At 39.1% G+C, this 144,179-nt stretch overlaps 1 pseudogene across 1 annotated transcript; it reads left to right on the top strand.

Moving 5' to 3' along the window:
• Positions 1 to 9,740: 9,740 nt before the first annotated feature.
• On the top strand, positions 9,741 to 10,615 carry LOC307106054 (small ribosomal subunit protein uS2-like; annotated as a pseudogene). The gene has a single exon. The product of its transcript is annotated as a small ribosomal subunit protein uS2-like (transcript).
• Positions 10,616 to 144,179: the final 133,564 nt, after the last annotated feature.

The raw sequence follows: 144,179 nt of genomic DNA, 5'->3' as shown, positions 1-144,179 counted from the left end.
TCACGCCAACCTGGTTTCATCTATGTCTCTATTCACTCCCCTCTCACCACACTCTTAGAAGCAATTCCAAGACATATCACTTCTTTTATAAGTAGTCAATCTATGTCTCTAAATTAAAAAAAAAAAAAAACACAAAAAAACTGCATAGCTACAAACCATTATCATACCTAAAAAAAATCAATAGCCAATCAGTGTATGAATCTTTCCCAGTTTTATATATTTACTTTTGGTTTATTAAAATTGGGATCCCAAATACATTCACAAATTGTTTGGCTGATTACGTTCCTAAAATTTAACTTAATCTATAAATGCCTCCCTTATTCTTTTTTTTTCTTACAGTTTTATTTGTTGAGGAAATAGTTATTTCTCCATTCTACAGAGTTTGAAAGAAAATACTGTGATTAAAAAATGTTAAATTTAGTGAACTAGTCATTTATTTGTATGTGAAATTAAAAAGTGTATCATCCATGTATCTTTCCTGAAATGCAAGGAAACAACTGAATCTATGAAAAGAAAGAATCTCAAATTGAAACTGATATAGACCTGTCAATAAAAATAGGATTAAGTCTTAAAATTACTTAAAGTTACTTAAAAGTCACTTTATGAAGTAAAATGAAAATATCATGACTGGTTCTTCAAAGCAAAGATATATGCTGTATGTGTCTATACTCCTAGATGATTTCAATAAAATCATGTTAAACTGATTTTTTTTCTTTTCTAGTGGATAGTCGACACATTTCTTCTTCATACATAAAGTAGATAATTAGAAAAGCAAAGTTTAAGAAACTAAAAGCAAATTTTAAGAGATATACACTTTTTAAAAGTTTTTTAACAACTCTAGCTTAATATTAATCACAAGTACAAATATATTGAAGAGGATTTATATGGTTATTTCTTACTTGTTAACAGATTCTAGACTCAACATTTCCACATCTCTATCCTACATTTTTCCAATAATATATCATTCAGCAAAAGTCTGAATTTTTTGCTCATTAGGGTGCTTAAGGGTTCTTCCCAGTGTGACTCTTCTGATGAGATTCCAACTGCACTCCTCATGACACTGAGAGAGTTTTATAATGTGTGAATCCTCACATGTTTTATAAGTCTTACTCTATGACTAATGGATTTTCAATGTTTACTTCACTGAGTTGCTTCTCCAGCATGAATTACATGGTCTTCCCCAGGACAACTCCTTCTCCTAGTAAAATCTCACATAGGGGAGAAGGCCTATGTATGTAATCAGTGTGGTGGAGGCTTCAGTAAGCATTTCTCCCTCAAGCAACATAGAGCATTTAGACTGGAGAAAAACCATTATGAGTCTCGATGTGGGAAAGCTTTCAGTGCATACTCCGTCCTTAGACAACCTCAGAAACCTCGCAATGGCGAGAAGCCCTGTGAATGAATGCAGATGAACTTTATCCAGAGTGTGCACTTACATAGACACCAGAGAACACACACAGGGGGGAGCTACATAAATATAATAAATGTGGGGAAGATGTCAGCCGGAGAGCTCACCTTTATTCACTTCAGAGGACCCTCCCTGACTAATTATTGATGAAAGGCCTTTATTGATCATTTAACTTTTAAAAAACATGAGCAGATTCACATTGGAGAGCAGCCGGGGTCTGTGATCTCTGTGGAGGGGCCTCCAGTTGAGCTCCACTCTTGGTGTGCACGGGAAAACTCTGAATTGGACTAACACGTGAAATAGGAAGAAGGCAGGAAAGGCTTTACCAAGAGATGGACACTTTAAGAACATATGCTGACTGGGGAAAAAAGGGGGGTGAGATGTATACTTTTAAAAATACTGGGAGATAGGATGTGTAGAAAAATCATAAGAAGTCCTGAATTCGTGGAAAAAGATTGTTTGGAGACATAGATCTCAGAAATGTAAGCCTCCTAGTTTTGCAGTCTTACTCTATGCCTAGGCAAACAAGAGGAATGACCACATAGATCTCAGTTTAAAATGGATTGTCAGGTAATAAGCTAAAAGTTATACAGAGGATTTTTTAAAGTATTTCGAGTGGGTTACATTTGGTGTCTAGTTTATCACAGTTAATATTGAATTTGGTTTTGCTGTTATTGAAGAATGTTGCCTGTTCCCATTTTACTTTTTAAAACTGATTTTTAATTGATATCCTAGTAAATTATTCATTTTCATAAATGTTTTATAGTTTCTTGAAAAGAAAATGTAGTCTCTGATGGATATAAATCATTCTGCTTTTCTGTCTGCTCTCTGTCTTTCTCCATCTCTTGCCTCCATGTGCACTTGTGGGCGCGTGCGCACACACACACACACACACACACACACACACACACACATCTTAATCCAGTCACCATTGTGTCCCATCTTGAGGACTGCAAAAACACTTAACTAACCTCCCTGCCCAGCACTTGACCCCTGTATTCTACATGGTAATAATACTCTTTTTGAAAATGAGTCATGATTTGACACTTCTCTGCTCAAAGCCTTCATCTCACTCAAAATAAAACTCAAAGTGCTTACCCAAGCCTAGAATGGCTTATACCACCTGGCCCTCAATGACCCCTTTGACCTTTCCTACTACCTTTCTCCTTTGGCTATCTGCTCCACTCACACTGGCCTCCTCTGTCTTCCTTCCGCCTGCCAACTATAGTCTCACCTCAGGTGTTTTGCATGTACTACCCACTCTCTGCTATTCTCTTCCCCAGATGTGTATGGCTTGCTCTATCTTTTAGATCTCTACCAATATATGTCCTTATTCAGGGATCCTTTGGCCAGCCATGTAAAAACAATATCTATCCATTCTCTGACCCTGATTTAATGTTCTTCATTGTTCTTAATCTCCACTCAGAATATTGCACATTTCTTGTTTATGTTTATTTGTTTAACATATTTGTTTAACATATTTGCTTATTATCTGTGTCCCTCCCCTGGAATATAAACTACATTGCAATACCAGGTCCTACAACAGTGGGCCATTTACTCACTATTTGGTTAATGAATGTGATCTTCTCAGATCTTTCACTTTTCATACAGGTATAAACTTGTACCACTCTAATGTGAGATGTAGTGTGGGCTTCTGATAGTTATCCATTTTGCTTTTACCCTGTGGTTCCCAGTTCAGGAGCATTTACTTTAGTTTGGTGCTATTGGTTAAGTAGCCTAACTTCTACATTAATACTGAGAGGTATTGTTCTTAAAATTTGTCCCTGAGGTTAGCTGCATACTGGTTTTTGGATTATAATTTGTATCACTCACATTATACAGAGATAAATGGTAGCATAGTTCTGGAGGTATTATGGAGGAGCATTCTATCTGCCCCTTTTTGTATCTCGGAGATATTTAATAGGTTTTCTTTAAATCTCTGTTCTTGGGGGTCTCTCTTATTAAGGGATGGGAGTTTCTGGATTTCTGAACTCCCACTAGAGGGAGCACTTTTCATATCAAGGGGTTCTGAAAATCCTCCCCTAATTGAGTCAGACACTCATACAGTAAAAGCGAGCATCCATTTGTGCCCTCAGATCTTGTGTGGGATAAATTGGGCCTAAAAGGTGAAGAGTTATGCTGCTGCAGGTATATTGAATAGTTAAAAACAAAGATCTATGAACACTAATTCCGATACTTCTGTTTGAATTGTCTTCAAGTTAAGCTGCCAATGTAGGCAAGAGCATTCGGCTAGAAGCAGCAGACACAAGTTTTCCATTTGAATATGATAACTTCTATAATTTGGGGGGATCACTGTCTAGATTAGTTTTAAAATTCAGATATCCAAAATCATCATGAAATGCTCAAAATTAGGGAGATATTCATGGAGTGAAGCCAATTGTATCCTCTGACTTTGCAATGGGAGAACCATTCCTTATTTAAGAACAGTTTAAGGTTTGGAAGTGGGCATGGACTGTCTGTTCAAATAGCTTTTGCTCTTCCTCTTTATCACCTGAAGTGGTGGAGGTAATGGAGGTTTTCCCAGTGTCACAGATTTGTTAGCCACAGCTAAATCCCCAAATGCTCAGTCATTTCTTCTTAAGAGTATTTTATGTCACCATCGAGTCCCAGGTTGCTTGGACTCTCCTGAGAAACTATTCATGACCTGAGCTGGATAAATTCACATCTTCATTGCTGATGTGTGATCTATAATAGACACTGGAAAACTATAGTCTGCAAGGGTAAACCTGTTGCCCCCAATGCCAACTTGCTGTGCAACAGGATAGTAAATGGGATGTTAGTCCGAGTTTCTCATGAGACCAAAATGACCGTAGAAAATAACTTTTCCTGTGTTGTAAATTAAGGTCTTAAACCACCTACACATGCCTTTCAAAGGAGGTTTTCAACTTCTAGGTAATTGACCACCTGTATAAAAAGGGATAGAAAGGATGAAAGGGAATTGGGGTTTGTAGAGGAAATTTATTTGTAAACGTTTTTAGAATGCTGTGGCAAATCCCTAATACAATATGAGGGGGGTAGGAAGGTGCTCCTCCTCTAACCTCAAGTAGATTGAGGAAGATTTCAAAGAGACCAGTCAGAAAGCTGGGTATTTTTCTGGAGGTTGTGAATTAGTGCCCCCCTAGCCTGAAAGAATCCAAGGGCAGGAATTGGAAGTCACTTGTGGCAGCCCAGTAGAGAGAAGCTGTGATTTGGAGAATAACTGCTTTCTTACAGATTAATTAAAGGCATATTTCCTGTGAATATATTCACAGACAGAGTTGCCCAGGGTTGTCTTATTGGGAGTATCCCTAAGAGTGCATCCTGGAGATTTGGTGGGATTCCAAGAGAGAATTTCCTGGATGGGATTAGACTGTTGGGAACCAAAATCTATAGTGTGTGTGTGTGGGGGGGGGGGGGGGGAACACCGGTGTTATCATAAGCAGCCAGCTGTGGAAAGTGAATCACATAATTTCAATGAGAGATTCAAAACAATGAGTATGTTTCATAGAGCCTATAAAGCACACTTCGGAGCGGAAGTCAGCATTTAACATAGAGCAAGCTAAAAGAATATTGACCCCAGTTTACAACTCTTTCTGTTTAGGAAGTTATTCTCTGCTCCTTACTTCTCCCCATCGCCTTTCAGACTTCAAAAGCATTGGCAGTCAAGTGAATTGGTAGAGAGAGACAGTAGCTTCAGATGAGGGCAATAGAGAAGAAGTAGCTGTGTCCCCCTTTCACCTTGACATGGTTCCATGTATGCAACACACAGAAGAACTTAGTATTATCTAAAAGTGAGCAAATGAAAGATGGGATCTGCCTGAAATTTTATCCAAGGGCAAGGAAAGATCTAACCCCACAGAGTGAGTTGTCAGAGGCATTCATGAAAAAAAAAATTGCCTTATTTTGCCCCATTTTATATGTTTATAGTTTGTATTCATTTTGTTCTTCAAGTCTTTTGCATCCTAAATAGGTTTTTGCAATATTCTGATACCTGAGATAGTGTTCAATTCAATGTGATCAATCTTTTGTCAGTTTTCATCTATACTAACAGGTTTTACTTTTTATACTTTAAAGTTGTTTAATGCATAAAGTTGTAGTTACTATATAGTTTTAGACCACTTTAATACTTGGATACTAATTTTCCTTTAAATATTATCAACTCTGCTTTCTTTCTAATATTTTTCTATGTGTTAATTTAATTTTTAAAATTTTTCAAATGTATGTGTTATTTGTTATTTTGTATTCATTCAGTTGTTGGATTTGGGTATATGTGTTTATATTTTCCCAATTTGTGAATTAACATTTAGAATTAAAGCTATGTTTTTAGTCCTATTTCTACTATCTTATTCTATTTCCATAGTAAAAATTATTATAAGTTTTTAATAGCTATTGTTAAAGATAAAAAATTTAGCCTATTAAATCAAATTGGCTTTATTAAGTGAGTAATGAATTGGGCAGCATTCCTTTGAGGGAGTAGAGACATACTCCCAGGAATTGTACAAAACAGTAAAGTTTTATGGGTAGAAGGTAGTTTGAGCAAGGAAGTTACTAGAAAAAAAAAAAAAAGGAAAGATTGTTTCAGGCCCTACCATTTGTTTTGTTGGGGAGGGGTGCAAATGTTTTATCATACAGATTATCTTATTATTGCTGATTAGTAAATTTCAGGTAGACTGTTTTAAAAATCACATTTCTGGGAGAGATTGAAGTTTCAATTAAGTCTTGGTTTGCTATTGCTGAGGCAAATGAAACTATTTGGGGCCTGCCATTTTTTTAAAACAATATATTTAAGCATACATTTTGCTATCAATGTAAACATCTAATCAATATCTATAACCTCCCCTGCCAATGAGAAACTTACCTATTCCTCTTTCTCCCTATTTATCTTTCAGATTTTATAACTGTTTACAATTGTGGTTCCAATATAATATACTATGTTTTCCCAGTATGCCTCTTTCATCAATCTTTGTGTTATAAAATCAGTATACCTACTTCACAGCTATAATATAACCAGTTATTTGGAGTTAAATACACACTTTCCTGAGCTCATGGCTTATTTTTCTTTTATCTTGAGTATTTCTGTATCTTGGATGTTTGTTTTATTTTGTTATTTTCTCAGGCATCATCAAGAAAAAAATGTAAAGGTCTATAACAATAACATTTTAAACACATTATGAATATGAATTCAAAACACTAATTTAAGTGGTACAAGAGTTGACATTTGCATTTCTTCTCTTTGTGTCATAAATATTATACTATGTTTTTCCTAAAATTTCATGTTTTAGGTTAAAAGTCTGATTTAAGCATGATTCTTTTACCTATGAAAATAACTTTTTGTCTCTCTAGGGTTTTATGATTTTTCTTTATTTATTTGATTGTTAATTTAGCTTAGTTTTATCCAGGTGTTTTCTTTTGGCGGGGGGGGTGGGCGGGGGTACTAGCCTTTGTTTCTTATTATTTCTTGCTCTTTACTAGCTCTGTTATCTCCCTCTGAAATGACCATATTGCCTGCAATAGATCTCTTAAATTGATCCTCCATATCTCATAGCTATTTTTCATAATTTTCTTTTTTTTCCCCTTTGCATTGTGTTCTGAGAGAATTTCTTGTTTCAGCTTTTTAGATCCCTACCTCGATCTTCATGTTTTGCTTTTTGTCCTCTATTTTTTTTCTTCCAGTCATAACCATTATTTTAATCAACATTCTTATTGAGCTTTTAAAAATAATCATCATGGTTAATTTTTTTAGAATTAAAAACAATTGGTTATTGATATTATAAAGAGTCTACATTGATCTGTACTAGTTACTAGACTGTTTATTTATCTCTAATGGCCCTTGAGGACAATCAATCTAAAATCTGATTACAGGGTCCCTGGCTGTCCTGGGTTAGACTGGGAATATGTTTGATCAAATAGGCTCTAGTATTATATGACATGAGTAGTTGAATTTCAAGGTTTGTGAAAAGATCCAAGGTTGCTTAGACCATGATTCCATTTTTGGCTTTGATTCTGTCACCCACAGAATGAATCTCTGGTGGCAGATTGTCTACTTCAGAGAGTTGTTCTTTCATCTTTAATTGGATCAAACTACGTAACAGGGGAATTAAACAAGTTTGTGCAGCCTTTTTATTAATGAGCCCACTGACTGCCCACCTTCAGCCTTGCTCCCAGATTTTGCTGCCTCACATGTTCTGTTTGGTAACAGAGTCTATGAAAAAGTTACCTTCTGGCAGTCTGTTTTTATAATATTGTGAGTCCTTGCATTTCCCATGGTTTTCCACTAATCTTATATCATTTCAGAAATTCTTCAAGATTTGCAATGATGGCACCCTTTACTGTTAACCACCATTACAATACTGTATTAATTCTTACTTTTATTTTCATTTTAACATTTCAGTGGGTTTGGAAAGAACAAGAATAGTCAATGCCCTTCTGGTTTTAATGACTCAGATTATTGGATTTAGCTATTTGATTATTAAAAAGCAGGTGCGGTTTTTTTTAAACTGTAAGGTGTCTTATATTATTTACAAAATAATAATTGGGAGAATTATGATTCTGATATCCAGTTCTCTAAATTACTTCACTTGTAAATGGTTGAAGTGGGATATTTTGCTATTTCTGACTTCTGTCTCACTTTCCTTAACTTTACTGGAGAGATACATTGAAAATCTGGCAAGAAAACACACTCAGCAGCAGAACTACTCAGGAAGAATATCAGCTGCCTTGCCTTTGCTTCCTGAATTCAGATCAAAATATTCAGTCAGATGCTTTCATCCTACACAAACAAAGGGGCTTGCCAGAGTATATAAGGATGAGAGAATCATCCTTTTCTTTTTTGACACTTCTAGCAAAGAATGGCAATGAACCCTCTTCATATCTGCATCTCATAATTCATTAAAACAAAGAAAAAACATTAAAAGTGGGAACTCTACTGGAGGAAGGTCATGGCATGGCATCCTACACACAGTTATTCCGCTACCATGCAATTGTGTTCAGGGGAATCCTATCTGCAAAGCTTATTTTCAAATCATTCTTTAATTGTAGCTCTTTCTTTCTGAAGCACTTCACGGGTCAGGATCATGGACTCTTATTGATGACTAGGTGTTTTCCACCTTCAACTTCTTCCTTAAATAATGGAAGGACTTTTTATTCCCTTGCTCCGAAGGCATAAGAATGTATGGACTTATTATTTACCAAAGAAGAAAGAAAAATGAACGTGCACTGGGTAATTTAATTTCTAAAGCACTTCATCTTTTTCCTGGGAGAGACTCCCAGCCATGCAACCTTCAGAGTGTAAACAAAAATGAATGAATGATTTAGCAGTAATATTGTTTTCAATTTTGATGTGAATTAAAAAGTGAAAGTTATTCAGAATATTCTTTCATTCAAATTAATCTTTGCTGGATGCCTCATACATTATTCAGAATGCTGTGGTGCAATGACCAATTCCATATGAATGCTATGTGGCTTATTTTGTTCTAAATAGAGCCTCTACCAGCTGCATGAATATCTGTAATTAAATGACAGTTTTTTTATGTAAAATATATTTTCAAAATATATTTTTATTTTTTTTAGTAACTTTTTATTGCTATGCTGGTTTCTAAGTGGAATAACAACATAGATTCATAAATGAGAGCACTAACACTCTTCTAGTATTTTGGGACTAGAGACTAATTTTAAAATAGTTCATATTTTGTAAACATTTCATGTTCAATTATCTGTGGCTCCCAGGAGTATTTGAAATACTTATTGATGGTGAAAGAGGCAGAAGTGACAAAGTTGTCACAGTGGAAAGCTTCCTACCTGCATGGCTATTATGTGCAATCTGAGGGAGGCCCAGTAATGAACATTTGTAGCTTCATTCAGATATACAGGTGTAAGAATTGTCCTTCCAAAAACATTAAAGCACAGTGCTTCTCAAACTTTAATGGGAAAATAATCAACCAAATATCTTGTTAAAATATAGATTTCGATGCAGTAGATCTTAGGACTGCCCTAAGAATCTGAATTTGTAAAAAGCTCCCAGCCAAGGCTACTGGTTCAATAAACCATACTTTGAGAACAAAATGTCTAGGGACTGGACCTCAAGTTTGCAAATCCAAAACCTCAACTTTGCCAATTTACTTAGAATTTGATCGTGAAAAGATGACATGCAACAACCAAAGAGACAAGAGGCTGATGTATAAATTGCCAGTTTAATTATGGTTCTGGTTCTTAACCCTGAGTGCCAGGAGAATCACTCACAGAACTTCAGGGTTTAGCTTTTCTCCGTACTATCCTGAGGGGACCATCTGGCATTGTTCTTGGTCCCCATGTAACTTAAAAGGAAACCTTCACAATGTCCGGAGCCCTTGATGTCCTGCAAATGAAGGAGGAGGATGCCCTCAAAGCCCTTGTAAGCAGAAACCCCCTTAGGGGGCACCAACCTTGACTTCCACGTGGAACAGTACATCTGCAAAAGGGAGAGTGATGGCATCTACATCAGAAATCTGAAGGGAACCTGGGAGAAGCATCTGCTGGCAGCTCTGCCATTGTTGCTGTTGGGGACCCCACTGATGTCAGTGTCACATCCTCCAATAACACTGGCCAGCGAGTGTGCTGAAACTGCTGCTGCCACCGGAGCCACTCCTGCTGCTGGCCGCCTCACTCCTGGAACCATCACTAACCAGATCCAGGCAGCCTGCTGGGAGTCAAGACTTCTGATCCCAGAGCTGACCACCAGCCTCTCCCAGAGGCGTCTCGTCTTATGTTAACCTGCCTACCACTGCTCTGTGTCACACAGACTCTCCTCCGCACGCTGTGGACATTACCATCCCAGGCCACAGCAAGGAGGCTCTCTCAGTGGGTCTGATGCGGTGGATGCAGGCCTGGAAGTTCTGTGCGTGTGTGGCACCATCTCCCACAAATGCCCATGGAAGATCATGCCTGATATCTATGTGTCTACAGAGATACAGAAGAGATTGGGAAGGAAGTGCAGGCTGCTGTTGGAAAGGCTGTGTGACCAGGGAAGAGTTTTAGGGTGGTTGGACGGCTCCAGCTCCCCAGTTCACTGCTGCTCTGCCTGAGGTCGCAGGCTGGTCTGAAGGCCTGTAGGTGCCCTCTGTGCCCACTCAGCAGTTTCCTACCGAAGGCTGGAGCGCTCAGCCTGCCCCTGAAGACCTTTCTGCAGCCCCCACTGCTCAGGCCACTGAATGGGTAGGAACAACCAACTAGTGGTCTTAAGCTGTTCTTCCACAAACTTTTAAACAGAATGGAAGTAAGGTTGACAGAAAATAAACAGTTTCTAAAAAAGAAAAAGAAAAAAAAGAATTTCAGGTCTTAGACCCAGTTCCATGGAATCATGATTTAATTGGTCTGAAATGGTGCTAATATCTATACTTGTTCAAATTACCCCAGTGATTCTAATATGCAGCTGCATTAAGGATCGCTGATTTACATAGACAATTATAATGCCAAGGAGATGAAGTACTAGTGTTAGTTGAATAGCACATTTTCTTTCCTGAAGCGATGTCTACATAGAGAGCCCATGTGAAGTTGGTGGCTTCCTTGGGGAATGTAGAATCACGGGGAAGGGGTTAAATAACCTATGTCGTTGTCCTAATCAAGCCTGATAGGTACACCTTCACCAGAGAATACATTTGCCAGGGAGGCAGGTGTGTAGAGGGGCTCCTCATGGCCCTTCTCCAGTTGCTTCTGGCTCCCATTTCCTGCACTAAGGCAGAATACCCCACCTCTGTTATTTTCCTTTATTCTTTAAAACAATTTCACACAAAGACTTTCACTTTATTTACTTACCCGTGTTTACCTTATCCATCTATTTCCAGGTCCCTAAAATTCTTAGTCTCCTTGATTGGAAGTAGGTGTCTCAGAATCTCCGCCACGGTTCACTTCCTGGTTTATGCCTTAGGGTGGATTTTCTTTATATATATCTAGTATTTCCTGCTAGTTTCCTTCTTTTTAAGTTTCTTCCTTAGACTGTAAGCCTTATTTCTAAATTATAGGACAGCCCTGCTTATGTTATATTTTCTAAATTATTTGTTCAGCATAAATAGATAAAATATATGAAATGCAATGTGTGTGTTCTGCTAATTTTACACAAAGCTAATGCAAGAGGTTTTTTTAAATATATTTTTTATTGATTTTTTTACAGAGAGGAAGGGAAAGGGATAGAGAGTTAGAAACATCAATCAGCTGCCTCCTGCACACCTCCTACTGGGGATGTGCCCGCAACCAAGGTACATGCCCTTGCTCGGAATCGAACCTGGGACCCTTCAGTCCGCAGGCCGACGCTCTATCCACTGAGCCAAACTGGTTAGGGTGCAAGAGCTTTAATATTTACAAAGCTAAAATGAGATTGGGTAGAGATATTTTGGTGTAGGGTCATAGAACAATGCTTCTTTTTATCGTTTAGGAAAAAGTGCTTACATAAAATTGAAATGATAGGTACAAAGGCACTTCTTACAAGGCACTTCAATTTGAAAATGGGACAAGGGCCAATGGCGTGTTTAACTGACTTCTGTTTTTAAATGGGGAAATGGTTGATCAAGAATTATTCTTTTTTTGGGGGGCGGGGGGGCGTAAACTTTTACTATCATAAACTCAATGGAAATTTGAACAGCATATCATTTTGAGAACATATAAAGGGAAAAAAGTAGTAACCAGGATTTCTTAGTGAAGTTTTGTCAGGCTAATTGAATTTTCCTCTCTGTCAGAATGATAGCACTGATATATCAGCTGAAATATCAGCTGTAATTTACCTTGGCTTTAAATGAGCTTCAGTTCTACTTGTTTGGCAAACAGATTACAGATTTTTGAAAAGTCGTCTAGACTTGAATCTTGTATGGTTAGTTTTATTCATCCACACAAGAGACTTATCCACAATTATCAGATTTTTGTACGTGTGCACTAAATTTTTATTGTTATCATAATCATGTCTATGTTATATTTGTATATTCTTAATACACAACAGCACATAAACTGGGGTTTTCAGATATAATAATAGCAACAGGAATTTTGTGTGGGTGCGTTTTTGTGCGTGTGGGTGCATTTGTGTGTGTGTGTGTGTGTGCATGTGTGTGTGTGTAAACCACACAGAGCCAACAGTCTGCAAGGGGAAGGTTAGCTTGGTTTGGAATGTCAGGACTGACTTGGATAAAGCATAACATACAGCAATTTAGCTCAGAATGGATAGAGTATTAATCAGGTTTCTTGAGAAAATGGAACCAATAGAATATATGTGTGATGGAATAATGGCCTTGTTATTTTGCTGTCTTATCTTAAAGCCCACTAAAATCAACAAAACTAAAATACACTGAGTAGCTAGATTATTATGTTCTCTGAACGCATAATAATCTGGCCACTCAGTGTATATCCTATATAATAAAAGGCTAATATGCAAATTGACCCCTCGACCAGGAGTTTGACCAGCAGCCAGCAGGCAGGCCAGCCAACCGCCCATGTCCCCTCCACCTGGCCAGGCTGGCCGGACCACATCCATGCACGAATTCATGCACCGGGCCTCTAATATATATATACTGAGTGGCCAGATTATTATGCGTTCAGAGATCATAATAATCTGGCCACTCAGTGTATATGGATCCTTGGAGGTGGGTGAGGCCCGAACATAGCCTGGAAAGTGGCAGATATTTAATATATGTATGTTAAATTGATCATTTTTAGCACAGTAAAGATATATATTTATTAAGGAATTGGCTCATGTGATTATTATGGAGGCTGAAAAGTCCCCCGGTCTGTTCTCTGCAAGCTGAAGATCCAGGGAAACTAGTGGTATAATTCAGTCCAGCAATGTGAAACTTTGATTCAAATGTATATATGCATGTATAAATATGTGTGTGCTACTAAGTTGCACTGTAAAATGCTTAACCACTTGCTGTCTTGGGGTAAATTGCTCTAATTTATAGTTTGTCAAACTCCATGTTGTAAATGCTATACCTCTCTCTTGTCCCTAGCAGATGTCAAGGTATCAATGTAACTCTATTGAAGGTGGAGGTGGGTAGGATGCACAGTGCAACTGTAAATATATAGTATACGAATAACCTTAAGAGCATAGAGTAAATATAGCAAAATAATTAGAAATTGATATGATTGTTACCTTTACTTTTAATAGAATGTATTTGATTTTAAGTTATATAATTTAATGTTTAATTATGGCCATTTTAGACCACTGTTTCACAACATTCCTGAAAATTAACAGTCAGTTCTCATGAGCTGGTATGAGACAGATTGAGCATACAATTGGACTGTGCCAGAAAGTTAGAAAGCTACTGGTTAGCCATTCCCCATGCTTATAGCTGACTCAAAATGAATGAGAGGAAATGACATATGTAATAAGCCTTTTCAAGATCTTTATTCTTTCTCTGGACTACCTAAACTTTTCTATTAAGAGAGAAACTCCATCCATTTCACTTTTCTGTAATTAAATTATTTCCTCCCTAAAAATTGGCAAATGTATCTATCTTTGTCTCTATATCCCTCTTTAATTGCATTTGGGCCCTGAAGGGAAGAGAGGAGTTGAAAACCATCTGATATCCAAAGGTTGGTGTAATTTTATGTCATTAACTTCAATAAGGAGATAGGAATAATAATGACTTAAATGCACTTAGCTTCCATTGGCTAGTTCATGTTCACCACATTAAGCCTTTCTCATAGAAACCTTTATTTCACTATAGTATACTGTAAAAATAAATATAAATTTAACCCGTTCTGCCTACATATTCTCTCTGATATTTACTAAAGGATATCAAAGGAAGTAGCTTATTCAGGGAACAAACTTTCAAATGTGACAACAGGATAAGTGCCTTATAAGTTTGTTCTGTGACATCTTTCCTCAGAGCTTTTTATTATGTTAATAAATGAATGCGGATTTATTTGTGAATGAATTCATTTTCCACTTAAGCTTATGGAGGACATTATAAGCCTTTTCCTCAAGGCACAACTTATGGCCTCTCTTCCTAATGACTTACTCTAATTTATTTACTTTGTTTTTTCTGTGTCTATTATACTTATATTCTTTGTGGCAAAACTAGAACTCCATTGTTCTCTCATTACCACCTTAACGTCACTAAATTTTAATATCCATGAGATCAGAATCTTTTACTTTATTTTTGTCCCCGTAACCCTTACCAGCATTAGGAAGATAGTAGTATACAATGCCTGTTAAAGTTTATTATGAAGAAGTGTGAGGTTCTGTACATGGGTCTACACAGTCAGCTCCTCCTAATCTATATATATAAAAGTCTAAGCGAACATTGGACCATTCGATGGTCCTACCGGTAGCTTTGACGTGCAATGGCCATCAGGGGGCAGACGCTCCAACCAGTTGCTATGATGTGCACTGACCACCAGGGGGCAGATGCTCAACGTAGGAGCTGCCGAGCTGTGGTGACTTGACAGCTACGGTTCTGCGGTGACACACCTGGAACCAGAGAGGAGGGAGCTCGATTCCAGCGAGCATCACCTGAGAACTGCCCTTTTGCAATCCGGGACCCCTCGGGGAATGTCAGAGAGCCTGTTTGGGCCAGACCCCCAGAGGCAAGGCCAAGGGACCCCACTGGTGCACGAATCCGGGCACCGGGCCTCTAGTAATATTAATAATGTATTAGTAGTATTATTTACTGCTTTATAATGCTAATCACTATATCTTGCATTGACTATTCTTTTCATTCTCACCACAAACTCTAGGTAATAGAAAAAGAATTGTCTCATGATCATGTAGTTTGACTGGCACCAGGAAATTTGTCTCTAGAATCAGGTCCCATAATTATTTACTCGTCCACCTCACATACAGATATGATTAAGCAGTAGTACCATGTTTTAAATGTCTGCCAACAAAAATTTTTAACACTGAAGGGTTTCAATGCTTTTAAGATTGGGTAAAAATGGACTTTAGAGTTTTGGAAGATCTCTAAAGGTAACCCAGGAAAAGAAACTAAAATGACAAGTGTGAGACCAAATATATGAGTAGCACTGAGAATAAACTCTGAGTAATATAGACATTTGATTTGCACTCCTTAGAAAGTGAGGAACAAGAGATATGGGGAAATCCATTGAAAATTTACTGTGAAGACAGGAAGCATTTGTAATATCAGACCTTATGCTTTAGAACTACATTTGGCAAGGCCTGTCAAACTCAGAGGATCTGAGCAAGGAGACAAGCTAAGCTTTGTGCTGGGCCATCCTTTTCAAAACCTCTACCTTACTCAGGTCTGAGACACTTAATTGTTCCATCTTTAATCTTTAATATAATTTCTAAGAAAAGTCAAACTGAAAGAGAGGGGCTTTCTAAAACATAGTTACCTTAAAGGATGTATATGAGGAATTCATTACTAGGTACCAAGAGTTGTGTGTGTGTGTGTGTGTGTGTGTGTGTGTGTGTGTGTGTGTGTAAGATTTCTTTCTATTTAAAATGATGATTTGGAAAAAAACAAATCATCAGATGGATGGATAATCATATAATACCCCTATTGCAAAGCTTCAGCTATTTATTAAAGAAGGTAAAATAAAAATAAAAATGTACTAAATGTGGCCAGTCTTTATCTGTTTAGTAGAATCAGAATTCACCCAATATAAGGAAGAATAAGGCAACATAAGATACTGGCTGTGAATACAGCTTATTGAAGTCAGATAATCTTAAATTAGAAACTCAGCTTTTCTAGTTAGTAGTCCAGTGACCTTAAAGTTACCTAATTTCCCTTAACCTCCGTCTTCAAATCTCTGACATGGCTATGAATGGAAATATTGACTCAAAGGATCATTGTGGGAAGTAGATGATCTAATAGATAGATGTGAGGTGTGAAAGGCAATAAATGGGAGTTACAATATTATAATATAAACTCAACTCTCTGCTTTTCATTCATGTATTATTCACAGCATAAATGATCACAAGAACATTTTTTAAAATTGTTTTGGCATTGAGGTCCATTCTGCTCAATTCTTTATGTGTTGATATAAGTAACATACTATTTTAAAGTATCCAAATAGTTCTTGAAAGGGAGACTCATTTAAGCATAGATAGACAGACAGACAGACAGAAAAAGACATACCTTGGTTTTCCAGATGAGGCATTCCCACAGTTATTTTGAGGTAACTGCTAATTGTTCTATTTTAGTCCTTTGTATAAATCTAAGATTTTCTTTCCATTCTGGAATGTGAAGAAAAAAGTATTTAAGAAACATTTAAGTATTATGAAAGAGGAAAGTATTTAAAAGAAAATAATAAGCTGATTGAACTTATTTGAGTGTGTATTTTTGATATAGCTTAAAGTATTTGTTCATAATTATATAAAGACTAGAGGCCCATTGCACGAAGAGATTCATGCAATAGGCCTTCCTTCCCTTGGCTTCCAGCACCGGTTTTCCTCTGGCACCCGGGACCCAGGCCTCGCTCCGGCCAGAGTCTGCTGTCTTGTCTTTGCTGCAGACTCCGGCCAGAGTCTGCCATCTTCGCTGCAGACTGCCGTCTTCGTCTTTGCTATAGACTCCAGCTGGAGTCTGCCATCTTCGTCTTCGCTGCAGACTCTGGAGTCCGCAGTCTTGTCTTCGCTGCGGCACTCCACTCCTGTAGATCCCATCGCCCCCTGCCCTCCCTCTCATAGCAGGCATCCTGCCCTGCCTGGCCACTCCACGCCTGGAGCAGCTGGGCCGCTGCCATCTTTGGCCTTCTAATTTGCATACTCACTCTGATTGGCTGTGGGCGTAGCAGAGGTACGGTCAATTTACATGTTTGTCTATTATTAGGTAAGATATGTATATTCAAATGTATTTTAAAAAGAATTCCAGAAAGCAAATGTACATTATTTTTAATTATCTAAAAAATGGTCCACTATTTGAGCTTGACTGTAAAACATAATAATGCCAAGTGATAAAAAATAACTTCATATCACATAAAGGGAAAGTAGACAATTTACTGGAGATGTGACTGGGTTTCTTTTCCCTCCCTTCAATAAGGTAATTTCTTCCCATCTCCAAGGGCCTTTCTCACAGTGATCTTGGTGAAAGAAGAGCTCTGTGACATTGCCTGCAGGAATCATCTGCTGCTTCTAAGTCAGTCACAGGTTTTGCTTCAAGGCAAGAAAACACTTTGTTCCCACTCACACCTGAGCTTACTGTCTTCAGAAAGCTTCACCCTCCTATAAATGCCACACCATCTCTTATAGTCAGATGGAAATATTTTAATGAATTTCTCAAGGAAGTGTTACTCATAGCCCAGTTTCATTAATATGTCCAGGCCAGGGAGCTGTAGAGTTTTATTTTTTTAAGAAAAGAAATAAGATGGTAAGAGATCAAAACAGGAAGCAATAAATTTGATAATGAAATATGAATATATCCAGTCTATACACATGATATTTATGGATGTTTTAAGCAGGATGGTTTTGAAAGTCTTTTTTCTAAAAAAGCTATTAACTTGGTCCCAGGAAGCTGTGTACCTTATTGTATATTAGTAATAGTAACTACTAGCATGCTCCTTCATATGTAAAAGTGACACACTGTGCTGTAGCAGTAGACCTTTAGATGGAAGCAAACTCATCTACACTTTCCTGTAGTCAGTCTAATGACCAGCAAAGATAACCAACAAAGATAGGAGACATTCACATTCTGACGATGAGAGGGCAGAGTAGAAGGAAAGGGGGGTGTGCTTAGCAAGGAGAACAGCAGAGCTGACTGACCTCATCAATATCAAGCATCTTTGTCTGAGCTAATCTATAATATTCTTTGTTTCCCTGGCGAAAAGGAAAAGTACAGAAATCCAGGTATTCTCTTGGCTATTACTTAATGTAGGGCCTCCCCCAGTCATTACTTTTGATAACTCATAAATAATCCTCAGCAGCCATGTTGAGTTATGAAATTACTTAGCAGAGCAAATAGTAAAGAACAAAAATGTCCAATTAAGATTCTCAAAAGAAGACTGCTTTATTTACTTGAATTCTTCTTACCACCTATTTGTAAAACCCATATTATAAACTGTTGACTCTTTGTCTTGCTCTGTCAGCTAGAGTTTTGATATGATGACATATGACTGGCAGAGTTGCATTCCTTGTAGAGATGAGAGCAAAAGGCCATTCCATGGTAAAGATAATGAGGAGATTCATAAATTGGCTGTTAATTGAAAATGTCACTTTGTGTAGCACTTGTATTTTATTTGTCAAAAATACTTGTTTTTCACAACTGGAATAAAGCAATCAAGTAAGCAAATTAATTCAGCATACGCTTCATAAACTTGATACAATATACATATATATATAGATGTAAACTAGAGTATATAATATTAGATTAAGGTATTCATTCACTCAAGAAACAGTTATTGTTTAACATGTGCCAAGCACTGTTTAAAGCATTGGAGTAAACCAAGACCCTACTTCATGGAGCTTATATTCCAGTGGAGGAAAATAGGTAATTAATAAATATCCACAAAACTATAATATGCTAGTTGCAGATAAGTGCTTAGAAAATGTATAAAGCATAATAAAGGGGTAGAAAGGAATAGATAGTGATGACATTTATTGTTCAGTTGGAAATTCAAGGGCCATGAAACTGAAAGAGCATAGCTTTTGGAATGATGTCAATCTTCATAAAATTCTATGGATGATTAATTTTTATAATCTGAAAGACTGTCATAGTATTGAAAACTACTTTATGGCTTTAGGACTACGATAAATAATTTTCAATATAAATTACTTTGAGAGTGGACTATAAAATGTTTTTTAATCAAGTATAATAAAAATAACAGGGACATGACAAGAAAAGAACATAGACTATTTCTCATTACATAAATGCAAAAATCTTACCCAAAATATTAACAAACTAAATTCTATGATATATAAACAGGTTAATGCATAATGATCTAGTTGGGTTTACTAGTATTTCAATGATGCATGGTTCAAAAATTTAATCATTATAACTTACCATATTTGCAAAATAAAAAAATGAGATGTTCAATAAATACAGAAAAGAAATTTGATAAAAAATCAACATTTCTTCATAATTTATTAAAACTTCTAAACTAGCAATAGGAAAGATTTTCCCACTATGACAGGGTATTTCTGACATTATACTTAATGATGAAATGCTCACTACTTACCTCAAAAGAACAGGAACAAGGCAAGGATTCCATTATAGCCACTTCTATTCAACATTGTACTGGAGGACCTGTCCAGTAAATAAAATGAAAAGAAAGAAATGCCAAGGCTTTAGAAAAAAGATGACATGGTAAATATGAAGATAGGACAAAGGAATCTACAAAAATTATTAGATTAATAAGTAAATTTAGCAAGTTCTCTGGACCTGAAGTCAACATTTAAAAAAGAAAAAAAAAGCATTTCTAGGTAATATTGCAGTGGATTTGAAAAGATAGTCACTAAAGATGATAGATAGATAGATAGATAGATAGATAGATAGATAGATAGATAGATGGTAGATAAAAAGGCATGTGACATGTACAAGAATTTTGTAATGAATTGAATTATATTTCATTTGAAACAAACACTGAACTCCTAACCCCATTAAGTACTTCAGAATGTGTTTTATTTGAAAATAGGGTCATTGCGCTGGTAATCAAGTTAGAGGGTTATCAGTAGGGTGGGCCCAATCCCATATGACTGGTGTTCTTTTAAAAAGGGGAAACCTGGACACACAGACAGACATGCACAGATGGAAGATGTGAATGCACACAGGGACAAGATGAACATGTAAATGGAGTGACGGCTGCATCTACAGGCCACAGAATGCCAAAGAACGCCCACAAACCACCTCAATTGAGGAAAAGGCAAGGAAGGATCCCCCTAGATCAGTGGTCGGCAAACTCATTAGTCAACAGAGCCAAATATCAACAGTACAACGATTGAAATTTCTTTTGAGAGCCAAATTTTTTAAACTTAAACTTCTTCTAACGCCACTTCTTCAAAATAGACTCGCCCAGGCCGTGGTATTTTGTGGAAGAGCCACACTCAAGGGGCCAAAGAGCCGCACGTGAGCCACAGTTTGCCAACCACAGCCCTAGAGGTATCAGAGTAGCTTGGCCCTACTGCTAGCCTTCAGAAGTGTGTGATAAATAATTTCTGTTTTAAGCCATCCAGTTTTGATCACTAGGAAGGAAACAAATACAATTCCTATCAACATTATTTGTTCAATCTAATATTTGGATATAATCCACATATTCATCAATAGTAGCAAGGATTTTTTTTAATGTAGTATGTTCATATATTGGATTATATTCATGCATTAGAATAGGAATTAAATGAAGAGAGTACAGCTGCAAGTACTGATATAAAGAGATAACTAATGGGTCGATAGACATGATAGATCCATATATAAAGTTAATAAACAGTTAAACTAACCTCATTATTCATTAGAAGTCAGAACAATGATTACCTGTTTGGAAGAAAGAGGTAAAGAGTGATTTGAGGAGATATACAAGGTGGTCTTCTGTGGCACTACTATTCCTGAAATAGTGTGAAACACTCCTTCTATGGCTCAGAGAACTGTAGAAGCCAAACCTATAAGATGAACTATTTAGTGGTATCCTGAGAAACATAGTATCAGCATTAAAATAGTGTACTCTGAAGCCAGCCTATCAAAGTGTAAAAGCCCAGCCCTACCACTTGCTGGTTAAATATCTTTTGGTAACTTACACCTGTATGCTTCAGTTTCTCATCAGTGAAATGGAGTAACATTATCTTAGGGGACTGTTATGGGAGTTAAATAAGTTAATGCTTTTAAAACACTTAGAATGGTGGTTGAATATTTATTTAACATGGTTTAGTATATATTTATTAAGTAAATATTAATATATATATATAAAAGCCTAATATGCTAAGTGTCCCTCTGACCGTTCGACTGTTCAACCAGTTGCTATGATGTGCACTGACCACCAGGGGGCAGGTGCTCCAACCAGTAGGTTAGCTTGCTGCTGGGGTGGGACTGAGCAAGATGGGCTGGACACGCCCTGGAGCCCTTCCACAGTCCCTCCCCGGACGGCCAACCTACTGCGGTCCTCCCCGGCCAGCCCCGATGGCCCCGATCGGGACTGTGTGAGACAGCCCCAATTGGCCCCAATTGGGAGTGGGCAAGATGGGCCAGACATACCCTGGAGCCCTCCCGTGGTCCCTCCCCAGCTGGGGTGGGGTCCTGGATTGCAAGAGAGCACAGGCCAGGCTGAGGGACCCCGCTGGTGCACATGCACCAGGCCTCTAGTGTGTTTATATATAGCATGCATTTATTATGTATGTATTTATTACATGTAGTATATATTTATTACCTAAATTATATATTGGGAAAAAACAAAAAATATATCTTGAGAAAAAATTTGAAACTGTCGAATTTTAAGATTTCATATTTAGAATTAAAGTAGTTTTTTCCATTTATACTATGTCTGTACAAACTAGTAGGCAGTACATGGATGCATACACTAAAGCATTAAGCAGTACATGTGAACAAATGTGTACATGATCACACATTCTGAACCTTAATAAAATGCATCTTAAATAATTCTTGGTTATACTTAAAATATGATCAAACAGACACTTGCAATTAACATATTGTCAAACCATAGTTGTCTTTCTAGCAATATGAAACTATACTGGAAAGTAGTTCAGGTATCAACACATTATTTTAATTAATATGTATGATCATAAAAACTATTGTTAACATTGAAAAATTACTATGTGTGTGTGTGTGTGTGTGTGTGTGTGTGTATATATATATATATATATATATATATATATATATATACCCAAAACCTATGCAAATTAGTACCAAACTATATAAAATTATTTCTATAAGATTTGCAACAAAAGATTGCCTTCCCACAGCATTGATTCTCAAGATTAAAATTGTTATTTTTATCCTGAACACTCATTTGTCCACTTTCAAAAATAAACTTCCATCACAGTCACTTTCCTCTGAACTAGAACCTTGATGTATATTCATGAGTTCTAGGACCAAGGGCTCAGCAGGACATCTCACCAACTTCAAACCCAATGTCTCTACTTGATCTAGCTCTATCCCAAGGGGAATTTATCTGGAGCCATTATTTCATACTACCAAGAAAGTTCATAAAATTCACTGGCATTATCATCCCCAAGAAGGGGCCCATTAATAATTTTCTGCTGTCAAATGAATACAGAAAATGCTAAAAATTGGTTAATTAATTTTTCTGAGTTCTGGCAATTAAAAATTAAGTAGAACTAGTAGTTCATATATGTTTTTTCTTTTATTTTATTAAGAAATAGTTTTTAGTCCCAGCTTTCTATTTTTAAATTGTAATTAATATATAGATAAGCTTGTAATCTAATGCAGTTCTTGGAATCTTGTAGAGGTTTGGATTTTAAAGGATACAAAGTGATGATAGATTATTTTAATAACTATGTAATAGCTATTGAGTATTCTGTTTTCTTTTTGGTAAAAAAAAAAATCATCGATGTCTAAATTGTTGGGAACTGAAGGAGCTGGAGAGGAAGTGGGCTACTGAGTTGAGGCTGAGCATGCCCCATAATCTCTACAGCCCAGTCCTGCTCTCCTGACTGCAGTGTCATGGTCCATCCCACCCATGTTCAAGACTTTACAATTGTTGCTTAAGATTATATTCACCAGTCTTTCAGCTTTTCTTTGTGAGATATAGAAGACCGGTTTTCTGGGCTCTTCTTTATCTTTAAATAATTTTGAAAAGCACTAAAGAAGTGTAAAATTAAATATAAACTATGTGCCTACCTTTCCAGGCAGCTTGATCAATTTTGCGTATCTATTGTAAGGAAGGATTCAGAGCCTCTGTCCTAAGGGTTCATTATTCTACATAGAAAATAGGCTCGTGGCTTTTGGCAGCTTGATATTTTATTATCCTTTATATAGGTAGGAAAGAGCAGGCTGATTGAAGAGATTTATTATAATGTAATTTCAGCTCCTTGATCCTGTACAATGGGGAAAGTGAAGAAGAATCTGCTAAAAATAGATTAGCAGAATGCTGGATAAACAAAATGAAGAGACCCTTTCTTGTTTAAGTTTCTTTTCTAAAAGAGCCGGTAGAAACTGTTATTTCTGAACAGGACCTGCTAATTAATTAGCACATAATAAATATATGTGCATATTGAAAATAAAAACTGACATTTGGTTCATTTATGCCACATAAATAGAACCAAGACTTGGTGGGAAGACACATTCCTATATATCAATTATTCTTTCCTAGATGTTTATTCCTTCAAAGTTAGCAGTGAGAGAGAAAAAAATTAATATACCAAACTCTATCTCCTAAATTACTCCCCTTGAATTTGAAAGATGGGTTTTGGAGTTGAAGACGTAAGAGAACAGATGTAGAAACTGAGATTTTGGCAGCCTCCGTCAGAAACGAATGAGCCTTGGGGAAATCCAGCCAATACAGAGTTGGGTAGATTACTATCCAAACTATAGGGCATCTTAACACCTACAGTGACCTGGCTTCAAGGTGGCACATGGAAACTGACCGGAGGTAACCTTTCCAAATTACTTATAGAATTATTAAACATTAAAAAAACTATCCAGTGTGGTATTATTCAATATATCAAGAATCAACTTTCCTATTAATACATACAATACACATACTCCTTTTGAAGTAGGAGCCAGAGTTCACAGTACTTTAATCTTGGTGGGTGCCTTACATGGCCCGTTAGTCACCATAAAGCTATGGGTGGCCTTCCCTTCATGATGTCAAGACTGTGGATAATATCTAGTTCATGGGCTCTCCAGGAGAGCCCAGGGTCCCCAGCAAGGTGTGAGGAGAGCAGAGGAAAGCATGCAACACCGTGGTAGGAGACTGGTAACAGACCATGAACGCTCAGGATTCTTTTACTCTGTAGTATGGAACTCCCTTTCTGTAATTAGTTCTCTAGTGGTTTGATGCTCACTTCCTTGCTTTGATTGGTTATATACTAACTAGCTAATTTCATTTTTTTTAAAAAGGGAGAGAGAGAGAGTCAGAAACATCGATCAGCTGCCTCCTGCACACCTCCCACTGGGGATGTGCCTGCAACCAAGGTACATGCCCTTGACCGGAATCGAACCTGGGACCCTTTAGTCCAAAGGCCGATGCTCTATCCACTAAGCCAAACCGGTCAGGGCCTAACCAGCTAATTTCAGTGTGTTCAATGTTTCAGTCTGTGTTTTAGTATCTTTCAGTGTGTGAGTATCTTGCTGCATGTTTGACTCTGCTGTTCCCACATAGCTGGCTGTGGTTTGATAGGATATACAAATTAGCCAATCTTTATATGTTGATGCTGATAAGGTGCTATCATGAGACTTCAAGCCAGAAAACATGCATATATATTTTTCAGTTACTCAGTCCCATTATAGCAATGTGTGTGATAGGAAGGATGTGAAATAAAAGTAGAGTTGGGAGATGGAAACAAAAATGAATAGGAATCCCTTTACTAACATGGTAGCACCCAAGTACATTGGACCTTTCCAAACCACCTCAGCGTCCTCCCAAATCATGGGTCTAATCCAATATTTCCTGTAAAATCTAATCTCACTGTAGGCTCTACCCTTTGGGTCTAGTGGATCCAGCTTGATGACTTATACCCTGCTGAACCTTCAGAAACTTCTCATGACACTGAAGGATAAAGCGAAACCTCTGATCATAGTCTAAAAGGTCCTACGCAAATTTACTCCTGTCCACCAAACGCTCACCGTTGTCTAGGAAACACTCAGGGATCTTTCCTCTTCTCTGAACTTTGCAAGTTCCTCCTGTTTCAAAGCCTTTGCCTTGTTCTTCCCTCCGCTTGCTGTGCTCTCCCCCGCTCTTCATTTTTATAACTGAAGTACAATCTTTATGTGGCAGCGTCTGAGGAGTAGAGCTGTCGGATGTGAAGTGAAGCAGGGTTTAGAAAAAAGGCAGTCACCTGCATTGATGATGGTATTTGAATTGTTTAGAAACTTTATGACACCTTGTCATATCCATGTGGGAGGGGTCTAAAAGTCCTCCCTATTTTTTTTTTTTTAATGAAAAAAGTGAAGGGATGTTAAGTGATTTTCTACATGGAACATTAAAATTGCCAAAAGCAAATTTGGCCTGAATTTGACTAATTATATAATTAATTTTAGAAATCTGTATGGGGTACGTTCTATATTCAGAAATCTCCAGTGAGTTTTACTTAGGACCTTAAAGACTATTTGCAGAGGCTAATTATTCACAAGCTCAGATCTTGTGAATTCCTTCTTACAGTCAATAACTATTTATTGAGCAACTACTATATGCCAGTCACTCTAAACAAATTATGTTCATTCTAAAGAAACATGACCGAAAAGAACACATTGGAAAAAAACATGTAAAGATATTTCACTTTCTTTCAAACACAATCTGAGAATGTATCATGTGCTCATTAGCATGCTAGGCACTAAGAATGTAGAGCTCCTCATTCAAGAAGTTCACATTCTACTCCGCAGACCCAGGTGGCTTCAGCCAGGGCCAAGTGCTGGTCCCGGTTCTAACCCTTTGCACTCGCTTGCTTTTTTCTCAAACTGCTACCGATGCTAACTGTGTCGAGTCACACTCGACATCCGAGTGCAAAAGGCTAAGCAGACAGCACCTATCAGAGACCACAGTAGGAGGAAGGAGATGTTGGACGCACTGGCCCTCTGCCACTATACACTGCAACCTTCTCTCAGCTCAAAACGAACTATATGCCCAGTGCCGCCAGCCTCATTGGAAGATCAACAGTGAGTTGCTCATCTCCTTCAGATGAAGTCTGGGGAAGGCACTTGGTCCTGCTTCGAAATGGAAGGACACTTACAGGCATTTTGAGAAGCATTGGTCAATTTGCTCATTTATGCTACATCAGACTGTGGAGTATATTCAGGTGGGCAAAAACTATGATGATATTCCTAGAGGGATTTTGGTGGTCATAGGAGAAAATGTGGTTCTTCTGGGAGAAATAGGCTTGGAAAAGGAGAGTGACACACCCCTCCGGCACATGTCCATTGAAGAAATCTTAGAGGAACAATGGGTAGAACAGCAGATGAACTAGAAGCTGAGAAGTTGCAAGTTTAGACTCTTAAAGGTCTAGGTCTCTCCATTCCCAAGCACATAGATAATCTCGATGACTATTATCTCTCTTGCTCAGGCATTATTGCTCTTGGGGAGCAGTGGCTGTCACTGGATGAAAGTGACATTCTGGTCACTTCAAACATTGAACTGGAGACCGGAGAATTTTGAAAAGTCATTTTTCTTTTGAATTTTTTCACAAATGCAACATGAAATCATGTGGCTCTTTTTTCCTTTTTTAAGAAATATATTTTTATTGATTTCAGAGAGGAAGGGAGAGGGAGAAAGAGATAGAAACAGCTATGAGAGAGAATCATTGATCGACTGCCTCCTGCACACCTTCTACTGGAGATCGAGCCGGCAATCCAGACATATACCCTGACAGGGAATCAAACCATGGCTTCCTGGTTCATAGGTCAACACTCAACCATTGAGCCACACTGGCTGGGCTCTTTTTTCTTTTTTAATAACAAAATCATTGTTTAAAGAAAGAGTGGGATGGACTCCTTTCACACATCACTATGGAGCCAATATCTATTTCTCTATATTGCTCTTCTCATCCCAAATAAAAGTTTACAGGGGACATTCTTCATTTGCTTGTGAATAAAATATGAATCTCAAAAAAAGTTCACGCCCTAACCAGTTTGGCTCAATGGATAGAGCATCGGCCTGCGGACTGAAAGGTCCCAGGTTCGATTCCAGTCAAGGCCACGTACCTTGGTTGCGGGCACATCCCCAGTAGGAGGTGTGCAGGAGGCAGCTGATCGATGTTTCTCTCTTATCAATGTTTCTAGCTCTCTATCCCTCTCCCTTCCTCTCTGTAAATAATCAATAAAAAATATTTTTTTAAAAAAGTTCACATCCTTTGGCAGAAATAGACTTAAAAAATTCAACATATTATCAGAAGTTCAATAAACATGGTAAAGGTACAGAGGTCATAACATTGAAAAGGAAGGAGGAGTAATCAATAATAGTGAGAGAGGTGGCAGTGTGCCATTTAGAGTGGTTTTCCTGGAGTCTCTGAGCATATTTGAGTTTTGAAAAGAGAAGGAGCATATTATGAACATAGAGTTTCCCGACTTTCCCTTCCACCTGGAGCCCAAGGTGGTTTTTTATTTCCCTTCCCTCCACTGCTGTCCTGGAAAGGTTTTGCCTTTGGCTGATCAGTGATTTAATTATATAAATAAGAGAAGGAAGAAGGGGAATTCTTGAGTGAACCAGAACTCAGACTCAGGAGGAAGTTTGTAGATAATTTAGAAGGAATATTGAGTAAGGGTTGCTGTTGTATGTGAGGAAAATAAACATGTGAGAAAGGTAGGGACTTCTAAAAGTAGTATTTCTCTCCTCCCTGACCAGTTTGGCTCAGTGGATAGAGTGTGGGCCTGTGGACTGAAGGGTCCCGGGTTTGATTTTGGTCAAGAGCACATACCTTGGTTGCAGGCTCCTCACCGACCCAGCCCTGGTCAGGGCGCATGCAGGAGGCAACCAATCAATGTGTTTCTCTCCCATGGATATTTCTCTCTGTAGTTCCCTCTCTCTTGCATTTTCTCTAAAAATCAGTGGAAAATATCCTCAGATGAAGATTAGAAAAAAAAAAGTATTTCTCTTCTTAGACTATGATGCACCATTATGGATTCAAGAACATAACTATTGCAGAGTAATGTACAGTAATGGATCCTCAACCCATTATTTTAAGATCTGGGACTAAACCATGTGGGACAGAGAAAAGTAAGTAGATATTTACTGGGAAGACAAAGAGATATTCCAGTATCTCTTTAGTTGAGAAACTAAAAAGGACAGAAGTATAAATAAATTAAATAGTGCAGGGTCTTGAGCTGACTAAAATGTTTAGTACTGAATATTGTACAGAAGAAAAGGGAATGTACCAGAGAAGTGAGTCTATGAAGCTGTGTCTATGGGCTATACCACTGGAATATGGAAACATTCTAATCAGTTGGTTGGTTCATATTTCAATAGCTATTTTGATGTGCTTTTTGCATTAGATTACCAAACTGGCCAGCTAATTGATTTGGTTTCTTATTGACACAATATGATTACTCATTGCTTACATAATGCAGGTGCAGGTAGAGAAATGCTGACATGAAATTAGGCTAGATTGATCTGTCTAGAACATTTGTAATATCTTTTGGCATTGTCATCTGCCTTTCCCCTTGTCTTTCAACCTTTATTTATCTTATAGTTATAGTCTAGCAAAATTGTGTTGATATAAGCATCACTTAATATCTGCGAAACTGATTGTATTGTCTCTGGGCGGTGTTGTCACTGTCTTATGGCCAAAGGTAGATTTCAGGTAAAGTTAATCCAGTATAGGATTCAGGCCTCATAAAAACTGGATCTACCCCTGCAGTTATCTAAAATACAAATTATGTGGCACAAGCTGAAATAGCTATCAACAATACTTTAATCAGTTTTTTGAAGCTACATCGTAGGTTCTTATTATTACTAATTGAAAGACTCCTAAAATTTGATATGATTTTGACCCAGATGTTAAGAAGCGAATTACTCATTGGGTAGTTTGCTCTCCAAGAAGAGTACATAAATGTGATTGTAAAATTTTGGAATTGCCAATCTATATATATAAAAGTCCAAGCAACCAGAATGACTGGAACGACCAGAATGACCAGTCGCTATGATGCGCACTGACCACCAGGGGGCAGACTCTGCTCAGCTGACTGATGGGCGCCAGACACAGGGCTCATGGCCGGCCTCCGTAGCCCAGCAACCGCAGTGGAGCGGCAGTTAGCCTACCAAGTGGCGGCAGTGGCAGGTGCAGTGGGGTTGGGATGAGCAGGAGTGGCAGGCAGGAGCAGCAGACAGTATTGGACTGCCGGTTTCAGCCCAATCCCCACAGGCCACGCTGAGGGATCCCACTGGTGCATGAATCCGTGCACCGGGCCTCTAGTTCAGATATAATTACTGGATGATTGAAGATGTTATCGCCTCATAACAAATAAATATATATATGCTATGCATTGTAAATATTACATCAGACTTTATCTCCTTACTAAACAACTCTATTATTTTGCAAGGGCTGCCATAGTAAAGTATTTCAAATTGATTAACTCAAACAACAGAAATGTATTATATCGCAGTTCTGGGGACTAGAAGTCTGAGATGGAGGAGGCAGGGTTGGTTCCTTCTGAGTGCTGTCAAGAAGAATCTGTTCCATGCCTGCCTTCTAGCTTCTGGGGGTTTGCTGGCATCACTGTTGCTCCTTGGTTTCTGCCACATCACTAATCTCTGTGGTCCTCTTCACATGGTGTTCTCCCTGGGTGTGTGTCCAGATTTTCCTGTCTTACAAGAATTCCCATCATATTGGATTAGGGGCCCACCCTACTGCTCTGTGGCCTCCTCTTAACAATTACATGAACAACCGTATTTCCAAAAAAGGTCACATTCTGAGGTATAGGCAGTTAGGACTTCAACATATACATTTTGGGGGAACATAATTCCACCCATAACAACTCATGGTAGCAAATGGATGAGAAAGGACATTATGATATTAATGCAATTGCCTTGCTTCTGTTGTGGACAGAGCTTAGAATTCAAGTTAGCATTTCTAGGTATTTATCTTGAGTAAGCACAGCCAGAGTTAGGACAGCCAGAAGTATTGAGCACTTTTTAGTGTCAGTGAACATAGTTATAAGTACTTGTTCTTTTTATGCTCTGGAGTTCAGAAAATTTCATATCTTGCCCACTGTTTGTGGCCTCAAGTCACATTTCAATTCTGGGGCCCACAGCTTTACACAAAGAACTGATGTTGGCAGATATAAAACATGATGCTTCGTGTCCTATTAAACCCTGACAGCTCTGGGGGCTTTTCCTTTAAGGAGGAAATATTGTTGACAGTTTTGAGATTTTGTCAACTGTTTTAGGGTCTCAGTATCTTAATAAAACATTCTATACAAAGGTTCACTCCCTCATTTAAAAATATAGGTACCCCATTCAAAGGAAAATCCCTTTATCTATCCCTTTCACTAAGATAAACTGGGTTCCTTAAATATTTAAGCGAACTTAAGCAATTTATTTCATCATCTACAATCCATATTTAATTTTAATTGATAAAATGAAATCATTTAATCATTAAAAAGAAGGAAATTAAGAAGAGGCAAAAAAGGAAGAGAAAAATGATAAATAAGGATGACCAATATGTAAAAAAAAAAAGAAGAAAGACTTGCTTCTGAACTTTCAGAAAGCCTTTCCTAAGTCAGTGTTGTAGTTTCGTAAATAATTCTGTCTGCGGAAGATGAAAGGAGCAGATTGGCCAATTACTTCCAAACTGCTTGATCACATCCATGTTTCCATGAATTATTCAAGCTTTAGGAGTCATCAAAGCATCCTAATGCACAACTCAAAAGAAAGAGCAAAAGCTAAGACATTGGCAAGTGCTTGTTATGTTTAAGATATCTCCTACTTATGAACATATGTGCTTTTCAATGTTGGGCTGATTTAAACCTTGTAACGTGGGAAGGAGGTTGACAGTCTATTGGAGAAGGGGAAAGACGAACATAAATTAAAGGTACTAAAAAGTCATGTCAGCAAGGAGAGCTAGAGGTGCCAGATGAAATGACATCCTTGGTGTTACGTGACCCACTCTCAAGTTGTCCCTATTATGCCCTCACTAGGCCCAGCCAAGAAGTGATTGACCATATACAGTAACAGTACTTGTGTCTTTAAGCAAAAACTAGCTGCAAGAACAGTGTGAGGATCATAAGAAGAATGAAATGAGATGATTAGACAAGAAAAAGAGGAAGGATGATGCAGTGAGATATAATAATGTGGAATGAGTTCCACAGAAACATTTTTACAAAGTCTGTAACATATTACTTTAGTTTTATCCCAATTGTAAGTTATCAGACCATTTTATGGGTACTATAATATCAGTGGAAGTGCATGTCTAACAAAATAATAGAGTGCATTACCAATTCTTTGATGACCACTGCAGAGAAACAATTAGACCCATTTGTCAATGTACCCTAGTGTCTAATAGTTTTAAAAAATGGATGGATGGAAATGATTCAACATTTAAAGAATATTTATCCTCATACACATTCCATCGAATTAACATTTTTCCTTCACTCATGCCTTTACAGTAAACTGATTGGAAAGCCAACAGTAAAACCACATTTTTTATGAAGGAGTAAAAAATACTAACAATGTATGAATGGCATTTGAAAGGTCTCTTTATTGTTTGAAACACTGATATTTTGATATATTTTGGGTATTATGTAAGTTGGCCCAGAATATTAAAATACAATACTATACGCAGAATACATCTTCAAAATAAGAAAATCTGCTAATAAAAATAGCTTAGAGGCCTGAGATAATAGCATTCATACCATCATAAAGGATTCCTTTACAATGGATACATTTAGCAAGCTCTTTAAAAGCCTAGTTTTAGATATTGTTTATAGTACCTTATTTATGCAGAGGGCTTTGCTTCACCAATTTTAACTTCAACATTCATTGACTGATCTTCTGTTTATAATCCTTTATAATCCTGAGCGCCTCTACTCTTCACCTTTTAACTCATTTAATTGTTAAAAAGGGTAAGGACAAAAAACTGAAGGGAAAAGAGGAAAGCAAGAGGGGTTTTTCCTAAAGGAAGAACTGTGGTTGACCCTTGAACAACATGGGTTTGATCTGCGCCAGTCCACTTATACACGGGTTTGTTTTTTTCCCCCCAATAAATACCTGTCATGTTTTTGATCCGAGGTTGGGAGTATGCAGATGCTAAGGGCCACCCGTATGCATTGATCTACACTGTTATATATAGGGGACTTGAGTATCCACAGATTTTGTTATCCACTGGGGGTTCTGGAATCAATTTCTCTGCAGATAGCAAGGGACAACTTAAGTTTTGGGGAAGTCAAAAGTTATGTACAGCCCTGACCAGTGTGACTCATTTGGTTGCACGTTTTCCCTTGCACCGAGAGGTTGCAGGTTTAATTCCTGGTTGGGGCACATATATGGGTTGCTGGCTCCATCCCTAGTAGGGGGCTTGCAGGAGGCAGCTGATCAATGTTTCTCTCTCCCTCTCATTTCATTACTCTTTAAATTCAATAAAAATATATGTTTAAAATATTTTAATGTTATAGATGGATTTTTGAGTGGAGGGTGCACCCTTAACCCCCCCCCCCCCACACCCCACTTTGTTCAAGGGTCAACTGTGCTAGTTTGCTCTGTCTCTTCCTTCATTTGTTAACTAGAGGGCTGAACCAGGTGATGTATGAAGTCTCCTCCTTAGATCTAAAATGCTGTGATGCTAAGTGAGGCACTAAAATAAAAACTGCAGATGACAAGTAAGAGCAAACGGTAGTGTGGACTTTCCAAAATTGCTTAAAATATTGAAAACCAACTTTTTAAAATTAAGGTTCAGCATTGGCATGTTTTGGATTGCGCATTCTTAAATCCTAGGTGTGCTACTTACCAGCTCTGGGACCTTGGACAGATCATTTAGCTCCTATAAACCACAATTTCCTACTCTGTTAAATAAGAATAACAATATTACTAAATAAATATGTGAGCGTTAAATGAAGTGGTATAGCAACAGTTTAATACCAACTGATTAATAATGTTGGCATTTATTATTCAGATGAACTTAGTTTTAATTATTGATTCAAAAATATCGATGTGTATTTTATGTCAATCATTGAACTAAATGCTGGGGATGCAGTAGTTGAATAACAGTCTTTTCTCCTCCCTGTTGGTTACCATTTGATTATCTAAGTGTGGGTTGTTATGTGTTCATGGGATAGCAAATATTTTGTATATATTAGTTTTTGTTTTTAAAATATGTGTGACTGAGAAGGTAACAAGTCACAGAGTCAAATGTGTAAAAAAGCAACTCACGTTTGTCTACCACTAAGCATAAGTCAACTCTCTGTTTTTTAATTGATTGGTAGCAGAAAATCTAATCTTGCCAGTTGAAGGTAAATTAGTCACCTGTTGTCTCAAGCTCACTCACTTTTGGTTAGATTCGGGATTTTCCACCACCACTTTTTCCCTACCCCCCTGCCTTTTTCTTCCTGTTGAGTTTTTATGTGTTGTCCTAGAATCAGGTTGTCCGATCTGTGGTTGCATCTCTGTCGTCTACAGTCTTGGTTGTCATTTTGTTACCAGAGAATCAAATTCCTCTGTCACTCGTGGGAGTGAGGTTGAGGTTCTTGTGATATCTTCAGAAAAAGAATTGTCTAAGATTCACAGGGGAGAATGAGATGTGGGAGAAGGCTTTAAGTTACATTCCTTGGGTCCCAAAGTCCCCTGCCTCTTAAAGCCAGTCCTGGAAAAGGTGCAGCTAGGGTTCCAGCAGAGCCAAAAGCAGGGCCAGTGTCCAGAGCTTCAGTTCCATGTTGCAGCCAGGTGTAGCTCAGCATCCATGCAAATTAAAGTCCATTGGTAGTGTGAGGACTCCCACATTGCCGTGTGCCACGTGGGTGCAGGGGAGTGCATCCCCCTGCTACAGGAGAGACAGGAAACCTGCAAGACAGAGAGAGAAAGCAAAAACCAAGAGGAGGCACTTGCTTCTTTGTTTGGAAGTTTAAATATTCAGGTTTCCCCGCCCCACCCCTTGCATTGGCCACGCCCATCCTGCCCTCTAATTTGTTCCCTGGAGTGATTGGTAGGTCAGCACCTTCCCAGGTCACTTTCTGGGCTTGTGTTTCAACTGCTTTTGTCCAGTCCCTTTCCCCCAGTGATAAGCGGGGAACAGACTTGAGAGTGTTAAATGCAGTTTTTTGGCAAAGCTGTATAAATGGTATGCCTATATTATTTTGCCTTCCCTTTCCTGCTTTCCTGTTAAATAATAACCAGGTTATTACAATGGCATCATTTTTATTTCTGTCCTGTAGGCATTGATAAAATGGAATTTGCTCAGAGAGCCATAGAGTTCTGCCACTGCAGCCCTAGGTCCCTGTTTGGCTTTTACCGAATTTGTGGTTTGCTGAAATTCAGCAGCCCCCTTCATCTAACCTCCCACCCCCTAGCTAGAGGCACTTATCATGCAAACTTTCTTCAGCTACAGTATCCCCTTGCATCAAATAGAGGAATCCTTTAGGCTCACTGATTCTCAGCTCTTTTGTTCCTCACCCTGGTCTTCAGAATTTCTGTTATTTCCTCTATACCTTATGAGAGCTGAAGAACGCTTGGGTATGACAGGAGTCTACCTCAGGCCTTCTCTTTACTTAGATCTGCCTGGCGGACATTTCTACGTACTGCAGCTGACAGTTTGATGAGGGGTAACCAGCAGGGAACTTTTCAGTTCCAGAGTAGATGTGAGGTTAGTCACCAGTGCAAGAGTTACTGGATGTTTTGGGGAGTTTTTGTCACCCAACTCTCCTGAATTTCCATTCCAAAGTAGGTTCAGGGAATAGGGCCACCGTACTATCTGTGCTCTTTTTGTTCTCTTTTTCCCTATCTCTTCTTTTGTAGTCCAAAAAGGATTTCTATTTTTATCACCTCTAGGTTTCCTAGGAAAACTCTTATAGCATCACATATTTTCCCCACCCTTTCTGTGGCCTAAACCCTTTACTTCAAGTCCTCTAGGATTTGGTTCTTGATATTTAAATCCAAGCTCTTAGCAATTTTTTTCCCTTAAGCAGTTGGTACTTGCAATTCAAAGCTATCCTTTTAAAGTCTATTGTCTGCACTGTTGAGGTAGAAAGGTCAAATTAGTTGCTCAAAGGCCAAAAATGTGATTCTTTGTTCTCTCTGAATCAATCTCTCTTACCCTAAGGCAAAGAGAAAATTTTCTTTGCTACTTAAATGTAATAGTAGAAAAATAGAAAAAAAAATAGAAATTGAAAAAATTAGCACTTAGCAAAATACCCCACTGCAGAAGGAAATCCACAATGATAGGTGTACTGTATATTTACCTATGTTTGCCTATCTCCATAAGTTAAAAGAAAAACAAAACAGAAATCTGCCAATTATATGTCTTTGTATTCTAACTTAATGTTCTCCAATTAAAACAATGTTCAAATGTTTTTGCTATAATAGAGCTATAGATGCTATTAGTGAATTTGTTTTAAAAACTCTTTTAATATACACATGCTGTCTTGGCCAAACCCTCCTACTTATAAACCTCATTGATTCATTTATTGAATGCCTACTATATGCCATGGTATAGGAATAAATAAATGTGTGTGTGTTGGGGGGCGGGGGGGATAGGCACTTTCTTAATCTACTGAATGCTGAGAATCCATTTCTCAATCACCAAGTGAACATAAAATATGCTCAAGTTTACATCCCACAGAGTGTAGTTGAGGAGCTAGAGATGTATTTGGTATTTCCTACCTCTGCCACTAGAGAGCACTCTGTTATATCCCCAAGAGTTAACTCATACTAATACATAATACAATTTTAAAGCTGAGTTCTATCAAAGGCTCTCTTAAATAAATAATATACAGAAAGAAATGGGTTTTTCAAATAATTAAAACACTTCCCACCTAATAGCTATCATTTCCCAGGATGCACCTGGTTTTTTTAGAAGAGTAGAAAATGACTTCATCTGTTTAAACAATTCAAACTTAGCATTTTGGGTTTTCTTTCTTCTTGGGTTTAAAATGGAAGAACATAAAACCATTTCTCTTTGCAGATCTGTGCTAATAAGATATTCTCATAATTGGATTCTAATATTACTAAACTCAAATTAATAATACATCAAAACCTGAAGAGACAAATGCTATTTTGCAGCTACACAGGGGAACTTTCAGAGCTTCATTAGGACTAGGTTTTTTCAAACAATGACATTTATTTTGAGCCTTCTTTATTCTTATAGAACAAGATCTGATGGGAAGGCAGTATGAATTAAAGATGATCATGAAATTGAAATAAATTAACTCTTTCAGGACACCAGAGATTTGTCTCTTAGATACTAAATTTCTACAAATGCAAAGTTTGAAATATACATTTTTGACAACTCTTTGGTCCAGTGATTTTGAAATGTGTATAATATATAGAGTCTTTTTAAGGGAAAAACAAAAAGTAGAAAAATCTCTTTACACCTGAGCATTAATTTATTTTAATTACAATTGCTTAAAATTAAAAATATATAAACAAAACCATGCATAAATGCATTATGCTTATACCTCTTGCAAAATATAATTACAAATAAAATCTACAAATCTGAGAAACTCAGTTTCACAGTAATGATTTTTAATGTAACAGGAGGTAGATATTTTGTTTAAATAAAATATCTGTTTACCATGTGAATATGGCTTTGTCTTGCTATACTTGGATTCTTATATAACTTACTAGAAGCCCGGTGCACGAAATTCGTGCACGGCAGGGGGTTGTCCCTCAGCCCAGCCTGTACCCTCTCCAATCTGGGACTTCTGGAGGGATGTCCGACTGCCCTTTTAGGCCCGATCCTGGTGGGATCGGGCCTAAAAGGGCAGTCGGACATCCCTCTCACAATCCAGGACTGCTGGCTCCCAACTGCTTGCCTGCCTGCCTTCCTGATTGCCCCTAACCGCTTCTGCCTGCCAGCCTGATCACCCCGTAACCACTCTGCTGCCAGCCTGGCTGATGCTTAACTGCTCCCCTGCCAGCCTGTTTGCCCCCAACTTCCCTCCTCTGCCAGCCTGGTCGCCCCTAACTGCCCTCTCCTGCAGGGTTGATCACCTCCAACTGCTCTCCATTGCAAGCCTGGTCCCTCTCAACTGCCCTCCCTTGCAGGTCTGGTCCCTCTCAACTGCCCTCCCTTGCAGGCCGGGTGCCTCCCAACTGCCCTCTCCTGCTGGCCATCTTGTGGTGGCCATCTTGTGTCCACATGGGGGCAGCTATATTGTGTGTTGCAGTGATGATCAATCTGTATATTACTCTTTTATGAGATAGGATAGAGGCCTGGTGCACAGGTGGGGGCCAGCTGATTTGCCCTGAAGGGGGTCACAGATAAGGGTGGGGGTTCCCTTGGGGTGTGGGGCGGCCTGAACAAGGGGCCTGTGGTGGTTTGCAGGCCGGCCACGCCCCCTGGCAACCCAAGGGGAGGCCCTGGTATTTGGAATTTATTTTCCTTCTACAATTGAAACTTTGTAGCCTGGAGCGGAGCCAAGCCTGGGGCTCCGGCAGCCATTTCTGTGCCAGTTAATTCACCTTCTACAATTGAAACTTTGTAGCCTTAGGCGGGTGAGCCCGGCCAGGGTGTGCGGAAAGCTTTGCTTCCCCTGTTGCCGCCAGCAACCGTGGCCTGCTCTCTCAAGCTCCATTCTGCCGCCATTTGTTTGAATTTGTTTACCTTCTATAATTGAAACTTTGTAGCTTGAGTGGAGGCTTAGGCCTGCAACGGCTATGGAAAGCTTGGCTTCCTCTGTTACCTGGGAAACCTTGCTCACTGTGGCTATAGCCATCTTGGATTGGGGTTAATTTGCATACTCTCCCTGATTGGCTGGTGGGCGTGGCTTGGCTGGTGGGCGTGGCTTATGTAGCAGAGTGATGGTTAATTTGCATATTACCATTTTATTAGAGAGGATGGCAATATAGTGCGGAGTGACAATTCTGATGTTTCGATGATGGAAATCCCTTTGTGGAGTGTCTCATTAGCCTTTTTCTCTCTTTGTTTTTATTAATAATATTTGGTGCCAAAATGATTGTATCTATAAGCATGATCACTGGATTCATCTTAGAGTATGTGGTTTTAAGATAGTGGCCTAGATGACCCAGAAAACACATGGGTTATTTACTAAATTATTATGAGAAATCAAAACAAATATAAAATTACATTATTAAAGAATAGCTTATAAAAGGGCAAACTCAAGATTGTTGTACAAATATGAAAAATATATCAAAAAATTCCTTTAACATGGTTATTGATGAGAACACTAATAAGATGTTATCAACTGGTTCAATAGGGAATTCAAAATACCACAAATATGTAGTTGAATCAGGAATGTTGAAATGAATCTACAAATGGATACAAAATTGGCCTTTTCCCCCTATGGTTGGAATGGGGGGAAATCAATTTTCCCTCCACCAGAATAAATTTGCTTGTCTTTGGATTAATATCATTTTAACTACTATCAGTTATCTGTAATTTACAGCTTTGTAAAATAGCTCAAATTGCCCTCTAAACAGACATATAATCACAAAGGGTATGTTAGGTTATGTCTTCTTTCTATTGAAGATACTCAATTCATTTTAAAGTCTCACAGTTGGTCGTCCCAGTATATTTAAGAGGAATATACAGACCCATGGAACCTATTCATGATCTCTGTGAAAACCTTGGAGATCTCCTCAGCTCAGCTATCAGTCTTGAGAACTGACCTCTAGAGACAAAGAGATGCCCCGAATGAGCCTTTAGTCTTAGAGGAATATGCAGCTCTTTCCTCATATAAAAGCTAAGCAACCTGTTCGGATAAGTTGGATGACTTCTAAGGGAATAAGAACTGTGACACCTTTTACACATGAAAATTTTGCCCAAGGGCAGAGAGTTATAATAATAAGCCAAATCTTCTCTAAGGATGTTTGAGGTTTTATGTTTTGTTTGCTGTTTTTTCCTGAGGAGGAGGGCAGTTACCACATACCAGGTATTGCACTAAGTATTTTACATCTATTACTTCATTAACTATCACAATAACACTATAGGGATATGTTTATGAGTGAGAAAAATTCTGCCTGAATTAGCCAAGTGATAACTATTAAATAAAAACAGGGAAAAACCAAGTGTGTAAGTCTTTAATGCATTTTACAATAATCAGGACAGTGAGTATCTTAGAAAGGACTGGTTTAGATGACACATGTCCTAAAGTTAGATACTTATATATGAAGCACATCCTAGTTCTTCACACTTCATCAGGAAAATTGAGTCTACAACCTGCATTTTTTTTCATAGCCTTATGTATACATTTGACATAGTACTTGCTAAATGCTATTGAATTATCTTCTTATGTGTTTATGTCTCCTTAACTTCATTGGCTAAGCTATGAGTTACTGTAGACTCAGAAAGTGCAATGTTTTTTGTACATGTCCCTTGTGCAGTGACTGGCCCACACTAAGAGCTGCTAAATGTATACTTGTGAACTAATCTAAAGTATGCATATGCAGTAAAGCTAATTCCTGAAATTGGACCTTTGGAAAAATTCAATCCTAAAGCAATAGTTGCAAAAATTTTATTTCCTCTTTCAAAATGTTTCAGTGCTATTAGATTTTAGTGTTCATTAAATTTATTAAATTTGGAGCTGCTTAAAATTTGTTCTAAGGGCACATGGGAAAGGCTTGTCTTATCAGTGGATACAGGTCTGCAGATGGAATGTGACATCTTTGAGAGTCAGTAGGGAAGAAGTCTATGACAATGTAAAAACCATTAGAAATCATCTAGAATTTTGCACCACAATTATGTATCCAGTGGATTGTCAGAGAGAAGTCTTAAGTGCCAGTACTTATAAAGTTCTTCAAATCTCACAAACTCAAAATCACATTTTTCCTTAAAGTATTTCTTAAAATACCAGTGAGTATCAAAGAATGACTAAGGAACTGGGAACACAGATAGCTGATATTCACATTGGCAGGAAGAAAAAACAGAAACCAGAACTAAAGTGAGATTGAGAGAATAAAAATTGGAAAAGTGGAAGGAAAAATTACACTAAAATGCTAGGAAAATGTTTCATTGTGTTAAGTATTCTAATTATCAGCTATTTGGTTGGAGAATTAAAATAAAACATGGGATTTTAAAAGAATGTATTGCTTGGTCAAGATAGATAGATAGATAGATAGATAGATAGATAGATAGATAGATAGGTGATAAATAGATAGATGGATATCTTACATATTGAATATGTTAAACCTATGTAAACAGGAACCATAATTCCTAATCAGCAATAGAGGATTTCTTTTGAATTTATCACTGACCAGAGTAAGAAAGTAATTAAAATGCCATTCTACAATTTGGATTGCAATCTGACAATATTTTCTGTGGTCATATGGAATGGTTTGCATGTATGAAAGAGTTATCTAGAGTTCCAGGTACTTTAGAGTTTTAGTGGCCTGTTTCTGTCCTGCCAGTAGAATACAATCCAAACCCTAAATTGTCTGGCCAGAGACTGGAAAGGATAGCTGAGATCAGTAAGAGGTAATGTTGTGGGTTTTGGTTTGATTAAATACAAACCATTCATTTACCCTCTATGGCCTTTGTGTAAAGTAAGCTTCTCATTCCAAACCTAATTTTTGAACTACTCACTGTTTCTAGCTTATATCCTCTTAGGGCAATCTTTTAAAAATTGTGTTAATTTCTTCCTAGAGAGTTTCACAAAATATAATAAACTAGAGGCCCAGTGCACAAAATTTGTGCATGGGTAGGGTCCCTAGTGGCTGCTGGCTGCTGGCCTGGGACTCCCTTCCCCCGGCTGCCTGCCACCACTGCAGGCCAGGAACTCCCTTTCCACCCGCCTTGGCCTGGTACCGCCCGCTCACCTGCTCCATCATCCCGCCGTGGTCCTGCTCTCATTGGGGCCCATCAGGGCCGGCAGCGTCTCCACTGCCACCTACTGCCACCTACTGCCAGCGCCGCATTGCCGACGCCTGCCATGTCCCGTGCCGCCCCCTGGTGGTCAGTGCATGTCTAACCCCAGGGCCATCGAACTCCCGCCTGTAGGGACAATTTGCATATTAGCCTTTTATTATATAAAATATGGTTTTTGTTTTGTTTTGCTTTTTACATACATGCTTTTATTTTTTTAAATCTTATAAATGGCTCCTTCCATTTTGGAAAGAATTTTGGACAAATCAGTTAGAAAGCCAAGGAATTATGGTGTTTTTTGATACCAGCTAAGCTAAAAAAAATGCCATGTGCCCAGAGGGACTTCATTTAAAAATGTGTGTGTGTGTGTGTGTGTGTGTGTGTGTGTGTGTGTGTGTGTGTTAAAACCTGAAAGCATTTTATATTGGAATGCTGGTATTTGTGGTTACACTTTGTATGTCAAATACTGCACCTCTCACAAGCTTGGATCTGTTGTGAGTGTGGGTAATGCTTACTACTGGGAGAGCCTGCAAATCCTTCATTGGCAGCAAAGTCACCAGAAGTAGATGCACCTGTCTTTGCAGCTGGGATTTGCTCATGGGAAAGACGGTCATTTAACAAAATGTTATCCTGATGGACAGCTGTATATATAAGCTTCCTAGAGTGTAGAAGACCTACATTTTATTTAAATAGCTTTCACTATTCCAATGAAATTTAACATGAAAATTAATTTGATGTTTTGATTCAGTAAATTTGGAGGATATATAGGCTCGGTTTAATAGAAAAACATTGTTCAGTTTGCCTTGGTCTGATCACTCTAACAGCTTTTAGTGACTCAGTAAGTACCAATATTTTCAGCTCAGATTAGCTTGGGGTTTAGCATAAAATAATTCACTCTGTTTTGATGCAAGCTCTTGTTAAAACATGAGCCTTCTCTCAGTGCTACAGCCATACTCTTTGCTTTTGTCCATTTTAGTTGTCTATGTTCCCCCAGTAGAATCTGAACTCATAATAGGGGCCATGTCTGTTTTGCTAACATTAGTTTCTCTAGTACACTGTTACTGTGTTAACTCTGGATATATTTGTGATTAGAAAATCTTTGTTAAGTGGGATCATGAGTGAAAGAATAAAAAATTGTTTTTCCACTGCCCAGGACGAGGTAAAGATTCCTTCTTAAAATTACTCAAAATTATTCCAAAACTGAGAAGTCTCCTTGCATCCCATTGTTTGTTGTTGTTATTTATTGAGGTATAATTGACATACAATAAAATGTAGATTTTTTTAAGGGCACAGTTTCATAGTTTTTTCAAGTGTATGTTCCCATGTAACTACTATTTCAATCAAGATACAGACTTTTTTTGTTATTCCAGAAAGTTCCCTTATACTACTTTCCAGTTAGACTGTCACAACAATTTTTTCCCCTTTTCTAGAACTTCTTATAAATTTAACCATAAAATATGTACTTTTGTGTCTGGATTATTTTTTTAACTTTAGATTTATCCATATTGTCCCCATTGATATCTAATAGGATTAATGGGAGTCAAGAAAATGTCCATGTTGAAAATAGTAAGATTAATAAGGAAGGACTGTTATTTTAAAAACTGTTGTATGCCTCTCCTTGAAAGCTTTATTGGTCTCACCCCCACCCCCATCTTTAATCACTTGCTCTTAAGAATTCCAAAGACATCCTATATAATAAAGAGGTAATATGCAAATTGACCGCCACGCCTTCCCATAAGATGGCCACCCCCATGTGGTCACAAGATGGCCACCACAAGATGGCCGGCAGGGGAGGGCAGTTGTGGGCAATCAGGCCTGCAGGGGAGGGGAGTTGGGGGCAACTGGGCTGGCAGGGGAGCAGTTAGGCATTGATCAGGCTAGCAGGCAGAAGTGGTTAAGGGCAATCAGGCAGGCAGGCAGGTGAGTGGTTGGGAGCCAGCAGTCCTGGATTGAGAGAGGGATGTCCGACAGACCGTTTAGGCCCGATCCCGGTCAGTCGGATATCCCTCGAGGGGTCCCAGATTGAAGAGGGTGCAGGCTGGGCTGAGGGACAGCTCCCCCCCAAGTGCACGAATTTCATGCACCGGGCCTCTAGTCTATAATAATAAAAGTATAATATGCTAATTAGGCCAGACAACCAAACGACCTTTTGGACGTACTTCCGGACGAAGCTGGGGCTGTGAGGGCTGAGGCAATCCACCATGGCTGTGAGGGCCAAGCCCCTTGCATGAATTTTGTGCGTTGGACCTCTAGTATAGAATAACAATCTTAGAAGTAGAGTTTAGAAGTACCATCAATTCATATAATGGTACTATGAGTCCTCCATATGCAGATCATTTGACAAACCAAGCCAATCCAGAGGGGAACATTTTAGAGCAGGTGACATGGCCAGTTTCCTGACTTCTCTGAGCTAAAGCACTCTGCCATTGCTTTTCCTTATCCTCCAGACCAGTGGTCAGCAAACTGCAGCTCACGAGCCACATGCGGCTCGCAAGCCACGGTTTGCCGCTCTGTTGACTAATGAGTTTGCCGACCACTGCCTTAGGGAAAAACACTTAAAAAACATTTTAATAATATACTAATGTCTTTAACCTGAAGTCAAAACTTCTGGGTAAGGGTAATGCCTTACGCAGTGGTTGGCAAATTCATTAGTCAACAAAGCGGCAAACCGCGGCTCGCGAGCCGCATGTGGCTCACGAGCTGCATGTGGCTCGCGAGCCGTAGTTTGCCTACCACTGTTCCAGGCTGTTCTGTGGGTAAACAGGTGCCACACAGACTACAGAGGTTAAGAAAAGCTCTCAATTTAGGTATTTCCACTACTGAAAGTCTGCTTTAAAAGATATTTGCAGCACCTCATAATTCTTTGGAGTACAGAGGGTGGTATTTGGGTAGAACTACAAAGGAGGTTTGCAAAGAATAGTAGTCAGTTTGCAGGCAGTGGGAAGAGGCTTGCCCAGGAAAGCCTGCAGAAAAGGGATTCATCGAATTAGAGCAGTTTCTGATTGACTACCAGAGCCAGCTTTTTAATTTATTTTAATTTTTTATCTTTGCTAGTTCAAAAAAGGAATGCCTAAACCTTTGTGGTGAAGGAAGGCTATCTTATAGAACATGCTGGCAGAGCACCCTTTGTCACTGGCTCAGGTCATATTATTATAGGCATGATGGGAGTTCTTCGGGATCCAGTAGGGATTTTTAGGTTAAAAAAAAATTACACACACACACACACACACACACACACACACACACACAGGCATTGGAGATTAGGAACCAAAATGTATTAGTAAATTTCATAATAAGTAAAGCAATAAAACAGTCTTAGTGAAGCCACAGTTTAGGACTGTTTAAACCTAACAACTTTCAACTTCTCTTGCAGAAACATTTGTTTTTACTATGAGATAAAGAATAAAATTGTGATGGAGGGAACGTAAGTCAATAACTGTGGAAAATAGTTACTCTAACATTATAACAGGCAATGACACCATTCATTCAAAGATGGATAAAGGGGGAATTATAAATGATTTAAAACAAGAAAATTATTTTTTTTTAATTGTGTTCAAGTGCTGATTATTTTGTACAAAATAGTCTGATGCAAGATATGTGGAAATTTCATGAAATGCCAAAAAGATCATCTGAATAACTTCAAGCAGAATTTAATGTTAGCTGAAGCATACCAAGAAGTTTATTTATACATTTTTATTTCCCCTTAGACCTGGTAGAGGCACTTCAAGAACTGCTCAGTCCTGGAGCGGAGGCATTGGGTGAAGACATGGATGTTTTACCCTGAGACAAGTAAAGAAGTTGTCATTATAAGGTAACAGCCAATTCCTACTTTTGGTTTTATAGACTTTGAAAATTAACAAAACTGCCCTGGCCAGGTGCTGTACAGGAGACAACTGATCAAATTTTCTCTCTCACATTGATGTTTCTCTCTCTCTCTCTCTCTCTCTCTCTCTCTCTCTCTCTCTCTCTCTCTCTCTCTCTCTCATCAATAAAAATATATCCTCTGATGAGGATTTAAAAGAAAATGAGCAAAACTGTGATGCAAAAATAAGCAGTATTATCAGAAGTATTAAGGACACTCTAAATTTGGTTACAACTTTGTAGTAGTTCATGCTTTATACCTTTCCTGTGAAGTGTTCAGCAATAATTCCTTGGCAAACATTATCCTTGTGTGGAGTAGATGGTACGTGGGAACAGTGGGAATTGTCTAGCCATGGGGATTCCAGCATTGTTGGCGGAGACTCTCCCCCAGTGCCTCTGGCCTTTCCTCCTGCACTCAGTGAAAAGCTTCTCGCTCACACCCCGAGCAGCGCCAGGGCTGGAGGGATTGGATCCTGGTCCATCTGTAAACCGTTAGTTGCAGGAGCTCAGCTGGGGAGCAAAGGAAGCGTTCCTTTCTGAAAGTCCTAAAGTGTCGCCTGCTGTTTATGCATCTCTATGACTGGACTCAGCGTTAAGAGGAGATTTTCTTAGGAAAAAAAAAAGATACTGTGGGTCCTAAATTTTCATGTGACATTAATTTTACCTAGAGGTTTACCAGCATTTCTGATTTCAGTAATTCTATTTCAATATCAAGAAACTTACACTGAGAATCTTTTCCTCCTTCCTGTCCATTAGCTTTCTCCTGAAGGAGCCAGGGAGCATCTCAACTGTGGCGGGACGCCTTGTTGTCCTAGGGCTCTGGGGAAGGTGACATAGACAAAATCTGCCCCAAGGGTCAGGCACAGGACTCCCATGGTCTGAGGTAATTGTATAGCGTAGGCCTCACTTTAACATTTGGTCTGGTCTTGCTAAGTCCTGGTTTAGTTATCTTAGTAGTCACTCAAAATGGATTGACTCAAACCCATACTGAATAATGCAGAATCCTAGGTTTCAGGCTAATGGGGCCCGGGTACTCTCTGGTATTTCTCCTGTGCCTTATTCTAACGTTGTCACAGCTACCACCACAGTAACCCCCTCAAGAACATAAGATAACAATGCAGATGCTCAGTGGTCGCACCATGGAAAATGCCCTTTGGTCACAATTCTAGAAGCTGTCTTCTTTTATCAAGATTTTGTCTTGTTTTGGTTTGGGTTTCATAACCTGTGTCTTAAGTTTTGCTTTCTTATTTTTTTAATTAACAGATTTTGTAGAGCAGTTTTAAGTTTACAGAAAAATTAACTGAAAATTACAAACTTCTATGTACCCCTCCCCCCAAACACACATAATTTTTGTTATTAATGTATTTTATTAGTGTGACACACTTCTTACAATTACTGACACATTATTATTAACTAAAGTCCATTACATAGGGTTCAGTCTTTGTATTCTACATTATATAGGTTTTGAAAAATGTATAATGACCTGTTTCTGTTGTTATTGTGCTATACAGAATATTTGCACTGCCCTCAAAAAGGTCCCGTGTGCTCCCTTATTTGCCCTTCCCTCTGAATCCCTGGCAACCTCTGATCTCTTTACTGCCTCCAGAGTTTTGTCTTCTTAAGAATGGCATATAATTGGAACCATACAGTATGCAGCCTTTTCGTATTGGCTTCTTTCACTTAGCAATATGCTCTTAAGCCTCCTCCATGTCTTTCTGGTTATACAGCTCATTTTTTATTGTTGAATAATATTCCATTTTGTGGATAAACCACATTTTGTTTATTCATTTGCTTATTGAAGAACATCTTAGTTGCTTCCCAGTTTGACAATTATGAAAAAAGGTGCTATAAACATTTCTCTGCAGACTTTTGTGAGTTTTCAACTCATTTGCATATATATATACCAAGGAATGGGATTATGTTTAGTTTTGTAAGAAATGGCCAAATTGTATTTCAAAATAACTGTACCATTTTGTACTCTTATCCACAATGAATGAGAATTCCTGTTGCTCTACATTCTTATCAGGATTTGGTGGAGTCAGTGTTTTGATTTTTAGCCATTATATTAGGTTTTTAATACAATTAATTACAAAGGAGATTTGACTGTCCAAAAGTCTCTGGACACAGCCACTAGAAATTTCTTCAGTTTTTACTTGGTAATGACATTGAGTAAGTATATGAGCTTTCCCCTGGCAACATCCACTGTGGTGATGCACTTGAATGAGATAAATATGTATGAATACCTACGTGTGTATGTGTATAGCTACTGTAACCAAAATTATTTTTAGACTGTGGTAACAAAATTAAAAAACACATTTATTTGAGCAAAGATAGCTGAAGCCCAGAGACACAGACTCAGGTAGCAACCCAAATTGTGCTCCATCCAGACAAAGGGGAGGCTGCCTTTTATAGCAAAAGTATCTATCCAGGTTCCCAATTAGGTTCATTTTGTGTAAATGAGATATCCAAATTTGTATACTTCTGATTTGTTTGGATCATGCAATCCTGATTGGTCAGCATTATTATGGAGCAGTTCTGATTGGATAGGGCATGTCTTAGACCAGGCGTCCTCAAACTACGGCCCGCGGGCCACATGCGGGTGTTTTTGCCATTTTGTTTTTTTACTTCAAAATAAGATATGTGCAGTGTGCATAGGAATTTGTTCATAGTTTTTTTTTAAACTATAGTCCGGCCCTCCAACGGTCTGAGGGACAGTGAACTGGCCCCCTGTTTAAAAAGTTTGAGGACCCCTGTCTTAGTCCATTGATAGAAAGAAAAAAGTAGAACTTCTTAAAATCATTGGCTTAGATTGTGTAAATCAGCAGAACATAGTGCGAGAAGCAGAGGGTTTTCAGTCTGAGGTTCTTCCCACTAACCAGACTATGGGAGAGGCCCCTGTCAGCATTGGCCATTAGGCTCTTATTACTTGTAAAATGTGGGCCCTCACTTGACCATGGGGAGTCCATCTCAGCAGATAAATTTCTTCTTGGGGTTGACATCAAATGAATCTTTCTCCTTGGAGTTTAGATTACTATTCTGTATTATAGAAAGATGCCATAATAGGCGAAGACTATTAAAATGAAAACATGCAGAGTACATCAAATACATTTTTGTTTCTAAAAACAAAATGTGTGCATTTTATGGATCCTACTATTAAGACAGGTCATGCTTGATGTTATTTAAAGTTAGCTTTTCGGCATGAACAACAGTGTTATTATATACAAGCTACATCAAATTAGTCACTTCTAATTTTTGTATGTAGTTAAATTCAGCCATGCAGCTATAACCACAGGAAGAAATTCTCCATAATCCTCTCAAATTATAGTAATTTTTCTGTGTGCTTGGTACATGTTTCTGTTTATATTTGGTTGTATTACTTTATAAATATTTCATATGAGATAAACTTCCATAGCAGACGGTTATTTTCTCCATTGTAAGGCCTATTCCTTTCATACTTCTATTTTTAAAACATAGCACAATGTGTTAAAGAAAAAAATTTTATGAAAATGATTAAAGAAAGAAAAGAAGACTTTCTTCAAGAGGGACTAGCGCAGTAGATAGAGTTATACAGTAGGGAGAGAGATTGGACTCAACTCTAAATACAACTAGGACAAGTGGATGGTTACAGCCAAGGAGCACTGAATCAGTGGGTTGAAAATTGCTAAGAGGCTGCGGGATCCTTGTTACACTGACTCACAAGGATTCTGATTGAGGGCAAGCCAGGGCAATAGCTGTAGGGAATGGGGGATGGGGAATGTGATCAGATATCAAGCAAGAGAGGATTTTAGCTAAAGTGAGGGCATAGAATTCTCACTACAGCTGGACTAAGCAGGCCAAGAAGAGAACCCCAGGTCAGAGTCTAGTAAAGAAGGGGATCCAGAGGACCCTGATTGATAAAAATAGACATGTTCTCTACTTTGTAAAAAAAGATGCACTTAGTGGAAGAAGGATGGAGCAGAGAAGAAAAGAAATTGGCGATCACAGATTAAGTATATATACAAATTTTATAGAGAAGTAGAATGATACAGAGGTGTATTGGCATTGGATGTACCTTAGATCTGGGTTCCTAAATCATTGATATTCTAGTATATGGAAGACTGTCTTTCAAACATCAGTATGCATAAAAATTACCTTGAGGCCTTGTTTAAATTTCATTCTCTTAGACCCCACACCTAAGCATTTGAGTAATTTGAAAGGTCTGTGATCCTTCAGTTTTAAGAAGCACCCCAAATTATTCTATTACAGGTGACCTGTAGGCTACACTTTAAAGCACACTGATTTGTACCATTTATATATCTCCTCCCTGCAGTGTGGTTGATGTTAGAAAGTACCCCTGAGAATACGGTGATAGTTGGGAGCAGGCCCAAATATAGGAACCAAGACAATGTGCCAACAAAATTGAGTAACTCCATGGCTCCTTACCGTGGTGTAGTTGATAGAGACATTCTAAGAATCTGAAAATGAGAAAGCAAACTAATTGGAGAGACCATTGCAAAAATTGTGTCCAAAGTTAAGACAGTTAAAAAAGGAATGAAATGCATATTTTGTAAATAGAATAAGTATTTTATAAATAGATAAAATACAATACAATAATTTCAATATTCAATGAATTACTTATTTCAAAATTGTCAGTTATGATATTCACAGTTATAGGAGAAATGATACATACCCAAGAGGTCCAAATATGAGAAAACGATTAAATTAATCAGAACGCCCATCCTAATGGAATATTATTTTCACTGCTTTGAAGAATGATGACATTAGGAAGTGTATAACAAAATGTCATGTCAAAAGAAAAATGAGAATCTATAGCTATATACTATATATGGCTCTTTCCATATAAAATATGCCTGTATATGTAGTGAAATTTTAGGCATTTTGAACTCTAAAATTCTCTTAGATATTACATGGTACTCACAAATTCAAGTGCTAGACTCTAAATCCTAGGCTAGGTGATTTAGTAATATCTGGAATCAGACATTTAGTCATGAATCCTTATTAGTTAAAAGTAAATAATTTTTAAGGCAAAAGATGTTTTGAGATTATGCTACTATTAGCTCCAGGCTAACTATCTAAAATAGTGAGACCCACATCTGGCTGATCATCAGAATCATTTGGGAGGCTTTTTAAAAAATGTAGATTCCTTAGAAATTACACAAGTAATTCAGTTTCTGCAGGTCTGAGTAGAGCCCCTCAAATGTGAATTTTTCAAATACTGTACTGGTGGCTTTATTGATTAGCAAGAGTTGGCAACCATGGCTGTCAGCAAGACAGTTTACATCTATAAGATTTCTTTTTTCTTTTTTTTTTTTTCTATTTAGCAGGAATAGGGATTTTCACTTCCCTGTTCTGCATTTACAAAGTAATTTGTTTATTTCTTAAAACTTCCCCCAATGATGTAGGTATTCTTACCATAACCTGGTAAATGGATATGTAAGTAACTTTTCATTAAAGTCTCAATTCAAGAATTATGATCATTCAACATTGATACCCACTTGTAGAATATTACTATGAAAGAGGTATAAGCAAAGAGCTATGGGCACCCAAAGGGTTGATTTAATTCTCATGGGGTTAGGGTGTAGTAAGGAAGGGAAGGGAAGGAAGACACCTGGAAGGGACATAGCTATTTTTTTTTGGGGGGGGGGGGTACTTGTCATTTTTTATTTTTTTATTTTTTTATTTAATAAATCTTTATTGTTCAGATTATTACAATAATGTCTCCTTTTTCCCCCCATAGTTCCCCTCCACCTGGTTCCCACACTACACTCTGCCCTTACCTCCCCCCCCACTGTCCTCATCCATAGGTGTACAATTTTTGTCCAGTCTCTTCCTGCACTCCATACCCCTTTCCCCCTGAGAATTATCAGTCCACTCCATTTCTATGCCCCTTATTCTATTACATTCACTAGTTTATTCTGTTCCTCAGATTTTTAATTCACTTGATTTTGGGGTTCACTTGTTGATAGATATGTATTTGTTGTTCATAATTTTTTATCTTTACTTTTTTCTTTTTCCTCTTCTTAAAGAATACCTTTCAGCATTTAATATAATACTGGTTTGGTGGTGATGAACTCCTTTAGCTTTTTCTTATCTGTGAAGCTCTTTATCTGACCTTCCATTCTGAATGATAACTTTGCTGGGTAGAGTAATCTTGGTTTTAGGTTCTTGCTGTTCATCACTTTGAATATTCCTTGCCACTCCCGTCTGGCCTGCATAGTTTCTGTTGAGGAATCAGCTGACAATCGTATGGGTGCTCCCTTGTAGGTAATTAACTGTTTTTCTCTTGCTGCTTTTAAGATTCTCTCTTTGTCTTTTGCTCTTGGCATTTTAATTATGATGTGTCTTGGTGTGGTCCTCTTTGGATTCCTTTTGTTTGGGGTTCTCTGCGCTTCCTGGACTTGTAAGTCTATTTCTTTCACCAGGTGGGGGAAGTTTTCAGTCATTATTTCTTCAAATAGGTTTTCAGTATCTTGCTCTCTCTCTTCTTCTGGCACCCCCATAATTCTGATGTTGGTACGCTTGAAGTTTTCCCAGAGGCTCCTTACACTATCTTCAACTTTTTGGATTATTTTTTCTTTTTGCTTTTCTGGTTGGTTGTTTTTTGCTTCTTTGTATTTCAAATCTTTGAATTGATTCCTGCGTTCCTCTAGTCTGCTGTTGGATCTCTGTATAATATTTTTTATTTCAGTCAGTGTATGTTTAATTTCTAGTTGGTCCTTTTTCATATCCTCGAGGGTCTGGCTAAATTTATCGGCCTTTTCTAGGAAATTCTTGAAAAACCTTATAACCGTGGTTTTGAATTCTATATCTAGTCGTTTATTTTCCTCCATTTCTTTCGTTTGTGATCTGTTACTTTGTCTCTGCATTTTGGCTGCTTCCCTGAGTTGGTAGGGTAGCTTTGTGTGCTAGGTGTTCTATATGGCCCAGTGGGTCAGCCTCCCTAGTCACCTGAGGTGGACACTCTTGGTGCACCCTTTTGTGGTCTGGGTGTACAGCCTTGTTGTAGTTAAGTCTTCTTGATTGTTGTTGGTATCACTGGGAGGAATTGACCTCCAGGCCAATTGGCTATGTGTATTATCTGTGTCTATGCTGGGAGACCTGTGCTGGAGACAGCCTTATAGGACCAGACTTGCAAAATTGCAAAAGCCTCTGTGCTCAGCTTGGATGGGGCGGAGTCTCAGGGCTGAGCCAACAGTCTTGGCTTCCCGTCAGCCCTGCTCTTGCGCAAGTGTCTCCAGACCTTTGCCTTCCGCGGCTCCCCTGAGTTTCTGCCTGACAGTCCAGATTCCCCCAGGCTCTCCTGGAACTGGGGTTCAGTGCTGTTGGAACTGGAGTTCAGGGAAGTCAGGAGCTTCCAACTCCCTTCGGCTAGGGAGAGCTAGCGGCAACCTCAGCAGTCAGTCTTCTGCGTGCACTCACGCGCGCGCCTCCAGACCCCTGCCCGCCTCAGCTTCCCCAAGTCTCCAAGTCTCCGTGTGCCTTTTTCTCTACCTGACAGTCCTGACTCCCCCTGTATGAGCCTGGATCCACGGCGTTTCACCCAGAACTGGGGTTCATTGCAGTCGGAACTAGTGTTCAGTGCAGTCAGGGGCTTCCTTCCCTCTCCCGCCAGAGAACGCTAGCCAGGCACTCAGCCTCCCTTCCTCTCTGTGCGCATGTCTCCGTATCTCAGTCCTTTGCAGCTCCTCTGATTCTCCGTGTGCTTTCCTCTTTCATTCTAGTAGAATTACCACTCAGCCAGCTTTCCTGTGGTTCTGGATGATGCCCATTCTGTCTTTTAGTTGTAGTTTTGAAATTGTTGTGCGAGGCAGCAGTTTAGGTGTTTACCTATGCCGCCATCTTGGTTTCTCGGTACATCTATAAGATTTCTGCAGTGATCAATATATAACCAAAAAAGAGAGAGAGAGAGAAGGCAAAATAATGTCAAATTCTAGAATGTTCAGTGTGTATAATAATGAATAAAGTAGAAGTTCAGAGGAGGGGAAGAGTAACAGGAGGAGGAATATTTGGGAGGTCCTTCTAGAACAAGAGCCTCTTAAGCCTTAGTGGGAGATGTAATGTAATACTGCAAAAACCAAAAGATTCATTATCATTTTTAACAACCTTCATGTTGAGATGGAAAATGGTGAGAAAATAAGATCTTGAAACATTTAGAGATGACAGTAAAAGAATGCTCCATTTGGGGATTCCAGCTTCCTCACCAATCCAAAGTATAAACCCTCCATCCCTTCCCTAGAGGCCCGATCCCTTCCCAGGCTTTTGCTCTCAAGTCAGATACAGGGGTTGAGGTAAGGGATTCCTCCTGGGAGAAGAGGTTCCTCAATGTTTGGGGGTGAAAAGTCATGTGTAGCCTGTAAATCAGTGTTTCTTAAGGGGCGGGGAAAGAAAGAGTGGAAAAGCGCATCAGAATATTTGTGGAAGGACAAAACATGTACTCTTTATGTTTATTTGAAAAATATGACTTTTAAAAGGCAGGGAATTAATCACAGAGTAAGTTGAGCTTGAATCTTTGCAAATTAGTATGATTTGCTTATTCAGAAGAAAGGTGTAGGTGAGATCTATTTCAGTAGTGAGACCACATATACCTGAATAAGTCAGCCAAATGTCTTTCTTCTGTGACCTGAATTTCTGCTTCAGTACAAATGCTGTTGTTTAAATGTACATTCCTCTAGCTCATGTTGCCTAAACAGATAGTAAATTAGTTTAATGTCACATAGGATCTGGGATTAGGAGGTCAATGAATTTTCTTAAATGGAAAAAGCCATTACCACAACTTGACTAGAGTTAATTGAGGAGTGAGTGTAAATGAGGCTGGATGTGATTGGTAGTCTTATTGAGCAGGGCCTCAAAGTTCTAGAATAAAGAGTTTTGACTTGACTTTACAGTGAAGGTTCCTGAGGATAATGAGAAGCTAAACTTGGGTTTGAAGAAGACAATCAGCCAGCAGTAAAGGAAATGGATTAAAAAGAGGGGGAACAGGAAATGCAATTAGCATGCTAAGTAGCTAATTACCATGAGAGACAACCTGGAGTAGGCTGTTGGCAATAAAATGAAAAAAAAGAAAGTGGATAATATAGGGAAGTTTTCCAACTCAATTAGAGTAATATTGATTAATCATCTACTAAGTGCCAGTCACTGTTCTAGGCCACTGGGACATCATTAAACAAAATAGAGTATATATTTTATCAGGGGAAAACAAACATAAGGAGCAATAACTAATATATATATATATATTTCACTTATATATATATAATATATATTATGTTGGAATTTGGAAATGTTATAGAAAAAATATAAATTTGACTAGAGTAAGAGAAATCAAGATGGAAAGTGCAAAAGTTTGCAATATTAAATAGAACTGTTGGTCAGGGGGCCCTCATTGAGGACAGGGGATCTGAACAAAGGTTTTTAGGAAGGTGAGTGAGCCAGTACTCTGAAGGAAGGCCATTACAGGAAGGAGGAAAAGGAAGAGCAAAGACCCAAAAATGGGAGTGTGCCTAGGGTATTCCAAAAATAGTCATATTTTAAATTTGAAATCTATCTCAAGTCATGCTGCTCAACTGTACCAGTCACCAGCTACAAAAATTGAAGATTTTGCTGCTGGAAAGAATCTCCCTCTTTTGCAGTTCTGCTTCAGGCCACATTAAATTTCTAAAAGACAAAAGAGATAGAAAGAATAAGAGTGAATTAAGGAGTCAGCCTTGGGTCATACCCATAGTTAAAGTCAGAGAAAATGGAGGAGAAGTCAGGAAAAACAGGATAGTGTCTGCCCTTAAAAGCTGTATAGAGAGGCATGGCCAAGAAAAGGAGGCTCTCAGATGCCAAATGCAGCAAAAAGATTAAGGGGAATAAATACTGCAGAAACAAAACAAAAACCCATTGTGCTGAGAGAAGGGTCATTGGGCTACTAAAGCCATGATGTCCCTAGAGACAGCAGTCTTGGTTGATTGAGAGCAGAGGTTTACAAGGTTCCCAACTGGTGATGTTTCCTATACCAGATACAGTGAAAAATCTGTGCTCTTAAGAATTAGTAATATCTTAGACAAAGAGTATGATAGTTTTACACTATCCATTAAATATAGTTTAATAACATTTTGAAATCTGTCTTTGTGAAAAAAGTGTTGACAAGTTTGAAAGACTAAAATTAAATGTTAGGCTTCAAACTAACAGTGTGCAACTTCTCCATCCCCCTTGCTCTTCCTGTCTGCTTCCATTTCATAACAAGGCACATGTCATAGCAACATTGACATGTTGAAGATGCGAGGGATCCACATACTTTCGGGGAGTAGTGTTGCAGTATTGCTGCATTTGCAGAAATTCTCTGGACCTAAATGTAGTATTTTTGTTTGTTTGTTTTGTTTTAGCTCATCACTGAAGCTTGTATTTATTAATGCAGGTTTTTTTTAGGACATGTTGATGTTCTGGTTTCAAAAACCCAGCAGAGCCTTAACCGGTTTGGCTCAGTGGATAGAGCATCGGCCTGCGGACTCAGGGGTCCCAGGTTCGATTCTGGTCAAGGGCATGTACCTTGGTTGAGGGGACATACCCAGTAGGGAGTGTGCAGGAGGCAGCTGATTGATGTTTCTCTCTCATCGATGTTTCTAACTCTCTATCCCTCTCCCTTCCTCTCTGTAAAAAATCAATAAAATATATTTAAAAAAACACACAGCAGAAACACATGGTTATTATGGTGTTAAGAGCAGAACCTGCCAATATTTGATAGCCTCTTCAATAGCTCCCTGATAGGACTTTTTTTTTTAATGTGTAAGAATTAATACATAGCAAAAAGTAATGGCTCACTACACTTCTATAAGGATGTTAATAAAAAGATGTATAGAAGTGAAGGGATTTATAAAATTGGTACAGTCATCTGTGGTTCCTGCTCTCTCTGCTATGACCTAGAATTCATTTTTTTCAAATATCTTTTTATGCTTTGTAGTGAACCTACCAGAAAGAGTGAGTTGAAAGCAGTTTAGATGTTTAAAGAATGGAAAAACTATTGGTGAAACAGCACCAGGTGTTACATCAGTGGAGTCAGTCCAGACCTTGTTTCAGCAACCTTGGTACTTAAGTTCTGGCTAAGAAAAAATTCAAAGGCAAGACTCAAGCTATAAGAGAAAGTTTATTTAGAAAGTCACAAATATAGAAGAACTGAGCCATGGAAAAATGGGCTCAGGAAACAAGTTATAGAGGCAAAAGAAGGGCCCTTTGAGCTTAGGAGAAAGAGAGAGGCAAGGAGTCCTACCTGTTTTGGCTCAGTGGATAGAGCATCTAAGGGGGTCTAACCCTCATGCCTAACAACATGCCAGGGTCAGGGGAGGGTTTGAACCACATGACCAGAGATATGAAAGGTCAGGGTGTCTTAACTGAATGATCAGTGATTTGTGAGGGGAGGAAAGAGTACCCTGGGGGCGAAGTTTTACCAGTTTTGCCCATTGCTAGGCACCTGAAGCTTTCAGCCCTGGCCCATCATTCTGTACCTGGCCCATTGTTCTTGCTCTGCTTATGTCTGTCTAACTGCCTACCACGAAACATCCTATATAATAAAAGGCTAATATGCAAATAGACAAAATGGCAGAACAACTGAATAGCCGGTTGCTATGATGTGCACTGACCACCAGGGGTCACATGCGGAACATGGTGGGCATTGGTAGCATGTGGCAGAATGCGGATCATGGCGGGCGTCGGCCACGGCGGGATGGTGGAGAAGGTGAGCGGGGATGCCAGACCGAGGTGGGGCGCCGGTTGCTGTCATCGGGGAGAGCCTCTGGTGGTTACTGAAAATTCTTTGTTCCAGCATGCCACGGTCCTGCCTGGTGCTTGCACCTGCTACCAGCGCTGGCCCCATTCATACCTGCTGCGCCAGAGCTGCCGCTCGCACCCGCTGCTGTCGCCGTCAGCGGGTGTAAGCAGGGCCGGCGCCGTCAGCAGGTGAGAGCAGTGGCAGCGTGAGTGGGGCTCCTGGTAGACAGGACTAGGGTCCCCGGCGGGAGGGGCAGGGCAGGGGCGAAGAGGATGGGCTGAGACCTGCCCCTGTGCCCACCACAGCCTTGGGGCCCACAGTTCCTTTCAAGGTGCAGGGATTCGTGCACTGGGCTCCTAGTATTAGTATAAGAAAAGGGGTGGGCTTGGTATTCTGGGAAACAAAGAGGGAAAGTGTGTGAAAGCTGATGTGTGATAGATGTTATTTGGAATTGCAGGATTGATTGCAAGCAACTTTCTGAAGGGGGGATCAGGTTCATATGTAAGGTCAAGCCCCTAGCCCCTTTTCTCTTCTTTCCTCTTCCTCACGGACTCCTATCATCCTGCCCCTACTAAATCCTGCTCTCAGGAAAGGATCCGCCGTTAGTCTTTTTATTTCATTTGACTTTAAATCAGTGTGTTACTCTCCCAAATGTATTTACCTTTTAAATAGGAGATGAAGGTTGTGTCTCCATTAAAATAGTTACAAAATAGCCTGCTCAGTCTGTAGGGAATTTTATAGGTTGTTTTTGTGTGTTTTGGGGTTTTTTTTGTGTGTGTTTTTTGTTTTGTTTTTTGGACTTGGTGGTTGCACTTTTGCATTTATTTTTTGCTTCTGTTTCAAAGTAAAGGAACTGTGTTTCTCTCATAATTGCAACATGATGATAGTCTCCTTGCTTTTAATTAACCTGCCTTTTTCTTTCTCAACTCCACAAATACATTGGCTAAATTTCTTAGCAAATGAAAAATTCTCACTGCACTGCTTGTATGTGCTTTTACTATTTGACACAACTATCATTGTGTTTCAAATGAAAAAATTCTTAAATTAAAATCTCAATTTTATATCCTGTGATAAAAATCATCATGTTTTCCTTGTAGGCACTGGCCCAGAAATGGTTTTTTAAAAGGTAGCACTATTGGGTTTTATTTCTTGGAAGGGGGAAAACATCAGTCAGAGTAGTAAGACAGAAATCTAGTTTATTTGGTATTATGAGATCAAGGATTTAGTAGTAGAGAAATATTTACTGAATAAAATAATTGACATATATAAACACTAGAAGTAGTTGCTTAGAAATAAAAGGTATTGTAAAGGTCTTTATTTGAATCGGTCATTTTAAGTGCATAAACAGCCAAATTGTTCATTTTTAAAAGCACATAAGTATGCATGTCTTTTATTCTTCAATATCCAAAAATACAAAAGATATGTGCTTAAATAGAGTAAGAGAAAAAATAATGTTTTATGAAAGCATCTCAAAGCTCTCAGTTAAAGGATAAAAGAAATTATGCTTTTTTTCCCCTTTCCCAACAAAGAGCAGCAAAAGAAAAATTTGGATGGAGGAAGTAAGCAAACCAAGTGAGAATGTGTGGCTTGGCTGAAACCTGGAGGTACCATAGTTAAATTAACTTGATTATCTGCTTTACTACTAGGAGTAGTTTAAGTAAAATCTTAGGGATGGGGGAGGTGCGTAAGGTGTGTGTGTGTGTGTGTGTGTGTGTGTGTGTGTGTGTGTGTGTGCGGTCGTGTGCTCATGAACACATGTGAGACAGTCCAAGAGATAGATACTGAGAACGAGCTCAGAGGGAAGAATTGGAGTTCCAAGAGAAGGAAAAATTTGATGATCTTTCAAGTTTATGGTTTACACTCATGATGGCTTTTGTTGCTTTGGAAACATCATTTCCCCTTCTCGCATCTGAATTTTTTTGAGGAAAACAACTCCACTACATGTCAAAATAGCCTCACAGGAACGATTTAATAGTTCCTGCTAAAAGCCTGTAAGAACTCTCAGGACAGAAGATGCAGTTTTGTAAAGGCGTTCTCAGCCTCTTTCACTCTCAACTTAACAGATGGAAAACCTGATGGGTTTATTTACCAAGCCGGCAATTGTAGAGACGACACAGCAAGAATAATTCTTCAGAAATTGTTAAATGCCAGTTAAATAATGGCTAGAAATTACACATTGACCTCCTTCAGTGGCACTTCTCAATTATGGCTTCACTATACCCAGTTTTAGTTCACCACTTTTAAATGAGAAATAATGAGGAAACATTTCTCTGGGATGCCATTGGTATGATCTCTGGAAAGAAATTTTCTTCCTCTATATTTGTTTTATGAGTTGTGAGGGTTTTTCTTGAGCATATGTGGATGGTCTGGCTATAGCCATCACTAGAGTAACTATAAGCATCTGAGAGGCTCTGTGCAGTCCTAGGTTCCCAGACAGAACACAGTAGGGGGAAAATGCCCATATCGTCCTTGTAATAAAGGCAAGAGCTTTTGGTCATAGCCGTGTGTGTGTGTGTGTGTGTGTGTGTGTGTGTGTGTATTTGTTGTGTGAATACATTGCTAGTACATAAATCTGAAGATGAATATGGCTGGTCATCTTTAGGCTAATGTTATTGGAACTTTCAAGTCACTTCCTGATTTTAACTTATTCCTGGGGTGAGAGTAGAAAAAATTGTTGAAGAATGATTCATAGGAAGAGATTGAGCCCAATGAAGTAATTACAGGCTATTTAATAATAGTTGATTGTTTGAACCACAATTCTTTGATAGTAGGTCTATCATATCACCTGGGATAGTGAAAGTATTATCTATTTTGAATAATTAGATTATTTATTGGTTTGCTACTAAATTCCTAAAGTAAAATAATAGGGTGATCTTTTAAAATTGACATAGGAATCAATAAGGTGAACAACTTCATGCTATATAGATTTCAATAAATTAAAGAGCAGTGATCATAAAATTATTACCCTTTAAATAAACTTGTGTGAAAAAAGTAAATGGAAATGAGCCTTGAATTTACAAAACTAAAAAGGAAACTCCTTATGGTGGATATCTTGAACTAATTTCTTTTTTCCTTCGGATAACAAATCTATTAAATGGTAAATGAAAACAAATAGAAAAAGGTTTAGTAACTAAAAATTCCCAAACCTTATATTAATCACTTTGTAATTAATAATATAATTTTTTAAAATACTAATGCATAAGATATCCAGTAACTATTACTAGTTTTCAAATCTCAATTTTCAGTTTTTTCCTCTTGAGCTTTTAAATATGGTCTTAAAAGTTTCCTGATTTTAGCTTGAAGTTCAAACTTGAAAGATAACACTAAACCAAAATAAAAAACCACCAATACATTTTTTAATCCTCACCTGAGGATATCTTTATTCATTTTTAGACAGAAGAAGGTAGATGGAGAGAGAAACATCGATTGGTTGCCTTCAGTGTGTGCCCCAACTGGGGATCAAACCCACAACCTTTGGTGTACAGGACAACTTACCAAGCAACTGAGCCACCCAGCCAGGGCAAAAATACACCGATATATTTTATTTACAAAACCAAACCAATGTTTTAAACATTGTGAAACAGTTTATAGTTGTCTCTTAGTTGTAATGTAAATACAAAACCAATTAGACCTTTTCCAAATTTGGAACCATTTTGCCCCTAAAGACATCTCTCAGAAATATTAATTCACTCTTCTATAGCAGTAAAAGAATGTCAATGAGGTTGAGCCATCAGTGGGTTGCTCTTGCAGTAATTAAATACCCAGAACTTTACCTTGAAGTGCCTTGCGTATAGCCTTCAAAGTAGTGTTGAGTTTGAGACAAGTATATGAATGAATTACATGTGACATTTATGGTAAGAATCTAGAGCCTAATTTCTGCTCTACACTCTTGTGTTAATTCCTTTGAAGTTTTCAGTGTCCTAGTGAAATAAAACTTGTCTTATATCACTTCAACATCCCATTTTTCTCTTTCAATAGAAGCAAAAGGCAAAGGACCATGGGTAGTTTATTCATTCATTTAAGGAACATTTATTAAACATCTCCTTTGTGGTAGGCAGTAAACAGGTGGTAAAGTTTACATTTAAGTAATGGGGGTAATGTACATTAAACGCATTTCACCAATCTTTCCATAGGTACAATGATAAGGATCAACATAAAGAAAAACACAGGGTGAGATGAGTACATATCACAGAATGCCTTAAAATAGTCAGAGGGTTCAGGCATCTCCAGAAGAGAGACAGATGATGGTAAAGGGAATGTCCTAATAAAAGCAACCAGGATGTCCCAAGGATGCAATCATTAGGGTGTTTCCTGGGCAAAACTGTGGGACCACAAATGTAATTGTAGATGATTTTAATGAATATAACATGTGTATAGATTGTTTCCTGGATTTTAAAGTTAAGGTACTCGACATGCTGCCACTAAAAATTCTTAAATTTATCTTCATAATCTTTCTTTCTACCCAACCTCATGGATTGACTCAACTATTACCAAAGTGCTGACAAGCAGTGAACTACCTGAGGGGCGTTCATGCGTGACTCTGTGGAAAATTCAGGGGTCCATATACTTCAAACAAGATCTTCAGAATACTTGGTTGCCGTGAGGCTTCCCATCAGTTTGCTATCACCGAGGCCAATGGTCGGCAAACTCATTAGTCAACAGAGCCAAAATCAATAGTACAACGATTGAAATTTCTTCTGAGCCGAAAACCGACTTCTGCGCATGGGCCACAAAGTTTCAATCGCACTGTACGTGCGCGCCCGCATGTGTTATTTTGTGGAAGAGCCACACTCAAGTGGCCAAAGAGCCGCATGTGGCTCGCGAGCCACGGTTTGCCAACCACTGACCTAGGCTATTGCTGAATCCTGAACACTGGTAAACGTAAAACACCTTATTGTTAAGTTTTTATCATGTTGGACTCTTGAAGGTTCCAATAGCTCATATGTTTTATATCATAATGTCAAAATATAATAGATTGGCACACTACGCTGTCAATGTGATCTCCAACCTACATTTCCAACAGCATCATTCACTGCTTCCAGACACAAATTCCATGCTTTGGCCAAAGTACTTTATTTACTTTTTCTCCAGCATACCTTAAGTTATCTAATTTCCAAGAAATTCCTCCTATGTTAAATGCCCACCCAATTTCTCTTCAAAAGCCTATTCAGTTTTCATAATATCATCACTGACCACCTTAATCTAGAGTGCTTTTTTAACTGAATTCCAATTTTAGAAATCATACAAGCTCTCTAGCACTGTTTCATATTCCTGGATGTCCAATACTTGGTAACACTTGTGAAATTGTGATTGCCTTCCTTGTGTTACAATTTCAAGTGCACTTTCTCTTTATTTTGTGCATAGGTTCCACTTACATAACAGATCTTTATAATGTCCTATATTCTAGGTATTCCTTTTTTGCTTCAAATTCATCTTTCTAGCTTATCTTTAAATCCTTAAAGACAGGGTGCTTTGCTCAAATTCAGTGTTCAATAAATGCAAGTTGCTGGGTTTGAGAAAAAAAGAGACTTAACAATAACCACCATGCAAAAAAACTGCTATTATCATCACCAGGAACTTTCTGGCTCCCTGGACTAATATGGAGTGAGTACAATTCCATAACAGATTAATTGCTATGAATCAGGAATCGGTTAAAATACTCTCAGAATTTAAAAGCTATACTTGAATTATAATGAAGTTTCTTAATTCTGTGTCAAGCCCATAGATTGACTGTCTCCTATTGTTTAGCCAACTTTATTTACTTAGTGCTAATAATTTCCTGAAACTACACAGAACATTGAATTGGAATGGATACAATTCTAGCCTATAGTCAATATTCTAGCATTAGTTCAAGATTAGATATCGTATGCAATTACACATCAACCATGAAAATAAGCGCTAGCCAGTTTCCAGGATCTCAGAATAAATTATCTTAAATTTAAAGTTTTCTTTTTTTCTGTTTTCATTGATTGGTTTTTCATGGGAAGGCAAATATAGGACCATTTGCTATATATAGATGCCTCTTTTCTCTTAAACTAGTGATGAATGAAAAATAAAAAATGACTTATCAGAAATTCTTTAATTTCCATTGATAGCTGTCTGATTAAATTATGGTACATCCATAAAAAAGAATGAGTATATAATTCTCTACATACCTATATAGAAATATCTCCAAAATAGTCAAGTGAACAAAGCTAGTTACAGATCACTATGCATGATATGCTCCCATTTGTATAATTATGAGTCTAAATGAATATGGAAGAATCTAGATGCACATGCAAAGATGTATAAGGAATATTATGCAGATGACTTTGGAGAGAGGGGAGATGATTAAAATGAAGAAATGTGAGGGAAAGTTTTCACTAATTAGCTTTGTATGCTCTAAATTTTTAACCATGTGAATGTATTCACTATTAAAAAATATTTAAATTTTGAAAATAAAAATACAAGGGGAGAAACAAAAGAAGAGTAATTATCTTAAATGTGATGAAGCCAGTGAAAGTTTTCTGAAAACTATAGACATGTATCAAGCCTATAAGAATCTGAAAAATATCTTTAAAGCTTCGCTTTTTGATATTGTTAACACTCAAAATGCTTCAATGTCAGTCACAAGAAATGTGATTAGGGATTTCAAGGAGAGAGGAAATGCAATAAAATCTCATGACTCCCAATGGAAGAACATGGAAGTAGTCATCTATAAAGTCAATGTATTTGTCATGAGGTGTTCAGTCAACTTGGACTTGGAGCACACACATTCAAGGCATGATGGAGAGCTACCCAGAACTCATCAACCCCTCCCCATGTCACAGGAATGCACTTTAGATCCAAGTGTATTGAGCACCATCCTCTATATTAAGCACTTTTCTGGAATCCAAAAATAACAACAAATGATACAGCAATAATAAATAACAAAAAACCCTGCTTTCAGGAAGCTTACATTATAGTGGGAGATAGAGATAATAAATATGATCTGTAAGGAAATATATGACATATTAAATGATGCTGATTGCTAAGGGAAAACATAGCAGGGAAAATGGATAGGGAATATTGATGGTGGAATTACAATTTTGTTAGGATGGCCAGTATGGCTGGAGCTGAGTGACTCTCGGGGAGAGCAATAGAAAATGAGTTCAGGAAAGTGAAAGGGAGAGAGGTTGCACACCACACAGGACTTAGTAATTCTTTGAAAGGAACTTGGCTTTTACTCTGAGAGAGATGGGAAGCATTTGGAAGGTTTAGAACAAAAGCCTGATGTGATCCATTTGCATTTTTTAAGGATTACCACTGTGACTCTTCTGAAGAGAACAATGAAAGAGGGTGAGAGAAAAAGTAAGTCTAGGAAGTAGATGATGAATGGCATGTTAGGAACTGGAGAGAAGTAGAATGTACTGATTGTAGATGTGGAGATAAAATTAAGGTTCTGATTGCTAAAGCAGACTCAAGATGAATTATAGATCTTATCTAGTATCAACTTTGCTAATAATTCATGGAGACAAGTGATAACTGAATGCAAGCCAAACATTCTTCCCTTGGGAACATGTGAAACCAGTGCAGGCCTCTGTAAAATGTTCTTTTCATGCATGATGACATGCTCTGGTTCAGATATAACATGAGATGTTTAAATAATACATGTGATACATTGCTTTCATAGGAGTCATTTCAATTTCAAAGCCTCCTTTTTTTATATCTCTTTAATTACATAACATGTGATAATGAACATGGAGCCATGCCTTACAAATTCATAAATTCAAAGTTTTTGTTGTTGTTATGTCATAGTTTTTCCAACATAAATAATTGTAGACAGGCCAGATACATCCTACTAAAACCATACTTTAGATAAGGACTCTCCAACTAGTAAGTACTGTTTGTATCTTTGCTAAGATTGTCATTGGAATGTTTACAAAGGTCAACTGGGTCATCTCTTTCTTTCCCAGATGAGTTAAGGGACAAACAGATTGCAAGCCTGCTGCTAACTGTTGCCTTCCTAGAGAGTCAAAGATGATGATCTGGGTTTTCACCTCACCTGAACCAGAAGGACAGACTGGTCATTAACTGTGATGGGGAAGGCAGTGAGTAGAGCAGTTCCTGTGGAATAAAACTGTAGGAGCTCAATGTTACACATTCCAAGTTTAAGTTGGAAATTAGGCATTCAGATAGAAATGACAATTATTCAAATAGTTATATGGATCTGGAAGTCAGGAAGAAATCAGGAATGTAGATACAAATTTGGAAATCATTAGCATATAGATTTATAGCCATGAGATATGATGTGATCATCATAAGAATGAGAATAGACAGAGAAGTAAACCTTAAAATAGCAACATTATAGGTAATTAAAAGTATTAATAAAAAGCCATAAAAATAAATATACCATTTCATTAAGAAATTTCCGTTTAAGTTATTAACCCTGTGGGATAACTATAGAAATGCTGATGGATGTTTACTGTCATGTTATTTTAATAAAAAAAGCACTGAAAACAGTCAGTGGTAGAAAATAGTTAAATTAATTGTGTTCATTCATTCAAAATAATGGACAAATGTCTGAAAAATAAAAACAAGTAAAATAGATTAATAATCTACTTGATTTTAGATAAACCAAAAATATATTTTTGAACAGATTATTTTTTTTAAGCAGGACAGTCTTCCAAATGTTAGCAAGAATTATCTCTGAATGGCTGGTTTTCCATTATCTTCTTTACTGTATTTTCCAAATTTCCTACATAAATTGTATATTCAGAAAAAATAAGTTATCTGTAAAGAATGGAAGAATGAGTTACTGAAAAAAAAGACAATTAAGATGAATTTTAATTTTAATATAAAGAACATTTTTGAACCTATTCATTATTATTGAGCAGCTAGCATGGACGAGCACAGGGATACAGCAGTGAACACAACAGACAGAGTCCTTTCCCACATGGAGCTCACATTTTGACAATAAAGAGACAAAATAAACATCAGATCTGTTGACAAGTGATGGATATTATGAAGACAAATGAAGCAGGATAGAGGGCAAACTGTCAAATGAGTGACACACACCCTGAACTAAAAGTAAAATTTAAAATAGAAGCTGTGACAGCAAGCATCCTTTTCTTTATATAAATCTGTTACTTATATACATACATATTTATAATTTATTCTTAAAATATATTTCTTATTTAGTGGCAAAAAAAAAAAATAAGACAACTGCTTTTGTTTCTTTTTAAGTGTTTGGAAGAATTCACAGCATCACCTACGGAGTACTATGCTACTCTAGATCCTCAGATCTCTAATGGAGTCTGATTATCTATATAATATATATAATAAAGAGTTAATATGCTAATTGGTCCTAACAATGTCACAGTCACGACCAGGCTGATTGGGCACAGGAGCTGGTGGGCGGGGACGGGGTGGGGACTTGCGCCACAAGGACATGAGGCTGCCGCAAGGGCAGCCCCTCTGGCGGAGGCGCACACAGGGCTGCAGTGCCGCCCGGCCCGGAGGGGGGCATCAGGACGGACCACAGTGGCCCCCTGGTGGAAGCATGCGCAGGCCGGCGGCACCACCCAGCCTGAGGGGGGCATCAGGACGGGGGCAGGGCCTCAGCGGAGAGCTCTCAGCACTCCTGCACTGGGGTGTGAAGGCGTGGAGAGGAAGGGAGAGCACATGGGCAGTTAGGTTGGTTAGTCCAGGAGGGGAGAGGAGATAGGCAGTTAGGGGGATCAGGCCAGGAGGGGAGAGCAGTTAGGGGCATCAGGCAGGCAGGTGAGCACTTAGGAGCCAGTGGTTCTGGATTGTGAGAGGAATCCCAGATTGGAGAGGGTACAGACCAGGCTAAGGGACACTGCCCCCCCCCCCCCCACATGCATGAATTTCATACACTGGGCCACTAGTATCTAAAATAATAGCCAAAATCTTTACTATAGCCCAGGACACTTTTCTTGATCTAGTCCCTGTTTACTTCTCTGAGCTCATTTCCTACCAGTCTCTCCTTGCCAATTTCTACCTTGAACACAAAAGCCCATCCAGTCTCTGTGACATTGATCTTGATGTTTCTTCTGCTTAGAACTGTTTTTCTTAAGATACTTGCATTCTTTGTCCAAATACCACCCTTTAAAACAGCTATTACCTCCCTACCACCCCAGTGCTAACTAAATAATACCCATGTTTCTCTCTGTCTCTTACCCGAGTTTATTTTTGTTTGTTATACTTACAGAACCTGGCATATTATGACTTTTTATATCTCTTTGGTGTTGTGTTTTTTTTGTCTGTTTCCTCTACTAGAATGTACATTTCATGAAGGCATAGGCTTTCTATAATTTTCCAACTCCTAGATCAAGGCTTGACACAAAAGATTCTCACTAAACATCTTCCAAAGGAAAGAAATCATGAACGGCTTTTATGCGAATGTATTATATACATGCTATTATAATAATTCCTTAAATAAAATGTTAATGCACTTTTGTGTTGGATTGGACTGAATAATCCATTTTCTTTGATATTTGATGTTAGTTTTAAGAGAAACCATGAAACAGCTACTGAAAATGTGAGAATCAAGGATGGAAGAGAACCTTACAGCTAATCGCAATCAGCAGCCGTCCTCTTCCTCAAGTATACATTCATCTTCATTGAATGTTTATCTTATTTTTACAACTTTTTCAGTATTTGTAACTTTGATAGGACAACTTCTCCAATAGTTTTTTTCATTTTAGCATTTATATATTTTTTAAGTCAAATAAGATAATAATTGCAACAGTTTAAGCTCATTTCTTTTGGAGATCATCTGGGGAAATAGAAAAATTTATGTACAAGAGTTTTAAGTTGATTAGCCTGCATCTTGAGTACAGGGGTACATAGTTGGAACACTAATATTTTTGGAACTTTGTTGAATGGATCACACATGAACCACAAATAAATTTTTAGCTATTTCAAGTACTTTAGGGATTGTATCATGAGATCTGTTTTTATCCATTTAACTTTTTAAAATTTAGCTTTACATACTCCCTGTTTCATTCTCCTACCAAAATACAGATAACAAGTTCACATAGCAAATGAGCAATAATAACTTTAAAATAGTAATCTAAGGATCTTACATGTCAAAGTCATGTTAGGGCTTTAAATAATAGCTCTTCTGTTTGGCTTGTGAGGAGGGCAGCATAAATCTGTGTGGTGAAGAGTTGGGAAGGCAGGGGAAAGAGAAGGGAGCAGAGCAGAAAGAAAGATAATGTCTTTCTTTCATGACCATTTTCTATCTCTGTTGCCCTGAAAAAGATTAAGGTAGGATGAGATCTCTTTATACTTGTCTATTTTTCATAATCTATTAAACCCAAGTAATTGTTCAGCCATCAGTATGGAGATTGAAGCTAGCAGTTAGAGTAGGATTACCCTTCAGGGACCTTATGATTAAAGCCAATTACAAAGGCATAAGACAAAAAATTAGAAAGTATAAGGCAATTGCTTTTCATTAAATTCATGTATGACATTTCTGATAACTAAATAAATATACTAAAATAATAATACATCCTATATAATAAAACTCTAATATGCAAATCAATCAAACGGCAGACCAACCAGTCGCTATGACGTTCACTGACCACTAGGGGGCAGACACTCAACGTAGAACGTGCACCCTGATGGTCAGTGTGCTACCCCTGTGGCTCATGGCTGACGAATGCAGCGGTGGTGGCAGGAACCTCTCCCACCTCTGCTGCAAGCGGGCAGTAAGGAGCGAGGGGTCCCGGACTGCGAGAGCCCCAGACTGCGAGAGGGATGTCTGACTGCTGGCTTAGGCCCAATCCCTGGGAGGAGCAGGCCTAGGCCGGCAGGCAGACTTCCCCCAAGGGGTCCTGGCCTGTAAGAGGGCACAGGTCTGGCTGAGGCACCTCACCCACAACCTACCACCCCCCACACCGGGCCTCTAGTATTATTACAAAATCAAAAGCATAAATTTTCACAAAAAAAAGTAGAACTCCATGATGCCATTATCTAGATCAGGCGTCCTCAAACTACGGCCTGCGGGCCACATGCGGGTGTTTTTGCTGTTTTTTTTTTTTTTTTACTTCAAAATAAGATATGTGCAGTGTGCATAGGAATTTGTTCATAGTTTTTTTTAAACTATAGTCAGGCCCTCCAACAGTCTGAGGGACAGTGAACTGGCCCCCTGTTTAAACAGTTTGAGGACCCCTGATCTAGATAGAATCATCCTATCTAATAAAAGAGTAATATGCAAATTAACCATCACTCCGCTACACCCACAAGCCATGCCCACCAGCCAATCAAGAGTGAGTATGCAAATTAACCCCAACCAAGATGGCTGTGGCCACAGAGCAAGCAGGAGGCTTGGGTTTCCCAGGCAATGGAGGAAGCCAAGCTTTCCGCACACCCTGGTGGGCCCAGGCCTCCATTCAAGGCTACAAAGTTTCAATTATAGAAGATAAATAAATCCCAACAAAAATGGCGGCAGCCACGGAACTGGAAAGAATAGGAACCTTGGGTTGCCCTCGTTGATGGAGGAAGTCAAGCTTTCCTCACACCCTGGTGGGCTCAGGCCTCCACTCAAGGCTACAAAGTTTGAATTATAGAAGATAGATAAATCCCAAAAAAATGGCTGCAGCCATGGAGCCAGCAGGAGGTTTGGCTCCGCTCCAGGCTACAAAGTTTCAATTATAGAAGATAAATAAATCCCAGATACCAGGGCCTCTGCTTGGGTCGCCAGGGGGCATAGCCGGCCTGCAAACCATCACAGGCCCCTTGCCCAGGCTGCCCCATGCCCCAAGGGGACCCCCACCCTGATCCAGGACACCCTTCAGGGCAAACCAGCTGGCCCCCACCCATGCACCAGGCCTCTATCCTATCTAATAAAAGAGGAATATGCAAATTGACTGTCACTCCAACACACAAGATGGCTGCCCCTATGTGGTCAAAGGTCCTGCCCCCATGTGGACACAAGATGGCCACCACAAGATAGCCAGCAGGGGAGGGCAGTTGGGAGGGACCAGTCCTGCAAGGGAGTGCAGTTGTGGGCGATCAGGCCAGCAGGGGAGGGCAGTTGGGAGGGACCAGGCCTGCAAGGGAGGGCAGTTGGGGACTATCAAGCCTGCAGGGGAGGGCAATTAGGGGTGACCAGGCCGGCAGAGGAGGGAAGTTGGGGGCGACCGGGCCTGCAGGGAAGGGCAGTTGGGGGAGGGGACCCAGGCCTGCAGGGGAGAGCAGTTGGGGGGACCAGGCCTGTAGGGGAGGGCAGTTAGGGGCAAGTAAGCTGTCAGGGGAGCAGTTAGGCATCAATTAGGCTGGCAGAGGAGTGGTTAGGGGGTGATCAGGCTGGCAGGCAGAAGCAGTTAGGGGCAATCAGGAAGGCAGGCAGACGAACAATTGGGAGCCAGCAGTCCTGGATTGTGAGAGAGATGTCCGACTGCCCATTTAGGCCCGATCCCGGTAGGGTCCCAGATTGGAGAGGGTGCACGCTGGGCTGAGGGACACCCCCTCGCCCCCAATGCATGAATTTCGTGCACCGGGCCTCTAATTATTAATAATTTTGCACTTATTTCCTATCTTCTATGAATATTTTAACATTAATGAGAATATAGTGTTAATTATACTCTTAATTATATATTATGCCTGTACACATAATATTACAATACACACCCTTTTTTTACTAATACCTAATTTTAAGGATCACACAATCATATCTTATAATTTATCAAGGTATGCTAATTTACTTAGCCATTTACTTTTTGTGAATATTTTGGTGACTTGTACCATGCCGTGTTACACATATTTGCACAAAACTTTTAAATTATTTTGGGGGGCGGTGGATAAGTTTCTTTTTAAAAATAAGAATGTGAGGCAAATGTTCTGAAAATATGTCTCCTTATTAGAAGTGGATGTTTTGGTCTCATGTATTTCTCATAATTTTATTTTAAATTGCTAATTGAAACTCATTGTTATTTTAATTTGCATAGCTTTGCTTCCCACTGAAGTGGAACATTTTCTCATATTTATTAGCCATTTGTGTTTCTTCTCTGGAGACTTTCACATATAATATGTCAGTTTTTCTGGTATTTACATTCTTCAGTAGATAGTTTCTACATTCAGAACAAGAATATCTAGTCCACCATCCATTTTATTTTTAGGTTAATTGATTTAAATTGGTACTATAAAATAGTAAGGAAATGTTCCAGGCCAGTTAGGACATCTGGCTTAGAAAATGTCTTTTTTTTTAGGCCCCATCCAAACATTTTCTAAATAAAATATTGAGAATCTTTTTATTTATAGGCAACACTGTTCTACCTAGATTTATTTTATAGAATAAATCTTTTTTTGTTGTTGCTTCAAATCAAATAAAACATGGTTCTCTGTCCACACTTTCATATATTTTTTAAAAATTCACTCTGTTCTTACATACATACACACATAAACACACATACATTTCCCATTTACTTACTTCACTTTTCGGAATAAGGGATAAGTAAAAATAACATTTATGGTTATGTATATGTTACGCTTTTATATGAAATATATATGTTGAGTGCTGTTTTTTAAATGAAGAGATATGATTGGGGGGGAATAAAGGTGATTATATTGAAATTTTGGGGAATTTAGAGAATAGACAGAAATTTGTTTAGGATTTGCCTTGTTTAGATGTTACATGCATGAGTTGGAAATAATTATGTGAATTCATATTTTTATTGGAAAAATCATTATAAGCTATGGTAAAATTAAAAATATTGTTCTAAATTGAGAAGATACAAATAAAACAAATATCATAGGGAATGGATCAAAGACCCCCAAGATAGTAATCAAGCTGACTCATGAGCTACCCTAAGGACCTTCAGTATCTCTTTCAAGCAATCTAAATGCAAATACATAAAATATATGTGCCTAGAGATCTATATTTTGGGGGGCACAGCTACAGTTAAATTGGATGATCTAGGGAATATTGGGAAGTGTTATTTGTTATATGTCTTCCTTTTCCTACAATTTGAATAATCAAATCTGGACTAGCAATTTTGAGTGAGAAGGAAATCAGTATTTATTAAGCATTTATGATGTTCTGCATTAGACACTTAATCCATACAATAGTCTTGAGCAGGTTTTGTTACCTTCATTTTACAAAAGAAAAAACTTGGCTTGGATGAATATACATTCTCATGATTACCAAGCTAGCAATTAGCAACGCCAGGTTCAAACACAAGTCTTACTCTAAGGGCAATGATCTTTCACAAAACTATGCTGTTTTATCATAGGTCCTATTCCCCAAGTCATCAAGGAAACAGAAGAAGAAAAAAGATTACCAGAGTAGAGTAAGAAGCTAGGGAGTATAAAGCATCAAAACAATAGAACACAGAATTGTAGATTTTCTTTGTATTGGAGGAGACTTCCATTTATGGTAGTGATGAATTGGCTCTAAGGCTACAGAGCATGGCTGCACTGGTTGAACTCTAATATCTCTAGGGATGTGATGGAAATGGTGCTCCATTGAGTTCCCCAGTCCACAGCGTACATAGTACATCAGTCCATCATGAAAAAAGTATGGCCATCTGGTCTTCTAGCTCTGAGATGCAACTTGCAATGTAATTTCAGGAGTGCATTAGAGGTAAGGATACTGAATCTCGGAGAATTAAGCTTGGTCAGCTGACAACATTAACTTAGTGCTTCACTATTTTACTGGTAAGGTGTTATGAAAAGAGATGGCTCAATCCTTTGAATTTGTTCAGTCTGGGAAGAATATAAAAAACAGAAACAACGAAAAAGAGGCAAAAAGCATAGGCATTTGGAAGAAGAGGCATTTCTTGTTATCCCCCAAGTTGAACTTATGCGGTGTTCTTTTTCAAGAATAAATGGTTGGTATAAGTTGTGTTTTCAAAGCAATTAGATTAGAGAATTTTTCTCCTATATTAAAAAAAATTCTATTATTTCTATTAGAGAACTCATTATATAGAATATAATAATAAGAGCCATTATTATTAAAGTGTGTTTTGCTTTAACTAGTGTATGAGGTCAAAAGTCCAGTTTCAAAATTGTCTTACTCAACAAAATGTGTTCCGTTTAACAGCATTACAATTAGATATTGCAATTTATGCCAGATATGCAGTTTCTAAAATGTTAGAAAGAAAAGAGGAAGGAAGAAAGGAAGGATGGAAGGAAGGAAGGGAATAAGGACAGCGAGGGGAAAAAAAGGAGGAGAAAGAAAAAGAACAGGAAATAAAGAAATTAGGGCGGGGGGGGAGGGAAAGAAAATCAGAGATAAGGAGTAACATGATAATCATCAAATAATTCTTAAATGGCATGAAATCAGCTGAGATATTTGTTATTTTAAAAGATATAATTTCTTTTTGTAAAGCAAACTGCAAAATATTTTGTCATAAAGTAAATGTACAAAAAGAAAGATTACACACACACACACATATAATCTCATTCATCATAGCTCTATAAAGTCTTTCAACCTATATTTGAACACCCTCATGGTTGCTCACTTTCCTTCCCTTTCTGCCACCCTAATCCTCAGTCCTCAAGAACACAATTCTAGTGTTGGAGAAAAGGATGTGTTTATGTGTTGAAAAGAGGGAGAAGAGGAAGAAAAATGTGCAAGAAAAAATATTCCTGGTCCCTTTTACACAGGATGTGTCCCCTGGTGACTCCAGGAGAGGTAAGGATCCTGTAGGAACCAATACACCCAGGCCCTTTCTCCCTGCTGCCCTAAATGCACTAAGGACCTGGAAACTGACCCAGTAAAGGTGCAGAGAAAAGAAAAAGTCTTAGCTGTCCTTTCACCTCAATACTGACACCCTATTTTGGAAGGATCTGCCTACTTCTGGTCAGACTTGGGTTTCTAAAAGCCTGAAAAAAGTCCCAGATCCCTGACGCAAGTAACTGAAGGTTGACAGAACAATCAAGAAGACGGGGGAAATATTACAATAGCTGTATATGCAGTATATTCCTGAGAGAATGGAAATGAAGTAGGAGGAGGGGATACAATCAAGAAGAGGACTTAATCTAAAGAGATGGTAGTTAATTCCTTCAATTTCCTCTTCCCCTATTTCTGTACATGGAACAGTGATCTATTCAGTGGCTGAGGCCACACACGAGAGTCATTCTAATTCCTCTTTTTTCCGGCATCCAAGCCGCTCCACCCCATTGCCATCAGCAAATTCTCTCAAGGGTACCGTGAAACCTTTCTGACCTCTCTCGCCATAGATCTAAACTCTTTTCCTGCTTCTGCTCCTATTGGAGGTCCAAAGTAATTCAAAATCCGTGATCTCCAGTTGGAAGCTCTTTCCAAACGTTTTCCTTTCAATTCCTAGATGCTTGCTCTGAAGTGGGCGGTGCTCCCAGCTTCTTGCCTTTGGGAATGCTTCCTCTCATCCGTATTGTTTTAACTCAGATGTACTAAAGCTTACACACTTTATCTGGACGCTAGAGAACTAACAAACAAAAACTTTCAAAACTTATAAATAAAAAAACCTGTAAACCATACACATCTATTCATGTATGTATGCATTTATATGTATGTGTTTAAAGTGTGTTTATATGCATGAGTATATATATATATATATATATATATATATATATATATATGTATGTATATATATATATATATATATATATATATGTATATATATATATGTTTTGTATATTGGTGTATAGATCTGTTTTTAAAACACACATCTATGTTTGTAAAGCCTTGTGAAGAGTAGAGTATACAACCTGCAATATTGGTGAGAACACATGAAGTGTGTCATTGTGTGTCATTCTTATTGCCGCACTCCGGTGCTGCTCTCTACCAGAGTTGGCGGCTTGAGACTTGAACACATTAGTGAGCACAATCCCTTTGGGTCACCGGGGAGGAGCAGTGGTCTCACTCTGTTCACAGAAGACAGCTCTGGCCGTTCTCGAAACTAGGCTCACTTTGCTCACCAACATGAAAAATGTTTAAACATTAAAACTTCAGTCCATTCTTGTTTAACCCAAATAGTATTTGATAACATTTTGTAAGGCATAGAATAGGTTGAATTAAATATGAAACTAAAGAGATTTTTAACAGGGACTTCTGAAAAATACTTAACTGAGGCTTCTTGGCTTTCCAGAAAAATCTACACCTGTTTCTAGAGCACAAATAGATAATACAGTTGATTTTAGACTAAAGAATGTGAAAAAATCTAATGTATCCATCAGGCCTAATTGCATCTCTAAATCTATGTGACAATTATTTCTTGTACTCCAAATGATTGCCTTAATACTGATAAAGAGAATCCAAAGCTAACAAATCTAATTATACTTAGTTTATTATAGTTCATGTAAAAAATGGTAAAAAAAATTAATATAATGGCTTTTTGTTAATTGTTAAAGACACTTTGCTAAAATTAATGACAAATGAAAGCAGTCCAATAAGAATAATGAAAATGGGCTAATCTCCTTAAGCTCATATGAATTGTGAGCCTCTGTTCTTTTCCCAATAATGTAAACATGATTAGAATTTTCAAAAAGAGCTTAAGGAGAATATACTCATTCCTTTTTCTATTAAAAAAAAAGTGTACTAAAAGTCTAAGCAAAAAAAAAAAAATGTGTTTAAAGACCTTCTCATTAGATTTCAGGTTAAATGAACTTATAGAAATCCAGCTGAGAGACAGACCTGAATCCAAATCTTAGGTCTGCCACTTAGTAGCCATGTGACTCTGGACAATTTTTATTTTTCTCAAGGTACTGTATACTCATCTATAAAATACAAGATTAAAACAGTGCACAAACTACCACATACAAGCCATGTCATTGCTAAGTGCCTAGCACATAGTAAGCATTAACTTATAGTTTGTCATTTGAAGCACAGTGATGATAATTTGACAAATTATAACATGTTATTTTTATAGTGTAAGACCTGCTCTTGAAATAAAACTTTGCTGAAAACATCCAGTTTGAAAAACATAACATAAAAAAAAAAATTCTGGACTAGACCAGAGTTAGCTTTATCGATAAAAAAACAACAACAACAAACAACCAAAAAAGGCAAAGCAGACAAATGAGACCTCCAAGGGCAAAAAAAAAGCAAATATTTATAATTTACAAGAGTGGTACAGGTATACACTTTAAGTAAAGGTTAGACAAAAGTTATTCATTATCCCAAATAAAGCAGAACAATGCATTACTTTGTGAAGACAGGTTGCCCTCTTTAAACAAAGTGATGTATTTTGAAGCTCAACTTGATAAGATTTATGGCACTGATGTATTTTATTTAAAGGCAGGATAGGGCTGATTATTCCTTGACCTTACAGCATAAACTGTAGGTCATATACACATGTGGAAATTGAGTTATAGTAAGATCACTTGTATAGTTATACTCATTCTCTTCTCATATATCTCTTAACCAACAATAGCCTTTATTCTATTTTTACAGCTTTAATTTTGAGATAGACAGAAGGTAAGCTGAAGCAAAGATAATAAAATTTGGTTTACACAAATATTAATGAAAATAGGAAATCATCCGATATAATTTTAAATTTAATTTAATTCAAACAGCTTTTTGGAACGCCTTACTTCTTTTCTGTGTTCTAAACCTTGGCTAATAATCAAATCAATAATGGATTTCTCTTTCTCCAGCTGTTAAAAAACAACTCTATTCCTTAAGTAGAAAGGGCATATTGAATATGACTCAGATTTTATGTATTGGGAACATGTAGAATTTATTAAAACAAATTAGTCTAGCACAATTACAACACAGTCATTTCCCAGTCTTGGATTTGTAGAACATTAGTCAGCTTTTCTGTTTCCAGAATAATCCTGCTAACTCTATGTGTGTCTCTCCTCTGGGTGGTCCATTATTCACCCTTGGGCGAAGTCAGTAAGAAAGAGAACCATTTAGGCTAGAAGTTGCCCACATTGCCTCTATCCTGGGTTAGCTAATTCAACCCATGGACCAAAAAGCACCTGCACTTGTTTCTACACCATGTAATAAAGCCCTACTATTCATAATGGTTTCTAGACCAGCAGCATCCTTCTCTCCTGGAAGCTTGTTGGGGACAAAAATCTCAGGGCCCAACCCAGACCTAGTGAATCAGAATCCACATTGTAACAAAATCTCCAGGCAATTCATATGCACATAAATGTTTGAGAGGTGCTGCTCTGGGCTACTTATCTGGTGCCTGTGTGCTTTTCCTAGTAGTAGGCCTAATGCTCATTGGTTTTCTTTTAAGTGTTGAAACTACGGATAATGCCCTTTTAATCCAAATTATGCCAAAAATTCAGATGCTTATTTTCTGTTACATCTTAGACATGCCAATTGGTGTTAAACTAACCTATCTGTTTTTTGTGGTTGTTTTGTGGTTGTTCTTTACACCATTGGCTCTCTTTGGTGAGCAAGTGTGTTTCACCTCACAAATGTCTAAGGTATCATTAAATCTACTGTTAGATTTTATCTAATTCCTAATTAAATCTAATTCTGAAGAATTAAATTATGTTCTCTATCAAACCTTAAGAAAGAGGAAGCGGGGAATATGAAGTGACCTCATTTAAACAAGGCTACCAACCAAATGGCAACAATGGATATTCATATAAAGTCATTGAAATGATCACTTTTCCATCTTGGCATATATAAATCAATCATTAAAACAACACAGAATGAAAGCATTAGTCATGCTTTGTTTGGGTGAAATTCTGAAATTACTTTAAAACAGAAGTATTTGTTCTTGCCAAGCAGTAGCATTTTTATAATTAATGGCTTGTTCTTATTTGTTTAATAGTCTCTTCATGCTGATCTTTTATTTACTGAAGAATAAGTTCTGAGGCCTTAGTTTTCAAACAGACTACTCCTTTTGTATTCTTACCCGGCACTCCTCCCTTTAAAGTAAAAAAAAGTATTCCCCTTTTTTTGTTAAGCTTTTATTATTGACAGTATTACATATGTTCCCCTTTTTCCCCATTGACCCCCTTTCTGATTTTCCTCTGATTATATGATCAAGAGGACAGACTGTCAGTTTTAGCTTTTCTGACTCATTTTGATTCCAGATGTTGCTCTTGCCCTGTTTCTTTCATTTCTCTTTCCTCTTATCTAAGTACTACAGCAACCACCTTACATATAAACAATATTAAATGACAATTAAAAATCCTTTGTAGGTAAATTGTAAAGGTTTTATGGATCACCTTTTTCTCTTTTCACCTCTTTCTTGTAGGTATTTATAGTCTTTCATGATTTGAATTATCTACACACAGTGTGGTTAGTTAAGATGTAAAGTAATGCAAGTATTTCCAGAGCAATCTGGATATTTCAGTTTTGACTTTTGGAAAAGCCTGATTATATTTATAAATCTTCTCAATTGTCCACTTCCTTTTAGTCCCCTCGGTAAAGTTTTTCTACAGTCACTGCAGCAGTCCAGGAGAATTGTTATTGAGGGCCTGTTAGGTTTTTATGTAATGACTAGAGGCCCTGTATATGGATTCGTGCACATTGAAAGTAAATTAATTAGAAGAAATATTTTAGTATCACTATTCGCCCTTTCTCTATAATAGAAGTGTCAACGAAATTCACGATTGACAATGACAGATCAAAACACACACGTGCAATTGGCACCAGTGAAAGCTTTATATGTATCATGCATGTATGAGTCAACTTAGCCTTTTATATATATAGGATAAACTTACTTAATTAGACCTGCTTTCTGATTTAGCTAAACTTTTTCCAGCCCAGTGAAACACCCCAACTTCTCTTTCAGGTAATTGTCAGCAGCACAGTAGTAAATATCAACACAAACCAGATTATTATTGTAGATCACGCAGGGAGAACAAAGGGTAAAATATTTAACTGTAGCAGTATTTGACTATATTTTGCACAGTGAGAAAATCTGAAGTCATTTTCAAGGTCCACCATTTCTTACTTCTTTTCAGTCGGGTCAAGTTTCTAAACTTTCTAAATCTCTGTTTTCCGACTAATGGAAAGAAAATAGGATTCCACTGAGTCTCCTATCTACCTAGTCCAGGACCTCTGTGAGGATCAAATGAGATGAGGCATGAGAAAATGCTTCACAGGCATTTGGTTAAAGTGTAAAATGTTTCCACCTGGCTATAAAGGAAGTCATGTTCCTGGGCTGAAGAAACTCCAAAGAGGCTAGTTGCTAGGGAGATGAAGCCAGGCATTGCTATGCAACGTCATTACCTGGTCCCCACAGTGACTGTTTTGGGCTGGGCTAGGCTGTGGGCCGCATTTTGCGCCATAGGGTCTCAACAGCATAGGCTGCGATTTAGTGGGTTGTCGCTCTGGGGTGGTGGTGGGGCCTGTATCCTAGTTGGGGGAAGCTGACTGTTGCTTTGTCGGCGCCAAGTCTGTGGTGCCGTTTCTTTGTAAATGGCCAGTGTGCATCATGGTAGCTCCTGCATTGAGCGTCTGCCTCCTGGTGGTCAGTGCACATCATAGCGACCGGTCATAGGGTTAGAGGAACACTTAGCATATTGGCCTTTTATATATCATCCTCCATGAATATCTCCCAGCTCAGCAAACTCCTACTCGTGGCTACATGAGGTTGAATAATTATTTAACTCATTATTCCTAATTAACCAATGCTATGAATTTCCATAGTGCTTAATCTCTTTAATATGACCAGTTCCCTTTAAGGGCAAATCATCTAGTGGAAATGGAATTGAGTTCAGAGGTCTCAACACAAGGCTTTTGGTTCTGAATCTGCTGTTTGCTGACTCAGATTTTAGAAGGAACTACTTGAGCTCCACTTTTTTTTTTTTTAATTTTTATGGCAATGTTAATACTGAATGAACTTAGAGGGTTATTTTGAATGGGCATTAAATGTTTTTAAATAATTTTTTTCAGAACCAGTGTTTAAAGAAATCTAAACTACTAGCTGTTTTCCACTGCTTTTCTGAATCAATGTCTAAATAAATCCAAACTATTAACTGTTTTCACTTGCTTTTATTGAATCTCTTTACATTTTTCTCTATACCCCTTTAATTTGTAAGACAAATATGTTTCACTAGTTATCTTGTATAAATGATGTAAGACGATTTTTATGCCTATTCTGATAAAAGAGAAAGAAAAGGACCTGCCCTTTTACAATTTATCTAATTCTCTTTGTGTTTTCAACAGTTTTACTCAGTTGTATTTTTTTTTTCTAAGATAAGTTTCAAGATTTAAAATAAGGCTTAAGAAGTGATTCTACTGTGAGGTATCTTACAAAACTTATAGCTCTCTATGATGGGGAACCTTATACTGTATGTGTATTTTATTAAAATATGGGCAAATTCTCTTACCTTGTACACCTGAAAATCTCCATATTTGGAAGAAGAAAAAAGTACTGGCACAGTTTCTTCCTTATGGACGAAACTATATTGAGTGATTTAGAAGTCTTTACTTGTTTTTTGCCAATAAAATGAGATATAAATTCAGCAGAAATGGAGGAGTATTTGGAAAGACTAGTAATCACGGGTCTACTTGTATAAGTGTACTTCATTCATAAACATGTGGCCAAGATGCTGGTGGAAAATCAATAAGTGGAATTCTGCTTTTCTTGTTTCTGAAATGCATAGGTTACATAGGATAGGCAGAATCTTTTCAGTACTGCAATATTGTAGAGATCCCTGTGTGATTTGGTATTAAGGCTTTTTCCTTTTTAAGACAAAAGAAAGTCAGGTAGATTCTAACAGTGTCATTGACATTCAGTTCATGCATACTGTCTCTTAATTTTTACACTATACTTTTTTTTTAAATATTCCAGAGTGGAACATTTTGACATATGAGCTTAAGTTCTCAGTGTGAAAACATAGCTATAAATAGTGTCATAGGAGGTTTCCTAAATAAACATTCAGATGAATAGATTAGAGAGACTGAAAAGTGATGGATCAGTTGTTACTTAGTTCAGGCATTTTAAAGGAAATATATACTAATTATACTTTCACCTGGGTCAATAACAGAGAGAAATTTTAATTTACGGGATTTATCCTCTAGAACAGGGGTGCTTGTTTTTGTAAATAAACAAAGCATGGCCAGGGAATGCTATTCAGTAATTACTTAGAAATTTGGTGAATGTAATATAAACAAATAAATTCATTTTGAACAAGGACTAAACAGATGCTTTCATGTAGCTGAGATCAGATTATTAAACCTTTTGAAGTTCTTGAAAAGTATTAATGCTTTGATGGATGAGATAAAATGATTTTAATATAAATGGATATGACATGATTACATACCACATATGAACACATTAAGAATTTGATGGGAAGAGAGTTGGTAAAAGTCAAGAGAAAAACATATACTAAAAAAAGTTAAAATTATGAAAAAAGAAAATTGATCATTCAATTTAAAGTATTGTTTTGAGGGTCTGTTAATGAAACATTGAGTTGTATAAACTAGTAACTTTAAATAAGTTTCTGTTACTGGAAGATTATTTTATTTACTATACAGAATAGTATGTAGAACTTGAAGCTTGTTATTATTAATAGGATAAGGGACAAAAGAAAAAAAGAGTATTAGGAAAGGTGTTAGGATGGGAGTCAGGAGAATAGGGCACAGTCTTGGTGCAACCTATGACTTTGAACATGGTGCTTTACCTCTTTGTCCTTTCTATGAGGACTAGTATTTATTATAATTGCATTTGGCTATAAATAACAGAGAACCAGATATATACTGGCTGCAAACAAAATACAAGCTTATTTTTCATATTTAGCAAGAACTCCTTAGATAGTTATCTCCAGACTACTATAGAGGCTCAAAAATATCATGAGTGCCCTAGGCTCAGTCCAGCTCTGCAGGCATATGTCACACTTAGGGCAGTCAAAACAGCAATAGGAGAAAAGCTAGATGCACTCTCTTGTCGGGAAGGCAAATCTATTTAGTGGTCAATGGCCAGAACATGGGGACTCTTAGATTAAAAAAAGAACAAAAAACAGAATTGTCGTGATTGACTTTGACCAAATTTGATTCAACACTTGGCCCAGATAAGTATATTGACTGTCTTTAAAAATGCCAAGAAAAAGACAATGGATTTTGAATGGCCTACTAACAATGTCAACGACAAGGATCCAATAGACCCTAAAGAAGAAGGAGGTTTTATATAAGGGGTTCTTGGAGTTATTTAAATTCAGGTTTAAGGACAGAGGTCTCCAGACAGTCAAGTCTACCATCTGAGGGAATGGTCCTCCACAAGACTGCTCTCACATCAGACACCAGCCACAAATTTGGAGGACTTTTGGGCCACCCTAACTTCAGACCAGCTGGCTGCAAATTTGGAATCCCCATGAACTCCCTCAGGTTCAAGAATTCACTAGAATTACAGAATTCAAAATATGCTATAGTTAAAATTATAGTTTTATTATAGTAAAGGGTAGAAATGAGAACCTGCTAAAGGAAGAGATATATAACAAAGTCAGGGAGGGGAGAAACATAGAACTTCCACTCCTTTTCTTCCCTGGAGTACTGGGTGGTATTGAGAGGTGTTAGCTTGACATGCAGACAGACACGGCAGGGGTCCAGTGGGAAACAAAGGCAGGTGGAACACAGGCAAGAGCAGACATGGCAGTTTGAGCAAGCCTAATCACAGGAACCAACCATGCTGAAATGATATAATGTTTTTGGACTCAGAGCAGGAAGCATGTGAAACCAAGGGTTGGCCTGCAACAGGGTGAATGGACACATAGAAACAGGGAAAGTTCAGTTCCCTTCCTGGGTAAGAACAATGAGGGAATCAATCAGTTGGTGAAGTGGGTAGATACAGAGCAGGCTTGTAATACATATATACCCCTAGACTGACTAGCTTCACTGGAAACCCATTATTTGGGCCTCCTCCCAATGTGGGGAGCCTGAATCTGCTTGCAATAATTTTTCCATGCTTTTGTTTAAATCTTGTGGTTCACGGTGCTCATTCTTTGGTCACAAGACATGACCCCAAGGGGAAACAACCTAGGCTAGCTGTTCAGGTTATCAATATCACCTCCTCCAGGCTGCAAGTCAAGATTCAACATTTAGACTCAATGACTCAAAGAATATTGCCAACCAAATAAGTTCACTTTAGCCTTTGGTGCCCAGAGTTTTTACTGAGGCTCAATCATATACTGCCCACATGGCTGACCTTTAGTCTTCAACCCCTCCTGGAAATCAAGGGTAATACCTTTAGTTTCTAGTTCCTCCAGAAGTCAAAACTGCTATGGTGATTTCTAAGCTCCCTTCATATATCACCTTGGTAGAATGCCTGGTAACCAAAGGCCTCAGGCCAAAAAAGATATTCCTATCAGGCTGCACAATCCAGGGACCTAGAGACTACCTCTCAGTAGCCAGGGGCAAAGGACAGACTCTCTTTGGGTTAAAGGTAGTCTTCCCAAAGGGATTGAAAAGAAGTCTGAAGCAGCTCTCATATAATTCCGGCATACAAATCACTACCAATTTACATTGTTAGGTTCCTGCCTAATATAGAACACTGCTCTCCACATTACCTCTATAAGTTTCTTTGGACCTTGAACTTTTCCTCCCACTCACATTGTTCCCTGTGGTGCAATCAAACATCTGCCAACAACACCGCCCTGGAGTTGTATGAAGCATTCTTAGCACCAGAAAACAACTGTCATTTCACCAGTGTTTCTGCATTGAGCCAAGCCTTCTCAAGGTCAAGATGTATCCTCACATTCTTTTCATTAATTCACCCCACCTTGGCCTCAGGCCATTTCCCAGCATTCAGCATTGCATCCTGGATTCTGCTATTCAGCCTCCATGAGCTGGGCACACAGGTTGCTGGAAATGATCTCTCACTAGATCAACCTGAGCTCTTAGCTATGCTGGCTCAGTGTCACCTCTGCAGCATGTCCTTGGTCTTCTCAGTGCCATACAGTTTCCCTGCCTCAGATGCCATCCTGCTGTTGCGGTTGCTGCTACTACTAATGTAACCTTCTACATGGGGAGCAGCCACATGTGTCACCAAATCTTTCAGAGGTCATTTTATTTCCCATATGGCCAACCTGTTTGGTGCATCTGCACATTAAAATCTTTGCCAAATCCGTGAGGAAAAAGGAGAGAGAACTCTGAGTCTCTGCTTTTATTTTTTGGGGGTACCTACAAAAATTATGAATTAGGTAAAACTGAGACCCAGTTAAATGTTTGGGTGAAAGTCCCAGCGGTACTGATTGGCCAAGCCAGGACAGGAATCAAGGTCCTCCTAACTTCTTTCCCTGATTTCCCTAAGCTGCCTGCCAAGACGGATTGGATCCAGCAGACTTTGCTGCATGAAATTTTCTGCTTGTAGGGGCTCATGAAGCATCAGGTCAACAATTTCTATGGCTATGTGTGCCACAGCCAAAATCACTGTGGAAGGAATCTCCATCCTATGATTCTAAGACTATAAACCTTTCTTTAGATCAATGACCTAATCTAATTTTTTAAATGTTAAACTCTTGAACCTTTTCCATTTTATAAAGTCACTGGATCTGGCTCCATCAGTCTGCTTTTGCCTTGATGGAATTATAGAGTTTCAGATAGTTAAAGCAGCCAGCTCTATTTTTACAGCTGAGAAAAGCAAGTAGAGATGTAGCAACCACACCTAATTAGCGAGCAAGCGGGAATTGGAATTCAGGTCTCCTTTTCCTCTGCCTACTGTCTTCAAAAGGCATGTTTTAGTTTTCTGTGTAGAAAAGGAAAAACAAACTAGAAGTCAGACTTACCAGAGACTCATCATCTCTACTAACCCCCATTCCTGCACCCAACACCCATTCATTTTTGCTCTAATAAATGTATAGACTCTACAGAAGACCTGCATCTCAGTATGGCCAAATGACTAAGCTCTGAAAATGAAAAGTAAATGAAAATATAGTTTGTTATTTCTAGGATGTCTTCTTCAGAGAGGTGGAGTGGGCCCTTCTTCTCCCTTCCCTCCTTTCTGCTGCCTGTAATGCAGATATATGGCTGGAGCTCTAGCAGCTGTCAGGCCAGGGCCATGGAAGTGGACGCATCAAGCTAGAGAGAACTGAGAAAATGCCATACCAGCCCTGGATTGTCTACCCAGGCATGTATGAGTGTGAGTGAGTGTGTGTGTGTGTGTGTGTGTGTGTGTGAGAGAGAGAGAGAGAGAGAGAGAGAGAGAGAGAGAGAGAGAGAAAGAATTTTTGTCTTAAATATGAAATCTAATTACTCTCATTTGGGTTTTGTGTCACATGCAGCCAAACCTATCCAACATAATTTCTAGGTTGAAGGTGAATCTAAAAGGACTTAACTTGAATGAACTTAATGTTTAAATATGTCTTTTACTTCTTAACCAATATTTAATATATCCCATTCAGGAAAATATTTCAACCAGTTCAAGTTCTACTTCTCATTTTGTATTATTCATCATCTACAACCTACTTTCACTCTTAATAACATATAATTTTGTATTAATATTTATTACTTCCTGAGTAAATCTTGACTCCCCAAATAGTTGTAATCTGTTTAAGACCAAGGTGCAACCACTTCTTAGAATCACTTATAGTTTCTAACTTAATACTGAGAACACATAAGCTTCTTAGTAATTACTTAGAGAATTGTATTAAGTGAATTATTGATGTGTATTATCAAAATAAGTTATTTATAATAGTTAAAACCAGCAAAATGTGTATGTGTGTGTGTATATATATATACACACACACATATATATGTGTGTATATATATATATATACATATATATATATATATACATATATATATTTGTCTTTGTAGTTCACAAAGTTATGAGAAAGGTATTAGTATCCTTGTTCTGCATAATAATAAAAGTCAGAATCAAAGAAGTTCATAACCTACACAGTAATCTCCTGAGAATGCTCATCCTGCCAGAGATAGAACTAAAACAAACCCTGGCCCTCGGGATATGGGCTTCCCACTGACCCCTGCTGCCTTCAATTCACAAACAACTTTATGCTTTCCACTTGGTATGGCATACCTTAGGTAGTGGTCCTGCCATTAAAATAATTAATATAATTATTTCATACTAGAGGCCTGGTGCATGGAAATTCGTGCACTGGGGGTGGGGGGGTGGGGGGGGTCTCTCAGCCAGGCCTGTGCCCTCTCACAGACTAGGAGCCCTCGGGGATGTCTGACTGATGGCTTAAGCCACAGTCTGGCCTCCCTCTACAGGAGGTTACCCGCGGACCTATCAGGGGACGGCACTGGCCAGAGAGCAGCCAGCCCCACCCCCCAATCACCCCTCCACTACTGGTCACCACCACCCCCTGATTGCCATCCCCTCCCTCTGCCCGCTGGCACCCTTCTTGGCTGGCCTGGCACTACCTGCTTGCTTGCCCCACCCTCTGCCGACAGGTCATTCAGCCTTAAGTTGACTTGCATATTAGGCTTTTATTATATAGGACTAGCAAAAATTATCCATTTCTCTTGCTGTGTTCCATTCTCTGCTGCATCCTTGAGGACAGTGGCAGAGGTTGCTTAGCTATACACATCACACCTGTTTCCACTCCTACAGTGTAGAGTTGTCACTGGAAGGTGCTAACCAGCTTCTCTCTCTGCCTGTGATGCCATCCAGCCAGTAGGGATACATTTCTCAGAACCTCTTAGTCCGGGAGGTGGAGGGACCCAAATGGTTTCCTGGACCTCACAGTTGACCTAAGTGCCAGTTAGTATTTTATGTAGTTAGAATATGAATCTGTATGACTTGAATACCTTCCGGAAACTTGCTGCCATCTCCCAACCTAATTTTAGCCTCAACATTATTGCCATTAAAAACTCATAATTTCTATTTCCCTTTTAAAGTTTGTATTAGGTTATGCTAACACAGAAGTAGTTCCAAGGGAAAAGATACCTCAAAAATACTCTTATATATTCTTAATCTTCGATCTGATGAACAGCTGTACCACACCTACCTTGCAATTTGATATATTCTTCATACTTTTTAAGATTTTTGTTTTTCAGGTCTCAATTTTCAACTCTAGTCTTTGATTATCTACAGTAGCATTTCCTTCCATTTTCTACTTTGTTGTGAACCTACTCATCTTACTACCAATTTAAAATCAATCGTAACAGGTGGTTCTAATCTAAAAAGCAACAATTCTTCCCATCTCTTTGCATTACTATCTACTCAGGGAGTGGAAGAAAACAGATGGAATATGCAAATTAATCTCACATAATGAGGTAATTTTGTGTAGTGCATACATTTTCAAAAAAATCAAAACACTATATTTATTATCCTTTGGGTGCAAGTCTGAGTGCTTGGGGAAAGTCATAGAATTGAAGCATACATACATAATTGCAGTAAGTCTCTGGAAACTTTTCTCTCTCAACAGTAGCCTGTGATAGTATTACTAAGAACAGAAAACAAGCTCCATGTGTTCTTTTTAGTAATAGGAAAGGTATCTCAAACCCAGAAAGTTGAATAAATTTTATGATATCAACATGGAAGGGTAGACATTGCATGATGGTCTCCCACATTTTGATAAGCTGGAGCTATTCTTCATTATCCTGAAGGATTAATGGCTTTGGAAGTGGAGTGTGAGGGCATAATGGCATTGACTTTCCTGCCCCACATAATGCATAGCTGCCTCTCATGGTTTTCTAACTCCTCTCTCGAGCTTAGCAAATGTTGGAAAGTGTGCATTTTGCAATGGGCTTTGGCTGCCTACCGTAACAAACCACTGCCAAATCTCAGTCACTTAACACCAAAACTCTCTCACTTCTGTTATAGTCCAGTGAGAGTTGGGATGGATGGTCAGCTCTATAGTTGTTCAGGGCCCTAGGTTCCTTTGATCTAATGACCCTACAACCCCCATGGCCCACAGACCTCTACTGGATCTTCTGCACTTGAAAAATGATGGAAAACATGGAGGATTGCACAGAATGTTTTGAAGGCTAGATTCATACATCATTTGTTTTTGTCCACCTGCCCAATTGCAGATCTTAGTCATAAAGCACATCTGACTATAAGGGAGGCTGGAAAATGTGGTCTATGTGTGAGCCCAGGAGAAAAAGGAAAGAGTTTTGGTGAACAGCTAGCCAGAATAATTATAAATGAGAAAGAAGTCAGGATACAGAAAAAAGGTGAAGATAAATAAGCCAAAATATGCTGTTTGATTGAGTTGGGAGGAGATGAGATAGACAGCTTTGGTAGAGAGACTGCCTTTGAACAAAGCAGAGAAAAATTCACGTGAGACTATAGAGAAAGCAATGTAAGTGTTAATAAGCACTACTAGAGGACTCTACAACTACATTTCATTCTAATCTCCAGGGGAATTCAAGACAGACAGTCGATCCAAAAGCAAGATCACCACATAAAGTCCCAAGAAAGCAGGAAGGGATGAATATCAACCACTAGTTGGCTCTCTAAAGCAGTGTGCTTTGGGGACCTCTACCTCCAGGAAAAGAGGTAACTTTTTCTTAGCAAGAAGTCATCTTGTGCCTGAGGAGATAACAATCATCCAGATGAGGTGCCTTTTTCTAATTCAGCCATCCAGAGGGGGCACCTTTTTCCTAAATTCTCACAAAGGCACCATATGGGTTAACAGTGGCCCCACTCCAGGTTAGGGGTGACTTGGAGCACACTAAGGCAGATATATGAGAAGTGGTGCTTTGCCTCCCCTGTGAGGGGCTGGGAGCAGCCTGGAAGGGACACTGGAGAAGTGTTCTCAGGTTTCCAGAGCTGGATCCTGGCATTAGAACTTTGCTATTTTATTTCAAATTACTCTTTATTCCAGTATTTTAAAGACAGTGGAACATCTGTCATGCCCTGTGGTTTTAAAGACTTATTACAAGGAGGCTCTTCTTAGAACCTTACCTTCATTGCTAGTTACTGCTGAGAGCTTACAGCTACACGGATATTGTTTGTTGTGGAAAATTGTCAGTGTTGGAAGCAAAGAGAGGTGGATCAAACTTAACCCCTAACTAATTAGATGATCTTGAGAGTTTTTTCACATCTTCCACCCTGCATTGTCTCAGCAGTAAAATCTCTCATTTTGTTAGTACTGATGGTTCCTTTATTGCATGATGAGCAATCTTCCCTTCAGTTCTGACACTTACAGATTTTAAGATAGTAACAAGCATAATCTAGATTCTAGGATATGTAGCAAGCACAATATTTTAAACAAAAATGTTTTCATATAAAATTGTAGGAAACCCAGAAATATACAATCTTGTATATATCAGTTTTGATAAAAATAAACAAGACTACTTATTTATAATATAAACAAGTTTTATAAAATATCTTTGTAAAAATTTTATAAACTACTCAGTAGCCCTATTATAAAGCAGGTGAATAGTAAAACAAATTAACAACATAAAATTAAGTCTGTGTTTATATGTATATATCAGAACAATGCTTGTCCCATAGGTGTTTGTTATTATTATCATTAACACTCTTTCCTCATTAAGAGCAATATAAAATAAATAGTCCAACTGTAATAAAAATTTTCTTCAAACTGAGTTTGCAATTCAGTGGATTTTGGAATGTGTTTTTAGGTCTTTCATTCTGGTGTAGCTTTGGCCTCTACAAGGACACTAGCAAGCGTTTACTGAAATATTTTCCTGAAAATCAGTTGGAATGACAAAGAACATTAAAATTGCATGGGTTTTCCAGCAAGATTTTCTCTTTATGTATTTAGTCATGCAGTATATAACATTTTTTTAATGTGCTTCAAGTCCTTGAGTTTCTGCATTGGTTACCTTTGTCTCTCATTTCTTACTCCTTAATAGCAGTCTTAATCAAGCCTTCAGTACTTAAGTGTGTTGTTAAACATTTTATCCCTGATTATATTGTTACTGGCAATGTCGACTCTCAGTTCTTGAGTTCAGCAAAGAAAGAATTCAGAACCAAGAACTCTAGCACAAGAGGAAGTTTATTTAGCATGCAAAGCGAAAGTACACTCAAAGAGAAGATTCCAGAAGACTGCTCAGAGAGCTGCCTTGCCCTTTTAGAAGGAAAGTCATGGAGGCAGAGGAAGTGAGCCAGCTGGGCTGTGTGGACTCAGGAAAGAGGTTGCAGAGGCAAAAGAAGGGCACTTGGAGTCAGGTTCAGGGGGTCAGCCGAGAATGAGCTGCTATTGCTCTCTGCTCCCCTGGCTACAAGTCTCGTGGTCACAAACATGACCAGTGCAGTAACCCTCGGAAGAAAGAAAATGAAGATACATGCCTGAAGAAAGAAGGCACTGGTGTATTCTAGGGAGAGAGAATCCTTTGTCTTATGGGTTCTTATCTGTTTTGGGGAGATCTCAGGGAAGGATCTTAATAGAATATTCATCAGCTTTCTAATGTGTGTCCTTTAATATGCTGATTCAACAAATTGAGCATATAGGGTCAGGGTAGAGGTGTCCATTGGTTGGCACTAGAATAGGGGATCATTGGTCATTGCATCTGGCCCTGATGGCAACCATGGAGTTGCCTCATCTGGTTTTGCTGATTTTCTGGGCATGAAGCTGAAACACAACTGTGATCTAAAAATCATCTCTGTCTCTGTGGTCAACAAATCTGAGGCTTTGTTCCTAAGGTTATTTGATGCTGATCAGAACCTCATTGTGCTGATGGCTTAATGCTTAAGGGAATGGTCCTGCAAGGGAGAAGGAGGCAGGTGAGTCAGGGTGCTGGATGAGGCCAGTGTGAATCAGCTGTCTGTCTCAGTTTCCCCATTCCACTTGCCAAGCAGTTTTCCTAGCTTCTTACTATCCTGCCTCAATATGACTACAACATATCAAATACGTATTGCATCATTGTTAATATATTTAATCCCTATACAGAGTAGAATTTTTAAGATACCCTGGTACAATGGTCGGAAAACCGCGGCTTGCGAGCCACATGCGGCTCTTTGGCCCCTTGAGTGTGGCTCTTCCACAAAATACCATGTGCAGGCGCGCACATACAGTGCAATTGAAACTTCGTGGCCCATGCGCAGAAGTCGGTTTTCGGCTCTCAAAAGAAATTTCAATCGTTGTACTGTTGATATTTGGCTCTGTTGACTAATGAGTTTCCGGACCACTGCCCTAGTAGATTTTTATAAAGGTTTCAAGGGTAACCAAATCCAGAACAAAACTTGATCTTAGGATAAAAACTATTCATATTAGAAGAGCAAATAAGGGCAGTACTTGCATTCTGAATTGGAATGGTAGTAGTCTTACACATGAGTGAATAATAACAATGTCTATCTGACTTAACCAAATGGATAGGGATATAACTAAACTCAAGATAATAAAGTGTTAGAAGTAGAAGAAAACTAAGAAATAAAAAAGCCCTGGCTGGGTTGCTCAGTGGGTTGGAGCATCATCCCATGCACCAGAACTGTTAAGAAGGCAACCAATAGATGCTTTCTCTCTTCCATCTCTCCCTCTCCCTCTCCCTCTCCCTCTCCCTCTCCCTCTCCCTCTCCCTCTCCCTCTCCCTCTCCCTCTCCATCTCCCTCTCCCTCTCCCTCTCCCTCTCCCTCTCCCTCTCCCTCTCCCTCTCCCAAAAAAAAGTGTCTTCTCTGGTGAGGATTAAAAGAAATAAAGAAACAAAAAAGTAAGAAAACTTTCTTTTTACAGTAGGAAATTGAAACCAGCTAACATAAATGACTGCCTGAGGAGAGTGCAGTCATTTAGTGGCAAAACTTGGGCTGAGGGGACCCTTGACTACCAATCAGTTATTCCATTTTATATACCTCCAAGAAAACCTGCAGAACCCTAAGGCTGCATTCCACTCTCAGCTTCACCTAACAGTGAGACCTGGCAACAATCAAGGACCATGCTGAGCCTTCATCCTCATCTGTAAAATGATAAGGCTGAACCAGACAAGAGTGTAGACCTTTTTTTTTTTTTTTTTTTTAGCCCTAAATTGCTCTGATTTCTAGCCATGGTTCATTTTTCTTAGTAATATAAACCAGATCTTTTTCTTGGGCACAATTTACACTTATGATTTTGGAACTATAGCTATGAATATGAGGCTCTTAGTCATCAAGGCATTTTTTCTAAACACTTAAGCTGATGCAATTTTTAGAAATTCAGAAAACAAATTTTGCAATCACTTTTTCTAATGATTGAAAAGAAAGTAAAAGGACAGATAGGAGAGGCATAATTATATGGTACATTTAGTCAACAAGTGTGCAGGTAAAAATGTCAAGAAATGATGACATCCACCAGGCATTTTAACTATACTCATTTCCTCCATGGGATCAATGTTTATTAGGAGCATGATCTCTGGTCAGAGCCTTAATTCTAATTCTGACCCTTTTACCTGCCAATGATATGACTTTAAGCAAGTGATGTCTCTAAATCTTAGTTTCCTCATGTGTGAAATGGGAATATGAGCAGTACTTACCTCATGGTGGTTAAGGAAATAAACGGCAATCTATATAATAAAAGCCTAAGCAACCAGAACGACTGGTCACTATGATGCGCACTGACCACCAGGGGCAGATGCTCAGTGCAGGGGCTGCCCTCTGGTGGTCAATGTGCTCCCAAAGGGGGAGCGCTGCTCAGCCATAAGTTGGGCTCACAGCTGGCAAGCACAGCGGTAGTGACAGGAGCCACTCCCACATACGTGGCAGTGATAAGGAGCAGCTAACAGAGCGGTAAGGAGCAGCGAACAGAGTCGTAAGGAGCAGCTAGCAGGTGGGCAGTAAGGAGCGAGGGGTCCTGGACTGCGAGAGGGTGCAGGCCAGACTTTGACCCCTCCCTCCAGTGCACGAATTTCATGTACCGAGCCTCTAGTAATGTATATAAACACTTAGTATCAAGCTTGACATGTAGAAAATACTTGAATGTCTTTTCTGAGTAGTTAGTTCCTATGCCATACAAGTTGTTAAATAAGTTGAACATCGCCCTGTCTATAATGAGAAGTGATTGGGAAGAAAGACAGCACCAAGTAGAGAAATACCTGCCCTGGTACCAGCTCACTGAGGGAGTGCTCAGTAGGCAGTGTCTAGGTCAGTGGTCAGCAAACCGCGGCTTGCGAGCCACATGTGGCTCTTTGGCCCCTTGAGTGTGGCTCTTCCACAAAATACCACAGCCTAGGTGAGTCTATTTTGAAGAAGTGGCGTTAGAAGAAGTTTAAGTTTAAAAAATTTGGCTCTCAAAAGAAATTTCAATCGTTGTACTGTTGATATTTGGCTCTGTTGACTAATGAGTTTGCCGACCACTGGTCTAGGTGAATCCATGGTGAGATGGACAGATAGCTGTCCAGGATAACACTAGGTATTGTTTCAAAACCAGTACTCTTGTACGAACTAATATTATGCATGTAATCTGCCTAATGTCTTCCACCTTAATATTCAAATCTCTTAGTTTTCTTCTTTTCCCTCTTATTCAACTATGAAGCTGGTATTAATAAAAGTGAGTATATGAAATGATATATGAGTATATGAAATACCTTATAAATTTACATTTCACATTTGATTTTATTGCTTATCCATAAAAGTCGTAGCAAATCTCCTATAAAATATTTTCGCATATATGCCTGAAGATTACTTTAAGCCTATCCCTGTTTTTCTTACCAAAGTATGAAACTACACTGCTAGTCAAATTATCTTTTAATTACTTGCCAAGGTAATTATACCTTTAGTACATTGTGCTCTTTTATAGTATTATTTTACATGTTTTGATATTTGTCACCATAAAAAGGATCATGCAACTCATTATATAACTTGTATTAAATAATCATACATATGATATAGGGCAAGGAAACACAAGGTAAGAGGCACGGGCCTGCCTTCTGAGTCTTCTGTGATAAAATAGATGACACAATAATAACATAACATGTTGAGTGATATACAAATCCAACTATGCATGATAGACTTATATTTCAAGTAAATGAGCTCTGCCAAGGCAATGCATAAAAGACTTCTGTTATGTGTAAGTGTCCATTTTTAAAGTCACAGTTTCTATCTGATCTCACTGGGAAATCTCAGGGAAACATTAAGAGGTGGAGAAGATACTGGAGCAAACAGTTACTGAATGTATTGCACTCAAATTTTGTGCCACAGCACTGTGCTCTGGGAATTTTGCATACATTATCTTACATAAGTTTCACCACTGTCTCATGAAGTGAATGTTCTTTTTTTATGTACTTTTTATTGTTGATAGTATTACAGATATCTCTCATTTCCCCCTATTTCCCCCCTTCTCCCAGCCCTTACCCACCCCCCAGGTCTTCACCACCCTATTGCCCATGTCCAGGAGCTATGTATATAAGTATATAAGTTCTTTGGTTTGTCTCTTCTTGTCCCCCTAACCCGACATCTAGGTATGTCAGTCGGCTCCATGCCTTCCTACTTCAGGTCTTATCTTGTTGGTCAGTTCATTTTGTTCACTGGAAAATATTACGCTAAGTGAAATAAGCCAAACTGAGAAAGACAAATATCACATGATGTCACTTATTTGTGGAAAGTAAGTGTTCTTATCGCTCTGAGTTCAGAAGTAACATTCCGCTGTGTTATGCAATGCATCATACCAGTAACTTGAGAAAGAACTGTAACGTCCCTATTGTTTCTGCTATCCCACTTTTCTGGGATAAAGTAAAATTCAGTCTTTGATGGGCATTTTCTCTTTGCCAAAGTATAAACCAACTACTTGTCACTGAATTACCACATCTGGAGCTATTTCATATTTTATGCTTACATTTTACTTTTATACACTGTAACAGAAAAGCTGTGTTCCAGAAAGAAACACAAGCTTTTATTCACACATAAAAATAGGCTAATAGCAATGACAGGGATTACTGTGAAAGGGGAAGAAATGATATTGCCAAATCTATATTAGGAGTTATAGTGTTCATCAGAAAAGGACTTGAGCATGTCATATTGTGAAAGAGCATCTGATAGGAGATACAGTGTGGTGCTATGACTGATTCTATTTACCATATGGTGTGTTGATATATTCTTTCCTTGGAGAATGTAACCAAGGATGAAAGGAGAAAGGAATCCTTCCAAAGTGTATTGAATAATCATCTGGGCCTGAATGTATTTTGATGATACCATCATGCTCAATGACTCCATGAGGATAATGCAATACCAAACTTTTTGAATGGGTGTTGGGCCATTCTCAGCTATTGACATCAGCCAAATATGAATTATTTCAAGAGGATGGAATCTCCAAGGATTGCTCCATGGATCCAGGGACAGTGTGAAAGGGACCCAAGCCAAATGCTGCTTATTTGTGAATTGCTGTTTTTGTAATTATAACACAATAAAGCTTCACATATTCTAGGTAATATGAGAGACAAATAATATAAATAAAAATATACAAAATAAGGTATCTCCACATGGAAGGATTCGGCAACATTGTCAAAGACATATTTAAATACATAATTATGGAACATTTACCTACTCAGAGGTTAGATACAAAGAAAACTAATTCTTAAAATTTAACACAAATGAGGCATCAGAAAAGAAGCAGCTGAACTCTCTTATAAGGACTGAACAAAACACTTAATATTTTAAATTTTTAAATGCTATACTTATTTATCCTATATAATAAAGAGGTAATATGCAACTTGACCCTCACACTGTAACGCCATCATAAGATGGTGGCGTGCACAGGGGAGGACGGGTTCCCGTAACAAGCCATAACAAGCAATCAGCAGGGACCTGAGGCTCCGTGGTGCCAGGCTGGGGAGGGGGACCTGAGGCTGTGCTCCCCACCTGCCTGGCAGGGCTTGACGGGGGACCTGAGGCTTGATGGGGGTGGGGTCAGCGGGTCTGGATCTCGCCTAATAGGGGAGGAGCTGGCTGGGTCTGGGTCTGGGTCTGGAGCGATTTCTAGGTGCATGCGGGTGGGTGGGGACTTGACTCTGGGTCCCACGGCACACCCCAGACTCTGACAGGAGGAAGATTTTCATATACATTTTACTAATTTTCTTTCATCTCTGACACTTCTATTATAGAGAAAGGGCAAATAGCAATATTAAAATATTTTCTCTGATTAATTCCCTTTTAATGTGCACAGATTTCATTCACTGGGCCACTAGTTTAACTATAATGTACTATAGTGGAATGTTCAGGTTTCTATTGGAAACATTTATTGTCAAGCATGAAAGCTGAGGTATCAAAAATGTAATGTAAGGCCACCATGGGGAGATTAAAGTAACATAAAGAGGGCTTTTTGAATCTTTCACAAATTGTACTCTTTTTAAATTTTCTTTATTTCAGTTATAAATTGGTTTTATTTTGACCTAAATATTTAAACTCAAGAATCCCCCTGATTTATTAAAGTCTGGGGCTAAGACAGCAAGGGGACATTCAGCAGAGCATTGTAGAAACAGATATAGCGAGTGAGTAGACCAGTGATGGGCAACCTGTTGAGCTTGGTGTGTCAAACTTCGCCAAAAAACTGAGCATAACTCGGGTAGTGTGTCACTTTGAGGAAAAAACATTATTTCGCAAATGTTTCATCCTCAGGAGCAGCAAATGTTTCATCCTCGGCATGCAGCCGCCTCAGCGGCCGCGTGTCATCAGAAATGGCTACGCGTGTCAGTGCTGACATGCGTGTCATAGGTTCACCATCACTGGAGTAGACTGTTTGTCCTTCATCCTCCCTAGTCAATGATGCCCTTAGCTAGGAAACTTCCCTTCACTGCAACTTCTAGGAGTAATGAGCAATCTAGGCATGCTTTTCTTTTCAGGGAGCCATTTAGAAATAATTGTTTTCTTGTGGAAAACCTGACTTAGTCCTTACTATGTACAAGGCTTTTATAGGTGACATTGTGCCTCTTTTACAGTGGAAACCCAGGAGGTGACAAGGCCTGGGAAATGGAGGAAATGTGCCCCTGGGTCAGGACACAGCCCATTTATCATTTCAGAGCCCACCCCTTAAAATAAGCCATTCGGCTACACATTGTAGATCACTCTACATTGTAAAATAACAGTATAGAACCTACTGCCAGAGTTACTAACAATATATGCTGTCTAGCTATAAAACACACAGAACTCTCTTTTTTTTTTTTAAATCTGCCCATATAGTATACCACAAAGTTAATTGTAAAGTGAATTTGGAGATGGATTATGTGATCAAAGACATTTTAATTTAAACACTTTATTTTGTAAATTTTTATGAATTACAAACACTGACCAATGTGTAGTCCTTGTTGCCAAGAATTTTATCTTTCCTAATAAAAAACTTACGGATATTTTTACTTTCTCCACTCAAGCCCTATCATCTTAATGCAAGGTAATCAAGTGCTTGGCTACTGAATGGAAGTTACTCGGCCTGATTGAAATTTTGTGTTTGTTATATATTATTTAATATCTAAATTATTTGATTGTAAAGGTTTTTGTAAAACAGTGAAGCATTATATCTTACTTTTCAGGAACAAACCCATATTTGACAGGACACAGGCAGCCTGTTTTTTCTTTCATCTCTTTAGAGGGCAGAATACAAGAGCGGAGAACCCTGTGTCCTGCCCCTGATTATCAAGGTGACCGTGGACGGCACTCCTTCCACAGTCCACAGATGCCTGTTGTTGTTCTTTGATAGCTGGTATAGGAGACAAAGGGCGGGTGTTGGTTTCTTTAACTCACCCAACGCAAATGAACAGTGTGCACTTTTCTGTTGCACAAGAACGGACATCACTGGCTTGACTGGAGACCAAGAAGAGTGTGTAGTGAATTCTCATCCTTAGAAAGGAAGAATCAAACCTATTTGCTGCTGTCACCTTCACAGTAGTTTTATATTCAGTCTAAATCTTTTTCGTACTATGAGGCTGCACCTCCATTTAATTACTTTGCCCATTCAAGAAAAAGGGGAGGGGGGAGACCTCAATGCATCCAATAACTTTTTTTTTAATGTTTATTGTTTTCTGCTTCAGAATGTAAAGCTTTATTTATGGCCTGATTGACTTACCATGTCATTCAGGAATGTAAATAGAGTCAAGAGAGATAATACTGAGTTCTGGTTAAAGTCACAATGCTCATTAATTGTCTTAAACTTTTACATCTTGTCTCTAAATTTGAATGGAGGCAATGTGCGGTACTATGAGAAAGACGTCAGGATATCAGGAAAAAAACAACACCTGCCTTTAAAGTTCATTTTGAAAACATATGGCTTAGATAACATAACATGGAGAGAAAATAAAAAGAAAAATCAAGGTCTACACCCAGTTCACCAAACTTGGAAGCTGATTGTGGTTTTTGTAATAATTTAATGCAGTCTACTACATGAAATTCATGAGGTTTAGTGAAGTTATTCACTGGGGCTTGCTAATTGGGCCATATAACTAGTTAATACCGTGGCTTGGACTAGACCCCACATTTCTAGTGGCTGAACAAAGTGGGTTTGGGTTTGGATGGAAAGAGAGTTAGAAGAACTTATGAAGGAAGGAAGGATAAGCATTTCATTTCTATTCTGAAGATCTGAGTGACGCATACGTCTTTTCCAGAGCAGTGCCAATGGCTGAGCCTTCTTGGCATAGGAGGGAAATTGAGTTTAATTACAACCAAAATTGGTCGGTCCTGGCAATGTGCTTTTCAACAGCAATTGTGGAATATTGGTCCATGTACTACCATCTGAATCACCTGAGGTACTTCTTAAGGATGGAGATTATAGGGCCTCTTGCCGTCTTATTGAATCCGAATCTCTGGGAAATGACCCAAAGAATTGATATTTTAACAAGCTCTTTAGTGATTTATGTGAACATGGGTTTGAGAAAGCACTTGTGAAGAAGCTGAATTAAACAGGAATGATATTCCCCTTCCTGCACAGGATCTGAATATATCTTTTTCTTTTTTGAAACTGAAGGGAGAGTGGCCATATTAAATTGATATTAGGACAGTGACTTTGGTGATTCGGAAGCTGTCTTTTAAAAGTTAAAAAAGAAAAAAAGCCCTACTGGCATCGCCCACTGGTTGAGCGTCAACCTATGAACCAGGAGGTCATGGTTCAATTCCCAGTGAGGGCACATGCCCCGGTGTGGGCTCGATCCCCAAAGGGAGACCTGCAGGAGGCAGCCAATTAATGATTCTCTCTCATGATTGATGTTTCTCTCTTTTCCTCTCCCTTCCTCTCTGAAATTAATAAAAATATATTTTTTAAAAAGTAAAAAAAATTAGAAATAGAATTAATTTGCAAAACTTGATTATTTTCAAATAGTGTTCAAATGAATGTAATCCTTTGATTTAAATATAGGAGTTGTCTTTAATTATACATGGAACTTTTACTTGGTTTTCATAATTCAAGGCCATTTCAAGGATATAGGAAGCCCTCTGTATCATTTGAACAAAGGGATCATTCTTGAAGTTTTAAATTTTAAACAAAGTGAAATGATAGTGACAGTGATGAGTAAATTGATTTTTGGAAAAAATCTGCTGTCACTCTGCATGTTTCTTTGTCCTGTTTTTAATAATGCTATCAATGTTTTTAAAGCTTCATGCATTTATATCTTATTTGCTTCTAAGATATTATAATGGATAATAATGAATGCTGTAATTTTAATGTAATGGAGAAATTATATAAACTGAAGAGGTATCTTGGATACTCTGAGAGGTATATTTAGTTTTATGCTTGTTAGCAATTTTTTTAAGTAATGCAAAAAAATACATCCTAGTATTCAAAACCATATTAATTTTTAGATCTGCCTTTAGTTCTTTAATTATTTAGAGAGCCTTTAATAGTGATCTAAAAACAAAGGTATATCTTCTAGTGAGCTTGGGAAATGTGGCTATTCAATCTCTCTCTCTTGGAGATTCAGAATAAACATTAGCAAATCAGTCTTAAAGACATCCTACAATTAAACAGAAACCTGTTCAAGTTTTGGATCTTAGTTCAATTGTTAAACAAGTTTAGTTTCATAGGTATAGAATTTTTTACTTTTTATACATAACAACATCCTCCACAATAATTGTATTTTAAAACTATTTTGGAAACTGTTAAGTTACATAATTCTCATTCTGCTAAAAAGAAACATTCTATTGCAAGAGATAAATTTCTCCTTGGTAGGGTATCACATTGTAAAAGAAATTCACCATGGAGGAAAGGAGACCTTTATAGGGGACATTAAACAACCCAGCAGATAGGAACTTTAACAGAAAACAGAATGATTATTTGCATAATCATTTCTTGTATCTGCTGTCAATGAACTTACATTAAAGTATAATTATATACTGGTGATTCTATAGTGCCCCCATGTCTTCATGTCATTCAGATGGGAACTTTTCTAATCATGTAACTTGATACAAGACTGGTGCTCCAACCACCTAGGAACAGGGTTTCCCTTAACTCTCTTTGTTAAATATCACTTCTGGCAGTCAGACGTTTCACAGGCCTGAAGAGAGCATACAGAAGATTCTACCCTCTGAGTGTCCTTTCTTTGGCAACAAGCACCAAAGAAAGGATTGAAACTTAATGAGGGAAGAAGATAAATCTCGCTTGAATCATGCCCAGGGCACTCACACAGCTGGGCTGCATAGCTTCCTCTGAAAACACGGGGTCTCTGATCTGGTACCTGGAGTAAGCCCACAAAGTTCCAAACTGTGAACAAGATTCTTTAACATGGACTTTTCCCAGATCAGGAGTAACTAGCAGTTCTAATCAATCATAGGAATTTCATTACTACTCCAATGGCACTTCGGAATTTAAGCAAGCTTTCTTTTCAGTATACCTGCCAGCATGAGTAAGCCAAAACATATAACCCAATTAAGCGAAAATGACAGACTTCCTAATTGAATAATTGGAAATTGTATTTATTTATTTATTTTAAATTGATCTTTATTGTTGAAAGTATTACAGATGACCCCTTTGGATTTTAGTTTTGGTGTGTATTTTTTCCCATTGACCCCCTCCTCCCTGCAACTGCCTCTCCAAGCCTTCACCACACTACTCTGTCTGTGTCCATGGGCTATGCATATATGCATATAAGTTTCCCTGTTAATTTCTCCTCCCCCCAACACAACCCCTGTCTTCTCTCTGAAATTCATCAATCTGTTCCATGGTAGACATTGGAAATTTTATAAAATCACAGTTATGAACACAGTAGGAGATAAGGAAGAAGAGAAAGAAAAATCCAAAATTAGAATAGAACTTAACTTTTGAAAGGAAGGAACAAAAAGATATCATAACCTAGTTGTTTCAGAGCCATAATTAAAAAGAAAGAAAAGGTCATATTATACTGATGCAACTTGAAAACATTATGGAATCTAAGTGTTGACTATTACCTCATTATGTTATTGTAAGTCGATAATGAATATAAAAAATAAAGGAACATTAAATTTGGACAGCCAATATAGTAAAACCATGTTATAAGTAAAAAACAATAATGATGATAAACATAAATGCAGCCCTAGCCGGTTTTGCTCAATGGATAGAGCATCAGCCTGAGGACAGAAAGGTCCCAGGTTCAATTCCAGTTGAGGGCAGGTGCCTGGTTGCGGGCTTCCCAGTAGGGGGCATGCAGGAGGCAGTTGATCAATGATTCTCTCTCATCATTGATGTTTCTATCTCTCCCTCTCCCTTCCTCTCTGAAATCAATAAAAATATATTTAAAAAATAAAATAAACATAAATGCAATTAGTAGAAACAGAAGTAAAGGGAAAAACAGAATGATTAAAATGAAGGTCATTCATTTACATTGCTAATAAGGATAGGCAATTAGTATCATGTTCTTTTCTCTGGGTGTCTGTTTGATAGTAAATGTCTTCACTTTAATAACATTCCATGAGAATATAACAATGCTGTTGTTTAGAAGTATTTCTAAAAAAGTAACTTTGCTATGCTATTCAATCTTTTAATTAGAGGGCATAAATCCACTTTCATTTTTTAGTTTTTGACATGTTCAGCTTATGGAAGACCCTTCCAGAAAACACTTTTCAGATTTGGAGTACTTCCTTTCTTAGTTCATTAAGGATTAACTATCCCAGTCCATTAAATTTGCCACAAACTGTAAGGATATAAAATGAAGCAAGGCTTTCTCTTTAGAGTCATGTCTCACAACCTAACAGAAGTTGAGATTCATGAATATTTAGGGAAAGCCTGTCTGTCTGCGTGTACATCTGGTACACATCCACCTATTGAGGTCACAGCCTCCACTTTGCACACAGTGCTTCACTTATCTGGGCCTGGATCCTTTGTTGTTAATACCGTCCTTGATGTGATCATCTGATAGGTAGCATCTCTCTGCTTACAGCAACTTTGTTCGTATGTTTCAGTCCAGAGGTCACAGCCTTGATGCCAGAAGGAATACTCCAATGACTTTTGAACAGACCTCACTGGTTGGTGAAGGATGCTTGTGTCTGGATGCCTTAGGTTAGAGGGAAGGAACATTGCTAGTTGCCTGTTAATTAGAAATAATGAGGGAAAGGAAATTAAATCCTGCTGTCTCCTTGCCCTGATTCAAAGAGACATTGATCAATTGAAGCTTCTAAATGTTCCCGCTAAAATTATCTCAAGTCCTTAATGATGCTTACTCAAGTTTTTGCTCCCAAGAGTTTCCCATTTGTAATTTCTGCTGTGTCCAAAAGTGATATATGAGTCAAAAAGATGTGCTGAGATAAGGCAGGTGGGAGGTGAGATGAGGTGCAAAGACACAGATTTATCCTGAAAGTAAATTCAGAAGAAAAAGAAAAGCTTTTTAAACTAAGAAAATGAAATATTCATATTTTACATAAATATACTCTGGGTGTCACTTGATTATCCCAGGAAACTGCTTTTGGTTTCCATTAAATAGATTGAAACATAAAAGGTATAAACTTTTAAAAACTATTTAGAATATTATTGAATTTTGTTTGACACCAGAGATGACAGCAAATGTGATTAATTGCCACTCATAATTGCAGTTTCATTCCAGTGGTTATTGCTTGTCAGTATCAATTAATAGCTCAACCAAAACCTCATTCATTCCAGAATATTAAAGAATGATGGCTTGTGGGAATTATGCTAAACTAGCACTTTCAATTAGGTTTTGAATTTTATAGGGTACTGAATAATAGTTCATGAGTTTATAATAGTAAGTACCAGTGAGTTATTGTTGAATTGTAATTACTATAATTATGTGTGTTTATCTGGAGAATTGTAATTAGTATTGTCTTCATGTTTAAAAATAGACTATTGTGCTTAATTTTTCTCTTAATGTATAGTTTCTGAAGTCCATTATACAAGGGAATGTGCTTCACAATTAATCAGTTCCAATAATCTGGCAGAAGTATAACGATCATGACTCCTGGCTTATCGAGGAGGAAAAAGATGGAAGGTAAACAACCTGAGGAGGTATAGTTCAAGGGACAAAGCTCCCGTACATTCTATGAGTAGTCAGAAGTGTATGTTTTAGTTTTCTTTCTTTCATTTTATAAATAATTGCCCATATGAGTTTATAAAAACAAAGATATATATAAAAGAGAAGCAAAATGGTACACCTTCCTAATTGAAAGGATTGAACCATGAATCTCATTTTACTTCCAGAATCTTTTAAAATTTTCTTACAAATTTTTTTTTCACAGAATTTTAGAGAAAGCATATAAATATCAAATTTGATTCCATAAAATATAAGCTGGGTGCTTAGTTATCTATATATATAAAAGCCCGTGATCATTATGGCAGAATGATCAGAACATCTGGTTGCTATGACGCACACTGACCACCAGAGGGCAGACACTCAATGCAGGAGCTGCCCCCTGGTGATCATTGCACTCCCACAGCAGGAGTGCTGCTCAGCCAGAAGCTGGGCTCACTGCTGGCAAGCACAGCGGCGGTGGCGGGAGCCTCTCCTGCCTCTGTGGCAGTGCTAATGAGCTGCGAGCCAAGTGGTAAGGAGTGAGCAGGCGGGTGGTAAGGAGCGAGCAGGTGGGCAGTAAGGAGGAAACAGGTGGGAGGTAAGGAGCGAGCAGGCAGGCGGTTAGGAGCGAGGGATCCTGGATTGCGAGAGGGATGTCCAACTGCCGGGTTAGGCCTGATCGGTCCTGGATTGCAAGAGGGCACAGGCCAGGCTAGGGAACATTCTCCCCTACACCCATGCCACCTCCGTGCACTAATTTCGTGCATCGGGCCTCTAGTACTGTATAAAGTAAATTTAGCATTGAAATAGTATCTTCAAAAAGTACATTACAGAGCCCTGGCCAAGTGGCTCAGTTGGTTGGATCATCATCCTCTGCACCAAAAAGGTTGCGGGTTCAATTCCTGGTCAGAATACATACCTAGGTTGTGGGTTTGATCCCCAGTGGGTGGCATGCACAGCAGGCAACTGATCATTCGATCGATCGGCCGGCACAGGATGACAATCAACCAACTGAGCCACTCCAGCTGGGCTCCTTTTTCCACATTACTGAACAAGTAGCATTCAGAAAATAAAAAGAAAAAGGAAGGGTGATATGATCAAATGAAGTGAATGTTGAAAGAAGGTCTGGCTATTTGGGAAACAAAGCTTGTCCCAGTTCATTGAGTTGATCCAAATGATGAGGTGGTAATTGTACATTAAGATGATTAAAAAAATAAATGACTAGATTAAGTCACAGGCTTCAGTTTCACTTTATCTAGATTGCTGGCTTAGTTTATTGAATAAGTGCTCAGATTGTTTCAAAATTTTGTGTATTGAGCTCAAATTATGTTATATTTTACATTACTGTTTCTTCATTGATGAATTAAGTACATTTATCAATGTCAATATAGATGCAGGAAATGTGGAGAACCTAAAACTAGAATAGGAATGTATTTGAAACAGGATGACAGGAATGGAAAAATAGGAATGTTATCTCTCTTGTTCTAGATAAATTTCTTCCGCAAATGCTGCTGGAGATGCCATTAACCATTCTGGCAACACATGCCTCATGCTGAAAACTCTCTGTCAAAGAAAAGTTTCAGTTATGGGCTGTTAAACAGTGTCTCCCCTAGCAACACATGCCATGTGTTTGTTTCTGGAAACCTAAGTGCAGAATTATGACAGAGTGCTTCTTGCATTAGATGACCTGTGCTCTACTCTCACCCCCTCTCTACTTACTAGCTCTGCACCTTACGTGGCTTTGTTTCTCTTTGCCTTGGTTTTCTCAGAAAATCTATAAAATGGGAATGACAGTATTATGTCATAGCCTTGTTTTAATGATTAAGTGTACAGGTAACACATAGAAGAGTATCTGTACATATTAAGGTCTAAAATAAAAGTTGTCATTATACTATTGCTTATCCTATCTAATAAAGAGGCAATATGCAAATTGACCATCACACCATAACAAGATGGCTACGCCCACAGCAGGAGCAGGGATCCCATAACACAAGATGGCTGCGCCCACAGCGGAGGCCAAGTTCCCGTAACGAGTCTTAACGAGCAATCAGCAGGGACCTGAGGCCACGCCCTCCGCCCGACGGAGCTTGACAGGGACCTCAAGGTGTGCCCCCTGCCCCAGCCTGGGCCAGGGGACCTCAGGCCACCCACCACGCCCTGGCGCTGGGCCGGGTGACCTGAGGCTGTGCCCTTCGCCTGGCGGGGCTTGATGGGGGACCTCAGGCTGCGCCCCCTGGCCCAGGCCATTGGTCCGCAAGGCACACACCCCCGGCACCAGGCCAGGCGACCAGAGGCCACGCCCCACACACAGCGGGGCTTGATGGGGGTGGGGCTGGCCGGGTCTGGATCTAGCCCAATTGGGGGTGGGGCCAGCCAGGTCTGGGTCTCACACGATTTTGAGGCACACATTGGTGGGCAGGGACTTGACTCTGGTTCCCTAGGCATGCCCTAGACTCTGACAGGAGGAAGATTTTCATATACATTTTACTAATTTTCTTTCATCTGACACTTCTATTATAGAGAAAGGGCAAATAGCAACGTTAAAATATTTCCTCTAATTAATTCCCTTTTAATGTGTATGAATTTCATGCACTGGGTCACTAGTATATATATGTGTGTGTGTGTGTGTGTGTGTGTGTGTGTGTGTGTGTGTGTATACACATATACACTAGAGGCCCGGTGCACGAAATTCATGCACTCAGGGTGGGGGTCCCTCAGCCCAGCCTGTGCCATCTCACAGTTCAAGAGCCCTCGGGGTATGTCTGACTGATGGCTTAGGCCCACTCCCCACGAAGAGCAGGCCTAAGCCGGCAGTCGGACAGCCTTAGAGCTGTTGCAGAGGCAGGAGAGGCTCCTGCTACCACCGCTGCACTCACCAGCTGTGAGCCCAGCTTCTGGCTGAGCAGGGGACATCTCCTGCATCGAGTGCCTGCCCCCTGATGGTCAGTGCATGTCATAGCAACCGGTCATTCCGCCATTCAGCATTCAGTCAATTTGCTTATTAGCCTTTTATTATATAGGAGATATATATACATACATATATATATATATGTATATATATATATATATGTACACACATATATATATATATATATATATATGTGTGTGTGTGTATATATATGTGTGTGTGTGTGTGTGTGTGTGTGTGTGTGTGTGTGTTTGCATTGTCAAATGTTGACTGCAGTCTTGGCTTAAGCCTGAATATGAACTTTCTCAGAACACTGATACACTCTCATTAATTTCAGCCAATCATTCCAGCCTGTCGGTTTGCTCTAGGAGCCTGATGCTGTTTTACAGATTCTAGCCATGTGAGATCTGCAGATATGACAGGCTTGCCTTTACATTTTCATATAAGTCATTCGTAATAATGTTCAGCAAGACATGGCTGAGTACAGAGCTCTTTGGCACATCAGCAGGGGTCTCCTTGCCCGGGTGAAACTGATCCACTAATCTCTCACACTTTACACAGTGGTTCAACCAGCTTTGCATCTGCTTAACCAGATTATCATTCTATTCACACATCTCTATCGTGTGTTTGAGAATCTCGTGACAGATATTGTGGAATGGCTTCAGAAGTGCATTTTATAAAAATAACAAGGCCTTTATTCAAGTCACCACCTATTGAAATTTAATATAGGCAATCTGTAGATTTACTCAATTATCTCACTCATTGCAGACTATCTCTAGCTATATCCCCCACATGGAAAGAACAAAGGCAGGTGAATCAATTGGAATAGTTATTATAATTGTCATCATTATTATAACTTGACTGCCACGGCTTTCCAAATGTTTTAAAAACAGGAGTTCACATTTTAAATTTCTAGGATACATATGAAGTACATCTGTATATCTCTTTGTTTGGTAGTTGCCCATTCAACCATCTACAATTATTTTTAAATAATCCTATACTTTTAGTAAACCCTATAAATGAAAATAGCCTTGCTGCCCCTGTGTAATGGTATTTATCCTTAAACTCCATATCACAGTTTGTAAGAAAAATTTGCTGAAGAGAACAGCAGTAGTTAAAAAAAAAAATCCTACCTCTCATTCTCTCATCTACCATTATCCCAGGTCCCCAGGAGCCCCAGGCTTAATGTACTTAGGGACTTTGATCATGTCCTTGTCTTCTCTTTCCTTTCTTCCTTCTCTCCTCATACGTTAAGCACTCTCCTCTTGAATAGCCATAAACCAGGTCATATAAACAGCTTGTGAAACTGATGGTTCTTTGGTATCAATAAATATGAAATCTTAATAACTTCAAAGCGCAATTATGACATTCCCTTCTTTGTCTTTGTATAATGTATAACACTTTCAGCACCTTCTGTACTCTACTCTCCCCACCACAATATTTAATAAATGCCTGGTACTAGAAGAACTTGCATCATGGGAAGATGGTTAAACTGAAACCAAGAGACTAGAATTCAAAAACTGATATTAACAATATCTCAGTTACATTGAAAAAGTTCCTTCTTTGTGTCTCAGGATACCTGTATATATAAAAGCCTAAGCAACCAGCAGACTGGCCGACCTGCCAACTGGCCAGTAGCTATGACGTGCACTGAAAACCGGGGGGCAGACGCTCAATGTGGGAGCTGCCGAGCTGTGGTCACTTGGCATTGGCGGTTCTCGGCTGACACACTTGGAACCACAGAGGAGGGAGCCCAATTCTGGGGTGCATCACCCAAGAACCTCCCTCCAGCAATCCGGGATCCCTCAGGGGATGTCGGGGTGCCGGTTTCAGCCCAATCCCCTCAGGCCAGATCGAGGGACCCCACCCGTGCATGAATCCGAGCACCGGGCCTCTAGTTCATTTCTAAAATGGAAAGATGAGACCAGATTAATAATGGTATAATGAGGGGGCCAGAGTTTGCCAACCTAAAATATGCCTTTTGGAGTATTGATTATTTTTTAAGTTGGTTATTTTAAGAAACAAAAGACTGAAAAACCTTTGACCCTCCCCCTTTACCTGTCTAAAGGAATTCAGATGAAAAACCCTGCTTCAGGAAGGGAGACTTAGCATGTTCACTTTAGCAGATATGAATTAAATGTGGTGGAAAAGAGGATCTAAATAAGTCTGTTTGTTAGATTCCCCTCCATGTCCCATTGTTTCTGGTGGCTCAGCAAGAATATGTTTGCCACACATGAGGGTTTGCTCTTCCTTGTCTACCTGGAAATTGCCTACTTTCCATTTGAAATCCTAAACTCTTCCTCCTTCTCCATATTTCAGAATGACAAATAAGCCCCAATTGCCCAATGCATCACAGGTCTGATATTCTCATTTCTTCCTGTTAATCTGTTTCATGGTAATTTGATTAATCCAGCCAGAAGATATTAGAAAGGTGGGAGGAAAATTATTGGTTTTGCCTGTACAATATCAATCAATTACAAACAAACACCTTTATTTTTATTTTGATCAGCATCTGTATAAAGTGTCAGAACAATATACTGAAACTTAAAAATGAGTTCCACAATAAGGTCAGCAATGAGGCCTTGTTTTTTCAATTCATCAATCCATATGCTTTAATTGATCACTTAGCCTGTGCGTCATAATGTCTTTCCTAATGAATATGTTTCTTTTCCTGACTCACCTATACCTCTTTAAGCTCAAACACACTGATTTATATATAATATAGGAATATTTTTCATATGGAATATGGCTTCAGGGATTACAAATACTGAAATAAATTCCTACAGGTCCTAAAATGTTTTGAAAATATCAAACAGCATGCTAAGTTTACTTTGTTCAAGAGCATTCTTAATCAATAAAATTAACTTTGAGTCCCCATAGTAATTTTCTAAAAAATTTTTAAAAAGTCAAGCAAGATGTTTCCTAGTGATCAAAGACAACAAAATCTGCCCCTTTAGTCCTGTGAGACACTTACCTTTCCCAATTGCCCTTTGAAAAGGAGTATATAAAAAGGCTGCATAATGAAGCAATAAAATATTTTCTTTATCTCACATATTCTATTCAGAGATTTATTATTATCATAAACCTTAAGCAACGGAAATGCCAGGGAATACATTTTCTTATTTTATTTTTATTTTATGAGTGCTCAGCATTATGTTGGCATGTGAATAGTCACTCTTGCATGCTTGTAAAGCACAACATCGATTTGTGAAAGGGGCCATTTAGATATTACCTAGTTTAGCTCCCAGACTATCTCGACGGAATAAGAGGAAAATTTGCCTAATTACAGAGGTGAAGACTTGGCTAATGAAGAGCTCTAAATCTACCCAAGGACCAATCAAAATGCAACGGTGTCAATAGGTCGTGTTCATGCTATGAGTTCCCCAGACTCATGTTCCCTCCATTAGCATTACTTCTCTGATGACACACTGAATTTTAAAATGCCACTGGAATGATGCATGAGGCCAGGATTTTCCCTATTTGCATCAATATACTTAAACAAAAATGTCCTTGTGGTTATTCATGAGAGGAAAAACCTCCCCTTGGAAAATCAAGCACAGATATCTTCAGCTTCTGTACTTTCTCCGGAGAATGGAGTCCCTGAAATCAGATGTCCTAAGAAGAGTTCTCTTAAAATCGTAACAGGTCCTGATAGAGGTGAAGAAACAAAATAGCCTGTGTCAGAAGGCACTTACGCTCATGAGCTTTAACATAGTCTTTTTTTCTCATTTCAACATGTTTCCAAAAAATCCCAGAACTTAAAATTTTGCGATGCTGTGGAAGTTAACAAGTATGGAGAGTTATGGGGACATTTGGAGGACAAAGATGCTGCTTTTTACTTGCAACACTCTGATATTCAAACCACAGGATGGGATGTGTATAATAAGAAACCTAATAATATAGTGGGAAGCAGTTCCCTTAGCAGAAAGAGCAGAACATACAAAAGGAACAGATGGTGATAAGTTTGCGGTAATAGGGCGAAGCACTAAATAGTCTTTGACAGAGCTTGCCCCCAGATAGCCTGGCAGTGGCGGGTGTAAATCATTTTCTTACATTGCTCACTGACTTGCTTTGCCTACTAAATAAGTCTTGAGAGAATGAATTTCGTTGGCAGCCTGACTTGCCTTTCTCTGTTAATATTAGATGTCCTATGCTGAATTTGTTAAACCCTATGATCCCAATTGTGGTCTCAGGACCCTCTTTTCGGTATTTCCTCTCTTAAAATGCATTTTTATAGAAAGCAAGTAGTGCCCTCTTTTTAAATTTTTCACAATAACCAGGAAAACCCAGAGAAGGGAGTGGTTCTCAGCCTTAACTGCACAGCAGCTAATCTGTTGGGGAATTTCCCCCCCTTTAAATATTGATGCTCTGTCTTCACCCCAGAATAATTAGATTTATAGAAATATCTAGACTTCTCTCCAGCCTGAGCAGTCTGGACATAGGTAATGTTTTCAAAATGTCAAAACGCTGATGTTCCATATGAGTTGATAACCTCTAGGTTAAAGCCCTCAAGAATAGGAAGCTCTTTACACAGGCTGTAGTAACTGGCCCTTTGAGGCCCTGCTGAAAAAAGAAGGAATTAAGCAGAATTGGAAGCTATTCTTCTCTGATGCTGCAGTACCTTGGGCTTATTTTGTCATAGTGCTTGTCCTTTTTTTATCATAATTATGAGTTTCTTTCTCTCTTGCTCCCACTCATAGAGGGTAGGGGTTATATTTTAACATCTTTGCCTTGCAAGTTCCTATCCTTTACATAATGCATTCTTGAAAGCTAACTGTTGAAGGGCAGGGATTAGGTTTTTTAAAAAAGAATATGTTACATGTTTTTGTTCAAGTTTCTAGCCTTCATATAGGTGATTGATAGTGATTGAAAAATAGTGGAGTTCAGCATTTTTTAAACTAAACTTAAGCTCTTGCAAGTGGCAAATGAGACCAGTGCTTCACAAATTTTAATCATTCTTGCATATTCTTTACAATTGTGGGAAGCACAGTGCTGAATAAATAAAGGTATTTTGATGCAGTGCCTCAGAATTGCATTGCCTCTTCCTCTGCATCCAGAAAAGCCCTTGAGTAAGCCACAAATGGGCTCATGAAAGGATAACTTTTAAAGTATGTTTCTGCTTTATTTTTATCCCAACCCAAGAATATGCTCTTTATTAATTTTAAAGAGAGAGGAAGGGGGTGAGAGAAGGGGGATAGAGAGAGGGAGGGAGAGAGAGAGAGAGAGAGAGGTGAGAGACAAACATCAATCAGTTGCTTCCCATATGGTACGTATCCCAACTGGGGATAAAACCCACAACCTAGGTGTGTGCTATGACTGGGAATCAAACCCACAACCTTTTGGGATATGGGATGATCCTCCAACCACCTGAGTCACCTGGCCAGGGCAATAAGTTTCTGCTTTTACTTTGATTAATTAGAAAGGCAAAATTTGTAGTCTCTCTCTAGATGATGAAATTGAAACAAAAATGCTTTTAGAAATATATTTTGTTGTAGTTCCTGTAAAATAAAACCCACTCATTAAACCAAAGTAGCCCGTTAAGCTAATAGTCTTCTTCCCCTGACTTCTCTTGTCTAACTGGGCATTTAACTGCTCCTTTCTCCTTTTCTTCTCTTGGTGTTAGGAACAGAGGTCACCCCTTCCTGTTCTCACACTATTCCCCAGCCTTGGGGCTCTGAGAAGAAAGTTATTTTAGCCCCAATAAGAAACTGTATCTAACTTGACAAGGAGTCAGAAGCTCCTGCATCGTCCCCATCCAACCATCCTGTAGAAACGCACACTACTCTTTGTTGGGCCTGTCTCTATCTACATCATTATATTAATAAGCTTTTGCAAATGACATTGCTTTTCAAATATGCTCGTTTCATTCCAACTATTAAAAAAAAATTACTTCCTAACAACCAGGTAGGGTTGGGGGGAGAGATTGGATTTTGTTTATCAAGTCTCTGTAATCTTGTTTGCAGGCTACACTAAAGGTCCCTGATGAAGATACAGCAAGAGGTCTTTCTAGGAACCTTCTAGCCCTGCAATCCTGGGACAGGATGAGGGAGACGGCTGCAAGGGACTAAAGAGGGAGGTCTGTGGAGACATGGATAGATGCTCACTATAGTTTCTATTATTATAGATCTGATTTTAAATTTGGGGGTGAGGAATCACAATGACCTCTTAAGTCTTTTATTATAAACTGTACTCTCCTCCTCCATTTATCCCATCTTAAGCTCAATACAATAAATAGTATTTTCTATTTATTCCAAAATATTCATCCTAATAGGCTCTTAAAATTATTCGATAGTATTCCAATTTGATTCAATTTTAAGCTTTTCATTCCTACAGTGTAAAGGATTACTTGTTATCAATTAATAGCATTGAATAAATGCCAGCATCATAAGATTTTTTTTTTGAAATTGATTGATTTGAGAGAGAGACAGAGAGAAATATTGATTTGTTGTTCCACTTATTTATACATTCACTAGTGGCCCAGTGCACGAAAATTTATGCACTGGGGAAGTGGATGTCTCTCAGCCCGGCCTGCCCCCTCTCACAGTCCGAGAGCCCTCACTGACGGGATGTCCATGGGGAGCGGGCCTAAGCCCCAGTCTGGCCTCTCTCTGTGGGAGGCAACCGGCCAATCAGGTATATAGATATTTTCTGAAGGCAGCATGGACTCCTTCCTTATTTCTTTCCTCTGTGGTTGGAGAATAGAGGACTAAAAGGTGGAGACAGAACTGTGGCCGGGCCTGGGGCTTTCGTAGGCAACAGAAAGAGAGAGAGGGCTGGGGAAAGTCTAGACATGGTTTCCTTCAATTGTCCTCCCTTCCGCCAGGCCCCTCCCTCCGTTTTTTCCTTGTCGTGGTGGACTCTCGGGCCTCGGACAGACAGGAGCCCAGCGATGGTGGGGTTCAGCCCCCTCACTTCTCAGTTGAACATACAGCTGCCTCACATTCCAAGTGGGGCTGTTTTTAAGTGGCTAAAGCACTGGGAATTCACGCCTCCCAGCCTTTCCCCTCTCAGTTTTCTCCTTGGGTCTGTTGCACACTTCACCGAGACACCAAAGCAGCTCTGCCCTGGTAGTTCTGCACCGGCCTCCGCCCGGGCCCCACCGGGCACTCTTCCTCGAGGTCTCCGGGTCCACAGTCTGGCTCCGGGAGGTCACCCAGAGCCCGTTCCCCTGGGCAGGTGGGGCAGGGGGACTAGCTAGGAGAGCTGGAGGAAGATGGCAGAGTAAGAGTCGGTATGAACCAGCGCCTGCTCAGCCAGACTTCCTAAGCTCCCCACCAGGTCTAGGCTGGGCCCCTTCCCCATGCTGGGAGGATCCCAGCTGAGGTCCCCTCCCTGCACCCAGCACCCTCCTCCCTGTTCCACCACCGCCGCGAGGGGCGGGAGCAGCTCACCCACTCTGGACCCTGCCAGCCCGGCAGGCAGCAGTGCAGGCAGTAAGGCCTAGGGCGCAGGTGGCCGCGAGCCTCCTCCCCCTCCCTGAAGTATGGGGCAGGGTCGCAGCAGCTGCGGCCACCCCAGGCACCGTGCATGGAGACACTGCTTGCTGCTGAGCCACTATCCAGCCCAGGATCTGTGGGGACTGGGGTAGCCTCGGGCTCCCGCTGGCCCCACCAAAAGCCAGACTTGGCTTGGCCGGCCGCCCCAGCTGCCCAAGGGCTGTGCATGCCCCCTGGGCCTCGTGGCCCTCATGAATTGCAGTGTCCCAGCCATCCCGTCCCAGAAAGATGCCATCCGATCTCCATGGCTTATTCCCCGGTGCAGTCGGGCCTGCCTGGCAAGCACTTAGGCAGGAGCTGGGCCTCCTAGGGGAGGGAGGAGGGATGTGCGGGCTGGGGTGGAAGCGGGGAACTTGGTGGTATAAATACAGCCCCCCACGCCACGCTGGCCCCTCGCACCACATTCCTGGACCCCTGGGTGCCCCTGCCTGGTGCCAGGCTCTTGGGCCTGGGTGGGGGCGAGGGACCTGGGACTGCGGCCTTGAGGCAGCCCTCACTGGCTTGGAGTCGCAGTAGTCGGTCAGGGAGGGATGGGAGTGCCATGAGGCAGCCTCACTGAAGTCCCCACCTCTCTTTCTCTCTGAGAGGTAAGCAGTTCAGCCCACTCGGCATGCTGCACACACAGACTGGCATTCGGTGGAGCCTTTGGTCATTTTGGATGTTATGAACACTGGCTCTTTATATACATATAGACTGGTTGATTCTTAACATGTGCCCTGACCAGGGATCAAAACCAAAACCTTGGCTTATGGGGAAAATGCTCTAACCAATTGAGTTATCTAGCCAGGGCAAGATTTTTAAAACTGTTCCTATCCAAAACATGCCTACATTTACCTATGGAAACTTATTTATTAGTGATAGATGTCAATTTAACATATTATATGCTATTGTAGAAGTATATAGAAAATGTTTAAGGGCCTTATGCCTTAGAAATGCTAGAATAAGTTGCTAATAATCATTAGCATTATACTTCTTCAACTAAGTGTTCTATTATGTAGTCAACAATTTATAATCATTCCCTTATTCTTCCTCCTGAGGTCTTTAATCCATTAGAAAATATAGTTGCCTTGAATATAAATGAAACCAACTAAATACCTCTGCTGGATTGTCTGTTGGTTTAAAACATTTCTTATGCAGATATGTTCTGACATCATTAGATCTCATATTTCTTGTGAACCAAGTGTTTTATGATTCCAGCCCTGCCAAGCCTCCTGCACCATTCATGCAATTACATCAAGTGAAACTAATGTGTCACAAAGTAATGACAAAGAACTGTATTGCAAGACCGACATAATGTCCATTAAATCAGATCATTAATTTCAGGAACACAGGCTTTTGAAAAACCATCAAGGTGTTTGCAAACTAAGGAGCCACACCAAATATTTTCAGAAGGTAGCCACCCTTCCTGTTTACCTATTTGTCTTTTGGGAGGCCTGGGGGCACTGCAAGGGAGAGTGTCCAGAAAGAATGTCTGAGGTCTGCATGACATCTGTGCTGATGAGTGACCTCGGACTCGCTGACCTTGCCCCGCTGTGCATGTGTGTCATGGTGATACAGCGGGGCTCCCTCTCATCACAGGTTATCAGCAGCTTGCAGGGGGACAGCCGCGAGATGGAAGGGTAGTTCTTCTCCAGTGAACTGATTGAAAATGAAAGGAAAACCAAGACCATGTGTTTTGGTCCATCTCCCAGATTATAGAAACTGACTCTCTCATTAGTGATTAAAACAGCAGCTGTTAATGTCTCGGAGCCAGTTGACCAGCTTAATTATCTTGAAATCTGGCTAGATTCCTCTTCATTTAGCCAACATGGGGATTTCATTCTCTCTAAACTCATCCCAAAGCAAAAAAAAAAAAAAAAGGTTCCGAAACATGAGTGTTGCTGCCTGCCATGGGTTTACAGACTTGGTCTGCTCTTGTTTTATCAGTCGTGGTAAGTGTTGTGCAGCTAGCTTTATGGTTCATACTGTAGTGGCATCAAAAATATACTCACACTCTACTCAGATGTGCGAGGAAAATACAGTCTCATTATTCTCTAAAAAGCTCTCATCTCTTTCACTGGCCTCTACATACTAGTAGAAAGTATGAACATGCTCAAATTAGTCCAAACATAGCCTGAACCAATAATTTAGTTTCTTTAGATTTAACTGATTCTTTTGAAAATGTGTTCCCTTTTAACATTTTTCTCTTTCTTGTTTTGATCTTTCCTAAAATGGTGTTTGGGCTATGGGAAGGTTGGGTGATCAAGCACTTTGGCAAAGAGGGGTCCTCCAGGCCCCCTGATGTTCTTGGGTTTGTGCGGGCAGAAGTCTGCAGACAAATGGCCCATCCATGCAGGGCTATTCTTCAGGGACATGCTGCTGAATATAACGAATGGTACATCCATGGTCTAACTTCTCATGTCTAGATCAAGGCTGAGGGAGAATCCAGGCCTTACTCTGTCTCATATTCGTGTTGAGCTTTGGCCATGTTTTCCAAGAATGCCCCTCGCTCTCAATCAGCACCCCTGCATGTGGGCACTGAAAGTGCCATGCGGCTGGGGTGCACTCTGTGCCTGGCCATTGCACCCCACCCTCGGGACTTGGTTGCGGCATCTCCCTGTTGAAAAGGGTTTACCCCACACTGTATTGTTTTCTCAGGCTGCCTCTGCTCTCAGTGTTGCCTTAAACTTCTGTGACACACCAGCAGCTTCAGCTAAAGAAGCAAGGGCTCAGGTATCTACACCCTGCCACCTTTACCACTGTTTTTCCACTTCTTTTTTTTCACTATCCCATAATTGATAAGGGCAGGCCATTCTTTTATTACCTTACAAGAGGCACAGTGCACGGATTCGTGCACTGCTGGGGTCCCTCGGCCTGGCCTGCACCCTCTCGCAATCCGGGACCCCTCGGGGGATGTCGGAGAGCCAATTTCAGCCCAATCCCCACAGTCCAGGCCGAGGGACCCCACCTGATGTATGAATTCGTGCACTGGGTCTCTAGTATGCATATAAGATCTTTGGCTAATCTCTTCCCACCCTCCCCCCTACCCCCTTCCCTCTGAGGTTCATCAGTCTGTTCCATGTTTCCATACCTGTGTGTTGAGCATCTGCCCCTGGTGGTCAGTGCACATCATAGCTACTGGTCGAACGGTCAAGCAGTCAGACAGTTGAATGGTTGAACGGTTGCTTAGGCTTTTATATATATAGATGTCATTTCTTCCTTCTACCATATGACTACACGCTTCAGTGTGTAGTTGCAAGAGGAGCTTCTTCTCTACGTTAAGGGAGAAATTCTATGATCTATCACTTACATGATTCGACATTTTTATTCATATGTAAAGAAACTTAAGAACTTGATTATGTCTCTCTCTCTCCCTCTCTCCTTTTACTCCCCTTCTCACTCTCTCTCTCTTGCTTGTCAAAGTCTTTTTTTTGCTAAAAGCATCAAATACCTGCCCCTTCTCTGGGATGTTAGATGTCTGAGGGAATGTTGTTTAAAGGGTAAATTAAAATGCACTAGTATATATTTCCAGATATTATATCTGTTCCCTTCCTCTACTTTCAGCATCCATTTTAATATATCAACATCTCAGGCTACTGTACATTTCTTCAATTAGTGTGTACATCCTCTGGAATGTTTAAATATTTTTTTAATCTTTATTGTTGAAAGTATTACATATGTCCCCTTTTTCCTGCATTGACCTCCTCCAGCTCCCCCACCCCCACCCTAGCCTTCACCATTCTATTGTCTGTGTGCATGGATTATACATACGTGCATACAAATTCTATGGTTGAGCTCTTCCCACCCACCCACCTTTCCCTGCCTTCATGTCACTATACTTGAGAAATTGTATTTGGTGTTATAGGGGAGGGGGAAAAAATTCTTCTCTACCCTACTAGTTCCTCCAATAGAGGCTCTGGAAATTAGACTGATCAAAAGGGATTAACAAGAGAAAAAACAGAGTCCTATTAATATGTGCAATATGCACATACGTGTAGGAACTCAGAGATGTTTAGAACTTGGCATCTTTATAACATTTGAACAAAGAACAATACTTTAGAGAAGTGACAAGACAAAGGAAAAGAGGTTTCAGGCTCTTAGGGATGGTGAACTGTGAGAAGATAAATATATAGGAAAGCTAATGGGAGATAAGGGTTGTTTTAGTAAGGTGTGTTATGTAGATTCCTCCCAGAGCTGTCTCTGCTGTGATAAGAGTCTAGAGTTGTCTCCAGTGATTAATAGTCACTCTTCTCTTCCTGGTACAGAGGGGATGACAGAAGTGTGTGTGTGTGTGTGGGGGGGGGGGGGTTTGCACATATGTGTGCTTCTTTTCAGTTGCCTTTAGCTTAAAATAATCCTTATGTCAGAGTGCCATATTTTAGGGTGGCATAATCTGAACCCCTTCACTCCCCCACTTGAAACTTTTAAGAAGCATCATATATTAAAAATCATGTTGGTAGCTAGGGAGAGAGACCTGAGTTAGAAGTTGTGAAGTGAGAGATCTGCAAAGGAGGAACAATACATAGATTAGACAAGCAGAAAAGAAGAAACCTAAGCACATCCCCCCTTATATTCCTGAATCCGTCTCTCAGACCTGGGACTAAGGCCGTCTAGGTAAGCGGCTTGTCTCATTTCTGGAGACAGCGGTGCAGTGGGAATAGGGCAGCTCCTTAAGTTAGGCCTCTGTGGTTCCAGCCTTCGGGCATTTACTGAGGCGCATTTCTGTGGAAACAAATGAAAAACAAACTCGAATGGTTAGAACAAACTTAGAAACTAGAAACTGTTGGAGCCGTCAGTCCAGATTTCTAGATGTTGGGTTTCAAACATCCTCAGATGGTGGGATGAGAACAAGCAACAGCAGCCCAGCACATCCCCTGCTTTACTGTGCGGTATCTGCTTCTGGTACACATGTCCTTGTCACCGTCGTGGTGATTTTTCAGAGAAGAGCGTGGGAGCATCCAGCCTCAGCTTGCAGGGCTTTATCACAGTCGGAATAAGGATCTGGATAATCAGGTTTTAATCTCAATGTTGCCAAGTCTGGAGGGTGAGAGAAAACTTGGCAACCTTAATTACTGACAAAATGTATAAAAATGCAAGATCCAGTTTACAAAGAGATGAAAACAGCTCAAAGATAATGAACATACAAAAGGGGGTTGGTTATAATTTTTCATTGAAACAGAATTTCTTCCTTCACATACACCCATTTTTATCAAAGATAATTAAAGTAAGGCTAATTTGTTTACAAAACAAGTCCAGTCTCATTGAACTTGGCCTGGTTATTTACATAAGTGCAGCAAGAATAGCCATTGACCATATAGGCTCTTTTTTAAAAAGTCTGCTTTACTGGAACTTTTCATAAATAACCTCAGGCTGGGCTTTTAAAAGCCTCTCGGGGCTGGGAAGTCAAGCCCAGAACTTGCCATTAGACTTTCCTTCAGTATATATAGATTTGGTGAATTTTCTCCCTGACGTTTCTAAAATTTTTTTAAGATTCCTACGCCAGCCAGGAAATGACCTTTCTTACTCACTTCTAAGTCTGGGAACCCTGTAAGCCAGGTACCAGATCAGTTTTTTTCAAGGAGTTTTATAAGCTTTGTCTCTATGAAGGCAATTTATTTCCTTAAATCTCTCTAGTCATATCTGATTCTATGCACATCATTCTCAAAAAAGGACATATCAGTCAAAGCCTTCGTAATATAACCAATGTTTTCAATTGTGCCCAATAACAAGGAGAACAGATTCTTATTGAGCTTATGCAAATAACTGTACTACCATAAAACTAAAAATATCCATTAAGTGTTTTCCAATTTTTGGAGAGATCAGTTAGGGAGAAAAAGAAATGTTTTATTTTTGTTCATAAAAGTATAAACCACCAGTTTGCTGTAAGCCATAGATAGCTTAAGAAACAAGAGTAAAAAGGTTCCTTAAATCTGGAAAATCAAAACATTAAAGAATCAGTAATGTTTTAAACAAAAAGTCATAAAAATCATCCTCATCTGTTCATTTAGTCTCCATGAGATTAACTTTTTTTTTTTAAATTTCTTTATTGATTAAGGTGTCACATATTTGTCCTCATCCCCCCATTCCCATCCCACACCCCTCCCCATGGATGCCCCAACCCTCTGTTGAACTTAAGCATTGGTTAGGCTCTTATGCATGCACACAAGTCCTTTGGCTGTTCTCTCCCCCCTCCCCCCACCCTCCCCTATCCTCCCTCTGAGGTCCGATCGATGCCTCCTTGTTTCTGGTTCTGTTCTTGTTCATCAGTCTATGTTGTTCATCATTTCCCCTAGATGAGCGAAATCATGTGTCACTAGAGATATACTTATAAGAATTGAATGTGCGACGAGCAATAATAGTTATGCTGACAGGCAAATGAATCAGTCTGTAGTGAGTTTCTTTCTGGTCCAACAGTTCTTTTGAGACCCAATATCAATGTCCACCAGTTCCCTATGAGTACATGTCGGCACTGACCCCTCAGTTCTGGATGGTGGACAAATGGTGGTAATGCAGGTCCGACTCCCTCTGGTTTGGTCTCGGCCAGATCCAGGGGCACAGCTTCACCCGGATCCAGGGGCCCACAGCCTCACCCGGACCCGGGATCCAGCCTCACCCGGATCTAGGGGCACACGGCCTCGCCCAGACCCAGGATTCAGCTGCATCCGGACCCAGGGGCGCATGGCCTCACCCGGACCCAGGGGCGCGTGGCCTCTCCCAGACCCAGGGTCGCGTGGCCTCACCCGGACCCGGGACCCAGGCTCACCCGGATCCAGGGGCCCACGGCCTCACCCGGACCTGGGGCCAGGCTCACCCGGATCCAGGGGCCCACGGCCTCACCCGGACCTGGGGCCAGGCTCACCCGGATCCAGGGGCCCACGGCCTCACCCGGACCCGGGACCCAGGCTCACCCGGATCCAGGGGCCCACGGCCTCACCCGGACCCGGGGCCAGGCTCACCCGGATCCAGGGGCCCACGGCCTCACCTGGACCCGGGACCCAGGCTCACCCAGATCCAGGGGCCCACGGCCTCACCCGGACCCGGGGCCAGGCTCACCCGGATCCAGGGGCCCACGGCCTCACCCGGACCCGGGACCCAGCCTCACCCGGATCCAGGGGCACACGGCCTCGCACAGACCCAGGATTCAGCCTCACCCGGACCCAGGGGCGCATGGCCTTGCCCGGACCCAGGGGCATGTGGCCTCACCCGGACCCGGAGCCCAGCCTCACCCTGACCCAGTTCCCAGCCTCACCTGGACCCAGGGGCACGCGGCTTCACCCGGATCCGGGACCCAGCGGGGTTTCATCTTCTTGATCCCGATTCCTGTTGGTCAATTCCCTCTCAGCAATTCCTTCGGCCATTTTCTCAGAGTTCCAGGGCAGCCACCGCAGAACTCGTTGGGCGGCGGGCTCGGCGAAGCTCCGGTGTGCCCGGTGCGCGGCGGCGGGCTGGTCCGGGGTGGCTGCGTCGGCCCTTGGGTCTGCAGCGGTGGCCGGTCGCCAAGCGTGTGCACCTGGCCGCTTCCGGGGCGTTGAGATTCTTGAAGGACTCGGAGGTCAGCAAGCACGTAGTCTCCCACCCCATGTCTCCCAGGGACTCGTCTGTCCGTGCTCGGCAGCATGTGAAGCCTTCCCCTCAGCCGGAGACCGCTGGGGGAACTGCGCCGAGCATGATCCAGGCCGCCATTGTGTCGCCTGAGCCGTAGTTTTTAAAGTGTGGTCTTTGGGTCACCGGCATCAGCTTCATCCCGCGTACCCCTCTCTTTTATTCTAGTTGTAGAGCATCTGCTCAGTCAGCCCTCCGGTGGTTCTGGATGGTGTCTGCTCTGCTCTCCCGTCGTAGTCTCAAAATTGTTGTGGTAGGCAGCAATCAGGCTTATGCCCTATGCCTCCATCTTGGTCCTTGTTTGTATAGTTAAGTCTTGATTGTTGTTGGTGTCACTGGGAGGAATTGTCCTCCAGGCCAATTGGCCGTGCGGACCCTCTGTGTCTATAAAGGAAGAGTTGCTGTGCGGGAGACACGTTTATGTGCCGGGTCTTGGTGCAGCAAGGCTTTGGCGCTCACTGCGTCTGCCTCTTGAATGTGTCCCTTATGGGAGTGGTTGAAATCTGGTGTCATCTCACACCGACCACTAGATGCCTTCGTTTCTGGGTCTCCAATGGAGTGTAGGTCAGCTACTGCCTGTGGCCCCTCAGCATGAATTACAGCATCCCTTATATTCGTGACCTGTTTCGGTGTCTTCCCCTTTTGGCTGCCTCCCTATCGCTCAGCTTCCCCAATCTCCCTAGGTGGTCGCTCTTGATACCCCCCTTTGTGGGCTGAGTGCAAAGTCTTGGTGTTGTTAAGCCTTGATTGCTGTTGGTACACTGGGAGGATGTGACCTCCAGTCCAATTGGCTGTGAGGATCAGCTGTGTCTATGCCGGGAGACAGCCCCATTCAACTAGACTTGCAAAATTGTAAAAGCCTCTGTGTTCAGCTTGGATGGGGCGGAGTTACAGGGCGGAGCCTACCGCCTTGGCTTCCCGTCAGCCCCGCCCTATGAGGTTCCTGTGTCCCTCTGTACTCCCAGCAAACACCTCTGAGAGAAAAGCGCCCTGGAGTTTCGCCGGCTACCAAACAGTCTAGTCTCTCCCCCAATGAATCTGGATTCCCAGATTCTCGCCTGGAACTGGGTTTCCGTGTAGTCAGAATTGGGGCTCACCGCAGTCTGGCGCTTTTGTCTCCTTCCCTCCAGGGTGACTCAGCGGCACAGTCAACAGCCCATCCTCTGCGCACAATCCCGTGCGCGCCTCCGGTGCTCTGCTCTTCGCCGCCTCTCTGCACCTCTGCCCCACAGCCCAGCTTTCCCCAGTATGAGCCTGGCTTCCCCGGGTCTTTCCCGGAACTGGGGTTCAGTGCAGTTGGAACTGGGGGTTCAGCACAGTCCGGAGCCCTTGTCTCCCTCCCGTTAGGGCAATCCAGCAGCACAGGCAACAGACCCTCCTCTGCGCACATTCCCGTGCGCAGCTCCAGCGCAGCTCCTCTGTGTCTCTGTCCCACAGCCCAGACTCCCCCAGCATGAGCCCGGCTTCCCAGGGTTTCGCCTGGAACTGGGGTTCAGTGCAGTCGGAGCTGGGGTTCAGCACAATCTGGCGCTTTTATCTCCTTCCCGCCAGAGAACGCCAGCCCGGCCGTCAGCCGCCCCTTCCTCTCCGGCTCCGTCTTCCCCGCACGCGCGCGGGCTCGTGTCTCCGCCCGTGTCTCCATACCTCAAGCTTTTACGGCTTCCCTGATTTTCCTTGTGGTCCTCTCTTTCCTTCTAATTGTGGGCATTTCAGTCAGCCAGCTTTCCTGTGGTTCTGGATGATGTCCGTTTTGATTTTTAGTTGTGTTTTTGAAATTGTTGTGCCCGGCTGTAGGTTAGGTGTTTAACCTATGCCGCCATCTTGGTTTCTCCCCCATGTTCTTGTTTAAAAAGAGAACAGTGGTTCTCTTGCTTACAGAATTATTATGAGAACCCGTGAGACACTATGCACAACACCTGGCACACGGCAGGCATCCAAACAAACAATGGCAATTACTATGGTCCCCACCACCCTTCCTGTTACCATGGTACACCCAGCCCCCAACTGGTAAAGAGGCAAGATCGAGATTAACTTTTGTTTTACTTGATCTTGGGTTAGCATTTTTATGAATCCATCAGTTTCTCCATTAGAGCTCTGGAAATTCCTACCCAGTCCAGTGTCATGATCTTAAACATTATCAGAAATCTATATTCCAGAATACTTGTCCGAGTTTTTTGTTTGTTTTTCACGAATGAATCTCTTTGAAAACAAACACTTGGTGACTATAACTCATTGCAAGTGCTTTCAGAGAAGAATCAAAGTAAAACAGTAACTGTTTGTGACTCACAAAAGATTTAAAATGTTCCTGGCTAAAGATCCAATGAGAGTTCATTATAATGCACGTGACAAGGAAATTTAGTTATTTCTATTACACACAACATTTTAAGATAATAACTAGTCTTATGACTGATAACATTATGTCAGGACATGTGGACAGTAGGGACATTGACAAATTTCTACAAAATTTTAAAATTTTAAAATACTTCTGTTAATAACATAAATTCATACAAATATAACCTAAAGAAGGTTAAACATCACTTCTTGTTTGTTAATGTTTACCATATAATTTAATATATCAAATAAACCTACTCTGTTTAACATCTCCCTTTTTATAAGCTGAGAGAAAAATATTCTTTGAGATTTTCCAAGGGCTCTCAGGGAAAATTCTCAGTCTGTTCAGGTCAAAAAGACTTCATTTAGAATTTGGTTTTGTCAAAATTTAGAATTAGAAGTTTGTCAAAAATCACAGATCACTATGAGAGAATAGTTGGTTATCTATTTAACAAAAATATAAATAAAAAGTTCAAATGACAACATAGCAAATAACATACTGAAGAGAAAAACAAAACAACACAACCATAGCTCTTTCAATATTGATAAGACTTGATTTTCTTAAGTAATCAAAGATGTGATAAAGACATGAAACACACAAAAAAAATTATTATGATTAGGGAAATTTTCTTCTAGGCAGATTGTTCAATGGGTAAAGAAAAAAACAAATTATATTTCTGGCAGATGGAACAAGTTAACTCTTCAATGTGAACTAGCTAAAGCTTTTTAACAGTATTCATTTAGAAGACCTTTAAGATTTTCATTTGTGCTAATATGTAATCTTATAAAGACTGTGCACTAAAATTTCAGTTAAAGACCCTTTAAAAATACCAAGTAGCAGGTTTTTTTCCAAAAACTTATTATTTCCTTTTCTATTTTTTCCCTTTAATTTCTGGCAGTTTTGGGTGGTTTACATGTTAAATTCCTTGTAAGATTTGCATCTCAAAGGGACATAGAAAGGATCTACGATTTTGTTTAGGAGTCCAGGGTCACATTTGCATGTTATAAAAACTCTAGGAAAGTTATTATTGAAGGCGTGTTTTTTTCCTTAAGTGTAGACAGCCCTATGAATGCTTTGTGGTGGGAAATTCACAACACATTTATAAAGAGCTTTGCATGGGAAGGTTGGGGTCTGATTATAGAGTGAGGGGCAGTAAATCCAGGATGGCTGTGTGTTCCAGGAACTTTGCTAAAGCTGTTTCCTGGCTTTCAGTATTTACTAAGTCTCACAACTGCCTGAGTGCCTTTTGCAATTCTTAACTTCTATTATAAATCTGATCTCCACTTATAATCTTGTTAAAGGCCAGGAAAAGAACTCTTCTTTTCCTTCCCTCTCTCTCTTTTTAGTTTGTTTTTTTCTTCTTTTAATTTGATCTACTGATAGGAACCAATTGGACATTTGTTTAGAATGAGAGCTCTCTAAAAGTCCTTTTAGATATTTTCCAAATCAAAAATCCATTGTCAGGACTTCAATGGGTAGGATCACCATAGGTATATCCATTCCAATGTACAGATCAGAATGCCTTTTTATGGAAAAATTCTAGGCTTAAAATAAATTTTTACCATGGACACAAGAGGTGCCCTGGAATGGATGCAGATGATGTAGCCCTCGTGATCCAAAAGGGTCATTCCCAAAGCCAGTAAAAGAAAGCTAAGACTTTCATTGTCTTAGGTGGTAAGGAAACTGGGTCTTTCGCTAACATGAGACACCTTGAATCACAGACTCCCTAATATTTGATACCAGATAGGTGATACGGGATAAGAAGATTTTTCCCGACCTGACAAAACAATGCAGGGAAAAGATGAAAAAGGCATCCTATGGGCTGAGGCCTCTTATTAAGACAAATTCCCCTGAGAGCTGGCACCATCGGTAGGAATGTGTCCGAGCCTGAGGGTTGGTCATCGGTAGATTCAGGCCAGATACCTGTGTCTCCCAGCAAGGTGAAGAAACAGAAAGAGTATGTTGTCACTGGATCTAAGACAAGCTCCCAAGACCCAAAACAAGGCAAGAGAAGAATCTCTCTTTTTTTCTTTTTCTTTTTTTAAACTGGTGACCTACAGTAAAGTTTATTTAAATAGCCTGGTATGGTGAGAACTGTAAACTTACCAGTCTGTGAGGTCAAATAGCAGTCTTGTAGGATTCTCCCCCTATGACAAATGACACAAAAGACAGAGACAAAAGGAAAGTGTATTTATCAAAAAGAGAAACAGATCAATAACAAATAAAGCCATACACACCCAAAGAAGTTGTTGGCACAAATGTTTTCCTCTGTTAATGTAAATTTAGAAAAGAGAAATTTTTTGCCACCCTTTCTTGACTGGATACTATAGATAGAAATCTGGGAGGCTGATTTTGGTAAGAATTCTTGCTTTTTCGCTGTCTTCCTCAGTTATCCCAAGATTGTGCTGTAGACTCCGGGGTAGGTAGGATGTCCCAGATTATCAGCTCTGAGTTGCCAAAACTGTAAGGAAGGAAAAAGTTTCTCTACCTTCTTAAGTTCAGTGGCTGAGCCTTCAAAATAAACTGACAAACGACAGATTAACAAGAGAAAAGCAGTTTATTAACATGTGTGTACAGAAGCATAAGGGAGAAGGCAGTGATGAGTATCTCAAACCAGTGGTCAGAATTTAGGCTTAAATAGTAAATAAATAAGGACAATAAATTTTTAGAGAAGTAACAAGACAAAGAAAACAGGGGGTTAGGCTCTTAGGGTTAGTATGCTGTGGAAAAATTAATAAAAGGTAAAAGCTAATTAGTAAGGCTTGTTGTATAGGTTAGTGTGGTGCTGTCTTCAGGCTGATTAGAGTCTCAAGTTGTGTCTGGTGATTAATAATCATCTTGCTCTTCCTACAGAGCCGGGAAAGCGGAGAGGTGTTTTTTTTCCTTGTGTCTGCTTCTTTTCAATTACCTTTAGCTCAAAATAATTTTTATGTCAGAGTGAGTACTAAAATTCCAATGAGAAGGGGAATACATTCAAGTGAACTTGGAATTTTTTTCCCACTTTTAATCCCAAGTCATTCCAGAGGTGTCACGGACTGAGAGACTGAGCACAATGTGGTGACCTGGAGCTTTCAGCAGGTTCATAAATCTAAAGAGATGAAAATTAGGATGTAACAGTGATGCCAGCGTCTATGGTGCCAAGCTTTCCTGGGGAAAGGAAACAGAGGGACATGAGCCCTTTTCCATCCCAGGCATTTGCTAATAACTAAGCTTAAGGCTGAGCAGCAGTCTACTCTTACCAGTGTCATGGTTCTAAGCAATCTGAAATTGGAGTTCAGGGCCTATATTCAGGATGGACAGAGAATGCATGTCCGAAATAGAGATGTAGCGCCTACAAACCAATTAAACAGAAAATATAAAACCCCTTTAAACATTGGGCAGCTAAGTTGACCAGTCACTGCACAAAAAAAAAGCTATCCAAATAGTAAATATTTGAGGAAGATACTCATCTCATTACCTCATTGGTAATTGGAAAATTGCAAATTAAGTCCAAATTAGATACAACTACACATCCACCAGAATGGCTAACATTTTTTTAAATGACAATTGCAAGGATTTGGAACAAGTTGAACTCTTATACACTACTGGTGGGATATAAATTTGTGTATCCTCTTTGGAAAACTCTTCTGTGAAATCTGTCAAAACTGAACATTCATTCTGTATGACCCAATATTCTACCAAATAACATTGAGTAGCTTTAAAAGACATATATAAGAAGTTTGTAACAGAATTACTCACAATATTGAAAAATTAGAAACAGCTCAAATATTTAACAATAACATAATAAATTTTGGTATATTCATACACATGGAAGAATATATAATAAAAACAGTATGAATGCTGTTCTTGAACATAGTGTTGTTCAGGTTAAGCAGGCACAAAAGAAGGTATACTGTATGTATATATGTATATATATATATATATATATATATATATATATATATACACACACACACACACACTAGAGGCCCGTTGCACGAAGATTCGTGCAATAGGCCTTCCTTCCCCTGGCTGCCGGCTCCGGTTTTCCTCAGGCACCCAGGACCCAGGCCTTCGCTCAGCCAGAGCCTTCAGTCTTCACTCCAGCTGGAGCGCCGCTCCTGTAGCTCCCTCTGCCCCCTGCCCTCCCCCTCATAGCAGGTGTCCTGCCCCACCCAGCCGCTCCGTGCCTGCACGCGTGCTGCCTAGAGGCCCAGAGGGGCTGGGAGGCAGGGCTGCCTCCATCTTTGTCAGGTTAATTTGCATAATCACTCCTGATTGGCTGGTGGGCGTGGTGAAGTGACTGCCAATTTGCATATTTCTCTTTTATTAGTGAAGATATATATATATATATGCCTGAATTCAAAAACAGACATAATTGATCTATGGTGAGAGGTCAAAATAGCTACACCTAGAACAGCACAGGGAAGTATCTGGGTTATGGGCTATTTCTTGAAGTGAGTAGTAGTTACACAGGTGCATTCATTTGTATTCACTACTGAAACTATATACTTTTGATTTTTTTGTATTTATAGTGTTCTTTAATTTTTAAAACATTTGCTTAAAAGAGTTATTCAATCTATGGGAGACTATTTGGAACAAACTGTTTAATCCTTTCTTATTCCAGGAAGTAATTAGCAGGGTCCAGAATGTTCCTTTGGGGCATCCTGCACATTAATGAAAGAAGTCACATTTTCATAGTTGCCTTTGAACTACATTTAAAATTGGTCAAAACAAAGCGTCCAGTGTTTGGAGTTATATGCTAATCAATATGTCACTTGGAACAAGAATGTCAGAATATTGATAAATAGTTTGAGGCTGAATTAAGGAATGTGGGGGTTCATTATACTGTTTTTCTACTTGCATATATGTTTGGAATTTTTTATAAGTTTTTTTTTATATGGAAGGAAAATTCAGTAACAAAAAACAAACAAATTATATTACAAATGTATTCCCATGAAGGAAGAGAAAGAAGAGTCAGAAAAAGAATAATAAACAATGTTGGATGAGAAAATATGGCTTGCTTCAGCTACCGGTTTTAGTTTAAAATTTTGTACTCCTACCTTCTTTCTAGAAAACTAAATTCTTTTCCTATTTCTAGGGCTTATTTTAACCTGACCTTCTCTAGAAAGCTTAATTACCACTCTTGCCTCTGAACTTCAGTGGCTCAAATATTATTTATCACTTAATCATTCCTCATTATATTATATGTCATCCTGCCCCCATTGTTACGTTTTTATGCATGCAATTTTCCTTTGAGTATTTTACTGCAGGCCTGGGAATCTTATCATGTTTGGGAAGTGTTAAAGATTCAATGAGTTTTTATCTACAATTTATCAATCTTGCATTATCATTTCATTGATAATTTACTTATTGAATACACATTATTTGTCAGCACCTTTTAAAACATGGTTTATTCTTAGATGCCACTTATTAAACATGTTCATTAGCTTATTTACTCCTTGGAAAACCCATATGAACTTGCTATCATCCTTATTTTGTGAATCAGAAAACTGAGGCACAGAGAGTAGGTCACAGGATGTCACACAGTAACTGTCAGAGCTCCAGAATTAAGTTCTTAAATCTACCTAATGCTTCCCGTTAGCTATTTGTTGGGCCCAGCAGAGTGCAGTCGGAAAAGAAACCTTCCAAGGTGCTTCAAGAATCTAAAGCATTTACTGTTGATTTTTTCTTAATTAAAAGCAGAATTTTCTTTACTTCAGAAGCCATGAGACAGAAAGTGGTTTCTCATTGAAACTGAATTTGTATTTTCATCACAACACTGTTTGAATTATGTCATTGAAATGTAGGCCTGCATTTCTGCAAGTGATATTAAATTGTTTCCCACTAACTCTGTTTGCAAATTTTTCAGCCTGGTACTTCAGTATATTTATGTTATCTTAGAAAAGAATTCTACAACTTCATGAGTTTAATGAAGAGGGAATCTTAACTAATTCTTTGATGGTCCTTTGGAAACAGAATTCCAGTCCCAGGTGGAGTCTGAGAAATAGCTGCCATGTTGTATCACATAGGCGCATTAGATGGAAGTTTGGTGAACTGTTAAATATTTGAGGGCCAGACATTGACTGGCACTGATGAGAATTTGCTCACTGATCCTGATGAAGTCATTGCACCTCTTTAAACATGCTTTGCTCTTCTTAGCTGTCACATACTAACTGTGCTCAGGAAATCCACTGTACTTCTGCAAAATAGGCGTCTTAGGACTACACCCAAACATGTACATATGCCTCCTGCTTCTAATAGGGCTTCTAGTCAAAACATTTGGGCACACAAATAGAAAGGTAATTTCAATCACCTGAGATCTCAGATGCCCATAATTGCCACTGATAACACTCTTGTATATATTACCTGTCTCTTTCCTCTACACAAATACTAATTTTGTTGTTAATTAAGCCACAAAGAATATTATCATGGTTGTCATATGTTTGATTAATTGACAAATTATTATGTCTATTAAGTGCTTAAAGACTTGCTAGAACTAATACAATTTTAGACTTTTTAAATCCCTTTAAATCACTTTCTTGAAATTTTTAACTAGTTCCCACCCTCCACCATAGCATATAAGAACACCAATTTCCCATACCTATACTGACAGTGGTTATTATTTTTCAATCTTCATCAGATTTAATGGCATCTCAGTATTTTTACTTTGCCTTTATGTAATTACTGAGGTAGTTGAATATTCCATGTGTTTACTGACATTTGAATTTCTTTCGGGAAGAATTATTTATGACATTTGTTTTCTATTATGCTATTCAGGTTTTTCTTATTAATTTGTAAGCTTGCTCTTGCTTTCTCTTGTGCTCGCTCTCCCTCCCCCCATCTGTATATATGCATACACACATAATATAGATATAGAGACATAAATCTATATATTGATTTATATATGTATCTATTTATATACCCATCCTACCTAATAAAAGAGTAATATGCTAATTGACTGTACCTTCACTACACCCACCAGCCACGTCCACCAGCCATGCCCACCAGCCAATCAGAGCGAGTATGCAAATAAACCCAACCAAGATGGCTACAGCCACAGAAAGCAGGAGGGAGGCTTGGGTTTCCCAGGCTATGGAGGAAGCCAAGCTTTCCGCAGGCCCTTGCCGGTCTAAGCCTCCACTCAAGGCTACAAAGTTTCAATTATAGAAGGTAAACAAATCCAAACAGAAATGGCAGCAGCCACGGAGCTGGAGAGAGCAGGCTAGGGTTGCCCCTGGCAACGGAGGAAGCCAAGCTTTCCACCTGCCTTGGCCAGCCTAGGCCTCCACTCCAGGCTACAAAGTTTCAATTATAGAAGGTGAATTAACCCCAACAGAAATGGCTGCCGCCACGCCACGGAGCGAGCAGAAGGCTTGGCTCCATACCAGGCTACAAAGTTTCAATTGTAGAAGGTAAATAAATTCCAGACACCAGGGCCTCCACTTGGGTCGCCAGGGGGCATGGCTGGCCTGCAAACCACCACAGGCCCCGCGCTCAGGCTGCCCCATGCCCCAAGGGAACCCCCACCCTGATCCGGGACACCCTTCAGGGCAAACCAGCTGTCCCCCACCCGTGCACCAGGCCTCTATCCTATCTAATAAAAGAGTAATATGCAGATTGACCATCACTCCAACACACAATATGGCTGCCCCCATGTGGTCAAAGATCCTGCCCCTATGTGGACACAAGATGGCCAGCAGGGGAGGGCAGTTGGGAGGCACCAGGCCTGCAAGGGAGGGCAGTTGAGAGGGACCAGGCCTGCAAGGGAGGGCAGTTGGAGGCAATCAACCCTGCAGGGGAGGGCATTTAGGGGTGACCAGGCTGGCAGAGGAGGGAAGTTAGGGGCAAACAGGATGGCAGGGGAGCAGTTAGGCATCAATCAGGCTGGCAGCGGAGTGGTTAGGGGGTGATCAGGCTAGCAGGCAGAAGGGGTTAGGGGCAATCAGGAAGGCAGGCAGGCGAGCACTTGGGAGCCAGCAGTCCTGGATTGTGAGAGGGATGTCGCAGATTGGAGAGGGTGCAGCCTGGGCTGAGGGACACCCCCCCTCCATGCACGAATTTCATGCACCAGGCCTCTAGTATATTTATAAGTATGTTACACATTTTCCTTTTTATATTTTTCTTTTACATTTTTATCATATGAAAGTTAAAAAATGTTAAGTGTTAGACCTATAAATCTTTTATGGTTTTGTCATTCTTTGTTATGCTGAAGAAAGCCTTCCCTATATACCAAATTTTCATAAATATGCATAATGCTTTTAATTGTTTTGTGACTTTATTTTTACTTTCAGAATCTAACCTGACTAAAATTAATTTTGTTACAAGATGTAAGATAGAGATAAAAACATTTGTGCTTTTTTAAATAACCACCTACTTACTCTAATACCACATGTTAAATAATCTATACCAGGGGTCCTCAAACTTTTTAAACAGGGGGCCAGTTCACTGTCCCTCAGACCATTGGAGGGCCGGACTATAGTTTAAAAAAAACTATGAACAAACTCCTATGCACACTGCACATATCTTATTTTGAAGTAAAAAAACAAAACGGCAAAAACACCCGCATGTGGCCCGCGGGCCGTAGTTTGAGGACGCCTGGTCTATACATTGCCCACGAGTTTAACATCCCAATTTTATCACACACTGCTGATATAATTGGGTCTCTTTCTAGATTGTTGTTTCACTCCATTAATCTGTCTTCCTATCCTGACACTGGTACTACTTGTTAGGATTTTTACTAGATTGCATTGAAGTTATATTTTATTTCAGGAAAAACTGTCACTGTGATCTACTTTAAATTTTTTATTACAGATACAATAAAACACTGTCATTTTTCTAACAGCACAAAATAGATAATTGTATTCTTCATTAGTATTGAAAGACATAATGTTCTTAGTAATAATAAGCTCAGCAATAAAACTTGGGTCTATCTCCAATTACACTACCAGGCTTTAAGGTACACAGTTTGTGTATCAACCCTATCCTTACCTTCATCACTTTATTTCTTCTCTGTGTGCATCGAAGACCATTGTAAATCCTTTATCTTTTACAGAAACATTGGAGGATGTAGAGTAGAGAAGTGAATTGGTGTGACCTATGTTATGACAGGCTCATTCTAGCTGCTGTTTGCGAGTAAGCATAGAGGTACAAGGTCAGAGACAGATGGACCAGTAGGAAGGTTATATCTATGTGTATGTATGGATATGTATGTATGTATCTGTATGAATGGACCCAAAGATATTATTGAGTGAAGAAAGAAAGTTGCAGAAATACACATAGTACAGTTATACCATTTATATTAAATGTACACGTTCACTCACACACAATAATGCCATCTATTTTATATGATCATAAAGTTTGTAGGTTAAAAATAATTTTTAAAAGTCTGAGAGTGTACCATAAAATACATAACACTTCATAAGAGTGCTTACAGGGAGTGGGAAAGGGAACTAGGATTAGGATAGTAGTCAAGTGTTTTCAGCTTTACTAATATACTTGGAATTTAAAATAACAACAATGGCTCGGCCGGTATGGTACAGTGGTTGAGTGTCGACCCATGAATCAGAAGCTCATGGTTTGATTCCTGGTCAGGGCACATGCTCGGGTTGCAGGCTCGATCCCCAGTAGGGGGCGTGCAGGAGGCAACAGATCAGTAACTCTCTCTCACTGATGTTTCCGTCTCTCCCTCTCCCTTCCTTTCTCTGAAATCAATAAAAACGTATTTTAAAACAACAGCAGCAATGAATTCATGTGTGCTCTGGTGATTGAAAAGTAAAGTAATAAATAAACTTGCTGTAGTAAATTTATGATACTAGAAATGAAGAAACAGATACAAGAAGCAGTTCAAATCAAAACCCACTGGCAGAAGGTGAGGCAGGTGAATAAGGGGACAAATCAAGGGCAGTGCCCAGGTTCCCAGATTGGATGATGGGTGATGTGGTTAAACCACAGTGAGTTTATGAAGAGGAGCCAGTTTGACCAGGGAGTTTTCAGGAATGATGGATTTAATGTACAGTAAAAGAGAAAAACTAAAGTAGAGTAAAGGTGAGGGAGGAAAGTACCTGAGATACAAACTGCAAAGTTAGCAGATGGAGATAAGCTAAACCCATGAGAATGGAAGAACCATCCAAGGGATAGAGTTGAAAACAAAGAAACAGAAAATCAAATTGTCCACTTTGTTTTGACCATATCTATATATTTATAAGATGAAAATGAACACTTATTATATACCAGGTTCACAGAAAACTTACTTAAATACAGGTGTGCAGTACAACAAGGAGACTGGAAAATAGAATACAATATGTTTGTAGTGATTATCCTAGGTGGGGGTACTTTTGCTTTGGGGAGTGATATAGTACACCTTAGAACCATAGACTGTGCTAATTCCTACTTGGGGCATAAGAGAATTTCTCTTATGCCCCAAGTAGGAATTAGCACAGTCTATGGTTCTAAGGTGTACTATGCAAAATAAGTCCATAGCACATAGTGCTCAATGGATCATATATTGTTTGCTTTTACTGGATATTTTATATATGTCCATATGTTTCTTTTTCAATCAGGACAGTATTATTATAACTAATATTCTGGATTATTGATGAGCTAAAATACTATGACTATACAGTAAAATAATGCTTGCATTTTCTGACTTGTGAAATAACCAAACTACACTTTGATGTTGTATATCCTAGATTCCGATTTGGCATCATATCAACACATTTTTTTCCAGAGTGTTTTTTAAACTTTCTGCAGTTAAATAACCACTTAATCTCTTATGCCTTCACAGCCTCACATTACAAATACATATAAAAGCTTGGGTAATGTACTATGGTATAGACAGCTACTTGCTCTGAACCTTACCTGTGGAGCTAGAAGTAAGGAATACAAGAGAATATGCAGAAGGTTGGGAGTTAGAGGCAAAGAGGAGATAGGGCTGAATGCCCATGTTGTGGAGAGCAAAGAATGAGTCATGATGGAGATGAAAGATCAACATTAGAGGACCAAATCTGGTTGCAAAGTAATCTGGGGGTACATGGCAAAAACATACAAAAATAAGTCATTGTGACTGTCTGCTCTAGACCACCCACCCCCACCAGGTGTTGTCTCATTAATCTGTTTTACTATTCTACTTCTTGGAATTAAAATAATTAGAGTAAAGATGGTTCTGTTAAAGCATAGGTAATTAAGCCTTCAGATGGTACAAATGTATATACAATTAGGTCTTTTTCTAGACTGTTATTTCATCCCATTAATCTGTCTTTCCATCCCGACACTACATATATGTAATGTGTAAAAATATTCTACTCTTTATTCTGTCTTACATTTAAAAATAAACTGAAGAATCACGGAGTCCCTAACTCAAATCCATGGAAACTCAGGTTATTCACTTTAGAAGTATAATTTCCAACATTAATCCCACCAAAATGTGACCAGCACACAATCTGGTACTTATGCAGATTGAAATATAGGCTTATGTATTGCAATAGCATTAAAAAAAAACCACATAAAAGTAAAAGTTGATTCTCTACTTTAAAATATCAGAAACCCATGCGAGAGATTAGAAGGGATGTCTTGTCTCTTTATGTGTTGTTATATGTGTGTAATGGTTCTTCTCTTTTATTGCAGAGGGATTTAAGCTTTTCAGTGTTTTTGACTTTATCTTCTTACCTTCTAATATGGCTGTTTTAAGAGAAGGAAGTGCTCCTCAGATTCTTCCTAGGAGAGGGCATTATGCAGGACTCCCTGGTCCTCCCCTGCAGTGTTACACACATCAGTTGGTAATGGTGAATTACTAGTTTGTGCGCTTGAAGTTTGATCGCCTCAAGAAGGAAATTCAATGTTTTCCTTTTAGCATAGAAGAGCATAGACATTTTATGAATATGTTTTTCCTATTTAGACTTTAAGGCAATGCCTTGAGCATCTCTTTAGGAAAATAAAAGGAAAACAACCTAAGCTCAGAGAATGACAATGTTCTGAGAACACCAAGTTATTTACCAGGAAGTATCAAAGATTAGGTTCTTTATTTAACTGCACCTGCTAGATTTAACATTGGACTACATACATGGTTGCATTTTTACATATTTGTTCATTTGATTGAAAAGAGGGGTATAGTGTGCTATAGTTGAGAGAACACCAACTTTGGCCATTTTAATCTAAATTTCAAACATGACTCTTCCTCTTGCACAACCTTTGAAGATGTAATAATATTTCAAGTCTCATTGCTCTCATCTGTAAAACAGGGACAATATTATTACACACTTGAAGGATACTTGAATTAGAAATAATCTGTATATAACACTTAATATGGTATATGCCACATAGTGAATTTTCAATAAACAATAGAGTTTTTGTTTGCCCCCCATAATATGTAGCATAAAAATTGGCATATAGCCCTGGCTAGGTGGCTTGATGTTTTTCTCTCATGCTGAGGTTTCTTTCTCCCTTCCTCTCTCTAAAAATCAATAAAACATATCCTTGGACAAGGATTAAAAAATTGACATATAATATTGTAGAAAATCATTATACACTTAAATTATATGTGTTGAGATAACCACATTAGTGCCTGCCCGCAGCAGTTGAATAACTTTAAAAGAAACTTGGATGGCATATTTACTACAAGATTTTTTGGGGGGAGGCCTCACTGTAGTTATTACAATGACATAAATAACAAACAGAGTTGTGTGAATTAAATAGTATAAGATTTGTAGAAATATTTTGCAAGCTACAGAAGATTATGCAAATGTCAAATTGGTCCTGGAAAACACTTTGGAGTTCACCCAAGTGCCTTATTTTATGGATGATAAAAGTGAGAGAGTACATGCGACTTATCCAAGGGCACACAATTAGTGAGTGACGGAGCAAAACTCTAGATTTAGTGACTACTATTCCAGAGCATCATTCACTAATGCTAATAATGTGTGTCCATTGTCCTGTTTTAATGGGCCATTTAATATCCTTGTAGTCCTCTAGCACTCCATTGCCATAGCTACCATCCAGGGGAAGGCTGTGTAAAAGCAGAATGAAATAATGCTGCCAACTGACATGGAAGAAGATCTATTTCTGTCTTAGAGAAATGTGAGAGCTGTGGGGTTTCCATATCTTGCCATTATCACCTGTCTTCCCTGAATTAGCTCCAGTTTGCAAAGTCATTACCATGTGTTGTCTGGTACTGTTTTAAATGAGGTGTTATTGAAGCTAAAGCCCTAGGGTTCTACCGTCTCAGTCAGGAGAAATATTTGATTCTAAATGTAGGCAGTGAATCTGTAGATATATGTTCAGGTCACTCTTTCTGCTACTGGGGAAAAACACGCACATAAAAATGAAAGTCCAATAAGAACAACTTTGCTTCCCAAAAATAGTTAGCATCCCCAGGCTATGTTCAGAAACATAAATCTAATTAGATTTCTTTCTTTATCAGAGGGAGTAAGTAATGGTAAGAAGGTAGGATGTAAGATAAGCCCGCTTACTGAGAGCTACCTACACAAACTAAATAATTCTACCATGTCATTTGGATTAGACTGACAGATGGAATTACATTTTTTCCATAAATGGAAAATTAAACTGAAATAGTAATCAATCACTGTAAGCCACCTTTATGTTCAAATGCTCAATTCTGGTTTTGCATCTCTCTTTCTCTCTCTCTCTCTCTCTCTCTCTCTCTATATATATATATATATATATATATATATATATATATATATATACAGTATATATATATACCCAGTATATACATATACATATACACTGAGTGGCCAGTTTATTATGATCTCTGGATGCATAATAATCTGGCCACTCAGTGTATATCCTATATAATAAAAGGCTAATATGCAAATTGTCCCCTCTACCAGGTGTTCGACCAGCAGGCAGACCGACCAACCACCCATGTCCCCTCCCCCTGGCCAGGCTGGCCGGACCCCACCCATGCATGAATTCATGCACCAGGCTTATATATATATAGGCCCTCTCTCTATATATATATACACATTGAGTGGCCAGATTATTATGCATTCAGAGGTCATAATAATCTGGCCACTCAGTATATATGTGTGTGTGTATGTATATATGTATCTCTGTGTATATATAATATGTATTATATACTACAGATCTAGAATGTATGTATTTATGCTCATATTACATATTATTTTAATATTGTTTTAATATTCCATGGAGTTATAAAGATAAACTATTAGTTCATCAAAGTTGGGGAGACACAGCTGGTAAAAAGAGTCAAAGTAAATTGCCTCAGATATCAGGTATGATGAAGGATTTTGGTTTTATCACTAATAAAAAACAGTACTCATAAAATGGAGAGAGAAAAATAATACCAAAAAAAACCTCTAAAACAAAATTTGGCTAATTTTTATATCTTAGACTCAGATAGAGACTCAAGTATAATTAACTTAGTCTACCATGAAGAACTAAAGTAAACTGGTTTTTCTAACACATTCTCGGGCAGTGTGTCCATTATTAGTATTTTGTAGAATAGGGTTTCTTTGATCAGTTTTAGGTGTTTATTACATATATAATAGCCTCTTGGCAACACTACCTGAACTGGCTTCAATTATTTCATTTTTATTGACTTAATATCATAACTGCTTAAAACTCTTAGCAGATAAACGCTAACATAAAGGTGGCTTAATGAATTAAAATGTGAAAGAAAGGAAATACATTCTGTTCTCTCTGTTAATCTTTAGACTATCTAGTGCTATGTCACAGAATCATAGATTGTCGAAGCTTTTTTTTAAAAAAAAATGTTATTTAGGTAGAGGCTATCTGGTCCAAATGGACTTTTCTTTAAAAATGCGAAGACTGAAGTTCAGAGAGTCCCAACTTGTTGAAGGTAAGCACATAGCAGGTAAAATAGAGCTCCTGAGTTTACAGTTCTCACGATTACCCTGTGTTGCCTGTATCTGCATTGGTTTTCGATGCTGGTGATTAGCTACAAAATACTCAGTTTTCTCTGATTCAAAAATTAATATAACTAATAATATTTTATGATGAACAGAATTTTATTATTTTTTATTATGTTTTGTGTGACTTTTAGAGTCTGGAGGATAATGCATCCATAATAGAAGATAAAATAATCAAAGAACTAAAAAATAATGAGATTCTATTTTATGAAGACAACAAATCTAAAAACAGGTTGCATTTTTGCTTTTCATTTTCAATGATATTATAAAAATCTTCATCTGTACAGCAAATTGCAGAGCCCATTACAAGCTTTGTTATAAATTAGATTGCACATTGCATAGGTGACAAAAGATGGGGAATTTTTAATGATGCATGTGTTTGAGAAAGCTGTGATGTTGTGGGTGTTTTTCTCCATGTCATAGAAATATCCCCAAAATTAAATATTTTTGTTGTATCTCCAAATTATGTGTCAGTTTTTAGTATAGCATCTCATTTTCCATCTTATCTAGTCCTAACTTTAAACATGAACTGAAATCGGGTTCTTTATCACAAAGTACACTGCTATACTGTCAAAATTGTTATTGTTACAAAATTTAACAATTCTGATCACTATCAACTGCACACGTGTTCTCTCCCATTTCTGACAGGTTATTTTTGTTGGCAAGTTAGTTGAATCCAGGTATTAAAAACTTGGTTGTTGATCATTAATTATACATATGGAAAAGAACAGCAATAAACAACGAGGCATTTATCTCATTTTTATCTGCATGTGACAGAAATGTGTCTCCATATGGACACGTGCCTTTGTAAGCATTTGATGTTATACATTACCCATCTACTTTATGTTACCTGATGCGTTAATTTTTTCTCTTCTGTCTGGAGAGAAGCTAATTTAAGATAATAAAAATTATTAAAGGAGGAAAAGTCTAAAGTATGATCAAGAGTGAAATGAACTTTACAACCAAAGTAGCACAAAATTCAGGGAAAACCTAAGAAATTACGATGAAGGCACCATCCCAGAATCAGTCATTATACCTTCCCCTCTTTTACAAATCCAAGGCCACATACTGTTAGTGAAAGAAGCCCACCCCATAAAATAATAAGGTTTAACTTTTGTAGCTTTTCCCAATAGTTAGCCACTGATTTTTATAACAATTTTATTGAAATATAATTGACATATCCTATAATTCACCCATTAAAGGATACAGTTCAATGATTTTTAAAGTATTCACAGAGTGGTGCAACCATCACTACAATCAATTTTTGACCCTGTGCCCATTACACCCTACTGCCTCCCATTTTCCCAGCTCTAAGCAACCGAAAATCTTCTTTCTATCTCTACAGTGTTGTCTATCCTGAGCATTTTATAAATGGAATCATGTAATACATGGTCTTTTCTGACTGACTTTTTTTCACTTAGCATAATGTTTTTAAGGTTCATCCAGGTTCATCTATAGTATGTATCAGTATTTCATTCCTTTCTGTAACCGAATAATATTCTGTTTTATGGATGTACCATATTTTGTTAATTCAAACCATTGTTTATTTATTCAAGAGATGTTGTTTTGGCCATGTAGTTATTATAAATAATGCTGCTGTAAACACTCAAGTACAAGTTTTTCTATGAACTTATGTTTTCATTTCTCTTGAGTAAATATATTCACCTAGTAGTGGAATTGCTGGGTTGTTTAGCCACATTATTTTTTTTATTATTAATTTTAAAAAATAACATTTATTTTTATATCTAACTAGATTCTTTTACTGTTGGATTATGTTGTGTTGTCCTCTGTGGAGGACAACTAGATTCTTCTTTGTAGTTGACTGTCAGGTCATAGAGAAGATTACTTATCTCTTTGTCTCAATTCCAGGTTCAATAATATGAATTTCCTAAATATTTCTGATCTTTTAAATTTATTGCTTGTCACGTTTACTTTAATCTGAACTGGTCCAATATATTTGTAACTTCCTTTAAGAGTTCTTATAAACCAGGCTCCCACTGTTAGAATTACAGTGTCCATTTATTGACCACTTTCCATATGCAATTTTCTAATCCTTAAAACAATCATGTGAGATAAATATTATTATCCCAGTGTTACAGGTGAGGGAACTGAGGCTCAAAGGAATTAAGTGACTTACCCAAGGCCTCCAGGAAAGCAAGTGGTAGAAACAAATGAGAAGGTAAAGGCCATGGCACCTCAGAAGCCTAGGGTCTTCTCACCTACCAGACTGTCCCAGATTGAGAGTCTTTGACAAGTGACACTAAGTAAAAGAGCCTGATTTCTCACGGGGCTGCACAATTCCACCTTCAGCTGTGGGTTATGTTGTTGCTGAGGCACTGTGGCCTCAAATCTTTTTTACTGCACACTTGCGTTTGCATCCCACATGCTGTATGACAGCAACTTTGCAGAGTGCCCTCTCACACTCCAGGACCCCTTGGGGATGACAGAGAGCTGGTTTCGGCCCCATCCCCTCAGGCCAGGCCGAGGGACCCCACTTGCCGGAGGGACCCTGCTCACTCCACAGACGCCCTTTTAGTAGCTGAGCCGCAGTGCTGCCCCAGGTGCGGCTGGCTGGGGAGGGACTGGGGGAGGCTGGTTCCAGGGCGTGTCTGGCCCATCTTGCCCAGTTCCGCCCTGCTGGCCACCTTCTAATTAATTTCCTTTAAATGTGCTTAATGCATGCGCAGGGCCATGAGTACATTAAATAACACAGAAGATTATTGGGTCAAAAGGCAGTTCCATTTTAATAAAGAAGTATTTATAAAGCCTATCTCCTGTTAATATAACCAATTCTAATTCTTCCTTACTGTTGGGCAGATGTGATCTCTCATGTGATTTCTAAACTTTATCTGCCTCCACTCACAACTTTATGTATCTCAAAATTCAAGCCACAAAATGATGAGCTGGGTGGACCTGAGCCCGGGAGTCAGAAAATACAGATAAAGGCCAGCTCTGTCGTTTTTAGCTATGTCGTGGATTACCTCCTAACGAAAGGAATAATAAGAAAGTCAGCGATCTTTTTGGAACCTTGTATCCTCATAGGCGAAAAGGGGGAAACATTACCGTCCTGGCCTCAATTATGAGGTTAGAACTGAGTGAGGTAAAGGGAGAACTGAGTGAGATAAAGAATGTGGAAGTTCTTTGTAAATTGAGGATTACTACACAAAAGCAAAGATGAACAGAACCTCATTAGGCAGTCCCCTCCTTTATACCTGTGATCCTTACAAACTAATCTATGTAGGTGTGCCTATGATACTAACAAGTTGTTAGAACTGCTTTCTGAGACTTTCTGTTCAAGTCTGTATTTGACAGCCAGTTGCGTCTGGATGTGATCCTCACATGTTTGCCTTTCTGGATCTCAGCTTGAGTCCCCTTTCCTCGTGGTTTGAATTGTCTTCACTGGGAGGTGTGCTGTGGTGAAATGCGAAAGACTGCCACCATGTAGACTGGGGCATCTGAGAAACACATAGCCGAGGAGTACACATGTAAAACGTCTTCAACCTTCCAATCAGCATCTAACAAAAATGGCTACAATTTTGAATAATTTAATTTTTATGGCTTACTTTAATTATCTCAGTTAAAACACAATAAGAACATTTCAATAGAAAAATTTCCAGAGGAAAAAAAAAATTACTGCATTGTTCATACTAAAAATCTTAAATCATTATAAACTACAGTAGTCATTTTTTCACAGTGCAAATATACAATAAATACAATGTTCCTAAATTGGTTGTGGCCTCTTTGGTAAAGGAAAAGTAGCTCCCCCAAATAGGGCAAGCATGCCATGATAATTGCTCAGCTGTTTCTATATTGTATTTTATTACAAAGCCCACCAAGGATGGCAAGAATATGCTCCCCTGGAAGTAGGAATAATCAAAGGATTCAGGAGCTTGGCTATATATCAAGAACAGAGTATGATTGGTTACTGAATATTCATTTGTATATTTTTATTATATTATCTCTATTAGGAAGTTTACCTAGAATCACATAACCATTTTGTTTCATAAATTACTGTAATTTTCATTCATTTTGTCCTGGGGAAAGAAGCCATTGTACATTTATACATTATACCTGCAATTAAGATAATACCATATCTACTGACACAGTGGGCATAGCAAAAATGATTCAAGGTGGGGCAAGAAAGGCCAAGACTGGAAATCTAAAAGCAGTGTTCATTCCATGTAACAGATCTAGGGAGGTAGCAAGACAAGATCAAGGGGAGGGGAGGGAGAGAGATAAGCATAGGAAGAAGTTTAAAAAATACTGTAAGGAAGATACAGGATATGTACAAAGGTAAGAAATGGGCAGATAAGCAAATTTGGCGGTAGGTACATGATGTCCACAAAGAAAGATGGGACGAAGAGCAGGAAGGCAAACAATATCAATCTGGGAAGACCATAGGCAGAGAAGCGCAAGTGAGTCTTTGAGAGCTCTACCCTTTCAACGGGGTGTGATGTCTGGCATTAGAGCTAACATATTCTCTATACTGTGGTTTATGTCATGTAAGAGTGCGCAGGTGTGTTCGATACATGAGAGGATATGCACTACAGTGAAGATTACAATGGAAAGAAAGCACTAGTCTGTCTAGGCTGCTTTTATGTAAGTGAAACTTTCTTTTATTTTTTGAGTGGGAGGAGGGGGTAAAGCACCTACTTTTTAGATCCCTAGTGCTTTGGCATAGAGTTGCAGTGCGAGATGTATGGACCCTAAAGTCTCTAAGTAGAACAAAGAATCAGTGTATGCCATTTCCCTCATTATTAGGGAAAATAATAATAATTGCTCCATTTATCGAGCACTGTTTTGGGCTATCTATTGCTATTTAACTAACTAACCAAAACTTAAAAAAAAAACTTCATGGCTTATTTTAGAACTTTGTGACTGTGAAAACAAAACTGTTATCTTTTACGTCCGTGGATTGACTAGGCACAGTGGGTAGTTGTCCTTTTCCATGGAGTGTTAGCTAGGGCTGCCGTTATCTGAAGGTTTGACTGGCTGTGTGCAAGAGGATGCACTCACATGGCTGGTGCTTGGTACTGGCCCTTAGCTGAGGTGACGCTGTCAACCCAAGTACCTTGGGTCTCCTCCAAAGGCCTTTGTATGTGGCTTGGGCTTCTCATGGCTTGGTGGCTGGCTTCAGAGAAGGGACATTCCCAGCAAGAGAGTAAGGCCCAGCCTTGGAAGTTATACAGAAACATCTCTTAAGGCCCAGCCTTGGAAGTTATACGGAAACATCTCTTAAGGCCCAGCCTTGGAAGTTATACAGAAACATCTCTTAAGGCCCAGCCTTGGAAGTTATACAGAAACATCTCTTAAGGCCCAGCCTTGGAAGTTATACAGAAACATTGCTGCTGCATTCTTTTGGCCAAGGCACGTCTCAGGAAAGGCCCAGATTCAGGCCGGAGAGAAAGAGACTGGGAGGAGTGGCAAAGAATGTGCTGCCATCTTTATGTCACCACAGCTACCCACTAGGTCCTAGGCACTCTGGTAAGTGCTTTATCCATTGTATCGTGTATAAACCTCAGAACCACGGAGCATGTTAAAGATTATTATCCTTAGTTTGTCAATTAAGAACCTTAATGATCAGAGATATTAAATTATGGAGTTAATAAATGGGTTGGATGGGATTTGGAGCCAAGTCTGTCTCCCTCCAAAGCCCCAACTGCTTATGCATTTATTAGGTAATTTGTGTAGCTCTGTTAGGGGATCCCAAGCCGTTGGTTAAGTTTCCTCCCCCGTTCCTATTATTTTTATATCATTAAGATTTATTTTTAGAATCGTATAAACAAATCCTAAATTGATTAAATTTTCTGAAAATTTCCATGGTATAATTTTCTGTACTAGCTCTCTTTGCTTCTCCTGGTTCTTCCAAATAAATGGGTGTGTTGAGTTCTTAACACTTGGATAATTACAAAATGAGATTAGGGCAGATAATGCCTCTAAGTTTTTCAATCAGATCTAGTTCTGGCTTGATCAAATATACTTAATTGATGGAAACCTACAGGGAATGTGCCTACCTAAATTGAAAGTAACTATTATTACAACTAAATTAAATCTAAAAGAATTGTGCTGTAAAATATACATAGACATTTAACTCTTTAAACTCAGAAGAAATGTATTCACTTAAACTCATTCATTACAATTTTCCTTGAGTATTCTGTCTGTTTCAAATTCTTTTCCTGAAGGCTATAGAAAATATTTGACAAAAAGGAACATTCAATCAAAAGTAGTTGTGTCTATATGAACAGCTGGTGGGATGGGTTTCTTTTCTGCTTCAGTTTACTTGTCTACCAAAGAGATCAATTATGTGACTTTGGCTTATGAAAGAGAGATATAGAACTGTTTGAAGTTTTGAAAATCATTTGTGAAGAAAGATTAAAAGGTGGATGTGATTTATTTT

The sequence above is a fragment of the Cnephaeus nilssonii genome (genome assembly GCF_951640355.1).
Source record: "Cnephaeus nilssonii genome assembly, chromosome: 10".
Lineage (NCBI taxonomy): Eukaryota > Metazoa > Chordata > Mammalia > Chiroptera > Vespertilionidae > Cnephaeus > Cnephaeus nilssonii.
This window is presented reverse-complemented; position numbering and strand designations above follow the sequence as displayed.